The following is a 131111-nucleotide window of genomic DNA, read 5'->3' as shown; positions in this document are numbered from 1 at the left end:
CCAGTTTAAAGCTGTATTATTTGTGTGAGTTCAATGTATGTGTTTATTTTGCTTGACAGTTAAGATTGCATGTCCATATTATATTCTGTCTCCTAACCTTTGTGTTATTGTTTCTAATAGTACATTTAATGTTGTCCTTTTATGTTATACTCAAGAAGATCATGTGTTTTTAAAAGTGTGCTTCAAGTGTATTTCCAGCCGTAATGTTATTTTTTACAATAACCACTAGGGTTCAGTATGAGAGTGTTGTTGTGGTGTTGAGATGACAGCATATCCACTGTGCTCGCTTTCTATTAATAGTAATCCTACTAAAAGCAAACTGTTAAACATTAAATATCTCTGTTGTTTTTCTGCTCTTTAACCTACAGTTCTTGCCCCACAAGCCAATGCTTTTGTGAAGAGCCTGCGTAAGCTGCCCATCCTCCATGATGAGACATATGCTCACCAGACCCGCATGTATGAATACTATGGATCTGACACCTTGGTCCTGCCGTAAGTGCACCCATTAGTCAACATGTAGATATATATATATATCTGTATTTAACAAAAAGAAACCACATGCTGTACTATTGGTTGCCATATGCATCAGAGGAAGACTACATAACTGTGTTTGTAATGTTTTAAACATGTTTCCTTATCCTTATTTGAAAACAGAAAATTAACAGTATTTTTTGTTGTCACAGCCATGAGGCACGGGATTATTTAGCTCATAATTTGTCTTCATTATTAGCATCTTGTGAGGCCTGTGTTACTGACAGAGCAAGAGTAGGTCAACAACAAAGAAAAGGATCGCATGTAAATTTGTAATGTTGCTTATTTTGAACTAAAAGTTTGAAATCCTGTGTGTTTTTATTTCCTTTATACCTAATTTATTACATTAATTATGTCATTTATTTAACTTGAGACCGTCTCACTTCACAGTGAAAAAATGTTGCACTTCATCTAATGTGCAGTGCTTTTCCTGAATGGCTAAACCTGACAGCTATTTGGATCTTTATAGATCCAAACTTTGTGTTTATAGTATGTGCAGACCGTCCTCAGGACAGTGAGATCTAATGTATTTCAGGTGTTTTTGCAAGAGCATTCGTTATACAGGCTAAATCGCCCTATATCTTGGATCTGCCCAAGATGGTAACTGCACACAGTGCAAGATATGTTTCCTATCTGGAAAAGCAGAGGCTGAAAATAAAACAAGTTACATTCCTGTTAAGAGATGCACTTATTTTTATTACCCTTAACTGCTTTTGTCACTTTAACAGGAAGCCAGCGCCCCATCCCGACCTGCACTTTCACGGGTGTTGTAGTACTGGTTGCATTGTGTTTGACTTCTCCCTGCTTGAGATTGGTTTGATGTCTCTGCTGTACTTAACACCACTTGCTTGGGTGTGCTTCCCTGTTGGGAAGTGCATGCCTACGTGTCTTTCGGCAGTTGGAAAAAGTGTTGCTTGAAGTAATTCTGTGTCTCTTACTCCGGCTAATTTTGAACTCTGTAACTAACAAGGCAGCTGTACAGCGTCTCGTTCCTGATATTAGCAAAAGATAGATTGCAGTGTTGCATGTTTAACTTTATTTTGTCTTGTTTTCTCATGCTTGTGTGCAGTTGAGTGAATTGGGCTCGGAGCCGATTGACATGCCCTTTAGGGTCTTCATCGTCAGTAGAAGTAGCCTTTTCCAGAGACACTAATTTCCTCTCTGGCCTCATGTTGACTGCTATTATGAAAGTGGGTTTAGTCCTGTATTATAGTAAAGATATCAAGGTATCTATGGCCCTTGAAATGGTAAGTATTTTCTAAAGATAGGTTGTTAGAACTTCGTTATTTTATTATCTGTGAGATATATATATGCCATCGTCTTATGTTTTTCATTAATATTCTACTGATTGAATGTTTTTAGGTGTTCAGCACGTCTTAACACTTGCTCATCCTTCAGTTTGCAGTGTTCATATCAACTGAATTAAACTCACATGCAAATTTAATAGGCATACCGTTGATCTTATTCAAGAGCTGATCCTACGTCTATTATTTCAGAGGGGAATTGGTTTATTGATTAACTGCAAAGCTTTATTCATGTGATGTTGAGAGGCAATGCCACAGGGCTGTTTGCTTCCACCTCCAGCGTCCTTCCATGCGTTTATTATTCTGAGCATATGAAGTGTCTTAGCATGAGTATGGTAATGTGTAGCTTTGCTAAACCTTAGGACACACCGCCAGATATATGAATAATTGGTGATTTGAATAGTGTTTTTTTTTAGGCAGTTTTCTTCTAGAAGATCGACAACATATGTTCTTGGGTCATGTGTCGACTTGAGGCTAATTAGTAGAGTGTCTATAGGACCCCTGCTTGGATGGACTGGGGCTCACCCGCTCTTCCCCCTGCTGTTCCATTCACCTCCTATCTCTATGCTATAAGGCTGCCCTATGGTAATGTGGGGGGTGTTCTACGGTGTTTCTTTAAAAGGGAGATTAAAAAGAAAATCGCTTCATGGCTTTTCAGTCAGTCACGCTGCCTTACATGGAGCGTGGCAGGTGGGGCTGTGGGACGCCTGCGTTAAACTGCACTTACAGGCAGCATAAATATGTATGTATGAAAGACTCCCTCCCTATTATTTGCAATGAAAAAGAAATACAGGCTTTTGCTCCAACATGATGCGAGTCACCAAAGAACCTTCAAAATATATCGGATAAGCTATCTTGTATCCATAAATGTATGTAAGTGTTCAGTCATGTAGCTGTGCAGGAAATTGGGACTCTACTGTGCTAAACAAAAATGCTTAACTTTTAAAGTGCTGCACTGTCTAACTTGTGTGACTTTGCCCCTCCCTTTTACCCTTTGAAAATTCTTTGTGTGTGTAAACCTGAAACAGGTTTTGGCGCCCTGTTGCTCAGACAGAAGGCCCAGCTAAACGGATTTTGAAGTCAGCGTTTTTAACATTCCCTTACGCTTCTTTAAGCTCACATCTCCCCTTTAACCAGAACCTGATCCAGCTTTTATTAAATGTTCACCACAATACATAATACGTAATAATTTATCCCAGTAAAGACTTTAATTGCTTGTTGACTGCGTGAACTTTTGAAGTTGAATATTTGTACTTGGAACGACCAACACCGCTGCTTTATTATTGGCTGTATAATCTGTCACTGTTTGGCTTTGTGTAAATGTTCCTATAGAGAATGCAGCTCATAGATAAACTGGACTGTTTTCTCTTCCAGACTGAGTAAACAAAATAAGAGGATAGTCTACACTATCTTGGAGTACAATCCTTTATTGGACTCTTCCAATATGACCACAGATGACTGGGGTAGATTTGGAAAGGACATTGAGGTACTTGCTACTCTTTTTAATTTGTTGTTGTGCCTTTATATTACTTAAATCCTGCTTTTAAAATCTATCTGGCCATGTGAAATTATCTCCATTATGATCATTATTTTCTTATTTCACCCCAGAGAAACTATGAAAGCTACGATGGTTTTGTGATTCTTCATGGCACAGACACTATGGCTTACACAGCCTCTGCCCTGTCCTTTATGTGTGAGCATTTGGGCAAACCGATCATTCTCACGGGCTCACAGGTAAGAGCTGCTATCCTCAAGTCACTAACTAACCAGCAAATAAACCAGGGTTTACTGCTTTGTTAAAATGAGACACTTTCTGTCTTTAGGTACCCATCTATGAGATGAGGAATGATGGCAGAGACAATCTACTTGGGGCATTACTAATTGCTGGACAATTTGTCATTCCTGAGGTGAGATAAAGAAGATGGTTTATAGCTGCTAATTGACTGCAAACCTTATTAGAAATGTTGGATTGTGAGAGAGAAACTGACTGAATGTAATACCCTGATAGCCAGTTGTTGCTTTGTTTTCTCTTAGCTCTGTTATATGTTAGTGATTTAATCAATCAAGAAATAAATTATTAAGTTCATCTTATGAACATGCATTTGTTAGGTGTGCCTGTATTTCTACAACAAACTCTACAGAGGGAATCGTGTGACCAAAGTGGATGCTGGGAGCTTCAATGCATTCTCATCTCCTAACTTGGCCCCCTTGGCCACTGCTGAAGTGGATATTACAAGTAAGGAACCAATAAACTGCTTACGTAGAAAATAAATCACTTTTTGTTTTTAAAGGATTATTTTTTTAATGGAGTTTCTTCAACTTCCCGCCAGTCAACTGGGATACAGTGTGGAGGGCAAACACCACAGCAAAGTTTCAAGTCAAGACTGAGCTGAACCGCAACGTAGGCCTGCTTAGGCTATTCCCAGGAATCACTGCTTCTACTGTAAGTTTCAGGGAAATGTAGTTTATTTAACTTTTTATTAAAGTGGTATAAAATGTCGTTTTTTGTTTAATGCTACTGGTGTAGCCTGTGAAGTGGACCATGGATGTAATTTTGGAATATTTACCAGATGTTCTGAAGCTACCGCTTGTCATTATTTGGATAGAAGAATGAAAATGCTAAAAACTAAACAGCTTGCTCCTTAGAGTGCCTCACTAATCACTCAGAGCGGCCGCCCTGACAGTTGTGCATAACTTTAAGTCTTAAATGCAACCCTGTACAACCTTACAGCTAAGGTCACAAAAAAGATTAAAACACTCACTAGCACCATGAACAAACAGCCAGCTTCATGTAACTCAGCAGTCGTATTGTCTTCTCCGATGTTGTCCTTTTAAACACGGGAGTCTGTTTTCTCACATTTTGAGACAGCCTCATTTGGCTGCTTGAGGAACTGCAGTATTTGGACTTGAGCCTTGGCTTCATTTCTAAGCCTCAGAGGTTCCAGCTTACTTACGCTGTTTCCAATTAAAACCAAATGACATGCAGTCAAGTGCTGAAATGAGTATGTTAAAATTGCCGGCATGGTGCAAATCTTTAAGCCGAGAAAGTTGTAATGGCCTCCTTTTTTTCTGTTGTACTAAAATGTAGTCGAGATCACCTGTTCTTCAAAGGTAACAGACTGTTGTTTTGTCTGCAATAAAATATAGTTAACTTCAATGTAATTGCGCTATTAGCCTTCTTCTGTTACTTTCCCAGTCATGTAAGCTGCCATCAAAGCTCAAGCCAGAGAAAGATGAGACGGAGTTATGGGCCATGTCCAATCACCCTGTAAAGAGGGAGGGTTGCTACAGATACTGTAACATTTAGCTGCACCTCCCCCTGCAGCGTCTGCTGGGGGAGCGACTTTACTGTCTCAATCTGCTCCCACTGCCCAACTCTGCTATCAAGGCTTTCTTACAGCCTTTAACTGCTTTTATGAGGCACCGTTTTGATTAGGCACTTGGCTCTCGTGTGTCCGCACTCTGCAGTACGGGAGCTTCATTGGTAATCTGTGTCACACCTTTCTTGTCAAACTGCTTATCGCATCAAAAAATACTGAGTGAACCTGGAACTTTTAATGTCACCTTCTTCTCGCATTTTATGGTAACTGGCACAAACTTGCCAAGTGACTTTATGCTTGCTAACACCTTCAGATTAATTGCTCTCCTTTCTGCCATTTGAGTCATCTGCCATTCTAGTCATATGCCATGGCTAATGATGTGGTGTAGGGCTTCCCAGTGCCAACCAGCCAACCAGTGACTGAGATACTCTGGTTGCAGAGATGGCACCAGATGGGCTTTTAGGAGAGTGAATGGGTTGCATGGAGTTAAAGGGGCTGCAGGAAAATTAACACGGAATACTAATTTCTCATCTTGATTCTGCACAGTTGAGTAGCCAGTTAAGATGGCCATAAATTTTGGGTGTTTATAACCTGAAACTGCGCTCATCTTTGTCCAGGTAAAGGCTTTCCTGCAGCCACCCATGGAAGGAGTGGTCCTGGAAACCTACGGCAGCGGAAATGCCCCCGATAACCGCCCTGATCTCCTGGAACAGTTAAAGAAAGCCACTGATGCCGGTGTCATCATCATCAACTGCACGCAGTGTCTGAGGGGCTCGGTGTCTACATCCTACGCCACTGGCAAGGTAGTTCATGACGCTTGGTAATTAATCACAGTCTTGTTAATATGTTCAGTTGAGTTGGAGAGAGAATGAATCAATCAGGTCACTTATTCCTGTGATTGATACTACAGGTCTTGATAGAAGCCGGCCTGATAGCAGGAGGCGACATGACTCCAGAGGCTGCGCTGTCAAAACTGTCCTACGTATTGGCCAAGAAGGAGCTTGCTCTGGAGGCGAAGAAAAAGGCTGGTAGCACTTTCAACACTTTCTTTTCCATTATGTGGAAGTTTTTAAAGTAACAAAGTGCTAAAAGATTATTATTTTTTTGTGACTCTGTCCAGATGATGGCAGAGAACCTGCGAGGTGAAATGATCGCTGACTTGGCAGGAGCCAAACTGTGCCTGAGTGACAGCCGTTTCATCCAAGTCATTGCCAAGTCTCTAAGCGTCAGCTGCAAAGAGGTAAAGGTAGCAGTGCATTTCCGCAGACTTTCAGCTCTGGGGCTAACTTTAGGTTATTAGGAGCTTGTCATTTTGCCATACTTGATGACTTGTTTTCATATTCAGAGAAATTGCGGGTTTTAAAATTCTTGGAATCTGGTTTCAAAAGGAGCTGGAAGCCATCCGAGATGCTCTGACTCCCACGCTGGCATGCGCCGCTGCTAAGATCGGTGACATTGAGGCCTTAAAAGCCCTAAAAGAAATGGTAAGCAATCCTACGACCTTCACCACATGCTGTAAAGTTAATCATTATTTCCTGTGTTTGAGTCTCCAAACACATTTTACCCATTTCTTTCCTGGTCATGTTTGGCTGTAAGGTCATTGAACTTTGGAAAACTTTTCCCACTGGTAGATTTTCAAAACATTTTCAGGGTCACACTTCCATTTTGTATTAGAGCGGTGTAGTCAACATGCAGGCACTCAGACAAGCAGAACTAGAGGACAGACTGGTAAGGCAAGCCTAGAGTTGTCTCCACAGTCGCATGTACATGTCTGTATGTGGATTGACTGGTATGTAGCTGCTGCCTAGATTACCTTGAAGTTTTCAAAAATATATTCTGCCCTCACGTAAGGGCATTGGCTGCTTTTCACTCATTTTTGGTCCAGACCTTGTTTATTTTTATTTTTTGTATATTTGTTAAGCCACTTAACACTGACCCATGAATCATTCAAGCATAAAAAAGCAGCAGATGAACAGTATTTGAAAGTCATGTCCTTAAGAAATAGTAAAGAAAATCCAGCAAAAACCTTCCAGTTGATGATCCCTCTAATGTTCACTGAAGCCTCTGCAGAAATGGTAGAAGGGCGGCTGTCAAGCAGCCACTCTTAAGGAAAGTAAGCAGGGAGAAAGGGCTGAGATATACCACATTAGACAAGAAATTTAGTTATAATCGGTAGCAGCAGGTCTTAAGAAGTGATCAAATTGAAATTTTTGGTTCAAATCGTTGTCAGTATCTACAGAGGAGATCGAGAGAGAGCTACAACAGTGAGTGAATACAAGCACGGTGGATGGTGACGTTGTCAAAATTGATGCAATTATAAACACAGAAATGTGCTGTCGAATTTTGATCCGATGTAATGCTAATTGGAAAGCATCAGATTGGCAACGGCTTCATTCTTTCAGCATGACGGTGATCCCAAACACACTGTCAAACTAAAAGCATACATGGATAAAGACAAACAAAAAAACAGTGGGACACTACCAGGCATGGGTTGGCCCTCAGAGCCCAGACCTCAACATTACTGAAGCAGTGTGGGATCATCCTCACAAAGAATGGAACAAAAAGCAGCAAACATCCAGAGAAGAGCTTTGAATGTCCTTCAAGGATCAGAATCAGAATCGTGTTTATTGTATATGTGCAGACACATACAGGGAATTTGGTTCCGGTAGATGGTGGCTCTCAAGCACAGCAATGTAAATCACACACACACACACACACACACACACACACACACACACACACACACAACACACACACACACACACACACACACACACACACACACACACACACACACACGTGTCTATATATACACATTACACATACATACACAAAGCTGTGTAAACCAACTATAAATAACGAATCTAAACTTATATACATAAAATACAGAAATGAATGAGGTGGAATGAATACTACAAAATGTACATAAGGTGCAGCTGCAGTCTGGCAGTGGGAGCAGTGTGACAGGTCAACTGTTAAGAAGGGAGATGGCGAGGGGAAAGAAACTGTTCCTGTGTCTGCAGGCTTCTGTACCGTCTGCCAGAGGGCAGCAGATCAAAAAGTCTGTGTGCAGGGTGTGAGGGGTCTGTGATGATTTTCCCTGCCCGTTTCCTGGTTCTTGAGAGGTACAGATCCTGGATGGAGGGCAGGGGGGCGCCGATGATCCTTTCTGCTGCCCGTACAGTCCGCTGCAGTCTGCTCCTGTCCTGTTTAGTGGCTGCTCCATACCAGACTGTGATGGAGGAGCACAGGACAGACTCAATGACCGCAGTGTAGAACTGGATCAGCAGCTCCTGTGGAAGACTGTACTTCCCCAGTTGTCTCAGGAAGTACATCCTCTGCTGGGTCTTTTTGAGGATGGAGTTGATGTTGGTCTCCCACTTCAGGTCCTGGGAGATGGTTGTACCCAGGAACTTGAAGGTCTTCACAGTTGACACAGGGCTGTCTGATATGGTGAGGGGGAGCAGAGTTGAGGGATGTCTCCTGAAGTCCACTGTCATCTCTACAGTCTTAAGAGTGTTCAGCTCCAGATTGTGCTGACTGCACCAGAGTACCAGCCGCTCAACTTCCTGCCGGTATGCAGACTCATCACCATCTTGAATGAGGCCAATGACAGTGGTGTCATCTGCAAACTTTAGGAGTTTGACAGCCGAGTTCTTGGAGGTGCAGTCGTTAGTGTAGAGGGAGAACAGTAGTGGTGAGAGGACACATCCTTGAGGGGCACCAATACTGAGGGACCGGGTTTCAGAGGTGATCTCCCCCAGCCTCACTTGTTGCTTTCTGTCTGTCAGGAAGCTGGTGATCCACTGACAGGTAGCTGGTGACACGCTGAGCTGGGAGAGTTTGGAGGAAAGAAGTTCAGGCACAATGGTGTTAAAAGCCGAACTAAAGTCCACAAACAGGACCCTGGCATAAGTTCCCGGGCGGTCAAGGTGTTGCAGGATGTAATGCAGCCCCATGTTCACTGCATCATCCACCGACCTGTTTGCCCGGTAGGCAAACTGCAGAGGGTCCAGCTGGTGGCCTGTAATGTCTTTCAGATGGGCTAACACCAGTCGTTCGAAGGATTTCATGACCACAGACGTCAAGGCGACAGGTCTGTAGTCATTCAGTCCTGTGATGGTGGGTTTCTTGGGAACAGGGATGATGGTGGAGCGTTTGAAGCAGGAGGGAACTTCACACAGCTCCAGGGATCTGTTGAAGATGCGAGTAAAGATGGGAGCCAGCTGTTCAGCACAGGTTTTGAGGCAGGAGGGTGAGACGCCGTCTGGTCCGGGGGCTTTCCTGGGCTTCTGTTTCTGGAGTCGTCGGCTCACATCCTGAGTGTGTATTTTGAGTTTCAGGGAGGAGGAAAGGGGGGTGAGAGGTGTGGTGGAGGTCGTTGAGTCTGGATTGGAGAGGGTGGTGGTGGTCGTTAGGTCTGGATTGGGGAGGGGGAGGGTGAAGGGAGGAGAGGTGGAAGGTGTGTTGGGGGTCAATGTCTGAAGCAATGTCCCTGGGGAGGGGAGGGTGGGGCGTGGGAGTCTGTCCGTCTCAAACCTGCAATAGAAAGTGTTTAACTCGTTGCCTGGAGAAGCCTGGAGAAGTATTCTTGAAGACTACTACTCAAACAGTTTGGCACTTTAGATCCTCAGATGAGTGGAAAAAAAATCAGCCACAGGTTTGGCATCGCCCAAATCTAGCAGTGGTGTAAGGCTTTTCGATCATTCTAGTTGTACACTCAAGTTTTAGTCTTTTTCAGGAGATTTTTTATTATTATTTTTGCAATTTTGTTACGCTGTCTGAAACAGGTTTCTCTTGTGATTGAGCATTGAGTCTCACTGGGATTACCCGTATAAATAAAGATTAAATAAAAACAAATAAACAAAAAGAACAAATATAGATTAGAAATAAAATCAATACATCATCTCACCACACTAACCTTTAAACCACCAGCACACACACTGAGGATTTTCCCTTTCCACAGGGCAGTAACTTATGTCTGGTGGACTACGATGGACGCACACCCCTTCATGTTGCTGCCTGTGAGGGCCACCTCAAAATGGTGCAGTACCTACTGAGTCATGGAGCTTCGGTCCACACTAAAGATCGCTATGGCGACACACCCCTATGCAATGCTGTGCGTTTCAGGTAAGACTTGTCTTGTTTCGAAACAGTAAGGGCCAGTGTGTCTGCCTGTATCTTGCTGTTAAAGTAATATTGTCATTTATGAATTTGCAAACACAACAATTTAAATCCCCCCCTCTTGGCAATTAGACATCTGAGGATCTCCTGCAAATATGTTTAATAGCTGCTACAGAGAGGACTTCATTACATGAGCTGCTGATAGGTTTTGCTCAAATGGCAAGAAAGCAGCAGCGGCTGGGGGGAGGGTGAAACCAGGAAGGGGCTCGTAATGGAGTTTAGAGGCCGGGCAATAATTATAAGCTAATTAGGCTAATTGTCATCTGACAATTTAGGCAGTGTTTATTTTTACCAAAGCTGTATTTTTAATTTTGTGTCATTCACTGAGGTTGCTCTAAACGTCTGTCAGGGAATAGCCAGGCGTAACATTTCAGGGCTATGTTGAGCCTCAGGGTGAAAACGTTGTGTGTGTCAGAGCTGCGACAAATGGCTCATCTCTTTCAACGGTTGGTGCTGCAAGTGTGGACTTGTTGCCTTTGTGATGGCAGAGGGATGCACTGGAGCGCAGACACCTGTTGTTACACTTCCTGTAATGTGCTGCACAGCTTGAGTAGCTATTCCCCTTCTTAATACTTTCACTGAAATAACAAAAGTAATAAAAGTGGAGTTTTAAGTTGCTGTCAGGGATGCGCGAGCACATTGTGAGCCACATTTCGTACTGTATTAAGAGCCTAATGCCCATATAAGGAGAGGCAGAGAGGACAGAGAGAGAAACCTGAAAGAAATGTGGGGAGTGCCCTCTGAACCAGTCCTACCAGCTTGCTCCCCGGTTCATTGATGAGAGTTACTGGCTTCTTTATGCTCCGCAGGAAGTCCCTAATAGGTTCTCTGGCTGTTGCTCTCCATACAGCTAAACAATTAGGCACAAAATTGAGCTCTTACTAGCTTACCCTGTCGCTTTGTCACACAGGTCTTATTGAGAAAGTCTGCGGGTCAGTTGTGGAAACTTTTCGGCCTTTGCTTTTAATGCACATTTCTTGTCACCGTGAAAATCACTGCATGTGACTCCTGCGTGGGCGGCTCTTTGCGGGGGACAACAAACTTGTTCGTACTTGCCAAACGACGATTACTGCCACACAGACTCTTTCGCTCCAAGTCTAAATTACAGTGTGAATGAAAATGTTGTTTAAAATTAGCATTATATCTAATTACACTTAATAGGTAGTTATGTCTGTTTCTTCTGATTCAAACGAATATGCTTATTAAACATAAGCCCTTTTATTAATGAGATATAGGCTCTCTGGCATCTCGCTAAGAGACGGAGATGGAGTGCACGAGCATTATTTGGTTCACGTGCAAAGGACTCGTCACGCTTGTTGTAACTGAGATTGTCATCATCACTTCTCTTGAAGTCTAGCCAAACTTCAGAGTATTTGGGCCCATCATTAATAGCAGGGTCTATGTGTGTGTGCTGCAACAGCTGCTCTCGATTGGACACAGGCACCGAGAGGGGAAGACCTGACTTTTGAATTGAGAATAGCAAAAATGCTCCATAATCTAATGTCCTAATACAACTGCAACTAGGGAGAGATTTATAGTCACAATGTTGTGTTGTGTTATTACATTCCTTGAAACTTGTACCATGTGGAATATGTTACTAGCTCTGTCTTAAGGTTTGCAAGAGTTACAGAAAAGTGATCAGTTGCGATTCCTTTTTATTAATAGAAAAGCGTGCATGTGTGAATGGTGATATACAGTAACAATAAGTCTGCGATTACATGCTCTCTAACTTAGACACAAGGAAGTTGTGAAGCTGCTGAGAAAGACCGGAGCTCATTTCTCCAGACATGAGTTGGAGGAAGCAGGAACTGAAATGTGCAGGTCAGACACAAAAAAGGAAGTATTGTAACAATTGTACACAGCCACTTCGTTGCTCCACCGTCACTAATGACCCATCCTACATTGCTGACACAGGTGCAACCAGTTGTCCCACTCTTACACAAACTGTAGGAATGCTCCCTAACAGCATAGCTTCAGATCTGTTCTCTATCTGTAGTGTCAGTGAGTACGTGTTGTTTTTTTCCCCTTTCTTTCTTTCTTTTTTAATCTGCCCGAGACACTAAACAGGTTTTGTTAAGACCGTTCCAATTTCCAGTTTCAGGAACACACCTTTCATATGATAAGCATTGCATGTGTCACTATGAAGATAAACCTCAAGCTCCTGTGGCTCATGTGGCTCAGTAATACTGAATGTTCCACTGATATGCTTTTGCAGTCTTTCCACAAATTTCCTTTCCACAAGCTGTTCTTTGCCCAGTGTATATTATATTAATACTGATTTTGGAGAAATGAATCCTGTTGCTGTAATAATGCTTTTACTTTGTGTGCATCAGCCTGGCAGCCAATGGTGACCTGGATGGTCTGGAAATCTGGAGCCTTGCTGGAGCAGACTTAAATCAACCAGGCTATGATGGGCAGACTGCAATTCAAGTGGTGGGTTTGTAGGAAGGCATATTTCTATTTTATTAACACTTAGCAGTTCACAAAGTTAAAAAAAACTTCTCCATCATCGCCTGTCACAGGCACAAGCTGTTGGCAAAAAGGATGTGGTAGCATTTTTGCTCCGACTCGAGAGCAAAAAATCAAAGGTATGCTCTGTTTTCTCCATTTTTCAGCTTTACTCTTCTGCAGGGCAAGCTTGGTTTCTCTGTCTATAATTTTCTCTCAATTACTTTGTTTAATTCCAGAAAGTATTGGGTGAATTTAATGATGATGATGATGATGATGATGATGAGGAAGAGGTAAAAAAGATGTAGCCCAAGTGTGTGTGTTTCCCTGTGTCTACATTCCCCATACTCAGCATGAGATCAAACCCTGTGCATGACTGCATTGGCTCCCTTTTTTCTTTGTCTACAATACCTTTTGCTTATTATCCATCATGACCTGTTGTCACTGGGTTGTGTGTCTCAGCGCAAAGTGCTAAAGAGGAATTGCATACACTTGGAATGGTCACCAAATTGGGTGGGAATAACGTGCAAAATCTACAGAGAAATGGCTCTGATCTGGAAAGCCATTAGCTAGCATGCTGATTGAAAACCTGGGGGAAGCGGGCTTTTTTTGGGGTCTGGGTTTCTGGTGTAACCAGGACATCCAATAGAAGTGTATTTTAATAATTCCATACTTCCTGTTCAGTTATAGTTTACAAATAGATTCCTTTTGAAAATCAAATTAAAACCCTAAATTTATGTCAGGTGATAAGTGACTATGTCCACATAGCATTTTGGTTAATGCACTCACTCTTTGGGTCTTCACACACCTTGTTCACCTGCATGTACCCACACCTGCTCAGATCCCACTGGTTGAACTGACACACAAGCAGACTGCAAAAGGAAATCGGAAAAGCTCCTAGTGCCAACAATATATTATATTATAACCGGGTCGACTGTGGCTCAGGACATAGAGTAGGTCATCTGCCAACTGGAAGGTTGGTAGTTAGATCCAGTCTGCATGTCAGCTTAACCTTGGGCAAAAATGAGCCCTGAGTTTTGATTCATCCATGAGAGTGTTAGTGTTTAGGTATAGAGAAAAGCACTGTGTGAATGTGTGTGTGATTAAGTGCATATGGCTTGTAGTAAGAAAGCGCTTTGAGTGCTCACTTAGACTAGAAAAGCAGTGGTTATGTCTGTCTGTCTGTCTGTGTGTGTGTGTGTGTGTGTGTGTGTGTGTGTGTGTGTGTGTGTGTGTGTGTGTGTGTGTGTGTGTGTTTTGAAAATCATTTAATCATTAATAGAAGTAATCAAGAAAAATGTTCGTGAGGATAAGCTGCTTCCTTACTATGTAGATGTTTCCCTCTGGCTCTGAGAAACTTGAACTGACAGCTTTACTAAATAATAACTTAATCATTGATTAAAATGAGCTAATTGCCAGCTTAATTTGTAACCTGCTCACTTTGCAAAACAACTATTGCATGAATTTGAGCCAAACGTGTGTCAGACCCCGTTTATCACCAGAGATACATCAGATAACATCTGATAGCATCTGTGTGTGTAATTGTGGTTGGAGATGAAGCGTTTTATTGAATTCTGCTGAAACACCAGCCACCCTTGCATATTAATCCTGTCTCTGTTTGTCCCCGTGGCAGAGCGGAGTGATCCAATTCAAGGCTACCCCACCGGCACTTTGAGCTGACGCTACCTGAACCAGCAATTGTCCTCTGCTGGCATCCATTTAACTGCCGAGGCGTTCTCTGCACAACGTCCGGCTACTTTTCACAAAATTGCTCTCTTCTTGGATGTCATCTGATTGCATGTGTTCTTCAAAGCCATCGCTGCTGCAGTCTTCCTCTCCAAAAATATTAATAACACAAAAGACTGTGTAACTGCTGAGGGCATGGTGCCCAGAGAAAATAAGTGGATGTATGTACATGAAGTTGTTGCAGACTTGTCTGTGTATAAGGAAACTGGTTACAGTGCTGACTGTTTTAATCAAATGTTTTATTTCTATGTATGTAGTAAATGTGATGTCCAATTAGGGAATTATGCCATTTGAGCAGAACCTATATATACACATGAACATTACAATATAAAGTAATATTTTCTCCTTGTGTAGCAATATATGTGTCATAGCATAATATCTGGACGTACAGGGTACATTCACAGATTTCTATGCTGTTTCTTTTATAGTGACATGCTGCAAAATCTCAGTTCAAATGATTCTAGGATTTTTTTTAAATTTTATTTTATTTTATTTTGGATGGTGTCCAAACTACCCATGCATTTTGAGCCAAAGTATACCTCTGTTCCCAGAGCTTTTCATTTCCTCCTGCTACAACAGGTATTTCAGAAACCTGCAGTTTAAACCTTTGCAACTCATCTAGCGTGTTTCTTGTTCTGATTGTTGAGCCTGAAGTGTCACATATCTCTTTCTTTAAGATGGAAAGGGGAAATCCAGAGTATTGTGTGAGACATAAATGCTTTAAAGTGTCACGGTTTCTGTTTTCCTTAATGTGTTTTAAATGTCTTTTCACATTCTTTACATTTGTGATCACAAATGAATGACATTTACTTATTCGTTACTTTAGATAAACATGAGGAAATGTTAAACATTGCTACTCCTGTTTGGTTTTCAGTAAAGTTAATACCAATCTGGGCAAAAGTCATTCACGTAAATGTTTTGTGATTACATGTGTGTGCATATGCATCTTAGTTATTTTAAATGTATCCTGTTGTTTCCATTGCTGCTGTTGCCTCTGCTGCTGCAAATCAGGAACTCTGGGAGATTTAGTTTGTTCTGTGGATGAAAAAAAGAGGCAGAAATAAATTTCTTCTTTCAGAGAAATGTCTCCTGTGATCGCTCCCATGTTGCACAAAAAAAATAAAAAACGCATGGACTGCTCCATGCCTGATTCTTTGGTAGTTATCACTTTTACATACAATAAAATGTTTTAAAAACTTAAAAATGAAATTGGAAAACATTATTTTTTAAAAAGGCTGGAAATAGCCGTTTCCAAAGGCGTGGTTTAGTTAAAGGCTAATCTAAAAACATAGTGGGGTTTTCCCCCTATTTATTTTTTTTTAAAGAAAAGTCAAGTGAAACGGAGTCCCTCTGAGACCACTGAAATGCCGTGTCTATTAAACTCCCATCTATAATTTATCTCGTGCAGGCCATTCAGTGATTTAAAAGCTAGTAATACAATCTTAACACCGACAGGTAGCCAGAGTATCTGCTTAAAATAGGTGTTACATGACATGAAACCCAAACACAGCCCTTCAGCTCACACAATGTAAGACTTTGTGAGACAATTGATAGTTTCATCAGAAATTAAACAAACTACAAAGACAAAGATAACGTGAAATTCCTCATTTTCATGTGATAGCAGTTGCTATCTTTGTCTTGAGCGTGGCTGCCCCATCGTGCTCCTACTGGTGGAACCCAGCTCATCCGGTTGGACCTGCACGGGCCTCATTCCTGCCTGAATGTGAGGCTTGTACGAACCAACCCCAAAACGCTATATAAAGAGCTCTTAACCCCGCAGTTAGTCAGTCTGGGCTGGGATGACACAAAGAAACACCACCGCGAGGAAAGAACCATCTCTAGGTAAGTCTTCTCAGCGCACGTTGGCTGAGACCCCTTGTTAGTTTTTGCGTATTTGCTCTCCATCAGGCCCAGTGTGAAATCTGCTGTCGTGATGTGTTTGACTTGTGCCTTAACCGACAGATTAACAGAACTTAATTCTGTCTGTTGTTGTTTCTTTCACTAGTGAGATCAGCAGTTTAGAGGACGGACCTTGCTATGAAGACGTGCGTAGTCTCTCTGATTAAGTGGTTCTCAACAGTTCAACAGTTCTTTAACAAAATTGTGAAATGTTTAGGACCACTTGACCAGTACGACAAATGCTCCCACCTTTGGAAAAGAAGCTACACTGTTCTCGAGTGACTCTATACCAGAAAGGTCTAACGTTTGCCTTTTTTTTAAATTATTTTTTTTAAACGACAGAGTGAATTGCTCTGCTTTTCTTCTTCCTTAATGCACGCCTTTGTCTCCTACTCTCATTGTGCCCCCTTGTGTTGCAATCACACCTGCAATCCAGGAGCTGCGGGGAGCTGTAAAAATCTTCAGGGTTCAGTAATTTCATTCTGCTGGCGCACATACAAATTTTTTAACAGCTCTGCTGCTCCTGCTGCTGTAACACCCGTCCTTTTCACTGCTTTACTGTTGCTGCTGTTCAGAAGTCAATAAAGAACCATTTGTCACTAATGGGTATGCGTGGGATTGTGTACTTTACGTCTGCAGGGATGGTCGCTGTCCAAAGTACTGAAAATTGCAACTGTGGTAAATATGGAAAAATCACATCTGCTGCTATCTAATTTGACAAAACAGAGAAAAATAGTTGCTGGTAAGACATTTTAATCAACAAATAGTTAAGCGTGGGGCAGCTATTTCCCCATTTAACTTGGTTTAAGATCATTTTTCCTGGGCTGTTGTTTTCGCGTCTGTATTATATTGATTAAATCATTTATTAAGTCTAAATTAGTTTAAAAAGCCTCTAAACTGAGATAGACTTAATTAAAGCCACAGGTTTGCATTCAGGTCTCTTATCTGCTTAAAGGTTTGATGAGAAAACCAAAACTAAGGACTCACAATCTGACACAAGTAAATCCAAATGCTTTTTCCCAGGGAAGGGAAAGGCTACTCTACATTGCATAAATCATTCATGAAAGCAGTGTGCACCATTTATTCCCCCTCCCCTTTTTAGACAGCCCCCTTCCTTTTTTTCTTTTGATCTCCTCCATGCGCCAAGAACTATCAATATTTGCTAAACGTTTCTCACAAAGCCTGTCCGTGCACCGGGAGAAGCTGCAGATCGAGGTCTCACAGTCAGAGGATAAGACATAGGAGAGGACTTAATGAGATGCCCAGAGCGATTTCCCTGTACGTGCGCAAGGGCAGCAGATGTAGCAGCACACGAAGTCTCAGGGGATCCCGTCTTTGGAATTTCATCAGCGGCCAGAGGAGACTCAACCCAGACCTCCTCCAGAGGGGAGGGCTGGGTGACGGACATGGTAAATCATCTTTACTATGAATTGCAGTTATTGCTCTTCTCACAACCCCTGTCTCTCCATCACACAAAAGAAGGTGTCTGTGTTTGCGTGCATGCACGCGTGCCTGCGCAACAGCGGGTGTGATGAGTTGCGTTGTTCTGGGGATAAAACAAATGATTAACCCCCCTCTGCTTAGCTGTCAAGTCATAATTGTTGCACCAGAGTCACTCTTGATCTTCTCTGCCCTCCTGAAAGACAAAGAAAAACTTTGCTCCATGCAGCCGCCGCTCTCTCCCGGTGACCTTACAACTTTCCAGCAGTCAGATCAGATACGTCACACTTACCGCCACTGTGAATAAAAGTTGACTGTATTTGGGCTCTGATACGAATGAGCTAAACTAATAAAACGATTGAAGTTAAAGATAAATTTCACCCAAGATATGATTTCCGCTCAGCTAGTTCATTTGTTAAGTTAAAGGAACCATCCACAGATTTCAACCTCAGCCAACAGGTACTGCTGTTTCCAGGGGCTTTGAAGGCACCTTTTAAAACTCAGAGCTAAATAAAGCTAATCATGTCATAGTCTTATACCACGGAGCCCAAAATACCACATACCACACCAGCCTGTGGTGTTTCTTAATTTAAACTGCACTCTCAGGTGCAACATATAGCCTATCAAATATTTGTTTCTGCTCTTATGGGCTTTGGTGGAGACACTTAACCCCATTATATCAATTTAATCCAAAAGAAATAATGCGGGTTCTTACAGCTGTAACATTAAAAAAAGCATACTTTGTCAATTTGAATTCAGTTTTCAAGAAATGCGAGCCAGTGTTTCGGTGAAACCACCACGGGTGCCGCGTTTCACAGTGACACGTAGCTCACCGAGGAGCGGCTCCATGTGCATGACATCATCACTACAGTTTGTTTCCGTGCAGTCCAGTCTGAGAAGAAAAACTGGTTTATATTCGTAAATTAAACCCGGGCAGGACAACGCTCTGATTATTCTGTTTAACGCCTGTTTTCATTCTAAAAACTAATCGTCTCTAAAATTTTTTTTTTAAAGACAACTTTTATAATAGATCCGCTGGATCACAGGGAAACCACCCACTGGCCTCGTTCTTAATCTCACTATCTTAGCCGCATCTTGCTCGAAGAGTTGAGGCTATTCGCTGCATAGTGATTGGCAACCATGCGATCTTACTCAGTTATAACTGTTAGTTCCATTTTTAAGCAGCAAACACCTTAAATTATCAGGAATTTCAGCACTCGGGAGATTTTTCCGCCTTGGACATCTCACAGGAAATTTGAGCTGATCTGATTTCGATACAGACTGTAATAAAGTAAAATCAATCAAAAGCTGATCTGTTTCAATCCAAACAAAATTGGCTATCACTGCAGATAACCGTCATCACGGTAAACAAATCAAGTGCCTCATATTTGATTATATCCCAGACTGGCTTCTACAGCAACACTTTAACCACAGAGCTGCAGTACATTCTGCTGCAGGAAGATTATAGGAACATTATGTATGTATATAAGACAAACATATAACATAGAAGCTTTGATTGGATCGTTACTGCAAGCCCCTACATGAATAATACAGGAATATTACAGGGGGTCTGCCGTTAGGGGTTATAGCCGGGTTGTCATTGTGTTTTACGTGTTCGTCCAGGGGGATGACAACGACGCACCAGCAAATCGGCTATGAGAGCAGGTCATCTCTATCTGAGGGAACAGAGAGCGAGAGAGATGGAGAGAGAGGGAGGCTGAGTGAGGGGGAGAGAGGAAGGGAGGGAGGGGGAGAGGAGATGAGATGAGAGTGCAGCAGATGCACAAGGTGCTCCTTCTCTCTCAGACCTGCAATAGCACTCAAAGATCATGGATAATAAAAAAGTATTTCAGTGGATATAAACACCTTTTTGCGCACCGGATGGATTGCGGTGCTTGTTTCCCTCCCTCTTATTGGGCTGCTGGAAGTCGTGGCTATTTTACGCACACGTGCGAGCGCTCAGCTTGAATGACTGAATGTCCGGATTAAAAACCCCTTTGGATCTTTTTAGGGGGTACGAGACATATAAAATAGATGGCTGTAAGAATCAAATAGGTTTCCCAGGGAGTGGAATATTTTCTAGGGTACACTTGCAGCCCACATGGCTTTACCAAACTCACCGGGGTCTCCCGAAGCTGGGAAGCCCAACCCCAGCGTCATAGACCTGGGGACATTCTTCGTCGACTCGGACATTATATTTGGGTTTACAAGTCACCTGCTGAAGAGAAAAACAAAGGTAAGAGTTTTCTCAAGGGATGTTTGAAACAAACGCTATCTCAGAGAGCATGTTCTTGCTGGAGCGCTGTTTGCACAAGTGGGAAACAGTGACGAGCCAGATAAATGATGCGCGCTTGACGGGTCCTGTCCGCTATTCAGGACCGTGAACAGCACCTCGTAGCATCTGCGATCCCTGTTAACCTCCAGCTTCATTCACTGATTTCAAGAATCTCCAGTTTTGCGTATCAATACTTTCTTCAGCATTTTGCAGCAAATAAAAGTGCCTTAACTTAAATTCTCTTTAACTGCTGTTAAAGTAAACGAGGAAAAATACACCTATAAGGCTTGGTAGACAATTCAATGACAACTTACCAACATATTTAAATATGACTTATAAGCTGGTGTGGAAAAAATGTTTATTACAAGGTGCGTTGTTTAATTTAAGTTTTAATTTCCTAATAATAAATCTTCCAGTGTCTTTTGACAAGCCCCTTTCAGCCCCGAGAAATGTTGCAGCCGACGATAAAAACATATATTGGAGGTTATATTTACGTTTAAAACGTCACCATTGGCTGATATGACTTGTGCAAAAGAATTGGACGAGAAAAAAGTGAAATAAATTAAAATCTTTTTATGGGGAGAGAAAAAAGAGAAACCGTTTCTTATGTGCAGGACAGCAGGGCATGTGGCGACTGTCGCTTACATCACCCGCATGAAATATTCAAAGTTTACCAATTAAATATTTAACCGTGGAGAGCCCACCCTCTTCAATTTGAGAGCTGGTGTTCTTTATTTCTGACGGAGGATGGCGCCAGAGTAACATCAGCGACAAACATCCCTGCTCCCGGAGAGGCAACAGTTGACGGTGCACCCTGAAAGCGAATAAAGCACAAAATCCTGCAAGAAGATTCATATTATCATTATCATTCATGTAAGATGTTGTCTTTGACATTAGTTTAATTAAGCTCCAATTTAGGGTTTTATATAGCCCTACCTACCAATTTTATTTCTATATGCGACAAAATCCCCCCAAATAACAGATTGGGTACCTTAAAGTGATTAAGGCATCTAGTATTATATTTTTCATATATAATATATATATTTTTAATCTCTTTATATCTCTTAAGATATTTTTACATTTAATACAGTTGTAAAACTTTAAAACTGTACTCTAGACTATGGCTATTTAAATCCGCGCGTGATAAACTGAATAGAGCAAGCTGAGAGAGAAACTACTGAGATTTTCAATAAAGAAATAGTGGAAACGTTTTTATGCAGTTAAATTAGTATAATATTCGATAATGGTTCACTTCACAGACAACTCGATTGCCGCATGAGCAGGGAAGTTTCTTTATCCCTCCCATTCGGAGAGTAACACCGCCTCCTGCGCACGGCTGAGTGCCCTCCTGTACCAAAACTCCTCCACAACTTTGGAGCTTCATGGGGCGCACTCACAAGTTGCCTTCGCCCAGCCGCCACCGGTCCGGTGCGATGTGACAGATGACTGATAACCTTCAGTCCGGTCTTCGGTGCAGCCTATGGCTCGGCCTCACATTTTTCAGCCACAGTATCCATGAGTTTCAAGACGTTCTCCTGAAGGTGCAACCTTGAGTTGGGAGAATGAGCTCCTCTTGGGGCAGTTCAGCTTTTGATGGTGGAGACCATGACAACCGCGTGTTCACTGTAAGTGTCTCCCTGCACAGGATTACGTGTAAAAAAACCCTAATTTGCTTATTCTTAAATACAGTTTGCATTGTTTTTATTTACATCAGCTTTTGTGAGGTGCGCACTTCAGGTGCTCTGTATTCAAACGGGTTGTCAAGGTACAGGCAAAACAGCTTCACCGTCACAGTTGGACGCTTTTTAAGTGCAAACTACTCTTTTTTGAAACCTCAAAAGTTAACCAAACCTTTGCTTGTTCCGAAGGTGGAGGGATGTCCGGGTGGAGACTCTCCCGCGACCCCCAGGAAAAGACTTCACTCCGCGGAGGAAGCGCAATGGAGCAGCCGACCTCCTCCTGAGGGCGCCGGGTCGGTTCCCATCTCCGAGTCGGAGGAGAAGGGAGGCTTTTGCCAAAGTTGCCAGAAGAAAGTCTCAGAGCTGAAGAAACAAGCGCTAGCTCTGGCTGACCAGAATTCACTGAAGGTTGGTGTTATAATTTGTAATCTTTGAAATCTTTTAGCCCATTCTGTCGCTCACATTTTAACTTTTTTTGTTTGCATTGAAAAGTACTGTGATCACCCAAGTTGCGCTTCTGCTTTACAGTAATTCATGGTAAAATTTTCATAAAAAGCCATCAAGCAAGCAAATTATAGTAACTATTACCACAGAATAGTGATAGGAGCTCTGTAGTGATGCTTGTGTCCACCTGCACCTGCTCTTCGCATTGAAACATGAACAGTGAAATTAGATCCAGCTAATGTTTCACCAAGAAAGCTCTCACAGTCCACTTGCAAAGTTGTTTATTGCTATACTTGACTTCAAAATGCTGGCTCTGGATGTGAAAATGGAAGCTTTTGAGACTTTGAAAGTGGCCTATTGTTTGGCTAAACAATGCTTATCTTTTTATTTTGCTGTTGGGTGTGGGGGGGTCGAAGGGGCCGAAACAAGCAGGCCCCGCTCACGTTGGAGACTGAGGAGGAAGTTAAGTCCCAGTCGACCTTCGCTGTGCATTGAAAGTGTTCCTGTGCTGCTGCTCCCACAATTCCCACCGCTGTTAAATATAGGCCCTGAGACCACTGTTGTTGTGGCGCGCTGGTTTTTGCCCCAGGGTCGGTTCTCCTTTGTTGTACCATTTTAGAGGGAAAGTCTCAAAGTTAGATTGGATTACTGCTCTACAAGGTTCACCCTGAATACGCCTGCACCTGATGTTCATACAGGAACAGAATACATAAGGGAGAAGGAAACATTTGGACAGCACCTGTGCTCCGGTTTGAATCACCTGTATGTGTGGTCTAATCTTTAAAGGTGGTTTTGAGTGTATCAGATCTATAGTCAGGTTTCAGGTTAAGTCCACACATTAGCCAAACCCTAACTATTATTATCTGCCCTGGGAACTGACCTCCCCTTTTTTAGTGTGGGACCCTCCAGCAGTACTTTGTGGCCTTCAACAGGTGCTCTGGGCTGAAGAAAGAGACGAAGACTTCCCCTCTGCCCCGTATTTTGCACTTGTTGATGGCTAAATTGCGCCTTAATTCCGGGGTGGCAAACAGTGATGGCAGGGTGCTGTTATTGTACCAGCGTTATGGTATAGGTTTCCCCTAGGTGAAGGATAATAAAACCATTGTCTTTGTGAGTTTGAGCTGCTCACCTGTTGGGCCTCATAGGATGGATGCAGTTATGGATGATCGCTTCCAAATTACTTCCTCCATGGAGGGAAGAAGGTCAACACGGTTATTCAGGTGGCCTGCTGGGATACCTGCTAGAGTTCAGCCAGTGTTGTGTCTGCGGCCGTCATGGGAAAAATGAGTGCGGAGACTGTTTACTGAGGTCACACTTCCCCTCCCTCCCCATCCGCCCGCCGTCCCGTTTTTGAGAGGAGGAAGTCAGCTTGGTCCCCAGGCATCCCTCCCCCCCCCTTCTCTGCCGTAGACTTATTGTTTGAATACAGTAGTAGTAGTGAGTAGATAAAAATTCAAGGAAAAGTGTTTGGGTCAAGTGAATGTGCTTTCAGACATGAAGCGACTGGAGGGAAAGCTGACTTTTAACACACATTGAAGTCCAGACAGCTTTTGCATTTTCCTGTTTGGGTCTAAAGGAACAAGAAACTCGGGGAAGTAAAGCCCTTCTCCCCTCCACGCTGTTGTTTATTGTGGCTCTGTGGAGCCCAGTGGTGTAAGTGGACAATTGCAGCAATGCAGTGATGTTTTTGTGCACAGTCCACTTGCTTTGAATGTTCAACAAAGCAGCAGCAGCAACGATTTTTGCATAACATTTACAATGAATTTCTGATTATAACCATTTTATGACATCACGCTAAGGGGGTCAAGCCTAAATTAACTTTTCTGAAATTGGGTCCTCGAGCTACTACCCCTACATTTTAACTGCCTTGACACATTTTATGTTATTCAGAGAGAAGATAATGAAAAGTCTCGTGGAAAAGTGCCCTTTCCTGAAAGGACAGGTAAAAAAAAGAAGAGACGCTGACAACCACCAGACTTTATTTAATCAAGGCACTTCAATTGCTTAATTTGCATAATTAAAACCTACAATAATGAATGCCTTGACTAGAGAACAACAGAGAGTCTGGATTTCCTAATTCTAGCATGCTTATTGTGGCTGGACACAGCAGTTGGTGAGGTATGCCACAAAGTAAAACGATTGCTTGACTCTCAGTTTCAAAGAAACCTGTTAATTTCTTACTGCAAGCTAAATTAGCCAGCTTTCGGCTAAAGCTTAGCGCCATATGGAGAGGTGAGGTATCAATTTCCACCTAGCTTTCAGTAAGAAAGGGACTAAGTGCATCTGCAAAACCATTAAACTATTTTTAAGATCAAATATGAAAACTGTTATTTGCAAATGATGTCTATGACTTTTGTACTTTTACTGATAATATAAATTTTGAGTTGTGGACGTATTTTAAATATTTCCATTTTCCAAACCATTGCACTGAGGTTTCACTGCAGGTCAGTGCTGACAGACAATCATAAATAAAGATGCCTATGAATGTAAAAACCAGCCTTGGACCTTGTGGAGTGCACGAGTGTGCTGACTGCTTAACAGAGAATGTCCTGCGGGCCTGTGAGGGTTTAAAGATTTGGATTAAGCTGAATTGTTGGTGTTTTTTATTGCAGCCAGGCCTCACCTCTGCCATGAGGGAAGTGAGACACTGACCTCTGCCCCGGCCACCATACAGATCAAAGTATAATGAGCAAGTGAATCAAGTTAAATCTTGCTGATAGAGAGCAAACCACAAGCTAACCAAGAATACAATGCACTGCTGATATATGCACAATGTGTTCCAGCCTATTATGGATAGGGTGAGTGAATGTGACTATGAATGTGGCTGCACAAATTAATTTGAACCACGAGGCCTTTTTGCCAGGTTTTTCATGATGAATTCATAAATTACAGGAACGGTAATTTTCACAAATGACTCACTGGGATTCATGTTTGATTTGTTCCTGCTTTGCTCCTTATTTGACCCTCGATCCATTTAAAGTGCAGCCTCGTTAGTGAATCCATATAACTGTCTTGGATCAGGTTTTATTTCCCGAAACACTACAGAAAGGAAATTAATCAACCTTATGTCATCCAACAAATGTTTCCAGGCCAAACAGTTACTGGCATAGCATGTTCTGAGCATGTTTGTCTTTGATTTATGATGACCAGAGATAGGTGAGTCAGAATACACAGCTAAGGATTCAGGAATGATATTTTGCTATTTTGCACAAGCGAGCGTGTGTTTAAAAGTGTCCAAAACATATAGGCGAGAAATGGGTAAATGACTGCAGCTCTGCAGGCCTGGTTCCCGTTACCTCTCCTTTGTTGACTGCCCTCTGACATTTCTGTCACTTCTCTCAGCTTTTATGGTGGGTTAAGGTTTCAAGGAGCTGACCTGTGCAGGAACAAGAGCACACTGCAGCTTCGCTGTAGGAGGGCAGATGACAGAGGACAGAGTGAAAACCCAAACTGACGTAGACTTAAAACAGAGCATGGCCATATTATTCTATTCACCTCTAAGCACCTGAGCCCCCGAGGCCCTCGCTGATACGTGTATGTGTGTGCCTGTGCGGCTGCTCAGCAGTGCGAGCACTGCAACGGGCCTGGGAGGAGATGAGAGACGAGGCAGGAGAATAGAAGAGACTCTGAGCTGAGCTGTGCTCTTGCTTTATCCCTGCATGCGGTGTGACTTCTGCTTTATGGCATGTGGCTGTATTAAACTGTAGGGCAATAATCTGGTGTCAAGTGGTGCAGAGACCATAGACATCAGTCATGCTGGTACCATGCTGTACTATATATGGGAGCCTCAGCAGCATGCAGTTGTGTACTGCCATTTTACCCAATCCCCACAGCTTCATTTATCCAGTGCTGGGTGTTGCGGGAATGGCAATACTTTTTCAGTATAGACCGAAATTTGTCTAAGACACCCCGAATTGACAGGCGCCTTTTTCTTTTCTCAGTGGAACAAAGCACAAAGTTAGTACTGTGAGCGCTGCAGGAATTTAATTGCCTTGAAAAAACCTCCTCCAAAAACCTTCATCTCCATTATTTTTCAGCCTGTTATTCATCTTCATCTATACTTCTGAACTGCCCAGTGCTCCCAGAGCCCTTTAAATTTGAACAGTGGAACAACTCTGTCAGTAGTTAAAGGAGTGTAAAGAATTTCTCATTCACTTTCTTGCTTCCAGATTTTCACAGCTGGTCCTGCTTTCAGAGCACTTTTACTGGCCACAAACCTTATTTTTTAACCTCCAGGCAACTCTGGAATGAAGGCCACATCTTCACTGTGTCTGCTGCAGTTTCATTTTACATCTTTAATTTAGTGAGCTGAAAGTGAATTGACCCCAATTGTCGCTGGCCAGTCTGCCACTTATCACAATTGCAAGGGTAAATTGGTATGAGGCAGAGAGCAGAAAATGGGTTCAAGGTGCACAGATTCAAAGTCTGAAGGGTCTGGATGGAAAGTGAGCTGCAGTGAGGCTGATGCTCATCACCTTTCATCAGGAGGAGACCGCAGGAATCTGTTGGAGGAGGTTGCGGAATTCTCCACCTGGAACTTCCATTCCTCAAGTCTGCATGTCACTCCTTGCTCAGAGGAGCAAGATGAAACAGGAGCTGACTGAGGCTCCCCAGCAGATGCCCACTAACACACATACACGCATAATGTACGCACACAAGCAGGCACACGCACATATTTGCTTGAATGTGTCCTCCTTTGGCCATCTGGCCCTTTCTGCTGCTACTGCATGCCATTGCAGTGTCTACAGAGAGCCGTGCAGATGTTCCCACAGTTACCTGTCAAGGTGAGCAAAGCTTTTTAGAGCTGTTTAGATGTGGGCATTTACCCTGCTGCTTCCAGTTATCGCTTTCCATCTTAGATCTTCACTGTAAATATACACTCCCAATAAGTGAGCTTTGCATTTAGAAAGAGATAGAAATGTAGACAAGAACAGCTCTGTCTCACAAGTAGCAGATCACTGTATCTAAACTGAAGTCATTGCTGTCAAGGTATTAGGTCAAATTAAGCAGGCAAGAATAAATCTTGGAACTAAAATTTTATGTCAGTGTTTAATACATTATCTGAATCTTTTTGTTTCTAACCCATCTTCTGTATGAGTAAAAGCAACTACCAGGCTTCTGCAGCTGTAAAATCATTGCATTATCGGCAGGGGAATATGCGTTATTAACAGTAACGAGAGTTCATTTAAAAATCATTGCACGCCTCTATTAAGGGCATTTCATCTGTCATGTTTGAAGGTTTTGGCTGGTCATAGTTTTGTCACTATTTAGAAAAGATCACCTTAAATGACTCAAAAAGAGCTTTCTCTGGCTGTGGCATACCTGGAAACGAAGAATCGCAGCACCTTCAGTTTTGACCTTTGGTCCTGGCCTCACCAGATAGTCACTTTATTGTCCTAACATGAATCTTGTGCCCTTAATCATGGGCTAATATGCTGACCAAATACAAATTCTCTTTTTTAATAAAAAGCAGGAAATCTCACTTTTCCTGACACTTCTTAATTTATTATCTTGCAAGGAGTTAAAGGTGAATGTGCCCTTCTTATGACTGACGTGTTAGATATAAAGCTGCAAACCGTTTGCATCTTGGCATAACACATCACCTGAAAATAGCAGGTGACAAATGAACATGCATCTCATTTATTTTATCTACAAGAAAGGAAAAGTGTAAAAAAATGACAAGGCACTGTTTGACAGGAGTAACAATTTTTAAAAACTGGATAGAATAATAGCTGTTTCCACCTGCTCCAGTCGCTTTGCCAAGCTAACCTGTCTGTAGTGGCATGAGTAATTGAAATTAATGAGAGGGAAACAGAGATGGTCTTTATATCCCAAAAAATGTGAATAAACATATGTCCCCTGGAATCGAAATACTTTGTACTTCTCTGTGTTTTTGATTGGATGTTAATTAAGTGCAGTAATATTTAAAATGTCTGTCAACAGTTGTTCACAGATGCATGTTTACTTTACTACGCTAGTATCCCATTTATTTTATGATCAGTCATCTTTACAGGATTAAGCTGAATCAAAGCACCCTGTAATGCTCCGACTGTGACAACACCTATATCCCGTGTCGGCTTCTTATTCTTAGTGGGTTTGAAAAATAATTGCCATACATAATAACATGTGTCTGAATGGGTTTGCTGCTATTTGGTGAAGGATCATGTGTTACAATGAGCCAGACTGAAATGAAACAATGGATTTGCAGTCTAGGCTGGCAGGCCAATGTGTTACGGCACTGCACAGGTCTGCAGAGCATGAGAACAGAACAACAAAGGCAGAAATGTCAGTGAACAACGAACACGAATGCAACAAGAAGTCTAACCAGTGGGAATTAATCAGTTTGACTTGTTCATTTAGGGTGAGGTGCGCGTGCGTAAATATGAGCGTGAAAAAAAAAAATTGCACGTGTGTGTTTGTTTCATGCGCTCTTGGTACTCCTGGCGCTTGGATCCATATGTCATGTTGAAGTGAGATGTACACAATCCAGGCAGACTGCACTCCATTATTGAGTCTGATTCAGAGTATTGGGAGGTAGAAAAAACATAGTTGTTGAGATAAATTTTCAACATGGTACACAGACACTGAGGAGCACTGAGTTGGAGGTAATCTCCTGCTGGCTCCATAAAACGCACTCAATTGACAGAAGGCCTTGTGGTAGCAGACAAATCGCCTGGCTTATAGCAATGTGCTGAAAGAGAATGCCAGCACTGTGTATCCTTGCCAAGATGGATGTGCAGACAGCAAACTCAGGGCTGTTTTGGGCGTGGCTCTCTTGCTGACAGCAAACAGTGGATCAGTTGAGTATTCTGCCTGAGTTAGACTTGACATTGCCTTGTTTGTTTTCCTCTCTGCAAGATGTTAATGGAGCATCTACTTCTCACCTTCCAGTTCATGAAGTTGCCAGTGTGTGGCCTCTTTGGGAATATTTAGCCACTCGAAGAGTTAGATGCTACAGAAGCAAGTGAATAAGAAGCTTAGAGATCACTAATCAGGACGTGTCACTTTACATATTACATTTTTTTTAAAAAACGGGTAATTTTTATCCACAATTGGCTTGTTTAGAGAATTTAAAGGAATCCTAAAAGACTGTTCTGCACCTCCAAGCAAAGTAATTACTCTCTGCAACATGCCTGCAATCATGTTTGTTGTTTGGGCAATGTAATATTTCTTTCTTTTTATTCCCAGAGGAGCCCCTGAGTGGCCAAGAGTAGTAAACTGTGGCTGCTGTTTGCAGCTGCTCCGTAAGTGCACCAGTCTGCTTTCATGTCATATTTCCCCATATGTGTCAGAGCAATAGTGTGCATGCATCTCTCTCTGATTCTATTTGTGTTTGTGTAATAGCAGATGGACAGCGATGAGTTGTGGTGTGACTTGTAGATGGCTTGTGTTAACTCATCTCCACCGGACTCCCCAGCTATGCTTTAGGCTATTCTTTATTGTCAGGAGCTCATTCAGATACGTATATAGTGCTCCATAAATCCTGGCGCGGTATATAAAAAAAAGATGCCAGTCAAAGTTCACGCTGCTCATGTTCATTTCACGCTTGAGTGTCCCGCCCCATGTGTGAGGATGAGCGTGGGTATTGATGATGTGTGAATGTGTGTGAAAGTACCAGAGGAAAAAAAGATAGAGATGAAGCACAGTCAGAGTCCCTCCATCCTTTCCAGTTTGCTGCTGAATGCATCCGTCTTTCTGATCTTAACTACTACCAATTTATGATTGCTTTATTACTGTCGGCGTTTTGTCTTCATTGGCCTGGTGGTGGTCATGGAGAAGGTAACCATCCAGTAGCATTACTCTAGTACTTGCTGGGGTTAGTTATGATGAGCTTTCTTTACCCCTTGTGTTTTATCACTAGCTTATATATCAGGGTCTAAAATGCCATTAAGCATCTAAGTATTATTATGTATATGAATATCAATAATGTCAGCATCAAAGCAGGTAAACCTTCTGTAGTGAGAGGAAGCTAAAGTAAAGAAGAAATGTGTTTCAATTTGGACTTTTCTCTCATTATCAAATGACCTGACTTGGCAATTTGTCTGCTGACATTTGAAAGGAAATGGCATAGCCCTGCATTCGACAAATGGCATCAAAGTTGCTTTTATTCCAATGGAAAATTGTTGTCGCTGAATTTTTCAACAGGCGGAACAACGAAAAGGTCAATCGCAGCCGTATGGATTTTCATAATGGATTTTCAACTGAAAAAGTCATAAAATAGCTGCGTTGTTTGTCTGTGATTGGCAGCTGAAGTCCTTTTCCTTAGACTTTTATACTTTGGGAAAATGTGAAAAAAAAAGTTTTATTGATTTTGTTTTGTAAAATCGACATTAATATAAGACAATGATGTTTTGCTGCTAGACAAACTCACAAAAGTGTGATTGCAGACCTTTTTTTTAATCTCTTCTCGATGAGCCACGAAAAAATCATAAAAAAGATAAAGAAAAAAGTGCTTGAAATCTGTAGCAGTGTGTTTTGAACAGGCTGCAAAGTGAAAAGAGTAAGAGCTAATGTATAAGCTACAGTGTATCACGATGACAATCACTTTAGAGGTCACTGGTTGGAAAAACAAAAAGAAAATGAAGGGTAATTAGATTTATATTCAGATCAGCAGATATGTACTGTCTTGATAAACTGTGCCACCTCGAGCTTGTCATTACTCCCAAGCAGCAGATGCTCGTGGAGTAAACCTTCCCCTGCCTCTCTCCTATGAACCATCTCTCCCATTAATAGATCCGTCCTTTATGCTTCCCCTCTTGTTACGGCCGCTCTATTTTATGATGTCACTCTCTTTGCTGAAGAGCTCTGGGCTGTTTTATCTCCTTCGTGTGTGTCGAGCACTTAAACTTAAACCTCTCTGTTTACGAGTCCCAAACTGCCTCTCCATCCTCTGCGTTTGCTGCTCAGTATCAGTTCAGTACCACCTATAAAAGCAGAGCCGTCCTGGCTTTTCGGGGAACTTGCCGGGGAGGCCTCACAGTGCAGACTCAAAGGTAAGTGCCCAGCTAACATGCTGATGATGGGCAAAAACCTATGGAGGGACTTGTCATCAAGTGAGTGTTTGTATATGTGTGTAGATTTACCGATAGCATTGTGTCTTTGCCACATTCTCAGTTGACAGCGGCTTCTACCCCTGATTACTGCTCTGAAATCACTTTCATTCAGAGATGCTTTCAGTTTATATTTTGTTCCTACATGCTGTTGTTTTGTTGCCTGAAATTGTCATCATTAACGTGCCGTCTTTTAGGTACTCAGCTGTATTCGCTTTGCCAGTGGCTGTTTTGGCAGTGTTCACTCCCGGTGCCTCTATCAGGCACCTCTAAATCAACATGATAGATGGCAGCTTTTTGTTTACCGCTCTAAATTTATGCATCAAACAAAAAAAACATTGCTGGAATACCTTTGAACATGTCTGTGCAACGCGGAAATGCTGTCCCTCCTCAGATGAAAAGGGGGGAAGCTCCTGGGGAGAGCACCTGCACTTGTAGCCTTGGCAAATTCCTGCCAAGTTTTACTGTTCGAAGCAGGAGTGGATGCTGTAGTTGTGTTTCGCGCTCTGATCCTTTGCTCTGTTCAGCTCAACCCTCCCCTGTGTCTTTCAGGAGATGCAACAAGGAGATCATAAACGCCAGAACTCACAGTGCAGGATCATGCTTTAATATCATTCAAAGTCAGCCAGAGGGCCTGCTAGATGGTGTTAAACACTACATTTTATTGTTTATTTACAGTTTTTGCCATCTTTAGTTTCACATTTAAGCAATCCTGTTTAAGCTATGCTGACCTGACCTCAAACGCATCTCTTTTTACAAATTTAATTTAGCTAGAAATGATAGTTTGAACTTCTCTCTCCATTTTTTCTTTTTCCTGTGCTTTTTCTGACCTCTCTGTACCTGTTCACCACCACGTGAATGCATTCCTTCCTACACAAAATCCACTCCTCTGTGAGCAATCTTCCACAAACTCCATTGCTGCCACACGGTCATTACCACATCTATGTAGCGAGACGGTGCCCTCCTCCTGCTTTTTCTGTCCAGCCACTGAACCCTTAACCTCACTGTCCCACGCTGGGCGTTTATGTCTTCATCCCTTTTGTGCGAGAGGATCTGTTTGGGTCGTGATGTCCAGGAGAGAGGTGAAATTGGGGTACACTTGAACTCCCAAAGAAGCAGTAACATTTGAACTGAATTTGACCTGTGGGACTACACGTGATGTGTCTGTTTTCCTCTCTTTTATGCATTTTCTCTTTTTCAGCTATTGCCAGGCATTCAGGCACACAACGTATGCATATAGAGTTTGGTTCCCACACTAGATTGCAGCAGAAAGTGTTTTATACGTTAGTGGTTATCTTATTAGGGGTGCTGTAAAAGCCCTACAGTAACCATTCAAAGTCATCATGGTGCTATAGGGATGGGGGGACTCGAGGCTCCTGCAGCAGTTGAACAATGCTTAATTAGCTCGTAAACAAAGGGTACAGGGGAATCAGAAAGGGCAATCAAAGTGTCCCGTGCCTTTGAGCTTCTCACACCATCAACAAAGCCTTCTCTAATGGCCCCATCACTCCACTTGTTGTGTCTCACCACAGTGTGCTTCCTGACAACATAAAAGGCACACATTCCAAAAAGAGCCTCGGACAGGAGACGCTACTCATCTTCACCTCCCTTTGCCTTCAAAGCTACCCTGCTGACGCCAGTGCCACTCCCCTCCCTACCCTTTCCCCCCCTTGCCAGATATTGACATTGCTCCTCTGCTCACGTCCTCCGTGTATGTTTGGTTCCCCGTGGCGACCACCGCAGCTTTCATCTTTCCTCTTTCAGTCTTGTGTCCGTGACTTTGGTGGTCTGTTTTATTGCAGCTCTTTGTGTGACGCTGTGCTGGCACGCCGCTGGGATCCTGTGAGGAAGTGCTCAGCGCACAAAAGACACCGTGCCAGGCTATGGAAAGGTTACTCAGGCTTGATGTAAAGACAGGTGTGAATTTGATGTGTGTGTCAGGTGTGCCCGCGCGAAAGCCCGTGCGTCACGGCGGCCTCATGCTCATGCTCACGCTCGCGGCAGACAGCGAGTGCATGTTTTCCTATGTTCGGACACGAGGCCCTCTAAAGAAAACAGACATTCGCTGCCACACGAGGACAGCACGGCAGCAGGTCGGAGGCAATCTCTGCTTGTTTGTGCGACTATGTTATCATCTCCTGTTTCCTGTCAAAACAGGAAAAGAGAGGGGCGAAAATGGAGGCTTGGAAAGTGCCGCCTTGATGTGTGTTGGCTGGAGGTCCAGCTCTGTCTGACAGTGACCCTCCCGGCCAGGAAAAACAGACCTGTTCTGGGCGTAACCCACAGTGGGGTACTTCAGTGTTATTTTTATCACTTTCGTAAAGCAGGGATGCTTTTCCCAGCTGTTGACACAGGTCTGGGTCATTTTTGTCTCTCAAACGGTGCAGCACAGGAGAGAGGGAGACGTCCCATCTGGTTGTGTCCTTTTGGCTATTAGCCTCACATGATTGTAATGTCTGTTTAAGAAGGGAAATCCTTTTCGACATTCTGTTAATCATGAAAGCGAGATGCTCTTTTTTTGTTTTTTTTGTTTTGGATGATCCCTAGACCTCAATCACAATGGCTTTTTCATCAGGCAGGGCTCGTCAAGTGATTTATCCATCCGTCACACTTATTTGTTAATTCTTTACAAAAGGATGGCACACACACACGTGCACGCACACACACAGCAACAATGGGTGCATTCCAGCAGATTCACTGTGGTTCAGGCTGCGGCTTACTGCTGATTGCACGGCAGGTAAAAGCTCCAGTGCATGCATCGATATTGCTTAATAAGAAGGTATGGACAGGCGTACTGCACAAACACCTGATTAGGGAGCGAGCTAATTACTGACTGTGAAAAATGATAATCATCTCTCTCTACTTTGATGAGTCACTATGTAAAACTGAGAGTTGCCGTTGTGGCATTCCAGGAATTGATGGCAGGGCTAAGTTTAGCTCTTTATGGCATTGCTAAAAGCAAAACAGCTCCATGCACAGGAATCCTATTGTTATACCGAGTGGGTTTTTCTGCTTTTGTTTTCCTGCAATTTGTGTGCACGATCAGGCCAGTCTAACCACAATAATTCTTTAAGTTATACATGAAGGAATGACCCACTAGGAGTGCTTCCTTATTGAAAAAAAGACACACAAAACATCAGTAGCGCCCTTGTCACGTCACATCTGGATCAGCGGCAGCCGTCTGCCCCTGTCTCCGAGACCCAGATTAAGATGTGGCGTGCGCTCGCTGGCTGGGGTCGATGTCATCAGCAGTGGGGGTCGGAGTTCATTTGTCTTTCTTGACAGACCTTCAGGTGGTGTTCCAGTGCTTTGGCAAGAGGCCACACCAATGCTGACCTCCATGAGTCGCGCAATTAGTTACCCTTTGACCCCTCAGCCCTGCAATCAAACCCCGAGCATGGACCGGGCATGCTTCTGCATCCCCACACCCACTTATGTGGGAGCGTGTGTTTCTGTGTGTTTGTAGCTCAAGCACACACTGACGTAACATCTGATTCAGTCTTAAATGATGTAATTGCCAAGTCCCACTACCTGTTTCAGTGTACTTCACAAAATGAAAATAAACTTGCATGAATTTGCACCATGAATTGAGTGTATTGACTCTTTTGCATTCTCCTCGATTCATAAATATTTTCATTTTTCAATGGAAGCGGATGAAAAAGGGTCAGATACATTCATTCTGCCATAGACAGTATAACACCTCTCACCTCGCTTAGTGTCTTTGGAAACAGACGGACTCAGATCTATGCCATTGTGCCCTTGAGCCAAAAATACTCAGACTGTGCCGACTCTCCCACTGTTTCTTTAAGAATCGTGAGTGTCTCACTCTAGCTGAATTCCAAAGCTTTTACTGACATTTGCAGTGTTGTGACATTACATACAAAAAACACCCCTAAAAATGTGAAGAGCACAATTTTAGAGACATAGTGAGAATTCAACAAAGTCCCCAGCAACTCAAAAGTTTATCCACTGATTTCATTATGTGAAGTGACAGCAGCGATATCCTTGTCCGCCCATGCTGACATCCCAGACATGATGATGAGGACAGTTTTGTCCCTGGTTATGCAGACAAAAGGCTAGATTGGCACCAAGCTAAGCCATTCAGTCCAGACAATTTCAGGAGAATCATTTTGGCATTATGTGAACTCCAAACATACCACACAGCAAAAGATTCTCTGTGTTTGATGTGGTCCTACTAACTGGAATTGCTGCATTTGGTTTAGGTAAGGGGTGACACCTGTGTAGATGATGCAGGAGGCAGGACACACGATGCCCTCTTATTGCTGTGAATTCTCGGGAAATTTACCTGCACTGTTCATGCGTGGGCACAATCGTGTGTTATGGTGTCCTAGGGAGACATTTACATTCACTTCCTCTGTGCAATGTTTAGTAAATTAGGCTGCAGCACATGTGTGAAAATAGCTTGTGTAATACTTTCAAATTGCTTCACTATTTCCTGCATCTACAAGTCTTGTTTCAATTTAACTTCATTGCATCTCAAAGGATTACAGAGTTCATCTTAACATAATGTTAAATCTGTGTTTTTGACTCAAACGGATGCTATAAAATTGACAAAAAGGTTGAAAATAGTTTAAAATTGCCTTTCACTTCAACTCATCCTCACCGTCTCATTTTAATATTAAGTGAAGCTGCTGGAGTAGCTTAGTGTTGTAGGCCATAAGGCCATTTGCAGGATGCTATTGTTCCTGAAAAACAAAGTGGCAAAATGTGCATGTGAAAGAATTTTGATAAGCTAAGCATTTTCGAGGCTTGTGAATGAAAATCCTTCAGACTCAATAAGTGGATTAGTATGTGCTACGCTCCTCCGAGATAGTTCCGCCTACCTCCTTATCTTGCTGCGATTCAACTGAATGTGTCTAGACATCTCAATTAGCAAGAACCCCCCCCCCCCAAAAAAAACAAAACAAAACAGATACTGGTTAGTGCTTATCTTTGTGTTTTCTTCTATCAGTGCTCTCACCAATGTCTAGTTTGGTGTCTAGTTCTCATAAACACACATCAGTTTCCCATTAACACACCACTTCCTGTCTGAAAGCCCTACGCTGATGTTTAAATTTCTATTATTAGCGATGATTGTGCTCTCTGAGAAGTCATTGGCATGGTAATGACATCTTTCATGATAAATTAGTATTCCCCCCCTCTCTCTCTGTGCCGTACCTACACGAGGCTGTTGCGCCAGACTGATTCCGCCTCTCGCATCTCTGCTGCTCCATTGTTCTGCCGACACACAGCAGTTTCGTGAAAACACAAAGCGTGTCACTCTCTGAGATAATGCTCTGCAGACTGGGAGCGGATGGGACAGGAATGCTCAGCACTGCTCACCTTGGCTCAGGATTTGTTCTTCAGCGAGGCAAAAATGTCGGCCTCACCTTTAGCTCTTTTTATACTCCCTGCACATTTGTGATGTTAATCGGTTAGCCTGTTGCTCACATAATCCTGCACTGGCTGAGAATTTAGATATCTGCCAAACGCAAAAGTGCCACGCTCATCAGTAACCAGTTACTGTGGCTCAATACAAAGATACAGAGTCCGTCTATGAGGAGACAGAGAGGGGGAGGGAGACCGAAACTCACAAACACTCAGGAACGGAAAAATGAATAATAATTATCCACATGGCAGCTTGCCAGCATAATTACTGTACAGAATTATTGTTGGAGGATGCTCAACATTTCACCTTGTCATCACTCCCCGTCACTTTCTTTTTATATCACTAGGAGTATGTATCGCTTTGCATTTTCTCCAAAGAGGAGGGACGAACTATTGCAATGAGGACATAAGATGAGGTGCAGAGATCCATATGTTATACCTCATGCATTCTAAATGTGCTGCTTAGCATGAAAAAACTACTTAAATGTTGATCTGAAAATGATTAATTTTAATTATGTTGTTGATGTTTAGGCCCAGAGTTTTTCCATTATGCGATCTGGAGGATGTTGATCAAATGCTGTGTGCAATTACTTCTGTTTGAGCATGAGCAACTCCCTTTGCATTTTTTCTTTGATAATTAACTACTCATATGCGCACTCCACGCGTCTGGCTGTTCACTGCTGTCACACTTTACCCCTCCGATGGAGATTAGTTGCCGTGAGCTTTTAGCAGAGGTTTGTTTTTCTCTCTAAATAAACTGCGGGGACCTGGGAGTGCTCGTTTTCCAGTCGAAATGAAAATGTTCCCCCCGTACAACATAACTGCAGCGACTGCAGCTCTCTTGGTGTGACAGTTCAGACAGAGGAGAAGCAGGTGGCTGTCATCGCTGCGTTTAGACTGAAAAAATGTTTAGAAAAAAAAGCATTTTGAAGTGAAGTACAAGTGAAGTAGCGGTTTGGACTGTTGGAGAGAACTATTGTATCAGGATCATGTGCTCTGTGGTGAGAGTTTAGAGTAGGTACTTGGACAAAAATAGATCTTACAACGAGCTTTAGTGGACCGTTAGGAATACTGATTACAAGTTCAGACCTGCACACTGTTGAGGACTTTACAAATGCATGGAATAAATTCAGATTTCCACTCTTTTTTAAATGTATAAGAGTTATATGCCTCATGCTGTAAGCTACTGGATAATGTGGGCCTTTTAGCATTTTTCTCAACATCTTAGTTACAAGAATTAAATATAAAGCAGATAAGCATCGATTATACAGTGTATAAGTGTATTCAGTATATAAAACAAAGATTTGCTATTGGAGGCAGTGGGATATTCCTTCCTATGCATTTTCCTTTTTTATATACTTTTATATACTTTTCATTATCCCTGCACTCTGTGTAGCTGCCAGACTATTTTAACCCTCTTCCCCTCCCTCTAATCTCACCTTCCTCCCTTCTGTCCTTGCTTTCACCTGCAGTTTACAGCAACACCTGGCTTCTGCCTTTACAGCTTGCCTGTTGAATTTTTCATTACACACTCATTTTGGCAAGTCTGGTTGGGGGAAAAGAGGAACTACCTTGAGAGCATCTCTGAGCCAAAAAAAATCAGCCATTTTAATTAGAAGTGCACAATGGCTTGTGCAGGTATACGTAAACACAATTCACTGCGTCTCTGGCGAGGACAGCATAGCAAGCAGCCCTGCTGCCGCCGCCGCCGCTGCCAGACAGCCTCTGCTGTAGCACTGGGCAGGGGAGTGAGAAATATAATGTTTTATCCTGCTAAATTGAAAAATACTTTTTCCACGAATGTGAAACCTTCAGAGGTCGATGTTGTTCTGTCTGTGCACTCAGCACTCAAATCAGTTGCCGCTGAGTTTAAGCAGTGATCGTTCACTACCGGATGTCTTATGGAGACCTGTTAAAGTCTCTCACTGCAGCGCTGCTGAATTCAGTTTGACCCTCCCCGGCACTCTGACCCTGGCCAAAGCTGATGAAAGCTTGACGGATCTTGGGCAGTGAAGGCTGCCTTGTGTCCACAGAGGAGAGAGGAAGAAAAAGATGTTGGAAAGGGGGCGGCGAGGGAGAATGAAGTCTGTCCAAACAGTCTGAAAGGGGCTTGTTTTCTTTATGTGCGTGAGTGAACAGGAAAAGGTAATTAACTGGCCAAGTGGCGAAAGGCTGGAGTGATGGATGGGTGTGGTGTAAAGAGACACACAAGGGGCAGCAAATATAGACACACACACACATCAACGGACGGTTTTCACCCATTTCTCCTTCTTATGTAAAGACGGGGTTAGTGAACCTTTTATGATATTACACGTCTATAAATGGGACGAACATATGGAGGAGTGACATATCATTATATGGCGTCATTAATGGTTACAGGGTGGTTTGGAACACACAGTCATGAATGATTACATCTCACTCTATCTGTTTTTAACCTCTGGGTCAATGTGTGGTCCTTTTTATTACTGATTGACAGCGACATCTGGTTTTCTGGATGACAGAGAATCTGTCGGATGCGATCTAGTGTACAATGAGCTGTAACGTGCTCCGAGTAATCCCCAAGCAAAGGAAGAAATCCACCCAGACCTCCACGATCTCAAAAAACTGCATTTTATAGGCTATCTTGTGTGCTCGTTCCAGTGGCAGATTATTTGCCATCTTGGGTCCGTTCATCAAAGAGTCTATCTCTGTGATATTGTGGACAGGTGGTGCTGAAAGTGTCACTAAGGGGGAAAGCCTATTTGCATTTTCTGTTAGCAGTGCACTGACGGTTCAAGGCAGGAAAGGACTAAATCACACAGGGCAGGCAGACTGACATCAGCCTCTTCCTCACATAAGCTCTTCTTGAACAGATGTGCAATACAGGAAATTTTGGCTGCACTGAAGATCAAAAATTGGATGCACTTTTCAAAACAAGGTAATCTGTTTTATATCAATAGGGAGACATTTGTTCATTGTAATTTTGTTTTTGGCATTGTTATAAGCAGTTTTTTTTATCACGATAGCTGGAGAATTATGTAAAGCTATCTTTTTTTTTCTCAGTAGAATACAAGAATGAAACGACTTTTTGCAACATCACGTTTAAAAGATCGTAATTTAGAACATGAATAATCCCGGACTTACAAGATATCTTAATTGGTATTCATTCCTTTGGCATTTTACATTAATAAAACCACAAGGCGTTCTTGTGATTTATAGAAGTTATTCAGCTTAAAATATGGGATAATCCCACGAGAGTAGGAGGCAAAGAGAAAGAGGAGCAGTGAGACCCCGGCTTCGGAAAGGCAAGAGCAGAATCGATTTTGTAACCGCATCTCTCACAAAAAGCTTAAACTCAGATAATGAGATATGTGCCTAAATGTAGCCGCGCTTAGATAAAAGCCAGATTTCGCATGAGAAATGCTGGAGATCCACCAGAGATATTTCATCATCATTTCATGGAATCCTACTGTGCTCCAATAAAATCCCAGAAGAGCGGCTGAAAAATGAAGCATTCAGAGTTTTTCACACAGCCACAGAGGATGAATGACTTCATTACTGTATTGGTGTATGCTTTTTGTGTGTGTGTGTGTGTCTGAGGTGGTATTATCAGGTAGGTAATGACAGTGTACTTTTGTTGCTGGAGATACTGTTGCCTTGTTTGGGGGAAAAGCCTTATTACAGGTTTGTTTAATCTTGTCGAGTCAGCAGACGGGGACAAGCATCTGTTTGATGTGATTTGTTGAACCGTCCCATTTTGTGTTCTACCAAAGGCGTTCCCACAGAGTTAAATAGCATGCTAGTGTGACATCCTGAGTCATTGTCTTCTCTGCCTCCGAGCAGGCAGTGGTTAAATTTAATGGTCTGTATCCTAGATATGCTGTGGCACTAAAAGCTCTACCTGATATCTAATCAGAGTTGCTGGCCTTCCGGGTCTCCGCTCCTTCAGGGGATGTGAGTAGAGTCGTAGAAGTGGAGGTGGTGGGGATAGTTGAGAAGGAGCAGAGGGGAGGGCGAGAAAGGGATTACACCACTGTGGTTGCTTTTATCCTGGGAATGTAATCTGCCTTAATGCCCAGTGCTCACTCGGGGCAAGGCCAGCAGCTGCGCTCGTTTTTCTCCGACATGGCTGTCAGATTTAGCCGTGCTACCTGTGGGAAAGTGGGCTTGGTGGAAGCTCTCGTCCTCAACCTGGGATCTGAAGTGGGCTCCTGCGGTTTATTGGGGGGGCAATCTGTTTCAGGAGGCCATGTGTGGTTTAGGTCAACACTATCTCAGGCTGGGTAAACAGACGTAGCTCTGTCACATCCTTACAGAGCAGGAGAGGAAGGGAAAGTCAGGAGTTGAAAGGGCATTAGATTTGGCAGCTGCTGTGTGGTCTTGAGTTTACAAGAAAGTCAGTAGGAAGTACTTAAGAATTGTGATGTGTAAATAGGACTGGTGCTGGTGAGAGGACAGATATAAAGCAGCACGACATTGTACTGACTCGTATTTAGGAATGCTTCCAGTGTTCACAGGATAATAAAATAAAAACCTGAAAGAACAAGGTAGAAATCTTAAACTGAATTTAAGAGTTAACCTGGCAGGTCTTTCAGTTTAATGGATGCTTGAGGTGAGCACACAAAGGACTTAGGAGTAGTGAATGACTTCACAGATGTTACGAGTATTAAAGCAAATCACCGACAGCAGAATGCCACCGAGTGCTGGCAGCTCTAAAACTGTTCAGATATGAGCTGACCGGCAGCTGGCCGTCGAATGTCAGAACTTTCCACTTTATTTTTTCCGTCATCGATACATGTTGGTACAATTTTGCTTTGTTTTTATTCTGCTGGAGCTGCAGAGGGTCACGGGGCGCTTTTATGTCTGGGAAATATCTGTTGAGCTCAACTGGAATAGAAAATATAGTTTCCCAGAGTATTTTACTTTCAATGGAGCGTGCCTAAAAGTGTCTCGGCTAGCGAGGGGCCTCATGCATTTCAAATCACTGTGACCTTCCCTTGATTTGAGTCAGCCTGCAATATCTGGCCTCAGCGCTCCACATGAGAAGCACATCAGAGACCGAATGCGGAAACTGTTAGATGGCAGTTTTCCTTTGTCTGGTTAGAGTGAAGGCGCTCTGACAAGGCAAGGTAAATGAGGTGTGATTTGAGGAAAAACCTATGTGTGACTTTGACCAGTTCTGCTTCTACCCTGAGGACACACAGGAGTGAAATCATGCACATCTTTCTCCCTGTCGCCTCATCCATAAGTGGTTACGGCTGAGCTTGTTTCCATCAGCCTCTGGGCATGGGATGTCTGTGATGACACTCTCCATCAACCCAGAGAGCTAGTCAGCCGGGTGGCTCATCGCTCCTGCTGCTGCTACCCTGCTTTTCATCACAGTTAGTGTGAGGGACAAAGACAAACTTATGTCTCTAAGGGCTGTGAAAGGTTGAATCCACAAGCAGGGCTTCTCTCTAGTGTGCTCACCACAGCTCCTTTCCATAATAAGGCTGCAGCATCTGTCCCCAGAGTTTAATAAAGATCCATGCTGTCAGGCAGTAAACCAACACAGCCACCCACAAGCCTCCGGGCAAGGGCCGCAACCCTGGCCTACCTCCTCCCACTCCTCACTGTCTTTTTATCCTTGCTTGTGCTGCTTAATTTTTCAGTGGACAGGCCTTGGGTTGAAAAGCCAAAACCGTCTCCCACAGTAACAATGGCCAAGAGGTAACAGCCCCAAAGTAGCTTCCATGCCTCTTCTCCAACCAGAATGATTTGAGCGTTTGAGTTGTGTTGATGCAGAGCGTTGCAGACTTCTCTGCAGCAGCGCTACTCCTCGCTGCCAGTTGCACCCGTCAGTAATAGATCAAATGGATAATAAAAGAAACAATATGGCTTTGGGGGTGGGTGCGCTCATGTATCATACATTTCATGTTTTCTCTGATATCCTTATCCACAAGCTCTCACACTGCTTAAATGTAAAGGTACAAACCTGTAGGTGAAATATTTCGATGCCTAACTATGGCCACTTTTCAGCTGACTTGAGATATTTTTACATCCAAACCTGAATTCTGATCTGTGTGTGAAATATGTACCACATAAATATGGATTTGTCCTTGTGTTTCCACCTACCCACATCATTCTCTTCCATATACCCATCATCATCAACCTCATAAGCCTTCTGGCCCTGACCCTTTATTCACTCCAACGAGCATACGTAAAGCTTACAGACAGCTTTACAGGAGAAGCCTGCTCTCTAACCTCCAGAATCCTAACTGAATAGCAGATGTGCTCAGCTTTGTGTGTCCTTTTATTAGCTCCCCTAAATCAACACCTAACAATGCACACTGAGAGAGAGAGAGAGATGGGTAGGGGGTGGTGTTGATTTCTTCGATGTACCAGCACCCTGAGGTGGGTAAGGAGTGGTCGAAAGGTAAAAGGGTTAAGGGGTGGAGTTGGTTTGTTATGACTTTGGTTCAATTTCCTGTCTAAGAAGCGTATACATGAACCCAGACTAGACTGTGGAAACGGCAGCCAGCGGTGCTTTCATATTTCACTCCAATTTGTCGTAGACCGTTTGATCTTATTTCAGCAGAACTGTCCTGTCTTGTGCATAAATATCCTGTTTGAGCATAACAGCCGGGATTGTTCACGTATCAGGATCAAAGAGCATTAGATATCATTTTTAAAGCTCTATCCTATTTCATATATCTTAAGCTTCTCACATTTAAATCCTTTTCTCATTGGGATGTACAACAGCCATTTGATAGACAGCTGATCAACCATAGACAGTTGTCACCCCAGAGTTCTCATTTAGAGTCGGATTTATGGGATTTTCTACATTCTGACTGCATTTCTTAGTTGTGCTTGTGTCCTGCCCACATTTGTCCATGTGCAAAGTAAGCAGCCAATATAGCAGATCATTAACCAGAATGGTTCTCTTGCATGATTGTGCTTTAGGTAAAGAATAAAGTAAAGAATAGATTGAGCATGACTTAAACTATATTGCTTTTTGTGTCTTTATGAGATGAGAGGAAATATATGGCAGAAAAGAGTCTGTTTTTATTTGTAAGGCTGCAGAAGGTTGCCTTGGAACGTTGCGTGATCATACTATTAATGCTGTTTGCAGGGAAAGGTAATCTAAAAGTCTGTGTATTGAGTGGCTTTCATAGGGAGGAGATTTAGAGTCCCTCTGCCTGCCTCTTTGGTCTCTGGGCCCATCTTGGGTTAGCTGTATTAAGTGGCACTGCATTAGAGCAGCGGATTGTTGTTTCCCCGCAGCTTCACTCCTCCTGATCACCTCGGAGGTTCTAAGGAGCAAAGGTCTCATAAACATTTATGTAGGGGCTGTGAGCTTCTGTCTTAGGCCACTACTCCTCTGGGCAGAATCCTGTAGTGCCTCTTTATGCCTCTTAAGAGACTCTCTCTAGTTCTGTGTGTGTAGGTGTGTGTGTATATTTCTGTGAAGGTTAGTTTCATTAAAACAGACAGAAAGTTATATTCTTTCCCCTCCTATGCCTTTACTTATGATAGGTCTGTATGCTTCCAGCTTCCCAGAGAGTAGGTTGTCATATGTTTTCACAATGGGACACTTATTATATGTAAATTTTATAGCTTTAGGCGCAGAGTCCCCAAGGCTGTTTTATACTTTTGTTAGTTCTTGCAAACAGCAATGGAAACCCTAGGAAGCCTTCTTAGAGAGGAAGTGAGAGGACAAAGCTCTACTGGACACCATCGCTAAAAGCAGTAATAAGCTGAAGTCTGTGTGGTGTTCTCTTTTAAAACTGCAAAAAGTAAATAGCAGCCACATTTCACTTGTGTTTTTTTTAATGCGAGGACTGTCTCTGTGGGATGCTCGGCTAATCCCTCTGAGCTTTGTAGAGTGCTGCAGGGATAATGTCTTTAGTTTTTCAGGCCAACATGTTAACAAATACTTTCTCTGGGACAAGTACAAACTTCAGAATTCAAATATTTGACTTTGAATTCATGTTGAGGATCAAGAATGTGAAAGTGCGTAGAGCTGATGCATTATTTCATGCATCTAACAAGTCTTTAACAAGTAGAAAATGTTAACTAATTTCTCAGTTTAGCACTAATTTCTGCAAACTCTACTTCATGTCTGATTTATTTTGGGGGGGATCAGCAGTTTTAAGTTGCATGCAGGCTGCGCATCTAAACTAGAAGGGAACTTGCAGAGGGTGTAATCCTCCACCAAAGGTTGATGCCTTATCTTGCAGTTTTAAAGGTGATTTGGATAAGCAGCACAATTTAATGGGTTCTTCCTTTCCCCATGCTGTGTCTGTTCATCAAGTCTCAGGAAATTCAGCCTGGTAGTATTTGTGTAGCCCTAATCTCGCTGACAGAGAAACAAACAAATGGTACTGAAAACACACCTCTACCTTAGCCCTCTGCACTGAGGCCACTCAGAACAAACAATCATCCAAGAGAGGGAGTCAGCAAAAGCTTAGTAAGGGTCTCAGAGGGCAGTCAGGGACCACATTGCTAGCAGACCACTGACACAACATATATACAAAAAATTGTAATGTGGTTATGCTTTGGAAAAAACATGTTTCCTTCAAAGTGTTTCTGTTCCGAATGCTGTGCTTTGAGCTAAAGTGCATTTCTTGTTTTTCTCTGCAGGACCCCGGGTATGCAACCTTCCTGTTCGAGCAGCTCCAAACTCCTGGGAATCATGAACCTGGATGCTGCCAAGTTTGCTCTACACCTCTCCACCAACTGAGGCAGGAGGCCTTGCAGACACTCCATGCTCCTGTCTTGGCCTTCAGCTCCAACATGGCTGCCTTGCCCAAAACATCTTTTATACCACAGCCTTCTAGATTCACCGTGTCGTCCTCCAGCATCCAAACAAAACAAGTCTCGAAAAGTCAGCCCTCTCCCCACTCTGTCCTGCCAGTAGGGGAGCGCCATGGGGTACCAAGCTGGTCCCAGAACGCAGCTAGCACTTCAGGGCCAAAGACCAGTGTCCAGGTGACAGTGGCAGGAGGGCAGCTCCCTGGATCTCTGAGCACCGTCACAATCCAAGCCCAGCAGTACCTCGAGGGCATGTGGAGCATATCCAGGGTCAACAACTTTCTCCCTCAACCCAAGTTGGTATGTTTTCACTTTGACCTTTTTTCTTCCTCATGCAACTAGCATTTAAAAGCAACTTTAGAAATAGTACATACCGTTAGAAGAGATGAAGCCCTGTGGGAAATTTGTGTCGTAGAACTGGAGCGCTGACCTCTTATTCCTCAGAAGTCACAGAGCCTGAGCGATCTAATGTCAGAGGTCATCTGAACACTAAACTCCTGACCTCTTCCTCAAGGGCATTTTAAATTATCACAACACAGCGTCACCATAGCTCCTCTCTTGTTTTAGCTAATCAGCGCTTTAATCTGTTTTGTTTATGCATGGAAGACATGCAGCAAACAAAACAGTTTCAGGAGCTTTACCTTAAAAGGTAAATGCTGAGGTTTCTATGTGCACGTTGCCAGGTATTTTGTGGTAAGCAATACGAGGGCATCTTCCTGTGATGACAACCTAAGTGACAAACCTCTGTGACATTCTACACCAGGCGGGTTCAGTGTACAAAGCATACAGCATGTGCTAACATCATCTAGTCCAGGGGTAGGCAACCTTTTTGATGACGAGTGCTATCTAAAATTTCCTCAGAAGTCAATGTGCCATATAATTGCATTAGCAATAAATTTAATAATGCTCTATATTAACAGTTGCTGCGCTGAGCGGAGAGCTCCTGAAGCATTTGAAGTGTCGGAATGTGGAAATTTCAACATCGCTTGAAAAAACTGAGAGCTAGCAACGTCCCTCTCACCAGTAGGCTAAGTGATTTTTAGCCAATTACAAGTTGAATCTGGTAGTTGGGGTTGTTAGCTAAGATACCGTCATTAAGAAGCAGCACAACTAATGTGTCTATGCGAGCTAATTTGCGATGCGCACCGCTGGCCTGGCCATTTATTTTTTTATGCACCTTCTCAGATTAATTTACTGCGTGTCGTGCACAGGGCTGGACTGGGACAAAAAATCGGCCCGGGCATTTTGATTAGAGACCGGCCCCCCAGGTATTACAGGAAAATCCATAAAGCCTTTGAATGAAAACAAACGCTGTTGTGACAGTGATGTACAGTCTTGTTGGTATATATACGATTTCTATATGTTTTACATCAGGTAAAAACTTTGGTTGTAAGATTCAGATTATTATTTTAAATGAGAATAAGAAAGTATTTCTTTGTGCCCCCCTCTCCCTATTAATGCCCTACCTGGCCCCCCTGGCAAAACTTTGCTAGACCCGCCCCTGCACAGTTACCAGCTGTCAGCTACATAGAAAAGGATCCTGGTGTTATTTGTCTCTCAGAAACAGTTCATAACTTCAACTCATTCATGTCACCTAAAAGGTAAACCTGTTTCTCCATCACCTGTTCAGCTCTGATGATTCAGTAAGGACATCTCCTGGTTTCATCTTCATGTTTCCCTCTCACCAGATATACAAACCAAGGGCGTAGATTTGGTTTTGGCATTGGTGGGGACGGATGATTCAACCATCGAACCCTGCCCTGTTTCTTTTTTTTCCCTTTGCTTCTTGATAAAAAAAAGGAGAAATATACTTGCCTACATATGCTATTCTACATGCTTTTAAACCATTTAAAATCACAATTCATAGTTTTATATGTGAATTATATAATGTTAAATTACTATTAAACAAATGACTGACTAAGTATTTTAGGCTTTAGTTTACTTCAGCCATATTCCATATAAATCAGGTATCATACAAAAATAAAAATAGCTTCAAATACAGTCATGACAATAAAAGAATATGACTTTAAGGACTTAACAACATTACTTCAGTTATAGTACACCAACATCTCTGATACATTAGCACTAAGGGAACACTGAATGACCTGCTGGTTTTTGTCCATAAAACTACTCATCTAAGATTACCACAAAGTAAAAGATCTCTCAGCAAAATTATGCAACATTTTAGGCACTATTGCCCCGATCAAATCAGTGAGCTGGGATTTTTTATTCTAAACATGAACTACTGTTACAGCAACAGACACGAACAACAGATGTCCCACACAACACTCAATGTTAATCTCATTTGAGTCGTTGTTGACCGTAGCCATGTTTTTAGTCTTCTGAGAGCACTGAAGCTTCTTTCAGCCTCAGTACCTGCGTTTTATCCTCAGATTAAAATTATTATTAAGTGCGTGATGTGCCTCACCTTTGGCCCTGGCTCTTCCCCTCTGACTGCACTAGGACATATTGCCACCTGATAAAATTGATTCGTGCCATATAAAAAGTGAGACGTGTCAATTCAGATTCTTTGTCAGATATACATTAATGAATCAATTTACATCAGCAGCCTAACAATTGTCATGATAATAAATACTAGTTAATCTATAGCACCAAACCATCAGTCAGTCACCTGTGACCTCGCCTCTTCACCTCTGAGCTACAACATGGCAGAGCTGCCTCTGTCACCTGATCAATAACAGTGAGACCTTCCACATACATGCAGTCACACATGTGCTTCAAATACACTAATGAACCAACAAGTCATCATCCAATTTCACCTGTGATCTTGTGTCACCATTACTTTCTATCACCTGACAAATAGGACATACATGACAATAAGAATAAAATGTGGAGCTGCTTCAGTGTTTCTGTCACTTTGTGCAGATCTTGACTCATCAGTAATGTTTGTAGGGTGAGTGCGTTTTTAAAACAATTTGTGCAAACTGCACTACAGGGTGGAATATTTGCAAAATCCTGACCATCTCATGATATTTTGTCTAAAAAATTAACCCTATGAATATGTCAGGACCATTAGGATGAAATTATTGTGTCACCAACATTTTAACTTTAGACATATAATTTTAACAGCCTCTGTAAACTAATATCCTGGCTTACTCGAGGCTGCTGTTTTCTCTGACACTTTCAATCAAAATTAGAAATGTTGCTCTGAGACTGAGATAACTAACAGTGCTGCCTGTTGTGCAGTTAGTTTCCAAAACACGTTATTCGTGGTTACATACAGTTTTAGACTGATGTGGGCCAAAGCCTAGCATAGCCTGTAACGTTATTGTGACGGACACATTTTATGAGTGAGCTTGGCTTTAAGTGACTTACAGGTTTCTTTGAAAAATACTTTCTTATATCCAGGTTCTTCCTTTTTGCTGCCATCCTCCTCTCCTCCTTGCAGGTCCTAGCGGCGCAGGCTTGCCGGCCGCTGCTAAAACTAAACAGAGCTCCTTGAAAGGCACAACCAATCACATTGGCCATATTTGTCACATGATGTAGGACTCCAGTATGGAACGTAATTTAACTCTTTCTTCACAGCTAGGCGAATGAGACGTTGACAGATCGTTTTTTTCTTTCTGTCGGGTTTGTTTTTCTTTACTCAAAGAGATCAAATTATTGGTGGGGACAATTCAATAATCGCTGGATATTGGTGGGGACATGTCCCTTCCGTCCATGCCAAATCTATGCCCTTGATACAAACCGATATCATGACCAGCAGCTTTTACAGCTGTGGCTCCAGCAAACATCAGCTGATACTAGAAATTAATATTAAATAAATTCTAACAACAGCTGATCAAGCTTAAACGTGCTGCTGTTGTTTAGCGCGACATCCGCTGGTTTCCTCTTTCTGGCGCAAAGTGGGCGATAAACAAAAGAGACGGGACTTGTCAGAAATACCGATCAGCTGATCATTGATCAGTTTCATGATTGAATGAGAGAAGAAGAGGCAGCTGACAGCGTAAAGATGCAGAATAATCCAGCTTTGTGTCTTTTTCATTGTAGCTGAAGTCCAGGACAAACTGTGTTCCTTTTCAGCTCAATACCAAACACGTGATATTTTCTCTGAATGCGGGACGATTCGTTTTTTACGGACGGTTGGCAACTCTACTAACTAACCTTATGAATAAAATAAAGTTCACTATCAGTAACATCATAGCACCCACCCAGCTGTATAGAAACTCCGTCATGCTAGCTAGTACGCAGAGTTATTGTAACTGACTGTCAGCACAACGAAAATAAACTCCACCTAAACTTGGTTCATATCTGACCCAGATAGACTGCAGGTCATAACTTCTTACCTGAAGTTCAGTTCACCTGACACTCGGACCAGTGGCCGCCTCAGGTCTCTGCTCCTCCTGCCTCACCTTTCCCTCATCCACCTGGGCTCTTGTGGCAGCCACCACCAAACAGTTATTTTTACACATCTGCCAGCATCTGGCCAATCCACCAACTTTCATTGTTTATACCATTACTAAAAAAAAAAAAATCATCGGTGGCCAGTCCAGCTATGGTCATGCCATCAGTTAACCCTTCGTGCCAACTGTGGCATGCATGCCCAGGGTTGATCTCGTCCTTGTACTTTAATATTTTCCATCTGCTTCATAAGCTGTAAATCGTGCCATTTCTGTTTTAGCTGCGCTGATAACTGCAGTCTATTGCAGGTCTTGGCAGTGTTATTCCTTCTTCCTGCTTGAAAAATTAAAGACAGATTTTCAATCCTCCCCTTAATGTCAACAAGTGCCTGTAGAGATGGTTTATGGGAGGCCATCAAAAGCTTTTAACTGCATGTACGCAATCTAGGGCAAATCAAACAGCCTGGCACTGAAGGGAGAGGCAGGCTTGTGTTCTCCATCTATGTGTCTAAAAGCAATTAGCGGCCCTTGGAGCCAGGATGAGTTGCTCGGTTTCTGTAGCTGTGGCTGAAGCCTTCCCTGGACAGAGAGAAATGTCCCTTCAGGACATTAAGTTACAAACACAGAAGAAATGGTGTTATTTTCTCAAGCTGGGTTCTTTCATTAAAACCAGATCCTTTAGAATGACAAAAACCCACACACACTCTCGAGGATTGGAGGTTACACAGTGCCGAAAGGCACAAGCTTTAATTCATGATTTCTTCTTAGTTTCTTTGTGAGGAAAGCGTGCAAGAGGCAGAGATGGACTGTGTGTGTTAGACAGAAATTCTTCAGAAAGTGTCAAGCCTGAGGCACTCCCACACACAGACCATTATAGAGCACCTTGACACTCCCATTTGGGAAAAGGCTCTGGTTAACATCTGAAGCTATGTTTGTGGTTGTCTATTGAATTGAAAACTATGTGGCTCCATCTTTATAATTGGCTGGCAGCGGTTCCTGTGAATGTAGCTGCCTCGAATTGGGCGAATGAGAAACATGTGCATTTTCTGAAACAGTCTATTGCAAGTCTAAGAGTCGGATGCAAAGACCAAAGTTGACATGCTCCAGCTTCACAGTTGCTCATGTAATCCCTGCTGTTATTGGCAGTTTGAATAAAGATCTTTAAGTAGTTAAGGTAATCCGTGAAATCACATTACTAGGAGTGTGATGCTGCTGCTGCTAACAGCAAAAATTGATTGATCCAAATCTGCATTTCTTCCCTTTGCTCATTTAAATCCACAACCACATGTACACTAATCTGCAAAAACCAAGTGTTCTTGACTCATGAGGGTTTCCGTTGTTGGCCCGGTGGTTGCCTGCTGCCACGGTGTGCTCCATTGCCACCAATTTGAAGCCCAGCAGATGATCTTGGCTTCGGCTGCTTCGGTGCAGCTGGGCTCTGATGGCAATGCGCCACAGAATGAGAGAATGACAAGAGAAGAAAATGATGCAGAAATGAAGGGGGAGGAAATCCCCACTCTTCACAGATTAGGAAAGAATTTGAATGCTGTGCTGTTACACTATATTTTCTGAAAGACACTAGAGAACTTTTAATTATACCGGCACTAAATGAGAAGGTATGTTAGTCCTACATGGTAGGAACTCAGCTTTCGCCTCAGTTGGTTTCTGGTGGTTACAGAAGCCAGCCAGGCACGAAAGCCAGATTAACGCAAGGCCTATTTCGCCTCAGCAGTAATCGTCTGTTGACTCCTGGGATCAAAGGTCACAGAGGAGTCCTGGTAGTCTAGGGTGGAAAAAGAGCTGTCCTACTCTGCTCACTTCACATTTCATAGGAAGCATTCTCCCAAACCCTTTTCACTCATGTGATTCACTTTTTTCAATTATGGTTACTTGCTTTGTCTCGTTTCCCCCCCTCCTTTTTCTTCCTTTTCTTTCCAAGGCAAAAGGATCAGGGAGGGCTAGGGGTTAAAGGGTGTAAGGCCAGCTCATTACTGACTTTGGGTGCAAACGGCTGAACACACATGGCTCCAGTGACACAGCCTAATTACTTGACCAGGGGATAGATTGTACTTTTCAGCCAGAATCAGGGAAAGTGCAGGTCCAAGGCTACAGAGAGCAGCTTGGCTGTGGAGCTTAAGTCCTCAGTTTTAATACTGAGGGGAATACTATTTGAAAGGCACTGTGCTAAGCTTGAGTGTGTGTGTATGAATGTACATGTCCATTTCAAGGACACGCTGAAACCCCACCTGTGACCAGCTGTCTTGTGTGCTCCTGAAACTGTCTGCTACTTGATTTTTAAACCGGCACTGCACCTACTCAGTCAGTGACAGATTTGATAGGCTGTACACATCTGCTTCCTGTATGGCTGTGCGTGAAGTGCCCTAGTCATACATGACAAAGTGCAGCAGGTCTGCTTCGCTGGTATGCACCAAGCTAACACCAGCATAGTGCGCGGCCTACTACTGTGGTTTGCTTTCAGTGTGCTGCCTGGTTTTTCATGCTTTTAAAGTCAAAACTTTGGAACGCACAGCTTGATATCTGACTTAGCTTCTATGATGAAGCCCCAAGAGAGCAAAAGTAGACCTTTAAAGCAAGGCTATGACTCTAAGATCTGATAACAAGCTCAAAAGGAAGAAAAGGGAAAGTGGGAATTCATGAAGACCAAACACCACAAGGCTACTGTTTGACAAATGGTCAGTGGAGCGTTTCCAGGAAAAGATAATGCAGCCCTGCTTTAATATAGCAGCACATTGTACTGCGTGTACAATGTGCTGTAAAGCTGCGTGTAAAGCTAACAGTAGCAGGAGTCCAAGCAAGAACCAAGCCTGTCATATATGAATGTAACTATGTCCTCACATCCTGATGTATGGCATTCTCATGTCAGGCTTGGCATATAAATAGTGCAGCTGTCAGTGTGTGTAGACAAATGGCAAATGGTGGAAGGCCACACACTTTATAAAAAAGATTGTAAGGGGTGTTATTTTTGTTGCCAAACATGAGTCTAGAGCAAACCCCAATGTGGTAAATATGCAGAGGGCCTGAACTGTGTTTATAATACACTTCCTGTCAAATGGCACTGAGGCTGCTGCCCTGTGTTGGGCTGAATTCAAGGTCAGTGCTGATTACAAAGTGTCGTGTGTCAGTTTTATAAATGTTTTTTTGAATAGCTTCAGCCTTTCTTTAATTTCTGATGCTAAAACCTCAGAGAATGGGTTCTCGTCAGCTGGATAAACGTGAGGCTTCAGTGGGGATTAACCTTTTGTCTGCATGGTGACTCCAGCTCCAGTGTCGTCTCAGAGTCAGCTTTTGACTTGCATAATTAGCTCTCTGCACGCCATGGCTTGGTGTAACCAAAATAAGTGGATCACTGAAGGCTCCGGAGCTCTTGCTCACCCTTTCTGTGGTCCAGCTTTCCAAAAATCCTGCAGTATTCCCCTCAACTTTAAAAATGAACTTAAAACCTGAGTTCTGAGAGCTAAAAGGTAATACTGCATGTATTTAATTTTTGTTACATGATGCATCTCAAACTCTGCGTGAAGCCTTTTTCATACACAATAAACCAATGGCAGTGCCATTAGATATAGTTAATGTTATTTTTCACAGCTTTATGTTGCAACAGTTTTCACAAAAATCTCGTCAAAACTTCTTCAATCTATTGTTAATTTATTACGCTGCAGACACAACTTAAACTTGTGGAACTGGTTCTAATGCAGAATGTCTTGCTGCAGAAAATAATTAAAAAAAATATGAAGACACACAGGTCTATCCTTAAAGGAGTTCATTCATAGATTTGGCATGAGTTGTCAAAGCCGAAGGGTTGAAAGAGATGCGGCATGTCTCAGTTTTGTCCTTTTCGTTTCCAGGGTAAGGTGTGCCATTTAAGCACAGCTCACATGCCTCATAAACATTTAAGCTATGGAACAAATGCCACCTGTACACCACCTGTTGTTACTCCCTGTGAAACTCTCTGAGATAGCTTTACTGAGTCTGCAGGATGAAACGTTCTTCATTCCTGAGGAGTAAAGTGCTAAACTTGCAGGTATAGATATAATCAGGAGCAAAGTGAGGTAAATCGCTAGTGATTTAATTACTAATTAAATGTGGGTTACCACTTAATTACAGTAGGCTGCAGCCAGAGGAACCTTGTAAGTGTTGCCAGAATCAATGAATGGTCCCGCATCCTTGCTGTTCTGTGGGGAGCTATCTTTGGATATTGCTGACTCCCACTAACTGGTACTGGCTGCAGCAGCTGCCCATCCATCTGTGGCAGAGGGGGAGCAAATAAAGTGGAAGGAAGGTGAGCTGGAGTGGTAAAACCATTAAGTGGCGGTTGTGGTCTTATCTCTGTATCTGTGTGTACACAGGCCCATGGGTTGATGGGAAATTCAGACAGGGATGTCACAGCCTTGGAGGCCCCTGTCACCACCATGACCAGCACCAGCGGCAGCACCCTGACGCCCTGCAGACTGAGGAGCTCCAGTCAAGCGGGACTCCCAGCGCCCGTTACCAGTACATCAACCACCGCGTCTCCTTCCTCATCTGCAGCAGCCTCCTTCTTCATTAGGTAAGCACCTCCCCCATGCTGTCAAGTCACTGCATGGTTAATTGAAATGTGTTTGCATACACACCCGCATGCATTCAGTCTTCAGTGAGTTGAAGAGGAGATATGCACAGACTCGCGTGGTCTCATGGTTTTAACCTCCATGTGGGGCACTTATTCACTGGAGATGTTGTTCTTGCCATGCTTGAATTATAGCATGCCTTGGGATACACATCATGGAACTAAATGAACCTTTTAGTTGCAGGCACCAGTGCCCATGAATAGAAAACAGAATTGCATAATTCGATATGAGGAAGGAGTGTCTCACGAAAGGGGTTTAGGTTAAAGCTAGCTATTGTCCTGAGGTATTTTATGTTTAGTTATTTTTTTCTTTGTTTTGCCTCGCCAATTTAAACGGATCTTGCAATTTTCCAGCCATAGACTTACTGGATGCTCCCACAGGTGTAGCGCAGGATGCATTTTTTGTAAAAGCATTTTGGTCCCTGTGTATCCAAGGCTGAAGAAGCCTGTTTTTAAAGCATTGCTTGGCTTTGGTATTGTCGTTGCCCTGGAGAAGACTTCACCCTCTCTGTGCGGGTGCATGGTTGGGGAAATATTGTCAATGACAGATTCCCTGGCAGGCCAGTGCATACATTCCCTGCCTCATCTCTCCAAAAAGTGCTGTGTTGTAATGAGCGTTTCTGAAAGGGAAGCTGGCTAAGAATGATGCATAGGACCATTGACGCTCTGCACCACAGGAGACAGAGAAAACCGGTGAAGGGGCTTGTGGAGTGTGACAGGAAGCCCATGGGGGATCAGTATGTGGCTTAGCTTTTCTTCAAGCATCCCAAATGGAGTTTGTGTTGCCAGCTTTTACAGGGTCCAAGTATATCAGTGGGACCATGAGGTCTTTCCTTTGACTAAGGGGATGTTCCAAATCCTCCACCTAATATGTAACTTCCTGTGTATCTTGCTTCCTGTCGCAGGAGCACGAGGTTTAAACAACAGTGAGGCATGACCTTCTGCTAGACAGGTTAAATTCCTGACATTGATTTATTAACGCTCATGTTTTCTTTGGACTTGAGCTAAAAGAAAAAGATAAGCATAAAGAGCTGCATCTAGCCATTCAGTGTGGACAGGAAAAAAGAGGAAGGTGGACTTGTTCTTTTCCCTGCAACAGGGCCTGGTGGAGCACACGGGGTGTAGAGAGTGCGCTCCACCACCACCTTTTATTTTATCCAAAAGATAATTTGCTGCCAAGAATGTTTTGTTTGACTTGGCTCGCAGAAATACGATAATGATAGGCCAACCTCAAACAGCATTGGGTTCTGCAGATAGAAAAAAATAGGGTGGAGGAGATCCACTGTTCTCCATTTGAAGCACACCCACTTCCTGACCTTCTGCAGCTGTTATCCCTGCAACAGGGATCATCATCAACATCATGGTGAAATCGTTGTTGCTCATTTTTTAAAAACATCATTGTTGTCTGAAACGTAAAACAGTCAAAACAAATTGAGTCATTCAACAATATTTTCCATTTGCTCTGATAGTGCTGTAGCTGCAAAAAAAAGCAGATGAAATTAGCATCCCTCATGTTTTAGACATGATTGAAAACTCAGATCTGATTAGTATTCTTTTTTTGTTCTCCGTAGATACAATTAGTGAGATGCACGTGCAAATCCTTCGAGCCCAGGGTGTAAGACCAGAATAACCAAACAGCAGTTTTTTCTTACCCCAGTGGCGTGGAAACAGCTCCTTGGACACTTGTCTGACATTCACTAACACTATTCCATTCACAGATGAAATTTTAATTAGAATGCAATTAGCCGGAGTCTAGGTGTTCTCGCTAGGCTGTTGGTGAGAGGAAAAGAAAAGCGATTAACAATGTTTAATTTTGCAGCGGAAAAATAAGTCAACCATTCAACTAGTTAAAGAAGCATTTAGTTTAAATATGTCAGGTAAAAACACTGGTTTGATAACAACACAGCATTTGCATCTCCTTAGATGAATTATTTGTGCCTGTGAATTGACTAATTGTGCCTTCAATGTTTTATTATTTTAATTTATTCTAATAGTGTCAACTTTACAACAAGTCAACTTTGATATTTTTATGGTTAGATTGTTCTAAGAGCAGCGTTGCCTCAGATTTCTAGTATATTTTGGGATTTTAAATGTTAAATTCAGTCTCTTCTCGCCACATCCCTAAGACTTATTTAAGTATTTAATGTAACTTGTGGACAGATCATTTATTTGATAGACCAGATGATTATGGAAAAGAAGCTACTACTATTAATTTAAGAGACCAAATGACTCATTTGTTCACATGAATTTATTTGATTAACAGCATTACAGAGATGCCTTCCAGGCTATGTAGACAAATGCAAGTAAAAAAAAAAAAACCAAGTGTAGCTTTTATTCTCTGAATCTTCCCATTCCAAGTCCATCAGCCATTTATATTATCTTGATGCTTCTTTTTCTTCCACTTGCAGAAAATAGGAAAAGTCTTTGATCATCTAATGAATGCTTCTTTCAGGCTTATGTGAAATTCCAGCTCAAAAACAGTTCTTTTGTCCCACTTCCTGTTTCTCGTAATCTTAGGAAATAGCTTGAAACCAAAAGATGACCCCAGGGCCAGTAACGACCAGTTTGCAATTAGACTGACTTTACAGTTGCAGAGAGACAGGAAGAGTCAGGGGTCAAACTCTGACTGGATGGTGTGTGTGTGTGTGCATATCATTATGTGTGTTTGGCTACGTCAGTGTGTTACTTGGGGTAATGAATTTAGAGCCATGTGTTCAGCTGACTACCACGTTAACCACTGATTGTCTTGTGACAGAGCATATGATTAGTGTATTGACACACCGCTGTGTAATGAAACCAGGCGACGCTCACAGCAGGGGCTAGACGGTGCGGCTAACTGCTGCCTCGCACAACCTTCTCCCCATCTTTCTCTTCCATTAACATCTGCTGATTGTGGCAGTGTGTTTATTACACACCAGGCCCATGAGATGAGAGGGGATGCTTGCTCAGTTTGCAGCCAACTTTGATCAGCTGGCAAATTTTGTGTGTAGCAGTATGAGATAGTGTTATCTTACGTTGTTGGGCCCCTGTTTAAGTTTGTCCATCTACCGTCTCTTATCATACCCCAGAGATGGACAATGAAGTCACTCTTAAGATGCAAGGAGATAATGAATAGAGCAGTATAGAGGACCTCAGAGACACGACAGTCGGTGGCACGCAGGCTGAAAGGTTGGGATTTGCAGGGGCTGGGCGGACAGCTGTTTGCTGGAATGCGAAGGAGGAAATGGTTTCATGGTCATCCAACGGTGCCTATAGCTGCTGCCCAGGTGAGTGTTTGTGCACTAATGACTGTGATTGTGCAGAAGGGATCCTCCTGTAATTGTGGCAGCAGGGCCATTTAGCCTCGGCTCTCCTGCACACACACACAAGACTGTGCCTTTGTGTCAGGAACGCTCACTCTGCCCTTCATCCCCTGGCTGCTCTGAGTAACCATAGAAACAAGTCATTAGCTTGTGGGAATAAAATGTAACTGATTTTTCTTTCAAAAGTGAAGATTGGAAATCAGGAAGTTGAAACAGCCCTCTCTACTCCACTGGACTATAATTTAGTCAGAAGAAGAGCATCTCTTCAGTAATGAGTCCTACATGCTGCACAGTGGAAGCGCAGCAGGATGACAAGTAGCTGTTCTTGCTCTGAATAACAGATGACTTGCTGAAGGCCAGTGTCCAGTTATGTTTATTCTGGAGTTTGTGCGAGAAACTGAGCCGGCCTATTCGTTTTGCTTGTAAAGGAGACAGTGATGCAGTTGTATGGCGTCCATAGAGAGGCTCAGAGCAGACAAAGCAGCTCACTGCTGGCTTTGGTTGGCTGTGCTGTGATCGACAGCAGGGATCTCAGTGAATGACAAATAGGCAGGATAGATTATGTGAACCAGAGGGGTGCACCGAGCACAGCTGATCTGGCCCACATGGCAGGGAGGATAAAGAGTGGGGCAGTAGCAGCTCCTTATAAGTGTTGTCATTCAGACGGCGTGCTCGGGCTGATGCTCCTTTCTGACAGCACTAAGAGCAGGAGACCTGTACCTGTGGAGAAGAATATTGGATTCACTACCATGAGAGTGAAGTAAGCTATTTTGTGCACAGACATCATTGAGCGCACTTGGATATTTGATATTCGTGTGTGTTTGTGTGCGAGAGGTGCCCTGTTTTCTTTCTCTCTTCCCCTCCCCTCTCACCCCTTTCTCTCTCTTTCTCTCGCTCTCCCTCTCAATTTATCTTTCTTTGTGTGGCACACGCTCTTTTCCGCTCTGTGGAATGTGCAGTTTTGTGCAGTTGGAGTTGGACTGTCTGATCCCTGGAGGTGAGAGGCTAATGGTTTTGTTGTCAAGCCAGAGCGAGATGGATTCCACCACGAGAGCAGGAGTGTGAGTGGAATGTATAGCATGTGTAACATACTGTAGAAACCTTGGCTCCATTTTGAGAAAGTAGCCACAGTGGAGCTGAAATGTTAATACTACCTCTGTCTCCGGAGTCTGACAAATGAGAATTGATTCATATCAATCTGTTGAATCTGAGCAACACATGCCCAGGGCAGCGAATGGCTCATCAGAAGTATTGAGTGGGTGGTAGCTGGGATGGTTGAGCTGCTCTCTGGTATTTGTCTTTGTTTACTGTTGGATAAAACACCAGCTGGTATTTTCCTGCCATAATCTGGCTGATGGGACTAATGGCTGCCTCTGTGCAGCGGCGGACCCAGTGGCAGCTGAGGCCACAAAAGGGCTGGGGCTCAGTAGATAAACCCAGGTGTGAACCTGTGAACCAAGGCCTGTCGGGCACCGTCAAGGCTGAGGTGTTGATGGAGATCCTGCCTGGCCTCGGAGCCTCGGGCATCTGTGTCGAGTAGATACATCTCACTACCCACATCCACCTTCTCATCCACCCGCAAAAAGCAAAATGCCGCTCCACTCTGACTCATAATCCTCCATCGTTCTCAGGTAACAGAAAATTTGTCTTTTGATATAAAGACTGACATAGAGAAAACCGTGTTCAGCCTCGGTGGATATTAGAAATGAATAGAAGTACTGATTTGCATTTGCAGATTCCCTCTCACTCTCTGGGCATCTGTGTCTTCCCTGGGATATGATAACATGGTGTGATAGTGCTGTGCCCCCTGCAGCAGCAGACTGATGTGCTGTGGTGTGGTGGGCAACACAGAGTCACTTGTGCCTGTCATTATAAATGGCAAACAGCTCCACTGAAAGAAAAGCAAAGGGTTTGTCCCTGCCTTCGTGGTAGCCTGATGCCTTTTCCCTCCCCAATACGCCAAATAAATCCCTGAGTCAGGAAGTCTGTCTGGCCCACTCACATAGCCTGCAGGGGGGCAGTTAAAGTGGGAGGGGGGTGACAAACAAAGAGCTGAAGTGCTGACTGTGTGTGCTCACCCTGGGTCCACGTGTCCTAAGCCCTGGGGGAGAGGGGAAAGCGCTGCCATCCTCGCCTGACAGATTGATAACATACATGAATAAATGTGGAGCATAGACCTCTGTCCTGCAGGCTTCTCACTTAACACTGGGCTTCTTTTGTCACTCAGGATGATGACAGAGACAATAAATAAGGTTTAATTGTGTGCGATTGCTTCACGTGGGCAGGGTGAGGTCATGCTCCCAGCATCAATCCATTTCCGTCTCTGTTTGCCTGCCCACGTCCAGCATTCCCCATTTAACGGCATGTTTCTGATAACTGCCCACTGGGCTCCGTGATCAGCGCATTAGCGTTTAGTTATCGCGTTAGACTAAATTCTCTCACCCTCAGCCTGTTGAATGGATATTATGCATCGTGCCTGTAGGGGCTGAGGGATGCCATCTAAACCTCTTTAGTGCACCTCAGTGAAAAGTGTCATGCAAATGGAGTCTATTATCTCTGTCATTACAACCACTTTCTCTTTAACATTGTGGGTGTGAGACACTGTGTGAGAGTATGGAGGAATGAGAAAGAGTAAACTGCAATAGCTGGTGGCAGGGAATATATGTTGAGGAATTTTATGACCTATTGTGTGCAGTTGTAGAGTGACGCCCGTGGCCTCATGAGCTCCCACAAGTGCCTTTTTTTGCCTCAGAATCCAAGGAAACAAGGAAGGCTCCTAGTGGGGTTTCTCAGGCATCACAATGCTCAGCCACGCCACAGACTTCTATTCAACATGAATATCTAATATCTGCCTAAACACTGGTTGTAGGTTGACTTCCCCATGTGCTAGAGCTTTATTTTGTTGTGAAACACATAAATATTATATGCACAGCACCACCTTGCACCCGCCGTCCTTCGATAAGTCAATTGTGAGGCGCTAGCTTTCCCTGGATGTAGCTCGGATTACCACTGAGGATAAGGGCATTGTTAGGACAGGTTTCCCTCATTACCCACAGCCCTAGTAGCTGAATCATTTCATTCCGATAACACTGTCTTTTTTATTTTAATCTCCATCTATATGTAGCTTGGCTCCAGGAGGTTGAAAGGGTTCACATGGGTTGATGGTAGCTGTGGGGAATTTAAAACAAGTAACAACGGGGCTTGTAAGAAAAATTAAACATAAAAAATATTGCTGACAGTTTATTATCAGTATTAACTTCTGGCTTCACTATAGTCTGCAGCAGTTAATGCAAAATAAGCTACATTAAAACAGGATGGATGCCTAATGGTCCTTCTAGTACATCGCCCATGTTTTATTTGCTCCACAGTCTACTTCTTAGTGGAGAATTATGAAGATTAAGAGTAATTGTAAAGGATATTGTGCCCCACCTTTTCATGTCCACTTATGTATGAGACAAGCGAGCGGCTTGGACGTGCAAAACCACCGTATCAAATTAAAAGCTGCGAGGACGGTTGATCTCCCCTGTGTTCCTGTCACTGTTTTCTACATGCACGTCGTCTTGAATGGAGAGGATTATAGCCTATAATCGGTTCACGACCCAGCGCATGAGAGCCAGCTGTGGTGTGCTAAAATCCCCTTTTCCCCATACGCTCTATGAGAACCAGCAAGTGTAGCTGTGTGTGTTTCGGTGACTCAGTTTATCAGTATGTGATACAGGATAAACTGCTTAATTTGAATAATGTGGCTGCAGTCGCTGGCATTTTGGTGGCTTTTCTCAGCCACGCGGTTTCTTTGCTTTCCCTGCTTTTATTTTCAGATTGGTCTCCACTTTTCATTTGATTTACGTGGTCTTTCATGACAGTACTGCCCATTTCACCTGATTTGGACCTTTTCTGGTTTTAGTTGGGTTACCAGTTGACCAGAATATAGATGAAAGATTAGGAAACACATGTAAGACCTCCCCTCCCCCTGCTTTCTGTCTCGCCAGGCCGCCCACTGATTAATCACTCCCAAATGTTCTCATCAGCCCGTGGGCCTGTTTGTTGTGATAGCCTCTGTGTGGGAAAGTGCAAATAAATAATAGCTAGGTGTCTTACTCTGGCAGCAAATGATTAATGAAGTGGAGAAGTGATCCAGAAGAATTTTTTCCCCGTTGCCCGTCTCTCCCAAAGTTATCACGCTCTCACGTTAGTTTCCCCTCTGACAGCATTACGCTACAGGGGCATAATATTTGATTGAGGAATTGTCTCGTAATTGTCTGATAACAGGCCTCATTTGTTGCTTGTCTATCAAATATCCTGCTTCTAAAAAAGCACCGAAGCGATTTCCGAGACAGGAAACGTCACTCAGTCAGTGATAACTTCATGTGTGTTCCAAAAGTTGTGTTTGTGTGCCCTGAGTGCAACAGCCTACCTGATGTTTTGAAGGCAAGACGTGGGTGGGATGACGGGTGAATCGCAGTTCAACATGTGAAAATGTGGAGTTATTCCAGATTCTCTGCAGCCTGGGAGAGGAGCATAGCAAAATACCTGGAGCGCTGTCTGAGGAGCAGAGAGAAAATGCTCTGGAAGAGATGAAAGCAGCTGTTAATCTTTGTCAGCAGTGCCAGAGGTGGGGAGACTGCAGTCGGCGGAGCAGGGATGAACATGTCTTCATTATCATCTGTCACCCATCAGCTGAAAAGTGAATGTTCTTCCAAAGACTTTTACTTTTGCTGCATGAACCAGTTTTGACACATTAGCGGAGCATTTTACTGACGCTGCATTTTTGGAAACCTCTTGTAAACAATTTAGAGTCAATTGTTAGAGATTTTTGTTGGATGACCTTTGAATTTCAATGCAGTAATTTCCAGTTATTTCCACAAAGGAGTTTAATTGGCTCATTTATCCAAATGACTAACAAACATGTCCTGCAGAGCTAAAGCCTGTGCTTTCTTCACCTCGTCATGGCCCAGTGTTCAAGCTAGTTAAGGCCATATTTGCAAGACTTGATCCTCAATGTTACAAGGAACAATAAAGTGAAAGTAAATGCAACAATACCCTACCATTTTCCTTCCTTTGCTCATCTTAAGCCTTCCTTAAGACCCTAGCTTGGCAACAGAGTTTTGCGGCCTTTCACTCCGGGGTTGAGGTGAATTAGTGGGTGTGTGACTGTGCAGGGTGTCTGGAGACACAATACTTAATATTCAGCGTGTTAAACACAAAAACCCTGTGTGTTTGTCTGCCAAAAATATTCCCACCTCTCTTTAACCTTATTGGCAATGGCACAGAGCGCCTTCTCTGTACCGCAGTGGGATAGTGAGGGTCTACTGGCATGAGCCAGTTCTTCTTGATCTGACATCCAAAAGCACAGGAGACAAATCAGCCTTACATAGTTTCTTTGATTTTTCTCAACAAAATCAGAGTAAAAAGAAGTTCTTTTTACGTCTGCGCTGATACAAGCCACTTCTTAAATTTGTGTTGTTTACCCTCATGTACTGAATCACCAAACCAGGTTTTCTTGAATATTGATGAGTTTTTTCACTTTCTGGGCCAACTGTTCCATTTATTTTTGGCCGACTGGGAATTCCCATCTTTGGGAATAAAGTAATTCCAAGATGGCTGTGGCATACCCCCACCAATCATTTTTTCCCCTGTTTCTTTCTCAGGCAGAAAATGATTTACCTCCTCATGGACAGCGCTTCACTGGCACAGAGCCAGGCCCACTGATCGAAGAGAGGACTTGGCTCTACAGCCTGCTGCTCCCTCCCTCGCTCTCCGTCTTTCTTTCTTCCTTCCTTACGCTTCCTCTGCAGCTTTCTCTTACTTACTATCCCCCCAATTCATTTTTTAACGCCTTCCTCACCTCTACAGTGCTTTTCCCTCCATTTACCACTCAGAATCCTTTTCTTCCCCCGTGTTCCAAATGATCCCCTGTTATTCAAGCAATTCTCCAGAGGATACCCTAATCCCTTGTTTTCCAACTCAGTCCACAGACCGGTTGAAAAGAGTTCTAAGGAGATTGCAACAAAACAGGTTTACAACCTCCGGGAAGAATTTGGGATTTTATTTAGGGAAAGCTGCACTTCTTTTTCTTCTTCTGACAGGAAACCTCCCTGAATCCACATTATGATACAAATGCGACAAGTCAATTGCAAAAAGGCGACATCAGTTTTTGTGCGGAATCCTTTCTTTTCTGTGATGACGCATTGTATCCACAGATGTTACATGAATGCATTTGGCCTTACTTAATTGGCTGCAGATTGGTGCAGTGAAGATGCTCAGCCTTGGGCCGTCAGCAGTCAGCGCACAAATAATGATCCATCTGATATTCTGTGTCCAAGGCCAGACGCTAAGCAGGAACAAAAGGCTTGTTGAACACCTTGTTGGAACAAAGAGCTTTCCTGAAAAGCGTCGGTCCGATGCGTTTGGAGTGTGCCGTGCAGGGTATCACTCAGCTAACTGGACATTGCATTCATTGCTGTCTGGTTTTGCTGGGATTCGTTTATCTATTTCTGAGGATTTATAGAAAGTCTATAAATCTTAGCCTGGAGGTGTTTGGCCACTTCCAGCAAACTGCTGCTGTGTAAGCCAATACAGCACAGAGGAGCTCTACCTTCAGTATACTATTAAAACAGCCAAGCAGGAGAAAGCAGCCTCGCAGTCAGTTGAAAGCTTCAGAGCTTTGGATTGATAAGATTTAACTGACAGCCTGATAAGCCTGATAGTTCTCTCTTCCATTTTAATGTACCTGGGGCTGCCAAAGGAGTGAGGAAACACATTTTTCAAAACTACTGGAAAGATCTTGGTTTGGAAAGATGCTCATCTGAATCTGAATCTGAACGATAAGATAACCATGCTGAACAGAGGAGAATGTCTGTTTCCGTAGCTCCAGGTGGGAGCTTTTTTTCTTTTTTTTTGGCGGGTTTTTTAAATTAAATTTGCTTTTTTTTTTGTTCCGTTTCCTTTTTTTTAAAACCATATTCGGCATTAATTTCAGTGTCCATGCTGCTGTAGCCTCAGGCAGTTGTTTTGAGTGATTTAGGATAAGAGGGAGGAAGTGAGAAAAACTAAATGAGTGTTTATATCAGAGGTCTTTTAATTGCAGGGAGACTTTAGAAAGAAAACGGGCTCATTATCAGACTAAACGTCTGTGCCACACAGGAGGCTCTGTCATCTATTCAACAGCCAGCTCTAAAGCGTTCTCCCCATATGTTCAGTGCTGCGTCTCAGGTAACCCAACTATGTCTCTGTGGGGCAGCTGTGACTCAGGGAGTGGAGCAGGTTATCCACTAAACAGAGGCTTGTGCTTCATTTATTGGCTTTTCCGCCCGCGTCCTTTGGTGTGTCTTTGCACAAGATACTGATTCCCCAAAATGGTCCCTTAGTTACATATTTATGTAAAGCACAAGTGCTATATGTATGAATGATGCTTGTAATGCTTTAAGTATTCAGCAAGGCTAGAGGTATATAAATAAAGTCCATTGACCATTTCTCTGGTTAGTTTAAGAACCTACCTTATGTGACCACCCGAGCTTTTAGTGTTAGGTTAATGCGTATGTTTATACTCCACATCTGAAAGATGGTGACACTTACAGCTTCACAGGGCAGTCAAAGGGTCTTTTCTAATCCTCTGAAATACAGCTACAACGGATGAACTCTCAGGAAGCTTTTATGGCATGGAAGCATTTGTCTCATTTAATGATCGGCATCCTGACCTTGTTAGTAAATCTTGTCTGGGTGGGCATTCTCGCTGCCAGCGCTGGTTGGCAGAGGATGACATCACCTCCTCTCGTCTGCACACCGTATGAATGTGTGTGTATGCATGTGTGTGTGTTCACAGGCTGATGTCATGGTCACTTAATCACTGCCAAAGTTTAACGAAGGCTGGGTCAGGCTGTGGGTGACCTGGGACCGCGAGGCCAGTGCAGAGATGCAGATTTGCTTTAATCCTACCTAAAATTTGGCAAAGAGAAAACCACACAGCGATGTCTGCCTGCACACAAAACTTCGGTCTGGTGCTCTTGCTTTAACAGAACTAAGTCTGTATTTCTCCTACAGACAGTAGATTTATGTTATACCCCCACACCTTTGGGGCAGAGAGCTGTTTGATCATGTCAAGGGCAGCCCATCAATAAGACAGCCTGTACTGATTTTAGCTCTGGGGAGGTTTCCTAATGATTATCTTTTGACTCAAAAACACAGTACCTGCTCTGATATAGATCAACAGACATCCAGCCCAGTCAATCATGACCATCTGCTGATTTGGCATTTATGGTGAGGGCAAAATACTCAGTATATACAACAGCAACATGGCTATAACGGCTTCAACTAAAGAGAAAGTCTCACAAATGCCGTCACTGGTATGGGGTAAATTCTCTAGCAACCAGTGAGCGAGTGAACTCATTGTGCCGTAGTCATTATCACTGCATGGTGTTGAAGCTGGCTGTAGCCCCAGTACTCCCATCTCCCATTCGTGAAGAGCTATGCCAGCCTGCTAATCAGCAGCAGTGGGAGACTCGCTGTGGGTGGGGTGGCGCGGGTAAAGCAGTCTCATATCAGACTGAGTGATCTGATCCGCGCATGAATGGCCAGAGCAGCCTTATCTTGTCTGCAGAGGGGGGAAAAAGGAGATTCACAGAAAGGAAGTGTCAAGGATAGTAAATGCGGCCAACATGGTAATTAACCACAGAAAAGAGGTACCTAAAGAGCTGTATAGCTGGCGTGCAGAACAGAGACAAATTTGTACAAACAAGCTAATGGGCGCACCAACTAATGTCTCTCTGGGTCAGAGGAATTTCTCTTGTTAATTTGACAAAGCAAAGAAAAAAGGCTGGGAACATTATTGACAGGCTACAGTGAAGCTTTGAATCTAGTCAGAAAATACAGCCTAACCATTCTTTCTCTGTCGTGCCACCATTGACCACCTCTGCTCCTCCCTCGCTCTCACTCCCTCCTTAGGTAAAGGATGAAATCTGCATGTCCTTTCTCGAACAAAGGCACCGGGAGACCTTTTCATTTAAAGGGTTCTTGATTTTACATCTGTCTTGCTTCAGCTCATTTATATATATTACTCTGATTATCTGTCCCTAAGGTCTGTTCATAAGAAGACAGTGATGGAGCTGAAAGACTATCAGGATAGTTCCAACTGTGGCTGTCCCCTATTTTTATGTCAGTTTGATGTATAACAGTGAAAAGCACACTGGTGGTAGCAGCAGTAGGGATGAGAATAATTACCGGTTGCACTGTCAGAGTGACCAATGCCGACATTAGTATTGTCTTTTACTCATCATCTGTTGCCAATCATTGCTCAAAGGGATTCGATGGTGGTGAAGCATGTAGAACTCTGTTAGGAGACAGTCCTAGCACTTTAAAATAAGCCCACCTCAGAAAAGCAAACACTGCAGAAAAGCAAAGGTAACCATGCTATGGAAGGGCAGAAAGGGAAGAAGGAAAAGGTTATGTGATATATCAAACAGCTTTATTACTGTACGAAAAATGTAGGTGGTGTTGGTTTTATTGTTTGCCTTCAAATTTAATCCAGCAGAGTTCATATAAGGGGCACTGTGTCAGAAGGAGAGGAGCCGATAGAGCTTTGTGCTGCATGTACTTTCATCTGGCAAGTCTCACACCCACTCTGTTTGCCGATATGTTGTAGTAGGCACTCTGCAGCCAAAGTAGCAGCCTTTCAAACAAGACTGGCTGGTTGGGGGGGCTGAGAGGGCTTACTGGTAAATTGGCAGCCCAGGGAATACAGGGTACTCTCACCCCAGCGCTCACCCACTCACATGCTTTCATTCCCCTTTTTACCCTTGACCATTGACTGACTGCATTCTCTCTTAGTGGCCAGCATAAATCTGCCTTTCTAAGAAGTCATTTGTTCATTGTCTGTCCTCTTTTTTTGTTTTTTTTTTTTTTAATCTCCCTCAGCTTTCCAGTTTAGTCAGAGCATCATTCATTGAAGAAATCCATTTTTCTCCTCTTAAGTACATCCTTCCTTATCCTGTCTTGCTCCTTATGATTAATACCGCTCTCATTCTTCCGGCTAATTACATCTGTTAGCAACGACAAAAAAATAAATAAAATAATACAAATATGTAGTGTACACATGCCACCCCAAAAACACAGGAACACACATGTACTCTCGGGCTCATGGATGCATACACTGTAGGCATACTAACCAAATCTGTTTGAAGTGTGGGACCCTAAAAGAAGAGAGGGCTCCTGCATGCATTAACTATTCATGTGACGTGTGGTGGGGTGCATGCATGTGTGTTTGTGCAGAAGGCTGAATGAGACAGTGAGTGTGTGTGTGCGTGTGGGTAGAGAAAGAGAGAGAGAGAAAGAGAGCACTCGCAAATTGCGCCGCAAGCAGCCAGCAATCGAGCGCTGACACCTCGTCTGGCAGTCGGAGGGAAAAGGGGCTGGGCTGAGGAAAGAAAGGGAGAGAGAGAGGGAGAGGTGGGAGGCAGGGAGAGAGAGGGAGTATGTGTGTGTGCGTGGATGTGTGTGTGTGAGAGAGAGAGCCAGGGAAAGAGAAATAGAGAGAGACACGGCAGGACAGCTGCCAGAATTTCTCCGATTGCAGGAGAAGGACTAAGAGGTGGAACAGGAGCAGGAATTCTTCTCATTCTCAGCTACTCAAGGAAATCTTGCAGCCCAGCCAGGAGCGCTGATTATTTTCCCTGCCTTCTGCCTGTAAGCAGTAGAGCGTCTGGGAAGGACCGAGGCATAAGGATCTGTAACCACTCACAGCAGACAAGTACGGTGGATTAACTGGATGAGGGGAAAAAAGCAGCCTATGGGATGACTGAAGAATTGGATGCGAAGAAAAAGTAAAACTGAGTCGGAGGACAAGCCAAGTTTCTGCGGTTTCTGAACTGCGTCTGAACTTTTGCAGGTGAAGGAGACACGCAAGGAGTTAGAGATGCTTTCGTAGTGCATGAACACAGGAGGTGCACATCCTCATCCTAACCTCGTCCTCACCTTCTCTTAAGAAACTCTCTGGATTACACCTTCACTGCGCACCTACTGGTTTTCCTGAAGGGCACTCATCCTGTCTGCCCACCTCCACCCAGCCCCACCTGCCGCTTGTTCCATTCAGTTACTATGACGCCCACGCCTCCCACTCGTCGCTCTCCCTCTGCCCCCCGAGCTTCTCACAAGCCTCTGTGAAATTAAGTGGAACGTTGATGATCGTAGCGAAAAGGACCTCTGTGCCTTGAGTAGCAAGCAACCCCACCTCGCTGTGTAATTGCTGAGTGTGCCGGCGTAGCAAATGTGCAAATAATGGAGAAAAGTGACAACACGGACAAGGACAGCAAAGTCGAACTCTATCAGTTGCCTGTTTTTTGACTATGAGCATAAACTAGATAATGGATTGGAAAGAGCTGTAAGTATCTCACAATGTGTGCATGTCGGGGGGGGGGGAAGCTTTGGCTCACTTTTCTAACATTCAACAGAATTCATAAAGCATGAGTGTACGTTCAAGTGTTTTCGGGCTTCGCTTCCTCATACATATAGAGTCTCCTTTGAGCATTTTAGAGAAAGTTGTGAAGGAAAACAGCTTCATTAGCATTGAGATTGAGTGAACAGGTGGACAAGCTGTTGTGGGCAAAGAAATCTGAGCCTCTCTTCACTGCCTCTCTCTCTTTTTTTCCAATGACTGATCATATAGTTGTGTAAGGAGAGGAGAGAGAAATGAGAGGACGTGGGAGGGAGAGGTGGGGAGAGACAAGCAGTTTACCTGTGTACGTGTGACTGTGTTGAAAAAAACAAAGCCCTAGCATAATCATCCCTCACCTTCCATTCATGAACATGTGCACTGATTGTCATTGTGTTGCATGAATTAAAGCTCAAGGTTACAATCGCAGCTTTGGGCTGTGAACGCTACTCGCTGGTCAAAACAATTATAAATGAAGTGGAGTGGCTTTTTTTCTATGCTACTCTGTGGGTGCTGCTTGATTTCTGTCTAAACTCAAAGAGAAGAGAGAATGAGGTGAGGGGTGAGAGAGGGAGAGAGGCAGAGAGAGACAGAGGGACAGGGTAGATTTATCTTGAATGAATGTGCTGCGGATGCCTCTCATAAATGCGCGTACACACTCGCAGACTCGCGCCGCCACGTGTACTCTGCTATAGTTTCCCCTTTCTTTCTCTCCATCTCGCATTCATCTATTCCATCTCACTCCGTGTCACACGATCCGTCTCGCATGCTATCACACATAGGCAGCTCCCCGGGGAGCGGCTTCTCCTGTAGTCTTCTTGGATGCAATAATTATTCCATCAGCAAGCAGTGTGTTCGCTGATTGTGCTCTTGGGCTGTCACTGCAGGGGGTGTACAGTGGAGAGGGGAGGGGGTGGAGAAGAGGAAGCGGGGTGGGTTGTCACTCCAGGATACAAGGAGATAGGGACGAGAGGTGGGTTCTGTTTTTGGCAGCAGCCCACCTAGTCCTGTCCAGAGGAGCCCAGAACACAGCTAATGAGCTCAGGCTGGCCTTTTAGAAAAATGCTACTCACCAGGACATGGATCTGTTCCTTTTTGTACTCCAGATTTCCTCTTTTCTCCTTTTCATGTTCTCTATGTATTCTACCTCTCCTCAAAAACCTTGCTCTGCAGATTTTTCACATTCTATTCTCAACTTCAGGTCTTAATTCTCCGTGCCACACTTCCCTTCATGTTGACAACCGCCCCTTTGTCTTCCCCGTACTTCTCTGAAATCTGACTGCTTAAATGAAACCCATTTGAGTGCATTTGAATTACCTTTGGGTATTACTTTCCTTAGTGACCTTGAATTACTGCCTGAGGTGTGTGTTAACTGATCTAGGGCAAAGCAAAAACTCGAACCACCTGGACCGGGGTCCCTGCAGGCCAGGCAGAGATATTGGTGTTGCCTATAAAGTTGAAGAGGTTTGCACAAAAAAGAATGACTCCTTCTGATTGTTCTATGGAGATCTTTTCGACTTTGAAAAGAGACCAGAATGACAGCGGAATTTAAACTGTGAAAAAGGTCAATTCACTTACAGAACTGGGTTCTGTTTGGTATCAGCAGAACTGTCATGTGACTATCTAGATATCACTAAACTAACATCTGATTATCGAGGTTGTTTACAACTTCCAAAATACATACATGTTGTAGGTTTGTCTCAATAGAATAGAATAGAATAGAAAACTTTATTTGTCAATTTCTTCAAATGTACTTGCCATACAAAGGAATTGAAATTACGTTTCACACTGTCCAATGCGCAGACATTGACAACAATAAAGTGCAGATGCACAACAAAAACAACCCTAACAATAAGGTAATAATACTAAATACTAAAACAATATGGGTCTTTTCTAATGCTTTTCTAGCTAACAATTACACATCAGGAGAACCTCAGTGCTCAGTATCTTGCCCAAGGATACTTTGGGATGCAGCCAGCAATTGAACCACAACTTCTTATTAGTAGATCATCTGCTCTATCTTCTGAGTCACAGCCACCCAAATGATGCTGTCATCATTGCTTAGCTGCAATGATTAGCAGAGAAGGACACAAGTATGCGGTAGAGGGAAGTGTTTCAACAGTCCTCAGCTGTCACATCCACAACAGTTTTTTTGCTGTGTTTGATCAAAATACGTGCATGTATTTCCTGTGGCTTTACAGTCTGCGTCTGGTCCCTTTGAGCAGAGAACCTGGTGACCATTTGTCTTAGAGAGCTGTTCTGTATAAAAACATAAAGGTGTAAGAGAATTCCACTTTTAGTTTAAGTCGAGAGCTGAAACATTATCCTTCTTGTTATGGGCGTATGAGTTGGGAGTTGAGGGGAAAGCATTTTTAGAGTGGAGAAGGGTTGGGAGTGGTGGCATAGTGTAACTCACCTCCTGACTTTGTTTACTTTGGCAGACTAAGAGCAGATTGTTGACCTTTATGTTGAAGTGTTAGCGTGTGGTTTTTGTCAAGGTAGACATTTAAAATCAATAACCTCTTGGTAGGGTACCTCCTCAAGAAAACATTACCTGAGAGAGAAAGAAAAAGGATTTGCTTAACTTTACAGCTTGGTAGTTTTCTAAGTATAGCTTTACTTTCAAGGCTTTTTTTCCCCTTCCCACCTCCAGGGCAGCTCAGAAGCTGAATCTTTCCTCCAAGCGGAAGAAAAACCTGCCTTCCCTGCTTAACCCGCAAGAACCCTCCATCTACCCGACCAACTTCAGCGGTATCCTGCAGGTCTCGCCACCCCCTGCCCCACCATGTCTGCTCCGTGCTGTTTCCAAAGTGAAGGAAAATCCAGGGATGGGAAAGGTGAGAAAAGACACACACAGAGGCACCAGAGACAGAATGCTTTTAATGCACAACAGCTATACAACACGTGCTCTCATAAGCCACCATTCCCTTCCTGCCTTGCCCTGCAGAACTGCGTGCGCCAACATTTATGGATACACACAAACCCCTATTTGGAGGGTTGAATGCAGAGTGGCGACAGACTGGTCTGCAGGCAGCGTGCTGTCTGGTCCAGTCCATGCAGATGCAGCCAGATAAGCCTGCTGGAATGTCATGAATTCACTCAGTTTGTGTGACCAGCATTCCTCTCTGTGAACACAGAAAAGACAGTAAAAACTATAATTCACCAATCTGTGGTCACGTTAGCATCAAGACTCCTAATTCCATTTTAGGTGCAGTGTGCAGTGTTGAAAGTCAGGCTGCCAGCGATAGAGCAGTCATTAAACAAAGCTGTATAAACACATCTCTCTTCCTTTGTGGTTTATTGGGTATTGTTTGTCTGAGCTGGCGTCCTGTATTTATAAAGCAGAAGAAGTCCCCTAACAAGATTAGATCCCACCTGGACAGGAAGTGCTCGCTTCTGTTGCCAGGTATCCAGACGGTTGAAATTTTGCCACATATTGTAAATCTCCCATTGACACGGGGACTTCATAAAAAACCTGTGCTATTAACAAGCCTACTCAAGCTCACACCTGATGTATATGATCCATCTGTGCCGTTTAAGCAGCTGGTTTTCAACGGGAGATCAGGATTTATGACATTTTATGATATTGTTCCAAGTCTGCTTGCACAGATTTTCAGGTTTTCTTATAGTAAAGTAAACAGATCCGTGTGCTTTCCTGGTTTGTCTGCCTCTCTTTCACCTGTGGAATCGCACGTGAAATAACATTTTCAGTCGCTTTCACGGCTTCTCCGGATCTGTTTCATTCGAATTCAATCAATGTTTCCAATCAGGTGTAGGTGGGTCACTTCCACTTCTCCACTTTTGACCTAGACACAGTTCGTTCAGGTGTAAGGAGCTGAGTGGACGGAGTCATGCCAAGCTTCACTAATGGATTTTGTGGGGGATCAAGGGACAGGGAACCAGGGGCCATTAGCACGGAGTCCGAGGTGTGAAAATACTACAGCCAATCCTCTGTGGCCTCCACTATCTGATCTCTGCCAACGTAAATAAAACAGGGACATTAGCTCACTTGGTAGCCTCTGTCTGGTGGACAGACATGTGGTTGTCATATATGGAAGCCTTGTTTAAATGACATAGCAAATGTAATTCACTCAACATATGCACTTGTCAGTCACAACAAGAGTCCCCTGTGGAGTATAAAGAGTGCTTGCACTTGGCCTGTGGTATCCAAGATGAATTCACTCACTGAAAGAAAGGGTTTTCCAGCCACATTGTTTGTGAGTGCTGAAGTCTATATCTGTAGCAATATTAATATACGAGTCAGGGAAGAATGGTCCTTTTGTGTAGGCGTGAAGATGGTGGAGAGTCCTGAGCTGAGCAAAGCAGCCCTATGTCAAAAAGGGAAGAGAGTTGGTTGTATTTTAAGGGTTTTATTTCAGTGCCTGAGAGGCACCTTAGGTACTTTTTTAACAAGCTTTAAAATGACTCTGGATTGAGTTCCCTGTCATGTATACTGTAGGACAGAAGCAATTCAGCTGATGTAATGTTAGGCGCAGCACTAAATACTCTGGGAGTTGAGAGGGACTCTAAAGACTGCTAAACATATCCAAAGAGCCATTTCTGTTCCCTGTCAGTCACAGATATATTTCCAGAGAGCCTTTGGAGAAATAGAAGTGGCGCTATCTGACCATCAGATTGTAAAGGAATATAGAGATGTCAGAATTTCTAAAGAGGTGTCATATAGCCTGACACACATAAGCACACCCACACAAACCACAAACTGTGCATCTATGCATTAGAGACATAGGTTGTCTGTAAAAGAGGTCCTACCACAAGGCATGAATGGGCATGTTAGTGAATCAACATCTTTAGATGCAAGATGCGATCATGTTTAGCGTACCATGTTGGCATCAAGATCTATATGTTGACCCGGGGAAGGTGTTAAGAACCTACGCTCATTTTATAAATACAATATGTCTCAGAATATAGCAGGGTGGGTCACTTGACGGCCAGTCGTTTTGCAGGCAATAGAGGGAAAGGAGAGAAAAAGGAGAGTTAGGAGGTGGAACAACAGGCAGGGAGGGCATATGCTCCTGCACTCCCACGCTGGTGAGCTGTTCCTGGTCCAGAAAAAACAATCTCTAGTGGGATAATCCCCCAGCAGGGAGCTGCACACACACCAATTTCTAACATTTTCAGCTGTGACTTTCAATACTCACCTTGCTGCCTTTTACTAACACCATTAGCCAATGTGTTGACCCAGGGAGAGTTTCCATGGTAACTTTCAGTGTCCATCAGCTCTGACAAAGTGAACGTGATCTTAATGCACAAACGCTGAAGGACCTTCAGTTTGCAACTTTTATACTGAATGCCTGCCATATGTTTTTCCCGTCTCTTCGCTTAGTGCACTATAATCAAAATGTCTGTCTTTTTGTCGTGTTTTTGTGCCATCTCAATTTCTAACACACCGCTGTTCTCTCTTTTTGCTTATTTGATGTTGCTTTAGGTGAAAGTGATGATGCGTATCTGTCCGTCTCTGGAGGCTGCAGACTCCTCAGAGTCTCAGTCTTTCTTGAAAGTAGACAGTAGGAAGAAGCAGCTGACCCTCTACGATCCTGCGTCCAGCCCACACTCTAGTTCAGGGCACAGGAGATCCGCCACTGTGGCCGTCCCAAAGATATTTGCCTTTGATGCTGTTTTTACCCAGGATGCTTCACAAGTAAGGGCCAGTCTTTGTGTATGTGTGTGTGTATTAGAGCAAGAGAGCTATTTTTCTATTTGTTATCAGGGAATTCAGCCTCTCAAGGGCAAAGGGACGTCTTTATACTTGCAGGGTGTGACCAGAGGCTTAGAGAAAAAAATGCCTTTCTTGGGTCAAGGGGCATTCTTAGCAACATGGGCCTAACAGCTGGGCTTTTAAGCCCTCTACGGAATGATTTGAATCCACTCCACTTATATCTAACCACTCCTTTCATAGGACAGCTATATCTAACCTCAGCCATTTGGAAGACACAGCAGGCATAAGTGCTGAGATCAAAGTCAAAGGTCAGATATACAGTATGTTTAGTACATGTGAGTTAGGAGCGGATCAGATTTGCTCTCTTCTCATATTAAGACAAACACCAAAATCTTTTAAGAGAATGACTCAATCTGTTTTTGCTCAAAGACAAAATTAACAGAAAATCTAAGGTACGGTAATCTGAAGTATTGTTTGCGTGTCGCCATGGTGCAGCGAACTCTAAATAACTATGACAGCAGAGTGTAGGATGTCATCACCTGTGTAGGATATCCAGAAAAACCTCAGATTTTTTTTGCCTACTTTGAGCAATTTTTTAAAATTAAGTAAGCTGCTGATGGCTAAAGACTAAATGTTTCTGCTACATAGTTGAGGCCAAGCTGCTAGATTGTGCTGCTGGGGCAGCACTGCTGGTGGCTAACAGTAACAACAAGCTGTTCTGCTGTTAGAGGTCTTGTTTGCTGTGTGATGTATGGGAAGGGGCCTTTGCTGCTGAAGCCTTGCCCCAGAGGACCTCTGCTGAAACAGATTGCCTCGACATGCAAGACACGGAAACAGACGTTAACAAACAAACACACACGCACTTGAGTGATGAAAAATACTGAAACTAATAACATGAATTGGTGTAAGCAATGCCAAATGCTCACTGTGCCTGTTTTACAGCGTTCCTCGAATTGCAAACTGACTGTGAAGGGCCTGTCTCTTTGTGTTTTTCCACAGGCTGAGGTGTGCTCAGGGACAGTAGCTGAGGTCATCCAATCTGTGGTGAATGGTGCAGACGGCTGCATCTTCTGCTTTGGCCAAGTAAAGCTCGGTAAGCTTCTCCACTGGCAACAGATTAGAGAAGTGCCTTTGTTAGCCAAAGAAAACTCTCATTGCTCTTTGTTAGCTACACTTGATGTCCACAATTGGCTTAGCGGTGCACTGGGGTGAGTCAAGGAATGGGTGATTGAAGGAAAAGGAATGGATAGTGAGTCTGGTGTGGGGGTGAGGGGTAAAGTGCTGCATTCAGGCTTCAGGGCTCAGTCTGTAATTAAAATCTTAGTAATTGGCCTGGCCAGTGTTCTTAGGCTGAAGGGCCTGCTTTTCTCATGCAGCTGTTTCCAGTTTCTGTAATTCTGTGCAGAATGGCTGTGTCTGGAACAGGTCCTTGGATTAGCATTTGATTTAAAAGAAAAAAGTTATTATTATTTTATTTTTGCCTTTCCAAATATTACCTCAAATCCTTCACATCTGCCATTATTAATTTTTTTTCAGCACCATTTGTTTAGCAGAATAACCCTTCAGAAAATATCCAATGCCAGTGCCTATTTCTTTGTGAACTTCAGGCCTATTTCAGACAGGTTGATAAAAGAAGCAATTTTATTTTGAACATATAGTGAGTGCAGCCGGCTTCCACACACAAGGCAATATTTTTATCCCCCCCCCCTCCTTTCTTACATCCTCAGGCAAGACATACACCATGATTGGCAAAGACAGCTCCACTCAAAGCCTAGGCATTGTGCCCTGTGCCATTTCTTGGCTCTTCAAGCTCATCAACGAGCGCAAGGAGAAGACGGGCACGCGCTTCTCAGTCCGCGTGTCTGCAGTGGAAATCTTTGGAAAAGATGAGGAGCTAAAGGACTTGCTGTCTGAGGTGTCGTCCGGCAGCCTGCAGGAAGGCCAATCCCCGGGAATCCACCTGAGAGAGGATCCCATCTGTGGCACTCAGGTGAGAAGTGTTCCATCTCTCCACTTTTTCTTTGTTCACTGATCCTTTCATTCTCTCTGTGGGTTATAAAATATTAGTCTGACTGAGTATTGATCTTTTACTGTCTAGGCTCTAGCTCTTTTTTTCCCCTCAAAGATGTTTAAAGTTCTTCGAGTGCAATGTGTGTATATATATGTGTGTGTGTTTTTATCTCCCGTGACTTCCTACCCTACCTGCTCTTAAAACCCTTGCTTTATATTTTCTACCCAACCCTTCTGTGGTATTGATGGCTTTCTTCTTACCTTTGTATTGACTCTTCTGTCAGCATCCGTCAGCATCTATTACTGATGTATTAGTGTCAGCCCTCTATAATGCCATAGAAGTATTACTGGGTGTGTGTGTGTGTGTGTGTGTGGTGGGAGTGGGAATAGCAGAGGGGGGTTGTGACTGTATGTTTGAAGGCTCTCACAGGTGTTGCTGTCAGATGTTGTTTTTGGGGGATATGCATGGACTCTAACTTCAAAGGGTGTGCAGTACTATGAATCTCCCTCTTGCGCTTTCCTTCAGCAGCTATGTGTGCCTTCTCTCTTCTGCCTCCTCCTTCCTTTCCTTCTGTATCCCACCACTGCCATCATCACATCATGTTGAGGTGAAGAGCCCCTGCCTCCTGCTCCACTATTACCTCTCCTAATCCTCCTCCCACTGTGTGCATATCTGCTGTTTTAATAGCCCCTGAGACCCAATCTAATGGGCAAGAAATGTGTGGCAGAGTCCAATTAACTGGTTACCTTCTCTTTCTCGTTTCTCTCTGTCTCTCTTTCTTTTAAACATCAGTCCTTTTTCGGATACCCTGACCTTATTCTCTGGTTTTCCTTTTCGCCCTTCAGCTTCAAAACCAGAGTGAGCTTCGTGCCCCAACTGCTGAGAAAGCCGCCTTCTTCTTGGATGCAGCCATCGCTGCCCGGAGCACCAGCAGACCGAATGTTGATGAGGACGAGCGACGGAACTCCCACATGCTGTTCACACTGCACATTTACCAGTACCGCATGGAGAAGACTGGAAAAGGGGGAAGTTAGTATTATTGCATTACTACTGCCCTGCAGCATAGGACCAGAAAGTTGTCCCTTCAAATTTATAGTAGAAAATTATAGAGTGAACCATGCGCAAGCAGCCAGATTAGTGAATGAAGTCCACACTTGCTCTAAAAAGTACTAAAATACAAGCTAATCTAGATTAACAGGCGCCTCCATTTAGTTATCACTAATTGTTGTTGTTTTTTTGTTTTTTTTAAACGTAAGCTCTTTAGATGGCTAAGTGGATTTGATCGCACTTTAGCTTTTAATGGAAAATCGCAGGCTCTTTTTTGCGTTTGATGAATTCATTCTGGTCTCTGCAAACCAGAAATGTATTTGCATGCTTGTAATACATTGTGGTTTAGAGTAAGTAAAGCCTGCTGGTTTATGAACAACATCAATCACCAACAGGATAATGTGTAGCTCTGTGATTTACAAGGACAGACGCTGGCATTCGCCCTGTCTGCATTTTTAAATTATTCGATGGGGGACTGTGTTTCTAATTGTCAGTAGATTCTCTCGTTTTACGTGTCTCACCAAAGGAGACTCCTTGTTGCCATGAGTTACACATCTGGTGGAGGTTTAGCAGTCTGGCTGCAGTCTTACTCATAAATAATCCAGACAGCTCAAACACAGCTATGCCACTCCTGTCATCAGGGCACTTTGTACAGGCAACTTACTCCACATAGGGAGTGTCTGTTTTGCTCACCTGGTTCTTCTTCTGCCGTTGGCAGTGTCGGGTGGACGAAGCAGGCTGCACCTTATTGACTTGGGGAGCTGCGAAAAGGTCCTGAGTAAAAGCAGAGATGGAGGAGGAGGCTTGTGTCTTTCCCTGAATGCACTGGGAAACGTCATAATGGCTTTAACAAATGGAGCGAAGCATGTACCCTACAGGTGAGAACACCAACATGAGGTTTTAGAGTCGGCTGCGTTTTAGCTTCCAAGAAACTGTATCTATATGTTAATTGTTTCAGGCAAGTCACCGCATGTGTTGTCAACCTTGCAGGTTTTTCTGTGCGACTGTTCAGTTTGTTTAGTTAGCTGCACAACAGCTTTCACTGGGGTTGCACAAGATTATATTGTAGTTACTCAAGTATGAAAAGATTAATGACTTGTCATTTGGGAGTGTTTTTCAGCTCGGAGGATTTAACGTGCCTGCCCCAGTAAAATATTACTGGGCTGTTTGCTAATAACAATGTAAATGCTCCCTGTAGAGACAGCAAACTGACAATGCTGCTGAGGGAGTCCCTTGGCAACATCAACTGCAGAACAACTATGATTGCCCACATCTCAGATTCCCCAGCCAACTATGCTGACTCGCTCACCACTATCCAGCTGGCATCCCGGATCCACCGAATGAGAAAGAAGAAATCTAAGGTACGGCGTGTAAACATGTGCAGTAACACACTGATAAACCGATGAACAAGCAATATGAAATTCCAGTGACACCACTAACGATGCATTTGTATAATTTAAGAACTTATTATAATCCTTATAAATCTTAATAAAGCTCCATTTAATGTTGCTCTTTGTTTATAAATGATAAATGAAGAGTAATCGTTATTATTAAACATTATTTCATCATTAAGTGTTGCTATTGTAGCAATTACATTCCTAATGTGCATGCGTAACTTTAATTACCTTCATCATAAATCACAGCATTATTAAAGTCCTTAAATTTGTCTTCCTCGTGTAATTTTGGAGCTATTACCCAAATGAATGTGTTAATGCTCCCACAAATGAAATATTATTAGTGCAGTAAGTCAGAGTTAGTTTCTCTCAGCTCCTCAGCACATAATCATGTAATCAATACCACCGCCTAAGGAAGTGTGTGATGTATTCCCTTAGATTAGGGAAATATATGCTCCAGATAATTAGGTGAAATGACAGCATGTATTTATTTAGTCCCCATTATGATTATGATGCAGGCCGCAGACAACAATTTGCATTATTGACATTAGTTTCTGTGGGGCTATTGATGTGCACTTTTAACCTCTAGATAAATATTGACCGGTAATATTATAGGAATTAAAATATGCTCTGAAATGGATTTTGCTGCAAACTAGTAAGATATGAATCTGCTCTAAATTATAAGAATTAAAGTGATTTTGTAAATTGCAAAGTCTGTTATGTTAATTTTCCTTTTATCATTTTGTGAGATCATTTACAGATCTCTACTCTGTTCTAACTTGGTTTTGCAGTATGCGTCTAGTTCATCTGGAGGTGAAAGCTCGTGTGAGGAAGGGAGGATCCGGAGGCCCCCCCACCTCAGGCCTTTTCACCCTCGGACAGTAGCCCTGGACCCAGACCTGCCCTGTTTGCTCAGTGACCCAGAATACTCCTCTAGTAGTGAGCAGTCTTGTGATACTGTTATTTATGTGGGCCCTGGGGGAACTGCAATCTCAGACAGGGAGCTTAGTGACAATGAAGGCCCACCTGCCTTTGTTCCAATTATCCCTTCTCTGAACAAGAAGAAGTCTGCAAAAGAGGGCCCTCTGGACAGAGACCATTTCTTTAAATGCAACACATTTGCTGAACTGCAAGAGAGGCTTGAGTGCATAGACGGCAGTGAAGAACCTACTGCTTTTGTTGGAGAGGGAAAACGATCCCAGGCTAGCCCCAAGATGGACAAATCTAAAGAGAGCCAAAGCTCTGTTTCACCAAAGACTGTAGCAAATATTTCTTACAACCAAGAGGGTATCTCACCCAAACAATCTCCTAAATCGGTCCCCCCGCAGCCATCTTGCAGTCCCAGTGCCAAATCTAAAGTTGACAGTGCCAAGAGGCAATGCATGCCTGTGGAAAGGGTACCATCAGAGAGTGTTCAAAATGTTTGCAGGACCAGGGCTGATGGTGAGAAGGCCTTGGTTTCAGAAAACAAGGTTAGTGCAAACAAACTGGCACCTGCCGCTGCCCCACCTACTGAACCTGTGGTGAGAGAGAAGATTTACTCCAGCAAGAAATCCTTGCCAAAGCCAGCCCCGCCTCCTTCGCAGCAGAGAGAAAATACTGACAATGAGGAAAGATCAAGCACCAGAATGCCACCTGTTGGAATGAGCCACCAAGCTGCGAAAAGAAGGGATCCGTGCACTTCGCCTTTACTTAGAGCTCCGGTGGAGGTGTGCCAGGTACGCTCGACGTTGAGGGAAAGATGTCTGGACCGGGACATCCTTAGAGCGACCGTCACCCTGCAGCAGCCTGTGGAGCTGAACGGAGAGGATGAGCTGGTGTTCACTGTGGTGGAGGAGCTATCTATAGGCAGTATAGTAGATCAAGGCCGGCCATCGAGCATTATTAGCTTTAACAGTGACTGCTCTCTTCAGGCCCTGGCCTCTGGTTCTCGACCTGTCAGCATCATCAGTAGCATCAATGATGAATTCGATGCCTACACATCAGCCGCTGGAGGGTCAGAGGTGAACATTTCAGTGGTCACTGCCCCTCAGGAGGGAGGAATGGCGTGTATAGACAGCAGAGGTTCATCTATCAGTTCTTGGCTGAGTGAGGTTAGTGTCTGCACCTTGGAAAGCGAAGGGGCTCATTCCACAGACGTCTTCCTTCCACAGGCCAAACACATGGGCCCAGAGGCCACCGTTTACTTTGACTCCCTGGATATGTTTAATTGTGTCTCCTCGCCTAGAAATGCCAAGAACTCCCTAAATGACAGCGGATTTAGTTTTTCTGAACTAGACAGTGATAGCGCCGCCTCAAGCAAGCTGTCACTGACAAAGTGCCCCCCATCACCAGAATCAGCAAAAGGCTCCCTAAAATTTACATCTAAAATAACTAAAGCTCACTCGCTTAGCTCCTCCCCACAGGGCCCAACTATAGTCCACTCCAGTCTTCCCAGGAAGATTAAACCTACCTCATCTATCTCTCATAGCAGCAGCAGTAGCAGCAGCAGCAGTAGAGAGCCACTAAGGCAAGAGGTTAAACAGGAAGATCCTTGGAAGTGCATTGACAACCACTCTGAACCTCAATTTTCTGACTCCAGCAATACCAGCAAATTTCTCAGAAATCCCCCCAGTGGCATCCCTTCCAGCAAAACGTCCAGCAACACCAACAGTGTACCTCGCTCTCCCAATGTGCAGGGGTCTACCTCAGCCCAAAGGGTGGTTGATGGCTGTGAGAAATCAGCCATCAGGAATCCACCCAGCAAAATGCCTCAGCTGAGACGAGGTGCCACCACCCTGGGAACAGTGCCCGTCATTCATTCCACCACGGACTACAAGGGAAGCCAAGATATTGTTGCATCTGCCACAAGCCTTAAATTTTCCTCTCTGGGGAAAAACAAGGCCAACTCACAGAAAGCGAGCAATTCCGCTAAACCCGACTGCACCATGCCTCCTCCTCCTCCAGTGAGAAAATCCAGTCTTGACCATAAAACGAAGACACTGCTGCCCCAAAGTGCCTTAAAGACAGCATATGGGGAGGCAGGAAGGACCTATGGAGCGAGGGCGGCTGTATCAGAAGATGAGCTTGAGGTATGCCACAGAGTAGACAGTTTCAAAACCTCCAGCCTCAACACGGCCAAAGTTACCTCCAGTTTGAAGGCCAAAGGGCCTAGAGGAGAGGCTGGGCAGCACTATGGCAGTCAGATATCACTGGAAAGGTGTGAAAGTCTGTCCTTATCAGGTTCCAGAGCTGCGCTTAGTAGAGAGAACAGTGGGGCAAGTCTTGGCAGCAGTAGTAGCAAATCAAGCAAGTCCATTTCTCGATTCGGTATTCCCAATTCATCCAGCGCTCCTATTGCTTCCTGTCCATCCTCCCCAAGTGGAGGAAATGTCAGCAAACCTGGACAGGTAAAAGCTTCTGTAAATCCTAGGTCATTGGGAGCTGTTAATGGTTCTAAGGCACGTTCACTATCAGCCAACAGCTCCAAGGGCTTAAGCTCCTCCACAAAGTCTTTGGCTGCCCCATCTACCAGAAACACTAATGCCAACCTCCCTCCTTCTGGACGGACATCGGCTCCTCGGACCACCGCTGCAGTCACCAGCAAGCCTGGAAGAGGCACTATCATGGGCACAAAGCAGGCCATTAGAGCTGCAAATAGCCGTGTGAGTGAACTGGCAACAGGCAACATATCAGGAAAACACGTGAAAGCTTCAGCAGACTCAGACAGTGGGAATGACAGCGGGGTGAATGTGAGTGATGACAAATCCCCAGTAGCCATGCTGCCTTCTCCATACAGTAAAATCACAGCACCCAGGCGGCCTCAGCGCTACAGCAGTGGCCACGGCAGTGACAACAGCAGCGTGTTGAGCGGGGAGCTACCTCCGGCGATGGGACGCACAGCTCTGTTCTACCACAGCGGTGGCAGCAGCGGATATGAAAGCATGATCCGTGACAGTGAAGCCACAGGCAGCGCTTCCTCTGCCCACGACTCTATGAGCGAGAGCGGCTTCTCATCTTCAGGGAGAGCAAAGAGCTCCAAGTATCCCAAGAAGAGAGCAAACGGTGAGAAACTAATTTGGGATTTCGGGGTTTTGCAAGTAATCTAGGAATGGGTAATATTCACAAATATTGTGATATACATTTCGTGGCACACACCCGAGTAATAAATATGTGCTGTCTCAGAGGAAATCAACCATAAATTTGTGGATCCATTGTTATTACAACCACAAATGGGCATTTCATCGGATTTTGTTTCCTTCTGAATCAGCAGCATGCATAATTCATACGTAGAGTAAATGTGAAAAACATTAATGAATGTTTCAGACAAGGCATCTTTGATCTGTGTATTGATCAAATAAGAGTTGAACATGGGGATTTTTATGTAGGCCATTGTCTCGTGTATAACTGTTTCAATTCATGTAGGATAAACCAACCTTTTGAATCCACATATCTCATGAAACTCTTATAAGTATGCAGTCGCCACAGCTCAACCAACCACTGTAAAGCCTTGCATCACTTTATATCTCAGAGTGGGATTTATATATATTTTTCTATAGATCCTAGCAAATGCTGCTGTTGTATGTTAGCAATCTAATTGGTGCCTGTCTGCCTGGTGCTTTAGGCTTCCAAAGAAGACGGCTAATCCCAGCACCCCTGCCAGACACAGCATCTCTGGGGAAGAAGGTGAGCACAGCAGGTCAGTGGGTGGACTTGCCTCCTATGTCTGGACCACTGAAGGAACCCTTTGAGATCAAGGTGTATGAGATCGACGATGTGGAACGGCTCCAAAGGCGCCGTCAGGAGGAAACCGCAGAGGTGAGCAGACACAGGTCACAGCTGGCTTGTTTTGCTGGTTTAGTGGTTCATCTTTCTGAACCCTGTTTTGGGTAAAGTGAAGTCTGGGTTGATGCCGTGTAAATCCCACTTGCTAAGCCTTAGCAGCATTTTGCATCTGCAACATCAATGCCATACATTAAGATACAATCACACTGACTTGCAGTGTGGGAATTTCTTAGCTCCCTTCTCCCCAGCTTCTTTTTAAAGAACAGGACAGGAATAATATGTCCCAGACGTCTGACCTTCAGCCAGCTCTGTGGCAAATCCTGGAGTTAAAATGTCTGCGTCTCCAGATTCCCAGTGCTTGGTATTTTGGCAGCACTCCTTGGGAATGTCAAGAGTTCAGTAGGCAATTACCAATGAGGGTTAATTGGTCTGAGTATGACTGATGACTCGCCTCACTGCTGAATGTGATGGTGATACGGTGGGGTGTAAAAACGAAAAAGAAGACTGCGGTGAAAAGATTGGTCAGAGAATGTGCGATGATTGCGAGGACACCTGACACCGACCCGAATCAGCTCAATGACAGCAGTCATCACTGAGCAGTCTGCATTGCTGACTCCTCCTGGGTCATTAACTGTTTCCATGAAGTGCAGCTGGAGGGGGATATTTTTAAACTTATACATATGAAATCAATGACAGGAGGTAGTCTGATTTACTTTTCTCCTCATCATCAATGTCAATTTAGTTCTTTTACTGTTTTTTGCACCTATTACAAAATTCCAGTTAAAATCCATTGCAAACAGAATATGTTTTAATATATAACACTCTGTCTTGTCCAACACACTAACTTGTTTTATTGTTTTTTTTCCAATCCCGTGTTCAGCAACCATTCCAAGACGTTGACAAGGTGAGCTCGTTTTTCAGAGAAACTGATGTTTAATTAAAAGCAGCACAGACTGTATTACCAGCGAGCCAAATGTGACGTACAAGCAGTATATTATCTGTTTGACTTTATTTCACGTTTATCAATGAAGTTTACTGATAGCTTCCCTTTTTAATGTAATGCAACCTTTTGAACTTTTTAACTGCATTTTTGATAGTTACTTAAATCAGTATAATCTGTCTTTTTCCCCTCAGGGCCTGCTGTATTTTAACAGTAAGCTGAAGATGCTTGAGAGAAGGCAACAGCAAGTGAAGGAAGTGAGGGCAAAGCATCAAGTGTTATTGGAGGAGCTGGAAGACACGAAGGCCCGACTGATGATGGACCCCAGCAAGTGGATAGGAGAGTGTAAGTCACTTCCTTTGAGAGTAAGATGACAAATAAACTTTGGTAGCAGACAATGTAACTAAATCCTGCTTTCCTCATTCCAACAGTTGAGGTGGACCAGAATTTGGATAAAGAATCTCCAGAGTATCTGGAGGCCTTGACACAGGCCACAGAGGAGCTGGAGTTCTGCGTCAACCTGTGCAAGGCCCGTGTCATGATGGTGACGTGCTTTGACATCAGCATGTCAACACCTGGCACTCAGGAGGGGCTACGTGAAGTCGAAGTCTGAGGACAAAAGTAAGTAGGAGCGGGAAAGGAAAGGAAATGGAAGTGAGAAGAAAAAGAACGATGAAATGTAGCAGTCAGTGTGTAGAAGTCCCTGGGAAGAAGAGCAAAAGACGGAAGTGAGATGAGAGTGGATCTTAACATGTAAACAGAGGAAATCTTGACCACCTAGCTACAGTGCCTCATTACCAGGACACGGCAGAGGAATGACACATGAGCACAAACGCTGTTGCCTCTATGGCAAAGCAGTGGCCATCACCTACTCAAGAGTCAATGAACAACACCTGGAAGTGCCTTTTTTTATTGTTTTGTTTCGAGTCGTTATTTTTCCTATGGCGCAGGTATCTTAAGCGTACCTACTCCCTGAACATATTGCTTTTAAGAAAAATATTTTATATTCCATTGTATAGTGTATTAAATGAATATGTGATGTGTACAAATGTCCTTTTTATGGGGAAAAATAAAGTAAAAAGAAAAAAGCAATAAGCTAATGTTATTGCTCTCCCAGACTGCCTTTTCTCTTGTTTCAAACCTCAGTCAGCATTTTATCCATGATCATTCAGCCTCCTGCGCCTTATGTTAACTCTCTGGTTCTGTAGTTTTCTAAATTTTCAAACTGGACTATGTTATTTCATCAAGGACTGTATTTGCTGTCATCACTCAACTCCTGCCAGCTGTCCTGTGAAAGCTGCTTGCAGGGTAGAGTGAATGTTTTTTTTCTCCTCCAGTTGCCTTGTTCAAAATGGGTCTCAGTGGATGCACTTAGGTAGAGCAGCAGTTTTGTTGTGGGAAGGAGAGTTTATTCAAACTGTGCTTGCCCGTGTTTATCTCACTAAAATAAAAGTTTAAGCCAAAACATATCAATCAGAGGGGCACTGTGATGGACGATAAGTGATTGTTCTTGATTCAGCCATTCTTTCTGGTGCCTCAGTATGTGGTCATGCAACGTAACCTTCCCTCCACTCACCTACAATGATCATATGATGACTGGTTACACTTCTACCGGTGCCCATCAGTGAGCCCACTATTTCTCTAAATGGGCTTTGACTGGGGGCTTTTTATATACTGTAAAATAAAAAGGAGCACTGATGAGCACAAGTCAGCCAGTCTGTTAGACACTACTTCTTTTTTAAGTGCTACCAAGCCTCAGCTCTATGCATTCCAATACATTTACTGCAACTACAATAAGAACCTCATTACCGAGTAAGGGCAACCACCTAGTTTGTTCTCTTTTGTCCCTACTCTACTAATCTACTAATCATTGACGTTGATCTAATGTCTCAAACGAAGACTCCAGAATTTCTCCATGAAACGATACAGTGAAAAGCAAAAGATTGCGGCATTATTTAGCAAAATCAATCATGGCATCAGCTCTTCATGGCTGCCAGAATGTGCTTATGAATCAAACAGCTGACACGGAGACAAAAAAGATGATTGGTGAAAATGATTGTTCAGAAAAACAGACTGGCTTTGACGTATCTTGCTGTGTTTGACTTCTATATCTATGACAAATACGACTTTGTTTTCTTTGTTTTACAAAGATGGACTATCTCAGGCCCTCTCTGAAGATGCTGCATGAGATTTTTAATCACTTTTAAGAATGATTTCTACTCCATTTTTTACCATTCTAATTTTTTACAATAATTTCTGTGTGTTCACTAATGTGGGGTTATGCTCATGAATTAAAGAACTATTACCAAACCAAGACCTTTTTTCCAAGAAATTATTATATGTAAGGTCATATTTCATATCAAAACCCATATTTTCTAATACCTTTCTTTTTGTATAGGATTTTCAGACCCTGTGTATAAATGTACAATATGGCAGCTTGTGTTTTACTTTTACAGTACTTGTGAATAAAATGTTCCTTCCTACCGATGATTCGGAGTTGACTTTTTTCACCCTTTCATGTGTTTAATACTATTTATTCTACAATTATTTTCACAAAATTCCAAATAAATACCTTTACTACAGTGGTAGCTTAAAACAGCAACTAACCAGGAGAAACCTTTGCCACAGGATTACAAAACTAGACATGGCACACTTGCCCTTTTGTTTTATGTTTGTTTATTCAGCATCTTCTCTTTTAAAATGAATGCGTGTAGAAAAAAGTGCTTTAGTGAATGAGCAAGTTGTTACTCTATGGAAGCCCGTTTCCGCCACAAAAAAAAAAGTATCCGTAACTCGAAATTTTGAGAAAAAAGTAACTCGAAATTTCAAGTTAGCGGTGCCGAGCAGTAATCTGTGTGAATGACGTCATTTCCTTGTTACCCGGAAGCTGAAGCCCTCAGCTACAAATGCTACAGCTAAACTACCGGTATTACAGCCAGTCATTAAGGCACAAATTGCTGAGTATTTTCAGCTTGGCTTCACAAATGACTTGTGTTATTAGCTGAATCACATGGCGTTACTATCAGCAAACGTACTCTCGAAAGCGCTAATTTGTTGCACATTCCTCTGAGCCATATCCTTCCGGATAACAAGAAAACAATGCCAGTCACATAGATTAGTGATTGGCAGAGCCAACTCGAAATTTCGAGTTACTTTTCTCAAAATTTCGGGTTGATAACTTCGCTCAATTTTGAGTTACGGATTTTTTAAAAAATATTTTTATTTTAGTGGCAGAAATGGGCTTTCATATTACTCAGACGTATTCAGAGTATAAAAGCACTATATAAGAACCAGTCCATTTACCAGTATAGATCCATATACTTTTACATTCACATTGCTAATGATTTTTTTCCACAAAATAAAAAATCACACAGCAGACTGTATTGTCCTCGTCTAATGAAAGCATTGATATTATTGTAACATCACCAAAGCACAGAATTTGTAGCACAAAGGATCAGAAGGCAGATCTGAAGACAGAAGGGGGTGTAACCAATAAAGTGGCTCCAGTGAATCTAGATTGACTTTATAGAAACATCTATTTATAAGTCGCAATCCTGATAATATTCAACATCTTCTTTCTCATGAAATCCTTATAAATGAAGGAAAAGTCAATTATACTGTTCCCTGAAGATTACAGTCCGCTATTATTTCCCCCCTTTTGTTGACAGGTAACTTAGCCAACTCTGCACTGAAATCATTTTCAGCAAAGGTCTAATTAGCCTGGAGATGAGAGTACCTGAGCAGATCATAAAACCGTTTCAATTAAATAGGAAGCAAGATGCTTAATGTCAGATCAAAGTGTGTTCTCACAGCAGCCAACTCAGTGTTCTTTTTTTCTACAAGGACATTATTGTTACCTCCCAAACAAATTATGAATTTGTAATTTGGCTCAGTTTTCCTCTCGTTTATCTCCATGTTTGCACTTTGCTTATGTGTTTGGAGCAAAAGAAAAACTAAGAGTGAAATGAGAGACTTTGACATAAATGGACTTGCTGATTCAATGCAGCTACATTAATAGCAGCTTCACGATACAACTGTCAAAATGTTGAATATTATGGAGCGGGGTAAAAAGAGAACGTGGAGGACTACAGCGATTAATTACTATCAGGAGAACCCTCGGCTCAGTGTGAAGTCCTGTTGAGTAATATGCTGTTGCTGTGTGGATGGAGAGCCAAACTGGACCCTGCTGTGCAGTAACATCTTGTCTCCCCCTTGTTAATTCTGTTTTGATCAAACATACGAGGAGTTGGTTTAGCTGACTGGCAAAGAGCAGCTGGTCACCGTGTTTATAATCAAATTCTGCGAATGACCCATGTGTGAGGTTTTGACACATTTCCACATCTTGTAAAGGTCACTGTATGGAAGAACCACATCAAATGCGCCACACACAATGGAGGCATATAAAATGTAGGAAACTGTATCCTTTAAAAAATTCTCAAGTTATTCTTTAGCCAGCAGTGATTTGGCAGAAAGTAAAAGCCTTCTGACAAATCACTCAAAAGCCTGTCAGCGCTGTACCTTGTTGCTCTTGGGAAGCGTGTGTCTGAGTGGAAACATTTGGCCAAGGCTGCTGCAGACGTCTGATGGCCCCTGAGCACAGTCAGCCCCGTATATCCCAGCCTACTTGCCTCGGGGCTCTGATCATAAGTAGGGGAGCTGGGTGTTGTGTGAGAATAAAAATGAGTTCACTGAGAAGTCAAGAGTCCCCCTCTCCTTCACCCCAACCTGGCACTGACCCTGTGAAGAATATATACTGACATTTTTATTTGATATTTTTTCATCAAGCACAATTCCAGTCTACTCAAATTTGAGTCCATTTTATATTCCTTTCTGTCTTCTTTGGTCTGTTATCTTGACTTCAGTACTCAGAGCGGTTTCTGCTGTCAAACTGTTTCAGAAGCTATTTTGTAATTGGGGTTTTTTTTCTCGCTATTTCAACACTTAGAAGTTTAAATCCCCTAAATGTCAGCCTAAATCCTTAAAAGACACTTCCATTTAGATTAAGGAAAAACTCTCATTTTAATCTAACTGTATTTTTCATTTTAGGTGGCCTCACGTTTGCTGAAATAATGTGGATTATTACTAAAGCAGGCTTATTGAACCCTCACTCCCCCTGCAACCCTGTTAGGCTGTCTGAATGTGCCCAGGGCATTGTTAGTGTGGGTAGTTGCTCAGTTTTGGATTTACAGCCCTGCAGTTCCACAGATTGGTCTGCCTAAACCAAGCCTGCTCTTTGAAGAAGACCCATAAACCTGACCACATGCTGCCACTTATTCACAGTAATTAAAACAAGCTGGCGTCCTTAAATTACCAGAGCCTGGGCAAGATGTAAGCCTCACACACAGTCGCTGGTCATGCTTCAGGGAAGTCGTAACTATTGACATCTCCATCCCTAAAATGGATTGCATGTGTGAGCAGTTTTGCACCGAGACAGAAACCTTAAGAATCCTGAAAGCTTCGCCCCATGCTCTAGATTTTTTCAGGATGGGTGTGCTCAGACAAATCCAGTAATTTGGCACTGAGCTTAGTTGATGCTAAAGGGAGAAAATCTAACAAAAGCAATCAGTTGTGTGAAAATGAATTCTCACTTTATAGTCAGAGTTAAACACATTTGCTCTGTGATTTTGCCAAACATCGGGGCTAGGCTGGCTAGAAAGGCCATCATCATTATAAGTTGTGTAGTGTGTGGCTAATAATTTAACATATTGGTACAAATTGAAATGTGAATAAGGTACCTCGTGTCACTATCACTGGACTTCCTGAGTCTGCATTCGAATTGCCTGGTTTGGATAATAATGAGATCAAACGGGCTGTGAGCTGAAATGGTAATGAGTGTTTCGGCGATGATGCATACTCAGTCACACCTACATAACCTGATGCGGTCTGACTGTGAGCTGGCAGCTTTTTTCCTATTCATTATGCGGTCTGAAAAAGTAAGTAGAGAGGAATAAGTAGGGATAGCAGGGTGGGAAAATTCATATTTTTTGGCAAAAACACGTGTTCCTGCTCAGGTAATTTTCTCTGTCTTTGCGCAGTGAGTGAATAAATGTGACTACGGTGCATAAGATATTTTTATTATATCTTTTTTACATGCTTGTTATTCATTCAGCAGTCTATCCCGTATCATGGTTGGTCAGTACATGCAGTACATGATGCACTGACCTTGTCAAAGCATGATAAGGAGAACTACTCCTCCCCACCACGTGCACTCACCTTGTTTTATCTGTGGTCTTGTAGTCTCATGGTCCAGATTGCTTGTAGATAACCAGTGATTTACATAAAGGCTTTGTTTGGAAACACTGTTTTAAAATGCTTTCAGAATACTGATGTGAGGAGTCAGTGTGTAATGAATATTCATTATTTGGGGGAAAATAGGTTATACACAGTTAAGCAGAAAAAATAAACTATGAAGTCATTGATTACAATGTTTTTTGGACATGTTGCAGCACGCTACAGCGAGGTTAATCACTTACATGCCTATCAAAGCGTTTACTGTTTTTCTTTTTAAGGTTTCAGGACTCATATAAGCCTGCAAATTGCACTCTGGAGATTAGTGATCATAAAACATTTCATTATTCCTACAGAAGAGGTGAAAGTATTTGATTAAAAAAAAGCAGCTCACTGAGATATTGTTGTTAATTGCATAGAGAAACAGCCATTCCATCAGGTTGTGCTCTTAACAGATGGGAAGGCGTGACGAAAAAGACCTTTTTTAATTAGTCTGTCTGAAGACATTTCTTCATAACAGACAGCCCCCTCTGTGTTAAGTCTGAGTGGCCACCAGGAAGGCTCTTAGCTGGCTCCCAGTAGCAACCATCTGGTGTACAGCAGAACCGGGGCTACAGGGTGGATCCTCACTCCACTGAGCCACCACATCACCCAAGGACGCAAGCAAAAGCTCATCCTGTAAGATCTTTAGTCCGTTTAATCCAGTACCTCGCTGCTCTGTGTGATGATCAGGGGTCAAGCCATCAATCTACGCACCAAGATATGTAGTCCTGTAGAGATGGATCAAGCATAATGTAATCTTTGTGTTCTGTGTTAAGTATCTATTTATCTATTTCATGCTAATAAATCAAAGATTAGCACGAAATAGACAGATAAATGGGCTTACATTTATAATTCTCCTCATCTAAATTGTTTTTCAGTTACACCTTTCTGAAATAGCAAGACACATTCAGAAGGTAATACTCATCATCATTCTGCAAAAAACCCCAAAACATTTTGTTCAGTATGAACTGTCTCTTTTTGCTACGTAGCTCAGCACATTTCAGTTGTAAGTGTATTAAATGCTCCATCCAGTTCTAGATTAACTGTAACTCACAAAATGCAAAAGCAAACATGCTTCAGGCATTTGTGAAGTGTACTGATAAGATAAATTGGATTTCCTGCCCCTGCCTGGCACAAGTTATTATATATGCTGTTTAATAAGACCTCTGTTTTTTAAGCTCTGAATGCCTTCTGCCTTCTTCTTGCATTGACTCAAGCTCTCTGGCTACAAACCTTCAATTGTAAATTAAAAATCTTATCAGTGTATACTCTTTGATTTGTGCACTTAGCTGTAAGTGCAAATACCAAGTTATGGTTTTGTGTGCCAGCCTTAAAAACAGTACACTTTTGAGGTCAAAAAGTACAAATGTAACTTCAGTTGTGTTCATAAGATCAAAAACAATCTAATTTCATGACATTTGGAGGTTAAAAGCAATGGATCCAGTATCGACACCCTTATGATGTCGAGTAAAACATAGTTTAAAAACAAAAATACTGAGGACTTTATTTGTTTCAGAGGAAGAAATGCTGGTATAATATACTCCCACTCCCTTTGTCGTTTTTTGGCATTTGCTTTAGTGTTCCTCTGTGTGATAGTTTTTTGTATCACATTCACATTTTGCAATTCTGCCTTGACTAAAAGAATGTAATCAAAAGACACGGTCCAGTATTCAGGTTCATTTCAATCACTCATAGCCATGTTCTATCTATCATGCTTTCACCTGGCAGTCACTCACTCCTTTAACGTGGGCTGTTTTCATTTACACATGTAGATGATGATTATATCTCTGAGGCTTTTTTTCTTCAGGTGTTTCCATTGCAGTGAGGGCCCATTCATTGTAATCATGGAGATGGAGCGCATTGTCTTGTCAGACGGTTCCAGAGGCACCATACTGGTGACAACCCAAACATGTCTTTGTGTTCTCTCTCTGTCTCCCACAGTGTGAATTGTGCAGGTCGATGACAGGAGGCTGTCAGTCATTGCAGTGTCTAAAGTGGAATACGTGCAAGTAAAGGGTTAATTAAACAAAATGCAAGACCTTTCTTTGCCACACCGTTCATACTGTAGCCAATCACATCCCAGGCGCACACTAATCAAACATAGACTGGCAGCTCTGCGCCGCGGCAACAGTTGCTCTGATGGCGGCTTGTCTGGCAGGGTGCGTATGTCCTGCTGTTTGCCTGTTGGAGTTGTTTGGCAGACCGGTGCGGTCTCTCTTTTCTTTAGCTCATATTCATTCACAGCCAAAAGAAGGCGGGCAAATAATGTGTTCTCTGAATTACTGACACACTGAATCATTCCTTCTAGTGTCTGGTTTGTGTAAAAATAGAAATAATTTTGTCCAATGTTTAATAAAGATTAAAGGAATCGACAGATTTCAGTTACAGCACCTCAGTGTGTGTGTATATATATACATATATATACTCATGTAAAGGTCTACTAAAACAATTCACATGCACATGAATTGTTTTCATGCAAGTACATTATTATTTCCAAAAACTTCCAGTATGATGCTTATTTTTCCAGTGTACTATTCTTACTTGTTGGTTTCACATCTATCTGAAACTTTCCACAGTTGCCGATTGTCTCCCCACATTACATTTTGAATGTGGCTCTGTTAGCATGCTGTCAGTGCTAACTTTAATTTCCTATTGTAGTATGGCAATAAAAAAAAAGGCAATTCATTGGATGTTGCGTGCAAGAATACTTAGGCTGACCCTTCAGAAAAGTGACAGAAAATTTGGTGTGCTTTGCTTGTGGCTGAGACCTTTTCGAGTTGGCAGAAGCAGCTGATTTAAATCCAATACAACTCTATAAAATACTAAGCACATAGCTTATAAAAGGTTCACAGTGCTACGTTTCCTAGTTTTCTTCTGCTTTCTACAGACCATCTTTAAGCTGAGCCCTCCGTATATGCTGACATCGACTCTTATCCAAAGCTTCAAATATGGAAAATACACCCTAGCAACACTGTCACTGCTGCCTGAACTGATACATATATTGATATAGTTTCCTTTTAAATAACCTCCTTGACCTATCAGTTTCACACATGCAGCCCACTCTTGTCACACTATCAGTACACCGTCACTATTGCAGCAGTAAACAGAAGTGTTCAGACACAGGGTACAGGCTTTGAATGACAGTGATAGTTTGTGAGAAACCCTGGAGAAAACATACATTTGTGAAATTGTAGAAGGATATACGGGGGTGATTGTTATAGCGAAATAAATTGTTATGAAGTGATGAATAGCTTATAATGATCTCTCGAAATCAGAAGATCTATTGACGCCCTTTATTCTTCAGGAAGACTTGCTAATTATTTTTTATATGATTGTGTTGCTATATAGAGCCCCAGATAGAAAATAGTACAGTTACGCAGATCCCCAGAGGAATTAAAATCAGAGTAGAAAGCATTTTTACGATTGTTTTGTTGCTATCATACATACTAATTCTGTTTGGTTAGCGGTGATATAGTATGAATTGTTTTTACAACAAGTTTTATTTCGAAATGTGGTACAAGAAAGTAATTTAACTTTAGTTCTCTAAGAAAAAAGAAATAAACTGGATGAAAATCCGCTGAGGATAAAACAAAACATAATGTCCTTGAAAGTGCTCAGCCTCTTTCTCTTCCAGACGAAGAACATTGTTCAAAACTGCAGTCGCGAGATTATTTTTGGTGCCAATTTCCACAAGGTAGTGTTCATTGTGTTTTACTATATGTTGTTCCATAGCAACCGAGATGAAATGGTTATATTGATTTTTCTCGGGAGCAAATTAGGCCTCATGTGGGAGTAAGCATGCAGTTCACTCTGCTTTGCCTCTGTTGTGGTATGAGCAACCTTCAGAAGATATTTCTTCCTTCTCTTTAATTACCTCTGGTTACTTGAATGGCAAAATCTGCCCTCATGATTAGCTGTCAGCTGTTTTAAGGCACAGTGCATTGATTACATCATGATCACTAATAGAAGGTGAAATCTTCTCTATTGATATAGAAGACAATGAATGGAGGTTTTAAATCAACACGACCCCCACACATAAGCGTAGAGTAGAGAAGAAAGCAATAGCAAAGAAATAGCAAAACGTGTTATATGACCACATAGGTAGCTCATTCTTCATCACCATGTCTGAATTATTACCCCTGATTATCTGCTGTATGCACATCATATCTAGATTAATAAAATCAACCAAAGCTGTGAGTCTTCCTGCATTATTTTTATTTTAGCCTGAATTAATTATAAATAGATATAAAAAGCTGCAAAATAAATAATTTAACCTTAATTTAAACTGACATAACAAACACTCTGAGCCATTTCTCTGTTAACATGAGTTTTCATATTCAGCTTTGATTAGGTGGAGCTGCTGGAGCTGGAGGCACGTGCCACTGACTGCCCGATCGACAGTACGTTAAATATTAAACAGACATTGGCTGAACATCCTGCCACAGACAAGTTAGAGCACCATTTATAGATGTTATTCTTTGTTTATATGAGTCCATCTGAGGATTTGAAAAGTTTATTCTAGGCTTTTGGCTGCCTTAAAATAGGACTACAGTGCTGTACTGTTTTTTAAGAACTGTTTTTCAGCCTTTTATCTAGCCGTCCTTATTGATGGTTGTCTAAGTAGTACTATTTCAGATCATTTGGACAGTGAACGTCTCCAATTTTCTACATCTTGCTTTTTTGCTCATTTGTAATCATTGATCTTCTCTATGGGAATGTGACTTGCCTGCTTGGACAGGTGTGTCTATGCCTTCTGGCGTACGAGCCTCTGAAGCTCCACCATCCAGACTTTTTGCTTGGGAGACTTTTGGCGCTCGTATGGTGGTCCCTCCTTCCATCGCCGCAGCTCCTCAAACACAGTTGTTCATGAATATGGATGCAAGCAAGGCTCCCTGGCATCATTAATGTGCCACAAGCCCATATAAATCACATCACCGTAAAACCTCCAAATGCTCTGTTAGAGAAGGTAACAAGAAGACAAATAATTCTCGAAGAGAAAGAAACCCCCAGTCTGCTTTTATTTCTCATCCTTGTTTTGTGTTGTCTCGACATTACTTTACAGTTGTGAAGTAGTGTGTACGGCCTCAGATATCATGTGACATGGATGAATGCAGTAACACACAGACAGTATATCATGGCTGAAGTGTTGAGGGGCACTCCTGCACTGCTGCAGCTGATTTGAAGCTCTCCATTTCACTTTGAAAAATGAGCGCACATCTTCAGCTCTCAGTACCACTTCTGTGACAATCCTGTACTACTTTTTTTTCATATGATGGTCAGATTTTGCAGTAATATGTGATTATTACTATGGGACTCTATGGGAGTCCTATAATACTAATGAAATTTGACTCTTTATGAGAGGATTTAAAAAATTCACATTATCTCTCTTTCTCTTAGTGGAAACGCCGTACTTGGCTCGATGAAACAGGTTATATTTCCAGCAAGTGGAATGAGAGAGGGCAGTTTAAGTAAGCAGGTGAGTCTCAGGCAGACTTTTCAAAAGGTCTCGAGCAGAGGAGAACACAGGTGAGATTTAACTCGAGCAAACTAAAGGTCTGGGAAAGCTATCATATGAGCAGGTTAACAACCTGGTGAGGAGTAGTGGTGAAGACCGAGCTTAAATGCCGTGTTGATTGCAAGTGGACGACGTGTGCCTGCCTGGGATTCCTAGAAGACCACGCCCACCACTAGAAGAGAGAGAGGTTAATAGCCATTCAAGTACATGTGTAGATAGTCGCTTGTTAAGACCTACTAACCTGATTCTGTAGTGTTCTTGAATGGGATCATTTTGACTTTGGTCTATGTGTGTGTTTCACTTAAAAAGATTTATATGTATTTTACAGACATTTTCTGTACAAAGCTGCTTACTTTCAAAATGACAAGGGGATGATTTAAAATAACTAAATAAATAACTGAAGGTGTTTCCATCAAAAGCGGCTGCCACACACTTTTGCCACACTGCAGTGTAATATCATCCATTTATGGGTTTAGGTTATAAGTGGAGGGGGAAAAATCCACTTGACTTGTTTATTTCACAACTGTTGGCTTTTAAAGTCCTTCTCTGGAGCTTTTCTTTCAGCTTTTGAATGAAACCTTTTCTGGTTTATATTTCAGTTTCAGCTATATGGACCGATTCTCTGCAGCACAAAAGAGAACACAGGGAAATGCCTCGTATGTTCTTTTCCTTTTCTTCCATGACAGTGCCACCCACCCCCCTGCAAACATCTGATAAGCCCCCATTTCCAAAAAGGAGTGCTTGGACTTTAACTTTTTGCTCTCTTTCACTCAGCCTTCCCTATTTGAAATACACACATGAATATGAAGTAGCATGGCCTGGATGAGGCAGGCAGGCATCTTCTCTCTTCTCTGTGAAACTTCAGAGGAGGTTCCTTGCGGGGGGTCTGGACTGGATGGTGGGGGAAGGGAGGTGCCAGTGCCAGCCTTCTTCAGAAACCTGGCACTTTTGTCTTTGGAGAGAAGCCATGCAAAATTCATTGTTTTCACCCTCCAAAGACAAACGGTGGATAAATATTTTTGAAGCATATGTATAAGAAGAAGAGAAGGAGTGATGCCCTAACTTTGTGCTGAAGCATATTTATTCTGTGGGTGTAGACATTTTCACATTTGAGGTTTATGTCATCTTTTTAAAACAGAAATAGGAAATCTTTAAATCACTTTTTATTAGGACATAATAGGACATAGTTTAGTGCAAAGATGAAAAATCGCACACTGTGGATTTTCCTTGTGTTGCGCAGGCTTACTCGACATAGTAAATAGAATTGATCCTTCAAACTTTCTTCACTTTAATAAAGTATGCATTGCTCATTGTGTTGTACAGTAAAGCAGGTGTAAAACAACAGTGATTAATGCTTTATTTTGATGCATTGGTTCTTTTGTCACTTATGTTTTATGTCTGATTAAGCTGTGATTTCCTCAGGGATGATCCACACAAGCGAATCATCCTTTTAGAGATGTGGAAATCCCAACAAATTTGCTGAAAATGATACCCCATAAGTGAATTAAGACAACTTTAGAGCAGTGCCCACCTACTTCACAGCAAATTGAATTAACAGTAGGCGAATGCTGATTTTAACCAAGTGATGTAATTACAACTACAGGTTGGGTGCTAACGCAATTATCAAGCTGAGTGAATATTCCCAGATCCGATTACGATGGTGAACTTCAACCCCCTTCAGACTGAATAAGACATAATTTATCTATAAAGAGCAGTGCTGCACCTCCATTTGTCTTTGGCTTGTCTTTCATAGGACGACTGATACTTTTTTTTCTTTAAATGTAATCTTACTCCTAAATTGCAATTAATCTAATAAGTTATTTTGATTTTTCAGATAGTTCCAACACAGCTGCATGGAGCAGATTGTGGAAATATTTGACTCATTGCTAAGAAGAGCCAAATATAGGAAAAAGGCATAGCAGGGAAATCAAATGAACTGTTTAATATTTGCAATTTACTTCCCCTACCTACGAGAAGAGGTGACTAGACTTGTTTTCTGTGTTAAGGGGTAGGGATGGGGTGGGCTAGCTCCTTGGACACAGGTCATTATTATTGCCTTAGGTCAGGATTATAGAAAAGCTAACAACAAGATATGCAGTGGGGTGAAGATGTACATGGAGCAAGGTTGAGCACGGATTGACTCCTTAATGTAATTACACCTACTCAGGGGAGAGGAGGAGACAGAAGTGGGCTGCGGATTTGGGAGAGTGATGTGACAGCCTCACAATAGAGAGCAAAGGAGTGTCAGCAGACTTGTCTTCCAGGGTGAGGGTCGGCGTCGTGGCCTTAGGCCACACACAAGTGATTAAAATATCCTGGCCCTAGGGCCTGGAAACGGCACAAACAAACGCACAGTGCAGGACCTGAAATTTGAATAATGGGACATGAGTGCAGTGCATACAACCCATTGTTATCTCGGTGCTCTGCCTTCAAGCTCATCCAAAGGACTGACTTGCATACAAATTCCTGAGCTTGAATTTGTGTGCACAAAATTTAAGATAAATTGTGCAAGTGTGTGACTGATACCTAATGTTTAGCAAGAATTTTTGCAAAGGACATTATTTGCGTCAGGTGTTATTTCCTGTGCAGATGATTTAGCTTTTGCTGCCTGACATGCAGTCGCAGAATGGATTGCCCACTCTGGGTTGGCACTCCCTCACACACTGAGAGAGAAAAAGCGGGAAAGAAAGGCCCTTTGATGAAAGGACAGAACCCAGCCCCCCACTTGCACTCCTTTCCTCCCTCCTTCTTTTCCTTGCCCTGTGGAGCTAATCTGACAAAGAGGAGCCAGCATCAGCCAATTTACACTAGCAGCAGCTTTTCTTGTGCTGCGCCGTCTTTCAGTAGCCTTGCCTGTGTCTCTACCTCCATACACCTCTCCCCACCCCCTTCTTTGTGTATACACTTGTTTACAGTGTTTGTGTGTGCACAGTTGTTGCTGTGCATGCAGTGGTGGAATAATGTCATGTACAGTAACATGAAAGACAGTCCAAGCCCTGGGGCTGGCAACACCTGCTTCATACCAGCTAAGGTATTGCCACCTTCACTCGTGTGCCCCCAGTTATTGTGCAGTCTGTCTCTGGTACACACATAGCGTAGGTTTCCATTGTGTTCTTGAATGTGCCTCTGAACAAAGAAAACAGATTAAGAGTCCTCCATGATTGAGCTCCACCCTCCCACCTTCCCACCATTTTGCTCAGCCTCACTCTGGTGTCAAATGATCATCCCTTTTGGATGCCTGTGCATATCAGTACCTCAAGAAAGATGAAAAGTGGACAACACATCTTTTAGTTATCAAGAGGACGTTTATACAGTAAAGAAAATCTGCACGTCTTGTCCACATGGCAGATGAACATAATGCGTTCTCAGTGTAAACAGTAATTACTTAAACACGAGCTATTGTTGTACTGTTTATAGTGGCTTTAGGCATGCTGGTAAGAGATCCCTGATTCTGCTTTGTGTTGTTATGTCTCAAATAAATCCTTCAGATACAGTGACTCTCTCTCAGTTTAAAGCAAATGCAAGCATCATGGTCCATCAATTTTTCTCCACCAGGCTTGCCCATACCAATTAAATCAAAGTTCATCTCAGCCAGACATTAATTATTTAATGAATGGCATCTGGGCCTGGTGTGGCAGTGTATGCATCTGCGCTCAAACGGGAAAGAAAGCTAAACTGGTATAGTCTTTTTTAGTTCCTCCCTCTCCTTAGTATTTCTAAGTAATATGTCTTCCTCTCTAACAAGGACATATCAGCTTTGTTATCTGTGATATTAGTTGTATTAGAAGGTTTTGGATAAATTTCACAGCCAACAGTGGTTAAATGCTGAATTGTTGTTAATGTATGCCATTTTTTCCTTGTAGCAGTGACAAATGTAAGCTGTTGGGTGTCAGTGGTGAGGTGTTTTGGATATAATAATAATGCAATTAAGAATCAGAATGCTCTGTTCCTCTGAATTTTTTTCTCATAAGATGCTGGTCAAAGGTGAAGGAGACCAGACTCATCCTCATTTACACAATGATGCATCAGCACTTTGTCTGTGCCGGGTCAATAGAAGTCTCCCAGCATCCAGTGCAGCCTGTCAGAGTCAATAGACTGACTGACATGACATGTCCTGCACCACTGATTGAATTAGTGGCCATTTGTCTGCCATGATTGTCTTTCTGTCATATCATTGTTAATCTTGTAGTGGGTGTGGTCTATTGTAGCTTCGTGAGATTTGACAAAGCAGAGATGAACACATTGGGTTTTTCTTAGTCTTATGGATGCCACATATTACTGTTAAACTTAGTTAAGTTCCTCGGTATCTTCATTACTTGAACAAATTACTTGAGAAACTTATATCTGTCTACTCTGTAAATATTTGACTTTTCGTTTAGCAGAAATAAGAAAAAAAGGACACCCACAAACCTCAAAATGACATATTTATAGAATAGAATAGCCCGCCCTTTGTTGGTCTGAGTAGAGTCTGTGTGAGTGGCCTGGGTGATGAGGGTTACTCAGACCATATGAGCTATTAATTAAAAGCAATGCTCACTAGAGACAAGTTCGGTTTTTATTTTTCTGCAGGATCTTATTCTTCTGTATGCTCTTAACTTTTATCTGTTGTTCTTATTATTGTGTATATTTCCAGTTTTTGTGTTTTTATTTGTTGTACAGTGTCCTTGGGTGCTTTGAAAGGCGCTATTTTAAATAAAATGTATTATTATTATTATTCAAAATGCATTAGCTGTAAAGTTAGACTTCTGTAACAATGGTGGCATCAAGACGCAGGTGCATGTCCTTGTAAAGCCTTCATCGTAATGATAGGCAAATGTGCTGCTTTACACTATACTCGCCTCACTGCTGAAGAGGTCTTGCAGCTCTGCAGCAAGGTGGGCTCGGCAGTACGCATGCTGCAGTGTGTGTGTATATATATATATATATATATAGGTATATATTTGTATCACTTTACATCTTCAGTATATATGTACGAGATATGTTCATGTGTTCTAGATGCTGCACCACACTTTTCAGTGAATTAATTGCCACCAGTGTGCGTTACTATGCTGAAAGAGTGTGTGTGTTCTGAATTGTGATTAGTGTGTGTAAATAAATAGTCACCGATTGTGTCAGCTGGAAGGAATGCTCCTCCAGTAGCTGACATTTACAGTATAATGGGTGTTGGCCTGAGATCAGCAAGAATATTGAATATTTTATGGGGGGTTTTTTTAGTATATAAGCTGATATAAAATTGTTGTCCATAAACAAGTTGTTTCTAAAATGTATTTATATTTTCAAACCAAATATATTTGAATAGCTCCAAATACCTCTTGTTGAGAATTTAAATTCACATTACTGCCAGCAGCCAGTGTTGCCTTTGTCCTCTCATAGTCCTGACATTATGCTCCAATAGTGAGACAAACCATAGAATTGTTAATAATTCAGACTTAGTGGAATATGCATGCCTATTCTCTCGCAGACTGCTTAAGATGCACAGACTGGGTCTCTTCAAATATTGATTTTCTCTCTCACTCCAATAGTGTTTTTATGCAGAGAACCTGTGATTTAGCCTTTCCTGTGACATGCGAAACAAAGGAGTCAGGCTGTAAGTCTGTTTGCTCTCTAGATTTCCTCCGGTTTCTTTCCATACATGAGTTCTGGATTCAAATGTGTACATAAAACTGTAATTTTGTAGCTATCGCTGTAACATAAAAAAATTAAATGGAAGAAAGAGATTTAGTGGTTCTCTAATCTAATCACAGTGAATGCCTTTTAATGTAAATTTCCTTTTGACAGCCCAGAGCCAAACGCAGACACTGGCACAACTTTAGAAGAACTCCATGATGGCAGTAACTCATCTGCTGCAGTTTTCAAATCCTCATAGCTCACCTTGCTCCTGTGATCTGTACCCAGACTGGCACGTATTATTTAACAGGGAGATGAATGGCCGATCGGGTGTTGCTCGTGCGTCATGGCGTAAGTCGTGATAAATAACGCGAGATGGCTGACAGGCGACCGGACAGTTAAGAGTAGAGATATCAACATCAACACAGGCTCAACCAACCGCAGTGTAATTTTGCAAGTCGTTAAATCACTGCCAGAGAAATATGAGTCCAAGGTTATTGGGCGCTGCGTGAGTGATGGAGGCTTGGAGTGGTTCACAAGGCTCAAGTTGCTGCGGAAATGAGATTTAACACTGTGTCATCTCATAGACCTTAGCTAAGCAGAGGAGGGGAAAAATCAGAGTGGAAGTGAATTTTATTTGTTGGTGTAATGCTGGAGATGTTTAGTGCATTATACTGTTGAAATGGACTGAAACTTTATCTGAAATTAATCGACACAGTGATGCTTCAGCAGCGCTCTCTTTCCTACCACTAGGCTTTTCTGTTGTGGCTTCTGCTATCTTTTATGGTGTGGTCTGCTGGGGCGGCAGCATCTCTGCTGGGGACAGGAAGAGACTGAACAGGGTGATCCGAAGGGCCAGCTCTGTTCTAGGATGCCCTCTGGACCCAGTGGAGGTGGTGAGTGACAGGAGAACGGCGGCTAAGCTGTCATCCCTGATGGACAACATCTCCCACCCCATGCAGCAGACTGTGACAGCACTGAGCAGCTCCTTCAGTGGGAGACTGCGGCACCCACGGTGTGGGACGGAGAGATTTCGCAGGTCTTTCCTCCCCACTGCTGTCAGACTCCATAATAAAGACTTTAACTGATCAAGCACACACATCCATACATATGCAATAATACTAAGTGCAATAATCCTTTCTGTCATCGTTGTATTTTTACTCAGTTGTATATAGTATTTGTATTTGTATTCTATTTTTATCTTATTGTATATTTATTTTATTTTATTCTACTGTATATAGTATTTTATTCTATTCTGTACAGTTGTGTACTGTATTTATTCTTATTGTATTCTAATTTTTGCCTCATAACTTTTGCACTGTCCACTCCTGCTGTGACAAAACAAATTTCCCACGTGTGGGACTAATAAAGGTTATCTTATCTTATCTTATCTTATCTTCTCTGTTTTTTTCTTTTTAATTCACAAGGATGTTGTGTGTGTTTTCTGATGGACAGCATCTATCTGCTACATAATGGAGGAGGAGAAAGGCAAGAAAGAGTGAGGTGATAGGGGTTGAAGATTTGAGGCGGGGGGGAAGGAGGTAGAATACACTATCCAATTTGTGGTGGACCAGATGCTGTACCCTCAAGCAAAGTATTTTACCCCAAACGCTACCTGTAAAACTCCATCTGTTGAAATGGGCTCTGGAATATGTCAGCACTAGCTGAAGGCTCTCTTGAAGCACTCAAGCTGGCTCTTTGGCTCTGAGGATCATGTGTTGTCAGCGCTACCCCATGGGTAGAGAAAGAGAGAGGGAGGGAGAGAGAGTGAGAGACAGAGATGCTGTTGTGGCTGTCTGGCAGCAAGGTTGTTGCAGCCAAAGCCTGTAGTAGTGGGGCAGAGGGGGATTCTATCATCAGTGAAACCAATGTTGTTGAATGTCAATTTGGTTGAGGAGACTGGAATCTCCTTTTTATTCTGAATGTCACGAAGTGTGCCATATGCATACAGCTGCAACATTTGCTCACTTGGATAAAAATAATGGCCGGCAAGCTTCTACACATGCTTGTCACCAGGTGTTTACTTCTCTGGTGTCAGAGGAAAGCAAAGCCAATAGCTTTGAGTGTGAGTTTTACAGGGCAACACTGTTTATGTATCTACACGTCAGTATGTATTAAAATGAGCCTATAGGTTTGTACTTATTTGCAGTTCTTTTAAACACGCATGTTCCCTGTGCTTATATGCTTACAATAATTCAGAGAGCACAAGCCCCACAGCGTGCTCAAAGGAACCCCGAGGCACAGTCTCATATTGTATAAGGATATGAGTGCTTGTAAACCATGCAGTAAATGGAAGTACAGTAAATCCCTGCTTGCAACAATAATCCACAGCAGATACTTTTTGTACCTATGCACTGTCCTGGAAGAACAGTTTCCCTTGGGGTGGTATTTGTTTGTTTCTTCTCTATGTCTGAGTCTGAAACAGGAAGCAGAGTTTCAATATCTGATTAACTGCTATTAAATAAAATTGCCTTTCCGTTAGGGTGGGGCGTCATTCAGCTCTTAATACTGCCGGTTCAGACTGCATAAAACCTTAAGGTGAGGCTGAAACCAGAAAGTTTTCTCTTTTTTCTCAGTAATTCCACATTCAGGAAGTGCTGCTGAATCAAACATACAAAACGCATTACCTCAGCACCGAGAGGCAGAGCATGCCTGCGCATTTCCACTTTAACTTTGCAGTTTCTAGTTTGAAAAGCTCATCTTTACACAGGGCTGGGTATGCAGTTTTACCCACTCCAACTTGTCTCCTCATATATGAGGCAAGAAAGAGTTGCATAGGTGGAGTAAATGCAGTTATAAACAGATATTCTGTCGCTGTAGTTGTGCTGCAGTTTGCTTTCACCTGCTGTGATCTGGGGCTAAAACTGTAGCGATAGCCAGAGAACTGTTTCCTGTCTCAGCGCGCACATTTATACCCCCACTAGGAGAGTGTGTCAAATAAGGTCAGTCGTTTTAATTAGACTCACACACAACATAATGCCTGTATTTTGCTTTCATTTTGTCATAGTAAAGATTTTGCTTTCCTACTATTTTAAAAATTTGTCATAGAGCTAGTTTTACACCAACAGCGGCGCGTGCCTGTGTGTGTGTAAATAATCAATCCCCATAGCAGTAATCAATGGAGGGAGAAGTATGCAGTAATTTTGTTAATTAAAAGCTGGGGGGCATCAGACATGACTGGGTGTTGGAACTCCATTTTAGAGGTGGCATAATTAGGTGCCATACTTTGTAAAATGGCTGATAGGGATTCCCCGTCTGGGCAAGAGAGCTCTGAATATTCATCAGGAATTGTTAAATGTCGTTTGTAGACTTATTACCACTTCAGGAGATTTACCCTTGCTCTTTAGTCATTCTTCCAAAGAAGCATTAGCAGAAAGCAATTGTATAAACTGCAGTGTTTAAGTGCAGGTTATGGCTGTTAGAGCTGTTCAGGCTAACCATAGTGTGTGTGCAGTTAACGCCTGCAAGACGACAAACAAGACAACATCATAGATGCTCAAGCTTTGTGGCAACTGTCCTGGAAAGAAAAAAAACACCAATTAGCAGTAATATGTTGAGACTAAGTTAGCTTGGAGTGAAAGCCCAAATCAAATAGGAACACGAGGGATGAATTCTCTCTAATTTGAAGCCATTTTGATGGGAAACCTGAGCATGATGGAGCATATGGCAGACAATTCAGCCGTGTTTTGATAGTGTTCATAAACGGGGACCATCACCATGCCTCATTTCAACCCAAGTGCACTTTGCTAGAGATAAATGCAGCATCGGAACATGAGGGGGTGTAAATTGGTGCGTAATTGCATTTCCCAGAGAAAAACCTGCACGCACATCTTGTCCCATATGCATTTGCAGTGCAACACCTACAAATATGTGCAAGTTATTTCCATTTGAGCAAATTCATGCAAATGTCTGTTAATCTTTCTCACCTCTTAAGGTTAGTTTAATTCTAAGGAACAAAATTAAATCTTTAAAATACTTTGCTCAGATATTATGGAGGTTGTGTTGACTGAACGTGATTTCTGCCCTTAATAGACTTTCCCACCGACCACAGAAATAGCAGTTTGATTTCAGGAGGTTCCCATGTTGTTTCTATACATAGACTGCTTGAACTTTCTTATGCAAGCTGTCTTGTAATTTCTTGAAGTAGTCTTCAGGAGTAGTTCTCCTTCTTTAAAGAAATTCAAAGCTCTTCTTTGGATGTTGGCAGCCTTTTGTTCCATCCTGTCAAGATGATCCCACACTGCTTCAGTAACGTTGAGTTCCACACTCTGGGGAGGCCAATCCATGACTGATAGTTTCATTGTGTGTTCTTCTATCCAGGTAGGCTTTTATTGCATTGGCAGTGTGTTTGGGGTCATTGTCACGTCTGATTGTGATGTGTTGTCCAGTTGATACTGCATGGTGAATCAAACTCTGACCGTACTTTTCTGCGCTGATGCCCAACACCACCGACTGAGCCTCCACTGTGTTATACTGATGGCAGACACCCCGGGACAGCATGTTGACCATCCCTGACATATTGTATTTATATCTATATATGACCTTTATAACAACAAGCATATACATGATCAAAGCATGTTGCTATCTACAGGAGGAGCAGAGAGCCGCAGGGCATGCTGCGACTCCACATGTAGTCGTCAGTCCGTATCAAATGTACATAAAGCATGATTAGTTGTTTCCTTTGTCCGACCATAGGATAGCAGGTGATTAGATCCAAAGTCTGCAAAACTTTGTTAAAAAAATAAAGCTGACTTATATTTTCAAAATAAATCCCATGATTTTAATTTTAATTGCTCTGCACCCGCAAATCTCTTGTTTGTTTTTCTGTGCCGAGTTGTTTTTGCTGAGACAGCTGGACCACGAGTCTTATCTCCATGTCCTCACTTCCCCTGCAGCGAACTGCTTGTATCATGTCCACTCTTATCAAATCTCTCTCGCGGCAGGCACTTAGGATACTTGCAGGTTGATGCTGGGCTCAACCTGCCTCTTTAATTGAAAGGGAAGCGTTACGCACAAAGATACAGTACGAGTACAATGTTTTAATTAAATGACCTGCTTCAGAGGAGGGAGGCTCAGGGAGTAAGAGGTGGACCATGAGGTGAGAGACATCTGCCCTCACACGCACAAAGACAGATGGACACCTTCATGGGGTCCTTTAATGCTAATGAATATGAAGATGAGAATGTTTTAGTTGTGACCAAAGTATGAAAGTATTATATGCACAGTTCAACATAAATGCACAATAAACCTTTAAGCAATAAATTGCACAAAAATTCCGGATTTTGCAAAAATGCAATTTGATATCTTCTTTTCTTGTCATTCTTGAAATTGTCATAAGGGTCAAAAATGTGAATTTTCTGGTAGTTATTTGATGGTATTTCCAGGATTAAGTGATTCTTGTTGGTTACCTTGAGCCTAATCTGCCTCAGAGGAATAGAGTTTTATGGTATCGGATTAAAACATGGTGGTGATGGCTGCGCCTCACAGGAATTTGGAAAGCTTTCAATTTTAACAACTCATCAAATAACTTTTAGAAGAAAGGTTTAACGAGTCTTAAATGATTTGGCTTAACCCCCCTACTTACTTTCATTTCAGTCAGATATTATGCACGGGGTGTCCTTTTCCGTTCAGAATAATCTTCTTGTGAGGAAATAGGACAATAATGGTGATAATCGTGTTTTTCCCAGTTTTAATGTAAAACATATATGTTTCTATTACCTTATTTCTAATTCATGAGATCTTCAGATGAATAATAGATGATGTCCTTTGAGACCAGTGCCCTTGTGCCTGCACTCATTATTAAGAGAATTCCAGATCATATCAGGCCGGCACGTTTACTTTGATGTCCTTCTGGAAAGTCCTTTTTGAAACTGACCACTGATACATCATGCTGCCTTGGTATTGCACATAGCATACATCATCATGTATGATGGTGTGTATTTTTTTTAGCACGTTTTCTATACTTTTTTGTTGCTGCTCACTCCTGAATTTGCCTTTAAGAAGGGGAGAGCAGGAACTACATTTACCCCAAAGCAAGAATTAATTTAGGGGTTCTCTCAGTGCGCCGAAGCACGATCTTGAGAAACATTTCACTATTTCAACATGGAAATTGCTAAGGAAACAATTACTCTTAGCCTGAATGAAATGTGTGATTATCTTGTTTGTTAATGTTTGAATGATATACTCTACATTACGTTCTGCAGTGTTTAAAATGGCAGTAATTAAACATTTCGTCGCCACATTTCAATTATTTCCACTTGTGGGCAGGAACGGCCCTGAGCAAACTGGAGGCCGTGTCCTTTGCATCTTGGGTATGAGATCCTGTATAATTGAGATAATTATCTCCCTCAGCAACAGGGTTTTTTTTTCTAAAAAAAAGAATTACCATATAACATTGCTAATTTTAATTAGAGACCTAATGCAACTCAAATAATTATAGGAAGAGAGGAGAGAGAAGAAGGGGGATATCTTGAATCATTCACCCTGATTTAGAGGATGAAGAGGGGAGGAGATGGTTTATATAATGGTTTATATATAAAATGTTAGGGTCAGGTCTGTTGTGACGAATTGATTCTGCTGAAATGATGTTTAGATGCTTAGCAGGTGAAAAAAGTTGGCGAGCGATCAGCCATGTGATGATTATCTCGAATTTATTTAATTAAAAAATTTATTGTCTTTTGTGATGAAACTGTGCAATTTGAAAAATTGGTACACTGAGTTTTTCATCTTCTACACACACACAGAACCTCTCACGTGGCCAAAAAGGTCAAGGAATTAATCTAACCGTAAACCATAATAAATTACAAAGACCAGTTTTACAGAATAATCCATATTAATACCACTGCAAGGGAGCCATGCTGTAAATACAGAGACTAGATGTTGTGATGCATGGCTGCTAAAGACTGTGGTGGAAATAATCTCTTACTGGTGTCTCTTAGTGAAGGGATTAAATTCAGTTTCTCGGGGTCAAGTTCTCATTTCATCATCTCTTCTTTCACTTGATTGCAGCTGATTTGTTGGCTTTGCTAGCCTCTTTTGTGACACGTCATGTGAAGTTCTTCCTTCTTGTTTTCCCTTCTTCAAGTGCTCGAGGCAATAACGACAACAGGAGTAAGCTGAAAATAGTGGATGCTTTCACCCCGAGGAAAGAAAAAAAATGTGTCAGCCTCAGAGGGATACTGATTTTACATGTCACCCTCTTTCAACACGCTTGCCATATTTTCTAAAGATTTTACAATAAAAAGTACTCATTACTGTTTTTCGGAGATCAAAAGCGTTTCAGAGAACTGTTTTAACCCAGTCACTCATCACTGACGGACCTGATCTTCAGTGAGTTTTGAGTTGTGTAGGAGAGACGCTCCCAAAGGCGTTAGTTCCAGCGCTCGGTGTACAATATCAGTTCACCCTTTAATGAAGCAGCTGTAATCACACTTATACAGAAATGTCGTCTCTCGTTAGCATTGCAGTTGGAGAGATGCTCTGCAACTCTTTGATGTTGTCAAAGAATCTCACCACTGCGTTATGAACAAAGGCAGCCTTCCTCTAAGATAAGGGGAGGAGTATGCCTCCCTCTGTTATGCCAAAGATGTCAGGAAACTGTGTGAGTTAGGAAACCCTTTGTTTTGATTCTGAAACAAATTACATACACACACACAAAACCCCCCTTGACTATTAATGCTATTTTTTCTAGTGTTTGCTCTCTCCAATAAACTAGTCAACTGTGTGGCTTGTCTACCTTCCTGTTGCCCAGTTTATGCTAGTGAAGGCTCTAGCCCCACTGAAATAAGCTGTAAATGGATGATAAAAGGATGGATTAAAAAGGCAGTTGCCCACAGATCTCTAAAGCACTTGTATGGCAAGATGTTGATGTTTCTGAACCTGTTTGAGACATCAGAGACATACCTGGCATTTGATAAGGCTCCACTCTTCGGCTGCATTTGAGACGGGATCTTGTGTTTTCCACACTTTGGCTGTCACTGCCAAGGCTGCTGTCTGTAGATAACACTAAGGGAAGAGTCACCAACCAAATGCTACAGAGTAATGGGAGGAAAACAGGAGAAGGAAAGCAACGTGATTGCACAGGAGTATGGGAAAAAGCGAGGGAGTTACATTTTTTTTCTTCACTCATTTGATTGTCTCGAGGGGTTTTGGTCACACATGGGAACCTCCTACATTGATGCTGATTAAAAGGCGCCACCACTCTCCTGCCTTCAGCAGAATGACTGCAGGGAATAATACCAAACAGAGTGCCTTTTCTAATTGTTTGCATACCTGTAGGGCAGTGGAACTTACTCAGCTTGCCATGCACTGTTTACTATGCATGAAAGAAAACAATTAAAATAGGCAAAAATCTGTTAAATAGATCTCAGCATTGAAGATTGGCATGCAGCCTACTGTGCCTACTGCAAGTGATGGGAAGCTTTTATAAAGGTTTTAGTTAATGTTTGGAAAGGAGGGAAGAATTTTCAAGTCTATCTTAAAGTCTATATGATTTTGGTGTATGCATTAGTTCAGCTTCCCAGATTTACATTCACCTTGCCAATCAGAGTCATGCCTGGATTTGTAATGGGGGGTTCTGAATAGCCATGAACCAGGGGCACAGAGGGGGACCAGGATATGGACTCGCAATTAAATTCTTTTGCATTATCATTTGTATGTGAAAAATGATAATGCAAAAGAATTTAATGACAATCTTGTTTTGGTTAATTCCTTTGCAAAGTGGAAAAAAGTATTTAGGCTTTTTCTTAAAAGTAAGTTTTAATCCTACTTAACAGTGCACATGTTACATAATCAAGCTATAATTTAAATACTTGTAAGTCATTAAATATAATGATACTTTTCATTGGGTCATAATTATTTGAGATGAGAGAGATAGATGAGATAGCCTTTATTTGTCAGTTGCAGTTCTTTTGCCCACAACCGAGATGACATGAATTTTTTAATGTGCATATCTCTTAAATTATGCAGTTTTTTAATTACTTATATATTGTTTGCTGCCTTGATCTATTGTAATACAATTCATCTACAGGTAAATTATTTAAAATGTTTGTTTTTTTAATTAATCAAACCAAACCAAAGTGTAACAATAACAATTACTGCCAGCAACTTTAAAAGGAGAAAAACAAGGTTCACTGAAACATGAGTTGGGGCAATTGCATATTACAATGAACTATTACAGAATGTCAGGTTTAAATAAGGAATGCCAAGTCCAAGTTTCTTCAAAGAATAAGTAATTTAATCCAGATCATTTGCAGTATGATCAATTAAATGTCATCCTGTCCAAGTCCAAGTTAAGTCCAGCGGGAACCAGCCATTAGTTCGGTTTAGTGTCAAGCACTAAATCTAACGCCTAGAAGTGTAAATTGTAAACTCTCTAAAATGAATAATAGACATAGATTAACTTCTCATCATTAGGATATTAAGCTCACAGTGACTATGCATTACAGGGTCTTAGATGCCTCGTGCTGATCTAAACCAAGGTAATGATTATCCTGGGCTATGACGGTCAAGGATCACTGCTTTCAGGCTAGATTGTCGTCCAGTGACCAAACGCATCAAGTGCACACTTTAGACCAGCATAATTATACCAGGAGGAAATCAACTCTCAGTTGAGGGAAATCAAGGTTTTAATTTAATTAAGCTATGACTGCACACAGATTGCAATGTGTAGGTCTTTAGGACTTTACAAGCTGGTGGCTCAGGCTTGGCAGCTCTCTAGAGGAAAATTAAACACTGACTGCTCTACTGTTAACATGGAGAGCTATGGACTGTGCCACATAGTTATAGCGTCACCATTCACCAGCATTACGGTGTTCAGTGACATAGAGGATTTGGAGTGAGATTTATGCAGAACTATATCCACTTTGTTAAATCTGCTTCTGACTCAAAATAGCTCCATTGACAGATGGTAAGCCTTAGACCTGCACTGAACAGAAACAATCGTTATATCCCAGTGGAGAAAAAAAAGTCTAAATTCAATCTTTTTGCACTCTCCCTCCTGCTGTGCTGCACTCAAGCAGAAATGCATTAAACACACATTCGCAAAAGCGCACACACAAAGCAAAAACCCATGTTAGTGTTTGTATTGATTGTTTCACACCCACTGATGTCTGTTATTTAGCAGTATAATTTAGAGCCTTGCTGATTGAAATATCAAAATTCCAACGATACCTTTGTATCAACACTTTTTCTATCCTCGCCATCTGTTTAATAGCCGGAAAGACACATCTTACATGTATATGCTGAATTAATGATGGTAATAGCAGAAGGGAATTTTCAGTTGCTGCTATAACTGCAGCTTTCTGATGCTTAAGCAGAAGCAGAGTGAAGCTCTGGGTTTTACAGCTCTCAGGTGAAAAGCCGGCTATCGACAGAAAACAGGAGACTCTCCTGAATCCTGATTACAGCCACTTTGTGACACCTGGGGGACAGAGAAAGATGTCTTTTAAACCTGTCATAAATATTCACAGCAACTTAATTGTGCGTGCAGAAGTGATATAAAGACCCACCACTGTTGCACTTCTGGGAAATTGATGCCATAGAACAAAGTACTTTGGCACCTCGCACAGACTTGACTTGAGAAACTCACAGGAACAACACGTCTCAAATCGTCGTGCCATGAAAAATTCCCAATTTGCTGCTCGGGCTGTCACAAATTCTGCCCCACCATTGTGCCTCCGGCTTGCTTTTACTTCTTATGCAGTCAAGTTTCATAAGACTCCACCTCTCACTTCCTGGCAATTCCCTTCCATCAAGGGTAACTCCCCCATCCTTTTTATTGACTGTTTCGCTAATTGTAGCCTGCATAAACAAAGCGTGGAGGACTTGGCAGTATAAAATGCTCAGATAATTAGTGTTGCAGGGGGGGAAGACTGCGTCTGTGGACATTGATCTGATGGTTTGCTGTATTGAATGGGTGAGGGAGGTACCCCTGTGACTGTGACAGGTAGCCTGTCTCATGGATCACAGGCCATCGTCAATACTTCTTCTCCTCTTCAGTGGTCTGGTGTGAAGCATTTCTTAGAATGACACAGGTGCCGATTGATTGTGGGTATTGCTGGGGAGGCATCTGCTGTTTATTCATTCAATTTCCATTCTTTTTTCTTTTGCTTAGCTTGCATCATGACTTCATTATTGAAACTCGAGCAGCTTTTTAGCCAAGACTGGAGAAACGCATCTATAAGCTGATCATCTACAGGAGTTTTGTTTTTGCACTGTTATTTTGTGTGGTGTGACATACACCAGCAGAATCTAAATGGCTATTTTCTCCTCTGCTAACATGTGTCTGCACCGTGCTGTATGATGGTGCAGCGGGAATAAAGATGGTGATAATGGGAGTGTTGGGGTGCAGCTGCACCATGCACAGGGGAGGTGACCTTGGCCATGGTGGCTACCACAGAGAGGAGCCAGCCATCTGTCTTGGGCCATGAGGAGGTGACCGAGCATCATTGTTTAGTCCAATGGAGTACACTGGGGTCACTGGGAGTGCTGACCTCCCGGGTGTGGAATAGAATAGGGTGTCTATGCTTTATCAACACTGAGTTTAACAAGAATACAGAGGGCGACTAAGTGTGCGGAATAAATTGTCTTTTTTATGCTCAAGCAAGCTGTTATTTGGGGAGACTGCAGTGTAAAGTATAGCAACTGAGTATTTCCTCCTGTGACTACTATCTAATCAGATTCTTTTTTCATACCAGTGAAGTAGCCCTTATCCTAAGTATTCTGGCCCTAGAGCCCCTTAACAATTTGCAACAATTACTACAAGAACCAAGAGGAGATGCAATTTGGACATAGTTTGACCCCCAGCTAATTTCTAAACGGCATTTAATCTGTATTTTATAGGAAAAGTTCACCAAAAACATTTTTTATATGTTCACTTCAGCACTCTTTTAGCACATAATGCTGGTAGAAAACCACAGTTGCACCTGCTTGTTGAAGATGAGTTGATACTTGTGGTGGTATTAACTTAGAGTGGTTAAAAATCTAAAAAGGTTGCTAGGAAACCATTTAATAACAGCAAAACAATATTTTAAAAATGGGTGTGTACAACAAGAGACCTACAAACCTACATTTTCTCTATATTCCTAATTCTTGCACCAATTGATGCTCTGGACTTTCACAATAACTTTCTGCTTGTTAAGAAACAATACAAATACTCACACACAATTATGTTGCCATTTACGTAGTCCTCATAGTCAGCGAAAATCAAAACACAGGCAAACATGGCGGCAGACTGGTAGTACTGTAAGTCAATCCAGTATCAAAAAGTGTAATAGACATGCTGGTGTCTATTACAGTGTCCATTTCACACTTTGCCTCTCTAAAACGCGAAATGGATACCCATGCAGAAGTTGTATTACTGCATGCAGAAACTGCATTACCAGCAGGGGGCGATGATATATTTAAAGGCACACAGACTATTGCAGGGTCCTTGTCAGAATTGGTTAAGCTAGGTGGCTAATATGTATATACATGTAAATGTGTTAATAATGTCGGTTTAAATGCTTTCCCATGATTATTTTCATGTTGGCTGGAAATAAAATACTTTTATATAAAATAAAATACCCCTTGTTATTAGTGCAGATTACTGCAACTTCTGCATGACAGGCGTGTCTGTTACACGCTTTGTTGTGATATCGGGTGTAGGCAGTGATTAAGATGCTAGTTGTGTTCAATACATTCCAATTTTATTTATATAGTGCCAAATCACAACAATAGTTGCCTCAAGGTGCTTTTTATTTTAAAGTAAAGACCCTGCAACCCCGCTGTGAGCAAGCATTTGGCGACAGTGAGAGGGAAGAACTCCCTTTTAACAGGAAGAGCCAGAGATGAATAAAAACAAATGATTTCATGCAACAACATGTGAAACAATCTTGTAGTGATATTTAGCAAATACTTGGTGAAACTACGATATTAAATGTTAGTGGACTAAAAATATGACTTTTCAAGTGTAAATAGAACCAAAACCACAAAAAGCTAATATCAACATTTAATGTGAAGCACTAACACTCTTGTGATGACAGTGACTGACTGGTGTTTAGCAGACATAATACTTTAAAATCTTCCCCCATCATTTAGCTTGCCAGCCTTTGATAAATGGCACAAATACATCTGGATGATAGAAATGGCAAAGATTAGAAGGCAAAAGAAAGCCTCTGACAAAATGAAATTTTGACCTAATGGTAACACCACAGCAAGAGCTGGAGGATCACGAAATTTATCAGTTTAATTGTTCCTGTCTTACATAGCAAAACCTTCTTAAACAAGTGTAGACCAAACACCAGCCCAAAACACTGACAGTGGTATCCATAAAACCGTGCTCCTTTGTATCTAAAGGTATTACAGAAATGTTATTGCCCCTGTGCTCAAGTGTTTATGAAATCCTTGTAATGGGATGAGGTAATTTAATTTAATATCTATTTGAATGTCTGCATGGGTTTATATATTACAGCCCTATAATCAAAGTATCTATCAATGATATACTCTTGTGAATTTAGCTGTGTTTTTTAAATAAATCTGCATGGTTTCATAAAAATGTTGTACGTTTTGGACAATTACTTTGTCAATTTTCTGTCTTTTTGTGATCTGGGCACAGACTTAATGGAGTACCCATACCAGACAAAGGCCTTCTGATGAAGCAGTCAGCCTGACAGAGACGTGACAGACATGCAATCAAGGTGTTAAATGATAGGAAGGTCATAATGTCTGTCCTTTCAGTATAATCACAACCCCATAGCTCAAGTTTTACCCCACAGTTTCAATCACCCTCCCAGCTCCTTTCACATATGGCTTGACCCTCTCAGCTTGTTCCTCACATTCTTCACTCTAATGAGAAGTTTCACTTCTCACCTCATGCTCATTAGTCACCTTTCTAAAGTACTAACACCACTGCAGCAGGGTTTTATAAATTCATAGGGACACGACTACATAAATGAGTAGTTTAAAAAAAAAAAAGCTGTCAAATGGAATCAGCTCCACCAGTGTGAATATGACCATACAACAGTTGTTAAGCTGTTGAAGAACTGGGTCGGTTTAGTTAAAAGAAATGTAGAAATGTGTTATTATGTGTGAATCACACTCTGCTTCAAAGGCTGAGCTTTCAACTTCATGGACTCCAGCTGGACTCGATTTCAAAGACAGAGCTCGCAAACAGCAAATGAGTGAGATCAGAGGTCGTGGTCAAGCTGTGGTCTGTTAAGAGGATAAAGTGACATAATAGAAGGAGCCTTGTGAAAGTAACCATAAAGTGGGTTTACAGCTTTGCATAGTAAAACTGCCCCTTTCACATCTCTTTACTCTGCAGCATAATGCCACTAAATGCTACAATGCTAACACGCACCTACATGAGAACAGACGAGAGAGTGAACAGCCCTGCCTGGCTGGAGTGACTAAGCACGGCTCGTTCCCATCACATCCTCTGTTTTACAGGAAAACTTTCTAGTTAATTGGTTCTGTGGCTCTTTAACTCTGTACTCTTTATTGAGTTTGCAGTAATGTGGCCTTTCTTTGACCCAGAGCATAGATTTAATCAAAGGACAATTGACAATTTGACTTATTATATAAGTTAAAATGCTTTGAGGGACATCAAGGGCTGTTTATGAAAACTAAAGGAAGGAAACACGAGTAAAAGGCTTCTTTCTTCCAACCTACAGTCGACATTTTTAACTTCTAGAATTCAAATAAGTCTAGACATTATATTGCACATCCTAAATTGTTAAAGGAGAAAAGGATGTTCAAACAACCCTCCTGTATTGGTAGAAGACCTTTTTTTTCTGGGTGAAAAATGGATAAAAACAAACAAACAAACAGTTAAATTAGAGTGTGCTGCAGCTATGGTATAAAATCTATTGATTGATTTTTATTGCCAAGTACTGTATGTTTTCATTGTGGTTTAGCGCAGCTGGAATGTGTAGCCTTCCAGTTGTGTTGAGCTGCACTCGTTGAGCTGACATGTCTCTGAGGTAGTTAATTTCATGGTTGGCACAGTGCGCCATCCCGCTATTTATTGAGTGAGGGTTAAGCCCGTATAAATGCATAGGTTTCTTGAACAGCACATACCTTGACATTCATTCTGACTGCTCTGAGGCCATGTGTGAAATGGTGTGTGGTGAATCCCACTTCTGATTCTTTTAGTGTGGCTAGCACCCCTTTAGATTTCATAGGCTCCATTACTCTTCAGTCTGGACCATACTAAAGGACAAAATGTATGGTGGCTGCCAGCATTATGAGTACAGAGTGCCAGCGTATGAGGTGTTGTAGAAGTTTAGCCAAAAAAAACAAAGAAACCATGTAAATCATAAAAATAACAAGTTTTTCTTTCATCAAAATCTCCACTGAAAATATAATTATGGTGCATTTAAAAGGGGGGTTCCCTACATTGTAACTGTGTGGTCTTGGTTGGACGGTTTTATATCTCGGTCTGAAATTTATGACTGCATGAAACACCACATTGCAATGCAAGGCAAGTGGTTGTAATACAACTACCTGTATTAAAGACATTTCAAAGTGTCTTGTCCATGACCCTCGCAGCCAGCTCACAGATGGAGATTCTTTCGAAACAAACTGTGTCCAGTGACCGTAATCTTGACTCTTGACCAGTGTCACTGAACTTGACAGAGTCCTGACCTGGTGGAAGATGGAATAAGGAAGAGATGAGGGTTGTGATGGCTCTGGCTTTTAGCCAGAGTGTTTCATATATGCACATGCTCCCGACACCGACAGATGAAGACCGTCCTTTTCTTTAGGGAGAAGCGCAACAATTAGAGTAAGATCCTCACATATTTGTAAAAAAACTGAAAAGAAAAGCATATAAACAAAATGTCATCTTGAACACGACCATGTCAACCTCATACAAGCAATGTGCTTGCTCCTGTGTATTCAGATAAAAATAACATTTGAATGCGCTGGTGCCAAACGCTGGCAAACAGACAGCGAGAACAATATGAAACAGATGCCACCACAGATGGAGAATAAACAGACACATACATTTCCGTGACAAAGCCGACCTGTCACTTGCAGCAGTAAATGATTATTACATTTGTGGTGAAGTAGAAACTCTGAGTTGTCTCGTGGGTTTCGTTGCATCTGCTTTTTACTTCTGTAAAAATAGCAAATCTTCACCACAGCCAGTTGATTTCTCCTTGCTAAGTGCTCTGCATATTTGGATCTAATCATGGGTGCTCCCAATTTAGAATCCATTTAGCTAAATATTTTATTTCTAAAACTTCATAATTATCTGTTAAACAGCGGTATAATTTATTAGGAGCAATCGGTACAGGTAGACAGACTTTCTTTAGTTTCTTTTTTAGAGCTTTGTTGTTGTGTTGTCTCTGTATACCAATATAGTTCATCGTCTAACTTTAAATGTATCCCTACAGATCCAAATTACAAATAGTTAATAGTTTCACCTGAAGCACCTTCCCTTCCGTCACTTGATTGCATGCAGGAAGTTTTAATTGGCTGCCTGGACAGACATGACATTACAGTAACTGTCATCCTGCCTCTGCGTTTATTATGCATGAGTGTTTATTTTTCGTCCCCTTTCAGTGTATAGAGAAAGACGTGTGGAGTAGGTGAGATGAGGGCTGGAGCTGTCACCTATCAAGAGAACCCGAGGGAGCGCAGGCAGTGATTTACAGTCTGGCAGGACACCCACTGTTTTCAGCTGAGAGTGTCATGACATGTAATCACACACAGACTTTTAGCGTTGCTACTCTCTTTGTCTTTCTGCATTTTTTAAAGCACAGAAAGCCCTTTTTTTTCTTGCCTTTTCCATCAATATCTAGTTTATGCAAAGATCTTCGAGGTGTTTGGTTTGGTGCTATGGCTAAAATTTCCAGAAACAATATAAATGGTAATTACATGCATATGAATCAGGATTTGAACAACTAGTAAGCCTAGCCGCTCTTTTATACTGAACTCATTTTGATAAATGGAACTTAACAGCTGGATTTAAATGTCTGGATTGTATGTAACAAGTCTTCTTTATTGGAAATAGCGTGGCTCAGACAACTCCTTATTAATTGGGCCATAAGAATAGAAATAACAAGACTTGCAACAAGGAAAAACTAGTGGCTGTCAGGTGACTGGCTGTTGGCAACTAATTGCATAGATGTGGTGACCAACTGCTCACTAAGAATTTGAGCAAGCCGCAGTCTGTGCAGGTTGACTGCAATCGCTCCCAGACAGATTGTCAAATTGCTGTTTATTTTATAAACCCAGACAGATTACCAACCAGCCATAATCAGTCAGAGTCTCAGTCTAAGTGATGATACAATATAATGAATCAGACTGATGTGAGTTAATAAAGTTTGTGGCAAGCAATTTGCTGCAAGGTTTGATAAATTTAACCCTGAAAAGCATGTCTCATTTTGTGCCTGTGTGATAGTTGCTGCTGGAAGTGTTCATTTATTTGTGTGAGAGGGCTATGCAGTTGTAACATTAGTTTAAAATGTGAATGTTACAGTAGGTAGCATTGATTTTAAGGAGTACCTGCAAATTCACAGACCCTGCATAAAACCCCAGAGATATGTGTGTATTTACGTCACCCGGCACTGTAACGGTATTATCGTTAACATGTGCAACGCTCAGGATCTGATGGCAAATACTGTTTTGTGTTCTTTAACACAATTTACATGTCAGCATTTACAAACAGACATCAGGTTTAGTGTGGAGCAGTTTGTAAGCGGATCTTTGGATAAATCCTGCACTCCACCCGAGTCTCAGACCACACACAGTCCCAGTCAGTTTTAAACAGAAGATTTCAACCTTTCAAAACCATACTGGTTCTCTTTAGCCTCGCTCCGTGTTTCAGAGAGAAACTCGTGTAAATCCTGCACTTACACTGTATTTCTTTTGTTAGTACATTACTTGTTACCTCAGCTACTCATTGTTGAAAATATACATTTTGAACTTACCCAATTTAATAAACTGGGCCCAGTTGGAGGCTGAGGAAGTTGTATGGAATTTGTGTAGCTGGTAAACTGTTTGCTCATCAACTTGAGTATTCATGCCAGGGCAAAATGACCCTTAGGCTACTGGGAAATATCATGGTCAGAGTGGCCAGTCCACCCTTGGCTCCAGTATAGGACTACACCTCCATCCAACTGCAGCAGATTTCTGTTTTATCACAGTTAATAGCCATATTACCCCAAATAAATTGCATGTAACTTGACCATTTATCTTATTACTTCTTTATCCTTGTTTTATTAATGTCCTGATCCACCAAAGTCATTTTGAAGATGATAACTTACTGCAGACCTGGTCCATATCTTTGATGTTAAGATTTTGAAGACAGAGGCATTGCAAGCTGATTGCACACGGTTGCAATAATTCTACTATTGCAACCGTGTGCAACCGTTACTATTGCAAACTACTCTTATGCCTAGTGCGACTATAGTTTAAATGTCTCTATAATCACACTCGTGTCAGTGTAAGACAACTTATATTTTACAAATATTTTGTAAAGACTTTTGTTCTGTATCAGTTTATACCCCACTGTTGTAGGAGGGTATGTGGCTTTGTCACCACCCCTTTACAGGTCACTCATCTTAGAGCCAAACTGAACCTGAAGGCTTCCTTCCCCTCTGGTCTGCTGACTCACTGTGCTTATAGCAGACCTTTCAGTCCAGGAGAGAGAAACCAGGAACAGGTAAACAGTGTTGCTGATAGGTTCGGAGATGACAGCTACAGCAGTTTGGCTGTTTTTTTTTTAAAGCAAAGAGCAAGCACTTAGGGGCTACAACACCCACACACACACACAAATATATTTTAGTGTGCAAACAAATATTTTTGTGTAGGTGTTTGTAACTGTTACACACATACAGACAGAGAGATACAAGGAGACGGGGAGAGCACAAGAGCATATTTTCTATTTTCCATGCCCTGGGCGTAAGACATACCAGGAGTGCCAGAAATCTCGCCAAGTGGGATAAGATCATAAAACTGCATGGTACTCTCCTCTCATTTTCAACTAAATGGATAAAATGGTGTCAGCATGTTACTGCGAGCCCCTCAGGAACTGAAACACTGGCAAGGCTATAAACTAAGGCAGTTACTTCATGACAAGTCATTGAATCCTTTCCTATCAAGAAAGATTTTCTTTTAAAATGGAGCAGATATTGATAAAAAAATATATATTAGGGAATAAAGTAGAGCTGGGAACACAAACATGTTTTATTTATATTTTTGACCGGTTCACTTTTACATGACGGTTTGATATTTTTAAAAGCAACTGCTGCCAGACTAGATTTTAATGCTAACCATTGCTATCACACAGTCAAGATTAACCACATTACTAGTCAATCAATACTGATGACTTTAACTATTATGCAACATTAAGAACGGGTATATCTGGTATGTCAGCTACAGTGACAAACAATGAATGCAAATTTTATAAAGTCTTTATTATTATGAGCTAAGTAGAAATCTGTTTCTGTGTTGACTTTGAACACTTCTTCTGTTATACTTGGTTCTTTAGTAAAATGCAAGATTATCAACACTTTTTGGTAAGTAATCCTTGCCCATTGTATGCGTGCTCCAAATCCCGTGTTTGATTGTCTTACCTTAGTATCGATTCCTGTTCAGGTTTTAAATTTTTGACTGCCTCACCCTCGCTATGCTTTACTGACATGAGCTGTATTGCCACTTTTCCAAGTCATTAGGCTTTGTTAACCTCAGAGACGGATGTTGCCGCTCTAGGCACCAATAAAGAAACAAGTGAAGCGGAAGTAGCGAGGAGTGATGAGGGTGAAATGGAATTAGGTCGAGGCCATCTTCAGGTGTCCAGTTCTGTTAGAGTGGCTGGAGAGGTGTCAAATTGAAAACGAGACTGGTGGTCACAGTTTGTTTTTAGAAAATATTTGCTATACTTCCGCTGCATCGGTGTCTTCTCAGCTGAAGATGAAGTGCAGCTCTGGAGAACGGTTAAATAGTCTTTTGTGTGAATGCACTGCAGACTTCTTCACCTAAATAAAGCCTCGATTGTCATAGCAGAGTTGCTGTAACCACCAAGTGATCTGATAAGGAAGGTTATATCATTTCCTCGCTGTAGCAAAATTTGGTGTCTTCCCTTTCTTTTTCAGATTCTCTCTCACTTAGGTTTTGATTATGCTAGGGGTTGCTGACGGCAAGTTTAAACCCCATTTGCTGGGTCTCCGTGATGCCACACAATTATCTAGGGCTTGATAGCACAACCTGACTTTGACACCTTCTCCTTCACCGTATTGAGTGTGAGCTCTGGGTGGAAATAGAAACTACCTGGCAAAAGCCTCGCCCGGAGGCATGATCCAGGAGCAGGAGAAATCAGCTGCTACTGCATAGTGTATTGCAGAGTAAGCTGTCATGTTAGCGAGGATTGAAAATCATTTTTTGTAGAGATTTTTTCTATTTAAAGCTAATATTCAGAAGCAGCTTGCTGTTTAGGCTAGCCTTTATGAGAGCTGTCCTTTACCAGTTAAGTTAATGTTACAGCCTTGCATCATTTGAAGAAAAGGCTTGAATGCTACTCACATGATTGAGCGGCACCTGCTTGTCAGAGGGTTGCAGCAAAAATATTGCTGCATTGCCAGAAAGCTGTACTCCACCTGCATGCCAATCAGGCATGGAGGCTAATCCCCTCCACCTACATGCAGTCACACACTTGCATGCTCTCGCTTTCTGTCTCTGCTCTGGTGTTTCTATCACATCATACCTCCCGTAGGTACGTGTACACATGTGCCCATCACAACAGCCATTCACGCTGTGGCAAGGCTTGAAAATAGGAGCTAATTAGATTTTATCAGTGTGTAGTAGTAGTAGTAGTATTTATTTATTGTCATTGTCAAGAACAATGAAATTGCGTTTGGGGCTTCCATACAACCCAAAAAAAGAAGAAAATAATAAATACCCCTTAAAACCCAAGTGTACATATTTAACCCAGTGTGACTCCAATGCAATAAGACAATCCTTAGCAATAATGTTCGTAGAAATTCAGACAAAGACCTGAGAAACATGACAAAATACAACAATGCAACCCATTCAATATTATTGTACTGTGAGATATGATATCAGATATGATAGTTATCTATTTAAGAAAGAGTGTGTACTTTGCACTCAGACCAGCACATATCAGCCTGTTTTGTCAGACGGATCATTTTACCTAAACATGGGAGATAAACTGACACTGACGCTATTTAATGTCTGCTCATTGCAGCGTGGCTGCCAGCATTTATTTGCCCGCTTTGGAAGTGTGGTGTGTATGAGTGTGTCTGGCTGGATTTGGTTTTTCTTTTATTTACAGTAGCTGACTTCCATAGAAATCTCTGAAAGGCAAAGGAGGGAAAACAAGAAATATTCTGTCTTTTGTTTTTAAAGTTATTGATTTCCCCAAGCAGAGACGTGAAAAGGACCTTTCCTCGAGCTTATGATCATCTGTGCTGGTGCGTGTGATCACACAAGCGCGTTCGTGTACATCTACGTGACTGTTGTTGTGCGTATGTGAAGTAACAGGAGCCTCAGAAAAGGGTTTTGAGCATGTGTGTCAGCAATATGTGCTCAGTTATGCACACACAAACCGCAAGCAGATTCTCCTGAGCATCTACTCTGATCTTTATTTTCTCTGTCATGTCAAGACTGTAACAGGTGTCTCACCTAAGGCAAAAACAGTGTATCACTGTCTTCCTCTTTATCTAACTGTATTTATCTATTGTTGCAGCTCTCTGGAATAAAGTGGCAACATCACAGTGCATTCGGTACTAGGGCTACATGTCTGACGCGCGCAACACTGCCAACCTTGTAGCTGTGCTTGGCAGTGCAGTTTCATCAAGGGATTAACCACATGGCACTGTCTGGCTTGGACTAGTTCCCGGTGATACACCTGTGCTGGACTGGATGGACGAACAGAAGGTCAGGACATGCCGTAACATTGTATAATGTTGGGCTAGCAATAGCACCCAGGCAATGCCAGGAACTGAAGACCATATCAGGCACCGCTGTCAGAACAGTTTCTGATACAGGTGACTCACTTGGGTATGATCACTATCAGACTGATCAAATTTGATCTGTAAGAGTAGAGCCGAGGTTTTCCAATGATTGGAAATGGTATTGTGAAATGTGGCATTAACTGGAAAAACTGTGATGATAAAGAAACAGTCAGGGATATTTCTGAAGAAAACTGCGACAGAAAGTCTTCATCTGTTATACGTTTTACACTGCATGAGTCAACGTGTTGTGTTTCTGCTTGCCCTTTTACCTCACCAAACCCTCTTCCCTCCTCCACATCCCTGCTCGATGAAGCGGGCAGATAGACTGTGAGACAATAGAACCCTGTGCCCTTAATGAAACACTCAGATTAATTTACATCTCAGTGGTGTTCGGCGGAGGAATGAGTCTTTCACAGGAAGACGGCATTATCACTCCAGTACACTCCTGCTAGAGTACTCCAAATGTAATTTAAGCGAACCGTTTATGAACATGATAGAGAACACCAAAAATAATATGCTGAATTATGCAGTCTGCACATTTTAACTATTACTGCATCAACTCGTAGTCATATTCTTTCACATAAACAGAACAAAAAGCACTGAGTAATTCAGCCTTTTCTCCCCGTTTGCCCCAATAATGATCTCAGTGCATAAATTCATCCATTTATTAGGTGATCAGGGTTTAAGGAGCCCAAAAATGTTCTCATTTTTACAAAACTAACCTTTATTTGCTTTGCCTTGTGGTTTTCTTGGGGCTTTATGGATGTTAGGTAATCTAATATTTACAAGCTGAAAATTACCCGTTCATTCAAGATAAAGTGTCGGCAATTACACAAACAAAGGAAAGCTCTTCATAAATCAGGTAATGCCATAAGTAAATGAAGTCAATGATGTAATCAAAAACAAAGTGGACATGATAATCCATAAATAATCAAATCATACTTAAGACTTTGTAAACAGCCCTCAAAGACAGCATATGGATTTTTTAGAGACTTAATATTGAATTCAAAATTTGACATTTTATGCTTTAGGAGATATAATATATAAAGAAAATATATAACAGTATCCTACTGAATGTCTGAAATGTGACTAATAGATCAACATAGAGGAATTCTACTGTGTTGAAGAAAACTATTTCAATTAAATTCTGAGAAGGTTCTGGTTTTATCGGTCTGTTATGACTGTAACCTAAATATATTTTGGCTTTTGACTGCTGATCAGATAAACAGCCCATCTCGGATGCACATATTTGTCCAGTTAAAATGTATAATTTCAGCAAACTGTGCAAACTGCAGGATTATAAAAATGCTGTATACTTGGTGTTTCCTCCATCCAGATAAACAGGATGCTTATAGAGCATTAGACTAATAATGGCCCAAGCATGGAAAAAGCAAACACCACCTGGCAAATGTCACAGCCGAGCCAACTAACAGAGGGGACGGACGTGCTGTTTACATCGAATCAGCCGTAATTGTGGGAGATTGATGTATTACAGACTAATTGTCTCTACACTCAGGATTTGTTCTGTGAAAATTGAAGCATTGCTCTGGGGAAGCACTTAAGCAAGGCAGCATATTTTTCAGATATTTCTCAACCTTTTGTTTATTTTCTGAATCACAGCCGAACTGTTATGAAGATGAAGTATGCTTTAACAGTATTCAGAAATCACACTAGACGTGGATTTAGCTGGTCAGATGCCATTTTTCCCTCCTCTCTGTTTTCTTCAGTGAAACCAGTCGATAAACAATATGCATAACTTTAGCACATCAATATTTAATGGCGCAGCTAAAGCTCTCCTCTCCTACAGGTCGCACTCGGTCCCAGTTTGATGTTTACTACTTTGAAATTCGCCACAGATGCAAACAGTCCTAAGGGGTTTACTGGTGTGTGTGTGGGTGTGTGTGTGTGCCTGTACTTGTGTGTGTATGTGTTTGCTTGGGTGTGAGCATAATGAAGAGTGTTTGTGTTCAGTATTGTTATTTTACTTCAGAGAGTCTCTTTTTTTGTTTGCATGTCTGTGGGTGTTTCCATACATCACAGAGAGAGGGGCCTCAGAGCCCTCCCATACCGCTAGAAACGATCCGCACCCCCAAATTGCTTACAGCCGGTCTATCAGTGGGGAGGGGAAAATATGAGGGTGAATATTTAACGATGAAAACAAATGAGGCAACACAGGCACACAATTAGGGGGAAGTCATGGCTATGTGTTGTCTTTAGATGAGCAACATGATGGCCTCTTTACCCCTGGTGGGGGTAAGGCCCTGCCCCAGGAGATGGCTCATTAGGGCTGAGATGGGAGGAGAGGAGGGGCTGCTGACAGTCAAAACAGTGGGCGTGGAGAGAGGGGGTCGCTGCCACTCAGGGAGAAGAGGCCTAGGCTAAAGTCCTTTTACATCAAGGGCCATTCTGATTCTCTAGAAGACGTTAGCGCATGGTGCGACTTGCTGCCCTTAAATCATCATATGACACAAAGGACAGCTGCCATAAGGGCTGCATTACCTCTAGTGCCTTATTAGTCAGGCTGTTTTGTAGGTACGGTGATCCATTGCTGTGTTTTTGTCATCATTAAATCTCTTAAATGTGCGTTAATATAACTTGATTGTTTTCTGACAACTGATGTGTGTTTAAAACTTGTGAGCTTCCAGATTATTAGCATAAACCATGCAATGAAAAAATGAATAATTAATGGTTTTTGATTGAAAATAAGAATGATTGTAATATCTGAAACCATTAAAATGACACTAATCATGGGCCATTTACTGAATAGATCTTGATCAGTGATATAATAATTAAATGATGCCTCTCATTCATCTTGGTGTGTGGTTGTTGCAGATGATGCATTTTTGGACTTAAATTGGATTTGAAACTCCAAATAAAAACCCAGGAGACTTTTACAGAAGTGGTATCAGTTTAAAGAGAAACAGTACACAGGTGTGTAACAGTAAGGATAAAGTGATTGTGATCTGCCTGACAAAAGCCTTTGTTCAGTGGGCGCAGCAGCTTTGGTCCCACCATGGGACTGTGCATGCAGCTCACTCTTGGGCCTTGAAAAGCTGGAAGAGTGCCACCAGATGGTGAAGAGCAGAAGTGAAGCCGTTTTAGACCTTGCATCTTTTTTTAAATAAATAATATACCTCAGCAATGGAAAAAAAACCAAAACCCTGTAGTACATATTAATCAAATTAAATTGGCTGCTGCTATTTAATGTTGTATTGAAAATGCACACTGACAGCTAATTTTCCTGAATTAAACAAATGGCTTTTAGTAGGAAGTTAAAAAAAATTTTAAAGCATGATTTGTTGTAGTGTGTTAACAGCATGTCTCTCATCAAGTCCCCCTAGAATTGCCTTAAATCTGTTGTTATAATAGCTTATTAAATATATCTCTGTGGAAAACATGTCCTTATTTCCTGATGCTATAACGACTTGTCAAACGTTTTCATTGAAAATGACCGCCATGCTTTGCTTCTCTGTTGATCAAAGGAACTAAACCCAGACTGATTCATTTGTTTTCTATCTCTCTCTTGTTGAATTAGCCCACGCTGCTGCTACAGCAAAATTTGCATACTGTGTATTAGCTTTGGAACAAACTGGGCTTCACACAAACAAACGCATACAGCTTTATTTAAGCAGCTAATTGAGAACCGAGTAAGCATCTCTAATCTGTTTAACCTAAAAAGTAAATAAATAGTATTTTCTCAGCTAATTAATATTCACAGTTTGGCTAATTAAAAATCCAACAAGGGGTATACACAAGTGAGTTCAGTGTAAACGAAGACTGACAGGAGTTTAACACTCGCATAATCACGCCCCCCACAGCACCCAAAGAACTGCTGGGATCTATATGTTTAAGCTCAAGTTACTTAAAGCTTACAAGAATGTTTTCTTTAATGCAAAGGAATAATCTCGCAAAGATTTCACCAAAAATCACACAAAAAACAGTAAATAACACAGATGCATTTAAGCCATTCAGCTGTTGTGCCTCTGAAACTGTGATTCTACCATCAGTATCTGAAATCTTTGTGACTACATTATATCACCCTGAAAGAACATTCTACCAACTAAAGTGTTAGGATAAGCTTCTGTTCATCAAATGGATTCTTTGTGACTCTCGCCCTGCTGGGCCTCGTATCCACGGTGAATCACTGCTAAGTGCCATTTTCTCCAAATTAAATGCACATCAGTCCATGGAACCATTAACGGCTTTCTTTATTCATCTCCAGGCTTTTTACAGGTCACAGTTAGATGCATTTAGAAGTACTTGCGTGTCAATCTCACAGGAATATCTCACTGTGCCTCTGCATCTTTGATTTTCACCACCTTGTACTCTGACCGAAAGGTATATCTACCCACTCATGCCCATAATATCTTTGTAAAATGATGAGATCCAGCAGTGCTGCTCAAACTGATGTGTCAGCGATCCTAACTGCTGTAATAGTCATCCCTTTTTTTCCGTATTATTCTGGTGCACTTTCAAGGACACGTATGGGAAAGCAAGTTTACATCTAATACGCTTAGGTCTGTTGACCTTGGACAGAATGACCACCGCCTCTATCAATCACCAGCTCAACCAAGAACAAGAGAAAATGATGCTGGCTAACAACATTATCACAGCAGTTGTTCACATCTCATTGATTTGACAAAAGCCATCATTCAGCAGTGTCAGTCACATGGGCCAGTGCTGTGTTATAGAAAGGATGGGTACGCACAAAATATCATATTTTGCAGTGGTCTCTGTCATTATAATTTAAAACCATTTCTGTCAGTCCGAAATGCAAAATTATTATTAGCCGATAACGACGTGCAAGTTGGTACAAATGCTGCACACAGGAAAATAACTCTGCAGTTGTCAGATACATGTTTTTGTTATGCTTTGGAAATATATTATACATGAATGTTTGTTACATTACATCTACTATTGTGCCAATCTTGTTGCTATTGTTATTGTTTGTATGCCAGAGATAAAGTGTAAAATACTCTGATATTCACTACATGTCTCAACCTTTGTATGTTTTTTGTATAAATAATTTTGAATCCGCTAATGCATCCTGAGAACTGTGTTGCCAAGTTGAAAATATGCACACAGTCATCAGAAAAGGCATCTCTGTAACAGCAGAAGTTTCGACCGTCTGCTGCTATGGCTCATTTATGTGTGTGCTAGCAGGATGCTTCACAAGTTTGCACCTACTTCTTTCTTTCCAGGAGTTGAAGTACAATGTTGAGAGAAAACCCAAAAAACCCAGTTGCTTCACCTCTGCAGACCTCAGTTAGCATGTGAAATGTTGACGTTAATGACAGAACAATTAGAAAAAGACTGAATAAGTATGACGTTTTTGGAAGAGTTTCCAAGAAACAGCCTCTTCTCTCTAAAAAGAGAGGAGCTTAGTAGGAATGGGAATGGAGAACCAGTTCTTGTAGAGAACCGGTTCCCACTAGCTCAATTACTTGAAATTGTTAGTCTGGCTGCCTGTCGATCCTGCTTATCGGTTCCACTTCAATCAGCTTTTTTCAGTTTGTTGGAAGAGGAAAATAGTGATGCAGTCTGCACTGTGGATATGAAAATGACTTTTACTTTTATTGCACAAAAGGACCAGCGTGATGGTAAAAGTAACTGCATCCAAGACCGAAACAGCTGCATTATGCTGCAAAACTTGGGTCTTTGCAAGCACCTGCACAGACAGCATGTTAATGGTAAGATAGCCAAGAACCCAGAGTGAAGATAAAACTGAATAAATACTGACTTTGCTGTGTGTTCATACCTAAATACTAAGAGAAAGATCATATGTGTGTCCTCATTAACATAGGGATTTTTGTTGCTGTGTGGGGCTGTAGCCTCAGGTTTGTAGTGTTAAATAATAATTATGAGACCGTGTTTAAAGTCGTTTTACATTTCACAAAAGAACACAGAAGTTATGTAATGAGTAGTGTAATGAATTACTTTTAAGTAATGTACTGCATTACAAAAAGTATTTAGTGTAATATGTGTAATACACATAAAAAGGGGGGAAATACCTCCAACACGCACAAGCATTTGACCACACAGCATGTAATTAATTTGCACTAATGTAATGTTTGATATGACTGGCTGCTTAGCAATGGTGGTGATCCTCAAATCAGAGCCAAAGACAATCCAATGAGAATCGATAAGAAAATTGAATTCATAAGTTATATCATTATATCGGAAATCACTAAATTCTTATCAGTTCCCATCCCTACAGTTTAGGTTTGCATCTTTAAAACCCCCCCACAAGATTTCTGGAGCAATGTCCGTTGGACAGACAAGACCAAAGCGGAGGTGTTTGGCTACAATGAACAGCACCGTGTTTTGTAAAAACCAAACACAGGACAACATGGCAATGATCCCAAATACACCAGCAAATTTTCCCCATAATGACTGAAAAAAAAAATCAATGTATTGCAATGGCCCAGCCAAAGCAAAGACCTCAACCCACTGGAAATGCTGTGACCACACCTCAAGAGAGCTGTGTATAAACAAATGTCTGCAAACATGGTCTACTGGCCACCACTGTGTGTGCATTGTTAGAGGACACTAGTTCACCAAAAAGAAAGTGCTTAAAGGAAACAGGAACTAGAATCAGGAAAGATTTTGCATTTTGAATGCAAAGACAAAGATAAAAATCACAGTTTTTGAAAAGGTTGTTATAAAACAATTTTTGCTTTATGAGTGTACTTTAAAGATAATACATAAAATATATTTCATAGATTTTGAAATAGATCTTTA

At 42.2% G+C, this 131111-nt stretch overlaps 2 protein-coding genes across 8 annotated transcripts in view; both read left to right on the top strand.

Annotated features, from left to right (window-relative positions):
- Positions 1-15616, top strand: part of aspg (asparaginase homolog (S. cerevisiae)) — a 22205-nt gene extending 6589 nt beyond the window's left edge. Inside the window, exons 2-18 of one of the 4 annotated variants that reach the window (XM_005916733.3) lie at positions 369-492; positions 1260-1295; positions 3210-3321; positions 3444-3569; positions 3659-3742; positions 3945-4071; positions 4166-4278; positions 5773-5958; positions 6066-6179; positions 6276-6395; positions 6544-6639; positions 10122-10285; positions 12074-12160; positions 12673-12772; positions 12862-12927; positions 13027-13080; positions 14421-15616. In XM_005916733.3, the coding sequence (XP_005916795.1) occupies positions 369-492; positions 1260-1295; positions 3210-3321; positions 3444-3569; positions 3659-3742; positions 3945-4071; positions 4166-4278; positions 5773-5958; positions 6066-6179; positions 6276-6395; positions 6544-6639; positions 10122-10285; positions 12074-12160; positions 12673-12772; positions 12862-12927; positions 13027-13080; positions 14421-14462 (1751 nt within the window). In that variant the 3' untranslated portion in view covers positions 14463-15616. The remainder of the gene's footprint in view (positions 1-368; positions 493-1259; positions 1296-3209; positions 3322-3443; positions 3570-3658; positions 3743-3944; positions 4072-4165; positions 4279-5772; positions 5959-6065; positions 6180-6275; positions 6396-6543; positions 6640-10121; positions 10286-12073; positions 12161-12672; positions 12773-12861; positions 12928-13026; positions 13081-14420) is intronic. The other 3 variants (XM_005916734.3, XM_005916735.3, XM_005916736.3) reach the window with 3 other exon arrangements.
- A 4025-nt stretch (positions 15617-19641) lies between these two features.
- On the top strand, positions 19642-87502 carry kif26ab (kinesin family member 26Ab). Of its 4 annotated transcripts, none has more exons than XM_042218214.1 (16): positions 19642-20108; positions 22016-22234; positions 45310-45780; positions 54206-54405; positions 71840-72023; positions 74633-74845; positions 75863-75956; positions 76591-76853; positions 77720-77903; positions 78640-78799; positions 79120-79282; positions 80107-83359; positions 83919-84112; positions 84960-84983; positions 85214-85364; positions 85451-87502. In XM_042218214.1, the coding sequence occupies exons 1-16, from the start codon at positions 19974-19976 to the stop codon at positions 85630-85632; spliced, it is 6090 nt and encodes a 2029-aa protein (XP_042074148.1). In that variant the 5' UTR covers positions 19642-19973; the 3' UTR covers positions 85633-87502. The 4 variants fall into 4 exon arrangements, with proteins under 4 accessions (XP_042074148.1, XP_005916792.1, XP_005916794.2 ...); XM_005916730.3 differs by lacking the exon at positions 19642-20108 and adding an exon at positions 21478-21772; XM_005916732.3 differs by lacking the exons at positions 19642-20108; positions 22016-22234; positions 45310-45780; positions 54206-54405 and adding an exon at positions 54412-58524.
- The last annotated feature ends 43609 nt before the right edge of the window (positions 87503-131111 follow it).

The sequence above is a fragment of the Haplochromis burtoni genome, unplaced genomic scaffold, assembly GCF_018398535.1.
Source record: "Haplochromis burtoni strain Fernald_Lab_line unplaced genomic scaffold, NCSU_Asbu1 Contig_16, whole genome shotgun sequence".
NCBI classification, from domain to species: domain Eukaryota; kingdom Metazoa; phylum Chordata; class Actinopteri; order Cichliformes; family Cichlidae; genus Haplochromis; species Haplochromis burtoni.
This window is presented reverse-complemented; position numbering and strand designations above follow the sequence as displayed.

What these genes read in the sequence shown, in the direction of transcription:
- kif26ab (XM_042218214.1), top strand. Translation starts at nt 19,974, where the DNA reads ATGGCTTTACCAAACTCACCGGGGTCTCCCGAAGCTGGGAAGCCCAAC. An exon ending in TCCCAAGAAGAGAGCAAACG is followed by an intron (nt 83,360 to 83,918) that starts GTGAGAAACTAA and finishes CTGGTGCTTTAG; the next exon opens with GCTTCCAAAGAAGACGGCTA. An exon ending in CATTCCAAGACGTTGACAAG is followed by an intron (nt 84,984 to 85,213) that starts GTGAGCTCGTTT and finishes TTTTCCCCTCAG; the next exon opens with GGCCTGCTGTATTTTAACAG.